Source organism: Plecotus auritus (assembly GCF_963455305.1).
Source record: "Plecotus auritus genome assembly, chromosome: 2".
NCBI lineage: Eukaryota > Metazoa > Chordata > Mammalia > Chiroptera > Vespertilionidae > Plecotus > Plecotus auritus.
Genome location: NC_137771.1, coordinates 105,361,050 through 105,505,228, shown reverse-complemented (window position 1 = coordinate 105,505,228; position 144,179 = coordinate 105,361,050). Strand labels below are relative to the sequence as shown.

General features: G+C 44.7%; 2 protein-coding genes across 23 annotated transcripts in view; both read left to right on the top strand.

Moving 5' to 3' along the window:
- IQSEC1 (IQ motif and Sec7 domain ArfGEF 1) overlaps nt 1-8,959 on the top strand; it is a 438,538-nt gene extending 429,579 nt beyond the window's left edge. For 9 of the 21 annotated variants that reach the window (XM_080657486.1, XM_080657472.1, XM_080657474.1 and 6 more), the window contains 2 exons: nt 3,378-3,427; nt 4,648-8,959. In XM_080657486.1, coding sequence (XP_080513612.1) covers nt 3,378-3,427; nt 4,648-5,196 — 599 coding nt within the window. In that variant the 3' untranslated portion in view covers nt 5,197-8,959. The remainder of the gene's footprint in view (nt 1-3,377; nt 3,428-4,647) is intronic. The other 12 variants (XM_080657491.1, XM_080657482.1, XM_080657479.1 and 9 more) reach the window with 3 other exon arrangements.
- An 18,282-nt stretch (nt 8,960-27,241) lies between these two features.
- On the top strand, nt 27,242-106,217 carry ACAD9 (acyl-CoA dehydrogenase family member 9). Of its 2 annotated transcripts, XM_080657470.1 has the most exons (18): nt 27,242-27,439; nt 50,937-51,030; nt 82,226-82,327; nt 85,126-85,232; nt 86,255-86,355; nt 87,375-87,453; nt 88,398-88,572; nt 92,907-92,980; nt 97,836-97,911; nt 99,552-99,622; nt 100,506-100,625; nt 100,875-101,003; nt 102,025-102,104; nt 102,898-103,024; nt 103,266-103,343; nt 103,866-103,994; nt 104,728-104,800; nt 105,610-106,217. In XM_080657470.1, exons 1-18 carry the CDS (start codon nt 27,308-27,310, stop codon nt 105,708-105,710), a joined length of 1,848 nt encoding a protein of 615 aa, XP_080513596.1. In that variant the 5' UTR covers nt 27,242-27,307; the 3' UTR covers nt 105,711-106,217. The 2 variants fall into 2 exon arrangements, with proteins under 2 accessions (XP_080513596.1, XP_080513597.1); XM_080657471.1 differs by lacking the exon at nt 100,875-101,003 and having other exon boundaries at nt 27,245-27,439.
- The last annotated feature ends 37,962 nt before the right edge of the window (nt 106,218-144,179 follow it).

Genomic DNA, 144,179 nt, shown 5'->3' with positions numbered 1-144,179 from the left:
TTGAGTTTGTGCAGTGGAGCAGGTTCTGGCCTCTCTGTTCCCTGGAGGCCTTCTCAGGTAGCAGTGGCTCTACTGGAACCAAGGCTCTCAGCATGTGCCCGCTCTGCCGCAGCTTGGAGCTTAGGAGTCAGAGCCCCATGACAGGCACACGGCCATGTGAAGGAAGGAGTTCCAAGATTTGGCCGACTTCCATTTGTTGTTACTATTGCCGCTATCATTTAGGGATTCTGAGCTGAGAAGGGCTCTAGGATTGTGTCCTCTCAGGAATGAAGCTACAATGAAACGAGTTCCCAGGAAAGAAAGGCCCACTGACCCCAGGAAGGTTGGAGGATGAGGTAAGGTGGGTGTTTGAGTCCTGGCAGTCGCCAAGGCCCCAGACTAGGGACAGGCCACCTGTGACTTCCAGAGGGAGACAGGGCAGTGTCAGCAGCCTTCCAGAAGATGCTGGGCTTGGCAGTCAGAGACATGCTGTTATATGCTCTGGACTAGGAGGGGCAAAGCTCTCCAGAGTTCGTGTCACTCCCACTCATCATGGCCTGCACCAAGATGACTTTGTCAGGAAGGGGCAAGGCCCTGGGCAGCCTGTTTCCTCAGGAAAGCCCGCGCTCAGTGGTTGGCAAGTCATCGCTCCCAGAGAAGCTGCCCAATCCTGCACTCACACTTCTATCCAGGAGACAGCACACCAGCAATGTGGCCTCAGCCCTTCATGAATCTTGAGGACCCAAGAGGCAGTCATGCTTTGATGCCCATGACTGGCAGCAGAAGCCTCCAGGAACCCCCAACATTCTGAGTGGTAGCGGAAGGGGCCTGGGCTCCAGTCCAAGCTCCCACTGAGCTGCAAGGCCTCACTCCATGTCCCTCCACTTGGTCTTCCTTCAGTTTGGCCCTGTGTTTGTGTCAGTGGCACCAGAGCCCTGCTGGCCTATGATTGAGGACTGGCAAGGACCTGGATGCAGTGTGACTGAGTCTCCGCCCTGCCCCAGGTTAGCCAAGTCATGGTCAGCACTGTCTGTAGGCCCTGGGGGCCTTCTGCCCTCCCAGCCTAACTGTTCCACACCAGCCCCAGGGATGGGGGACCTGCCTGCACCCATCACCGCTCCAGGCACAGAGCTGAGACCTGCTGCATCCTGTCTGGGAAGACTCGGGAGCTTTTGGGGCCCCAAGACAGGCCCTCCACACACAAACGACCTATGGCAGCCTTCCCGGGGACAGGGCCGTACTCAGGGCTGCCCTCGGGATGGCCGCCCAGACAGAGCCCCGCAGAGGACACTCAGCACACTGATTTCAGACTCACAATGATAAGATCTTCTCTCCCCTCTTCCTGCTGCTCATTAGCTATCAGGCCACGGCCAAGTTACAGTGCTGGGCTTCGGTTTCCCCGGCTGCAAGGCGGGGACTAGCACTTCTCTCCAAGGATCTCTGTGAGAGTCAGCACGTGCCAAGTGTGTAGAGCGCATCCTGGCCATGTGTGAGAATGTGGTCATTGTGGAAGTGTACCTGCGTGGCTTCCAGCATTGCCAAGGGCCACAGGGCAGCCTCTGGGTAGAGAGCCCTGCCTGCATTCTGGCCTGACTCTACCAGGCAGGAGAAGGCTCTGAAGAGCCATGCTGGGAACCCCTTCCAGACATGCTTTCTGATCAAGCCCTAGGAGAAGTGCTGGCTGGGACGGGGCTCACTTGAAGCTAGTGCAGGATCCAGAGAAAAAGGGAAGATTACCTGGAAACAGCACAGAGGAGGGGCAGTGGGGGTGCATGGGTGTGAGCCACTGCTCTGGCATGCTTTGCCTTGGTTAATAGACAGTGTGTGTGCATGTGTGCACACACCTGGACACGGGTGTGCAGCAGGCAGGTGTCTGTGGGTATGTCTGTGAGTGGGAGCTTTGGGATGAGTGCAGAGCTCCTGTAGGGACACCCACATCTCATACTGGTCTGAGAAGTGGAAAAGATGACTTCTGAGAAACGTAACATTACTCAAAGACATCTAAGTTAAAGCTCTTCTGAGTCTTGGCCCATGCTGGGCAGGAGGAGGGCCTTGAGAAGGTCACTCCTCACACCAGCTGGAAGATGAGGAAATGTGACCCTCATCTTACTTCTGTCTGGGATTAAGAGTTTTCCCTGGTTCTCAGGAACTGGTGGAAAACACTCTTGCCTCATTCACTGTGTGGCCCTGTCCTGAGTGGGCTCTGAGACCTTCTCATATGTGCAAAAGTCCAGCAAGGCCTTCTGTGGACCTCAGGCTGGGGTGTCAGCAGGCAAGGCAAAGGGACTACATCTTCCCTGAGACTGCTGTTCTCTGCCTAGGAGTGAGGTCTTACCTGGGGCATGGCCCAGCATGCTTAGGTGCTGCTCTGAGGCCCAAAGGACCCACAAGCATGCCCTCTCCTCAGAGGTGTGGGCCACAGAGAGGTACATGGCAATACCATCTTCCAGGCCCCTGGGCCTGACCTGGAATGCAGCATGGCCCATCTCTGTCTCCACTACCATCTGCATTCCCAGAGACCTGACGGAGGCTGGACCCCTAAGCTTGGGCACCATTGTTCCCGCTGGCCTGGATGTCCTGCTGGAACCCATAGAAGAATTCCTCCGGAAGGACCGTGGAGGCCAGGATGGGCACTGGGCATCCAGCACCAAGGGGAAAACTCAGCCTTCCTCTAATATGGCTGACATATGTTGAGTGCCCACATGTGCCATGCGCTGGGAACATAAAAAGGCATTGGCAGTGAGCGCTGAGAGAATGCTTGTGGCATCCGGGGGGTGGGGGGGGAAAGGGGTGCCCACAGAGGGAAGCAGGACTCCAGGCCCCTCCCAGCAGCCCCTGACTCATCCTCCTGTCCCTGGCCAGGGCCCTGCACAAACCAAACACAGCCCCAGAGGCACCGGGAGAAAAAGGATGGGAAGTTTCATTTTCTTTTAACCACGATTCCCACCCAGCCTGGAGGGTGAGATGTATATGTATGTGCAAATACATACCATACATATATGAAATTCACTAAAAATCAGGCCGGTGCAGGACCACATTTTGTTTTTAGTCATTGCAGAAGCTTTCTTCACCCTGTCCCCTGTCAGCAGCTGGCTGAGGCCAACTTGAGCATGGGACTTTGGGCCCTTCCTGTGTACCCACCTCAGCTCTCCCAGAGGCCCCTCTCCATAGACTGCCAGTCCAGGAGAAGGAGCTGGTTGAAAAATTATTTTTTATGTTTTTTAATCCTGTGTTTTTTTAATAACTATCTACTGTCCTGCAACCACCTTCCCCACTGAGCCCCTTCTCCTACCCTCACACCCAGCAGGTGGGCCCCATACCTGAGCCTGGTGGTGGTGGCAGCACAGTGCCCTGGCCTGTGTCTGAGTCTAACCTCTGGTATTGCATGTTCTGGGCAGGGAAGCGAGGGCGTCGCAGCAGTGCGGGATCGCTAGAGAGCAATGTGGAAGTAAGTAGGAAGCACCTACGTTCAGCTGGCTGTTGTGTGTTGCCTCCCTGATCCTTGGTTTATACCTGTTGTCTTTTTATTTTTATTTTTTGCGCTTTCACTACTGCACAGAGGCACAGACACCCCCTCCCCCGCTGCCTGCTTCAGCCCAGTGCATGCCAGCTTCCCCTCTGCTAGAATCTCACCGCTTGCTTGGGCTGGAGTGGGGAGTGGGGAGGGCTGGTTCTGGATTGTGTGTTTTAGTTCCCACTTCACCCCCGTGCCCTGTGGCCCTAGCATGGTTCATTAACATCCCTGGCTCCTGGGCACCCCCGCCCCGCCCACCAGCACTGCTCCTAGGCCAGAAGCAGCAGCTGCTGAGCACCAGGCAACCTCCCCATCGGCCTGACTTCCATGCTCCAAAGTCCCCATTGCATTCTTCCTGGAGTTTCAGTTGCTGTGTGTCTGCAGATAGGGCACGATGGAATTGCTTAACTAGCTCGGGGGAGGAGGAAAACCATAAGAAAACAAAACAGTGTGGATTTCATGAGATTTCATTCATCCTCCAGCCATCTCTGTATTACTGTTCACATCTTAACCTCAGCTTGCAGATATTTTTGTTTCTTTCTCCTTGTTTGGTTTGCAGTAGGTAGCTGCAGTGAAATGCCTAGGCAGTCCCCACGCCCAGGACAAGGGTTCCCGAATCTCTCCTCTCCCTTCACCACCTTCCCAGAAACCTGGGGTTCCACATAGGCAGAGCAAATGCCCTCAGATCCTTGAGAGGAACCAGGAAAGCGGAGGCTGCGATTTCAGCAGAAACAGCGTTCCTCTTCATGCACACTAGCCTGCCCCACTCCCCTTAGCACACACTGCTCACAAACACCCCCAAACAAACTTCTGATCTGAAAGCTCAGGGTGCTTGTCAGGAGAGAGCCCAAACGTGTGCTGCTGCTGCTGCTACTATGACTAGAAAGGAGGGCCCTCCTCTCCTGCCCCAGTGCCCCCTGTCCTCCCTGGAACGCCTCTTCTCAGGGTCCCTCCATCCCCGCCCTAGCTGACTTGCCACAGTAGTGTGAGAAGTGGCCCGAGTCCAGCCTCGCCCAGCCCCACCCTCTGTGGCAGTGAGTTGAACTAAAGATTAGCAGTCAGCGGGTGAACTTTTTACATTAAAAAAAAAAATTCATTCTGACATAAGTGCTTTAAGGTCTTTTAATTTTGATTTCTATGAATTTCCTTTTTAGGGGTCCATCATTAGCAGTCCTCACATGCGCCGGAGAGCTACATCAACACGCGAGTGTCCATCTCGCCCACACCAGACTATGCCTAATTCATCCTCCCTCCTGGGCTCCTTATTTGGGAGTAAGAGAGGGAAGCCCCCTCCTCAGGCTCACCCACCTTCAGCCCCTTCCCAGTCACCCCCACACCTTTTAGGCCTGCCCCACCTGCAGCACTCCGTGGTGGGCTATCACCAGGGGCCTGCAGAGGGCCCTCCGCAGGGCCCGATGCATGGGCATCATACCCAGTACTGCCATGTGCAGCAGAACCCACCCCCCTACCACCACCACCACCACTACCACCCCCCCCAGCACATCCAGCATGCACACCAGTACCACCACAGCCCCCATGGGGGGCACTTGCCCTATGGGACCCACACGCACAGCCACCCACCACTGCCCTTGGCCCATGCCAGCCATCCGGGCCATGCAGCACACCACCACGGGCATTCCCCCGCCCCACCGCCTGCCCCCAGCAACAAGGCCAAACCCAGTGGCATCAGCACAATTGTGTAGACAGCTTGGGCCGGGGTCCCAGACTCCCCGGAACAAGTGCACACCACACAGAGGCACGCCTGGGGCAGCCAGCCTCAGACCAGACCCAGGGCACTTCTGTTTCCATCCTCCCATTTCCCCACGGCCCGGACGGAACCCTTGAGCACATGGACTTGTGTTATAGGGAGCAAAGCTCCTGATTTAATTTAGCATCGGTGCCCTGGGCTCCATCCACCTCAACCCGAGGGGTGGGCCGCAGGCACTATCAGCCTTGAAACAGTACCCCCAGCCCAGGAGATGTTGTCTCCCTCTTCTCCAGCTGCAGCCCTCAGCCCTCTCCTCCCTAATTGTACACAAATATGAAAAGCCTAGAAAAAGAAGAAACAAGACACACACACAAAAAAAAAAACAGAGACAGAACAAAACAGAAAACCCCAAACTTGCTGCATTATTGCTCTTTTATTGACAATGGGCAAAATTAAGTAGACCTGATATGGTTGATGAAAATACGTAAGTAAACTTTATATAATATAAATATAAATAAATAAATAAATATATATATATATATATATATATCCATACTGTATAGGTAGTATTTGTGTGTGAAAGGCAAACATTTCAGTCCACAAAATTAGCAATATAGACTTTACAAGGAGCTCCACATACCTGATAGAAAGACAGTACCTTAGATGAATGTGAGAGTAGACCAAAAACCTAAATGCTAGGAACAAACTCAAATACTTCCATATTTTCATAAAAAGCAGAGAAGTCCCTCTAGGACTGACTATTCATTACTTATTCAGTCATTACTAACTGTGCCAAGTAACATAGCATCTAACTATTTAAAAAGTCTAATATCGCTTTATATAAATCCTTATTTTATTAACAGAATACTATCATAAGTAATCAGTATTATAACTGCTCTGTTATTTCAGGTAAGCAAATAGATAAAATGCAGTAAACTACAGAGCAACTCAGGATGGCTGGTTAAGAACTGGCTGTCTTAGAGTATTGGTTACACATATTCATGACACTTGAATAGCTGTGATAACTGTGAATTTCCATGACCCATGGTTCTTTTATATGCACACGATTTGATGCACACTCATTCAGAGTCCTCTGAGAGGGGCATCATACACTGCAGACGCATCATCTCCAACATGAAAAAGACCAGCTCTCATCCTTGCTCCCCCAGCGCCATCACTTCCTCATCCTGTTTCCAACTGCAGCAGGAGCCTCTTTCAAACATGCAGGCTGATGTTAGCAGTTAGCTGCCCAGGGCGGTGTGTGTGTTCCTGTTTTATTTTCTGAGTGGTGGCCATGATCATTGTAACTTCATGTAGCCATGTGCTAGCATAACCCCTGTGTCATCACTGTGGCCCCTCTGATCCTAGCTGACAAGTGCCCAGCCCGCACTGGTGAAGCCCCCGTTGCCTTGTCATGGTCCAGTTAGCTGCCAGGGCATCACATGACTCTCAGCTGTGCTCTTGTTGCTTCCGTCTTGTGACACCATCTGCTCCCCTGGGGCCGGGCGCTGCACGCGTCCGGTTCTGTGCCTGAGTCACATGGGCCATACTTTGTAGTTTCAGCCTTTCGCGACACTGCAGCCACCAGTGCTGTGTTCCTAAGCCGTGGGACCCGAGGACTGCCCATGGCACCTGCCCAGGTGGAGAGCCCTTTCAGAAAGGGCGAAGCTAACACAGGACTGTGGGCTGTGGAGCTCCATGCTCCGTGGAAGGTGTGGCAAGCTGTGGCCAGACGGCAGACAACAGAGGGAGCCCACCCTAGCCAGCTGGCTGGGCATCTGTCCATTTTCCTCCTTTGCCATGTCATTGAGGCCATCATACCAGCAAATCTGCAAACTGAGCACTTTGTTAATCTCCACAGAGAGCAAATACAGCAATCTAGAGTTACGCCTTTTAAAAAAGGAAGTGTGACTTTAACCTGCCCGCCTTTACCTTCCCATTGGTACAACTTTTCTGTCTTGGACATCTGCTCAGAGAGGAATAAAAAGCACAGGTGTGCCTGATCTGGTCCAGGCCCAGCTGGTGGAAGGCTCCCCAGCCCATTGACTCCTGAATTCTTTTTCTTTCAAAGCCAGGCTCCCAAGGCATTCTCTATTATGCAGTTTAAAAGATGTTGTTCTGACAAGGGAAAGTCAAATTGTACTGCGTGTCATCAGTGTTGATTGTGTGAAGCCACATTTATATATTGTATATTCACAAAATATATCAGTGTTACTGTTGACAAATAGTTGAGGTAAAGTGATAACATATTAAATATGCCAGCTTTTTTTTTTTTTTAATCCCTCTGTACCAATGGTAGAGTTCAACTGTAAATTCTAGGTTGTTCCAGAAAAGATACAGGCTGTTAGTACAAGGTTGCTCTTTCTGAAGGGGCAATAACCAGGGAAAACAAAACAAAAAGAACCAACAGTACATTCATTGATGGGGCCAGTGGGAGGGGCTCTCTCTCCATTGCATCCTCCGTGCTCCAAAGGCCATTCAGAACTCACCTCCAAACTGTTATTGACGTGCCCTGAAGTTTTGCCAAGTGCCACAGGGCCAGGTCTAGTGAAATAGGGCTTCTTGAACAAACTCAGTTTCTCCCTGTGTTTCCAGCTTTATACAGGGTATTGGGTTCAGAACTGTGAGGTGTGATCGTTCTCCATGTTTTATTTGTAAACCTGTCCTGGAAGTGTTTTTAGAAGCACATTGTTCCATTGAAGAGGCTGGAGGCAGCTGCCCAGATCTTGTCTGGGCAGCAAAAGCTTCAGATAAACATGTTCCCCATGTTGCTTTCACAGGGCTGTGCTCTCTGGATCCCAGCCTGTCAGAGTCACAGCTGTAGGGACCTATTGTTCACAGAGGCCTTGTCCCCTCAGGAGGCTGAGTGCCACCACATTGCTTGTGCCATCTGGTTTGTCAATATACTCGGGACATCTTCTCAAGTCACACAAATTATTTCAATTACATAATTTCTGACAGGAGCAAGAGACCCTTAGAGGAAACATCTGATAGTATCACAAAAATCTTTTCTGGGACAACAGTTAAATCATATATTTGTACTTTTTTAAGTTTATTAATGAATTGTACAACACTGTAAACATAAAGTTCATCCTAATATGATGTGCACATCTTGTTAACAATGTCTCCAGTCTCCATGGAGCGAGACTTCCCACCCTGCGCTGCATGCAGCAGAGGCCTCTTCTTCATCTTTAAAATGACCTGGAAAGGCAGCGGACACTTACACATGACCCTAGGTGTTGACTCAGCATTCCATATGAAGCTGTGTCTACAGGTTAAGCATGCATCTTACAGTTTTGTTGTAAAAATATCATCACCCTTCCTGTCTGAAACGAGTAATTTTGTACATATTTTAAATAACAATAATCAAAGAAACATTGCACAGTGAATCAGTGTGAAGTGGGGGTGGTGAAAAGGGACAAGCAGGAAGAGCCTGTACCTCATGTGCATGTATGTTGGTGTTGGTGTTGCTGTTCTGTCTGCGGTCTTGCTGAGGCCGCATGCAGTATCCGTCTCCTCTTGAGAACTTTCATTCACCTTCAAGTTGTTTTAATTACTAGAATCAGGTCTTGAATAAAGACTGTTCAAAGACTTTAAGGGATGCCTTGCTCACAAGAAGCCTGATGCCCACTCTAACTTTGGGGAGGAAAGGAGTGCTTTGTTTTAATATGCATTTGTTTGTGAGTAGTAACAGACTCTATTGATGTAAAACCATAGCTGTGATCATGTGGAGAAATCAAATAAATTCTTTAAAATTCTCGGACTCTCACTTTTTCTGAAAAGTCCAGATATTTCCCTATTGGCCCAGAGAAATTTCCAGCTGACAGGTATGCCCATCTTTGTCATGACTGTGGGCACTGGGTCTCCCGGAAGACCCTGGCCTGACTTTAATTTGAGAATGTTTAAGATAAAGATGCATATCCCAACTTCAACTCCAATAAAATATGTCAAATGTATTTATAATTTATAGCAACTTTCAAATTTTAGTGCTTTTATCAGGTTAGAGAGAGGAGGTGGCCCATATGAAGAGCTGAGGTGGACCGGAAATGGCTTATGGAGGGAAAAACTCTAATGGTCCAGTTCCCAAATGCTTGAAGGGAGTTCATTTAATGAGGTCAAAGTTGTCTGTTTTTCCAAATTAACGTGATGTGCAGAATCCCAAAAGGTGAATTCTGATTCTACTGGAAAAGTTCTGTGAGAACATGACTGAATTGTGCTTCTTCTTCTTCCCTGGAACCAAATCCAGTTCCAGAAAATACTGCCTTAAAGTTTCACTGCATATCATAAAATGAAGTAAAACTGGTAGATCGAATTTGTGGAAAACAAAAAGGTTTAGTGACCAAAATTAACCATGGCTTGCCCCTCATTAAGAAGTGAGTTTTGATCCAAAGATGTTCTCAGAAAACCATTCCTTTTCCAGGATTCAAGGGTTCTTCAACAGAGTAAAACTGGTTACTAAAGTCCCCTAAAATACTTAGCTCTACTTCAGCATTTGGGTTTATGACATACTGAACTGCACACCAATGTGTGCTTGTCTCCCCCACCAGCTTGTGCGCTCCTTGGGGGCACAGAGTGCACTTGACTCACTTCTCTGTGTCCAGTGACCAACACAGGACTGGTCTTGTCAAAATGCATCTGAAAGTGATGGTTGGCATGGGGAAGCGGGGTCACAGCAAAACCACTGGTTGATCTTAGTGTGTATAAATCATCATCAAAATTTTATGGAAACTTGTTTGCTCAGCCCTTTGCTACCCTTGGCATTGAGGAGTCTAGGTGGGACACCCATAATGCTGTCAAACTTCTACAAGCGTGGTTCCTGCTCACTGTTTCCTTCCCCCACTCACAACACATTTTTAGCCCTCATTTTACTTGACCTCACAGCAGCTTTTGAGATCATTCAAGTTTGTTCCCGCAGTAGTATTTCCTTCTCACCTCTGTTCCCACACTCTGGTCTTCCTCTTTGGGGTGTCTTCACTGTCTCCTTTGTAGAGCTGGTAAGTGTTGGTTTGAGGATCAAGTCCAAGCTCTCTTCCTTTCTTTACTTTTTTCTAGGCCATTTCATGTAGATCCACAGTTTCAATGTAGCTTCCAAATGTGAATCTGCAGCCCAGACCTCCACTCTGAGCACCCATGTTCCCTTGGATCTTTCTTTCTTTCCATGACCAAATTGATGATCACACACAGACACACACAAAGTGCTGTGTTCCCTACCTTGACAAACAGTGTCACCACTGAGTTGCATAAATGAGAACTTGGGGATTGTCCTTGACAACTGTCCTTTCTTCGACTCCAAATACATCTATCACGAAGCCCTTTTGACTTCCTCCTACATGTTCTTGAATCCATTTATTCACCTCTGTCACTGCTTCAGGCCATCACCTGTCTCTCACCTGGATGGGAGCTCCCTAACTGGCCTCCTGCACCATCGTGGTCCCTCAAACCCATTTCCCACGTAGCACCAGAGGAATCTCTAAGGCTCCCGCTGTGTAAAGCCATGTCAAGGGCTTCCTATTGCCCTTATCATTGAAAAAACAAAATCCTTAACATGGCCTTCATGAGGCCTGCATGGGTGCCTCTGCATGGACTGGCTCACCTTCACTTTCCCCTTGCTCTCCAGCCACATGAGGTTCCCAGACAAGCTGAGTTTTCTCCTGCCACTGGGCCTGTGCAAGTGTGCCCTCTTGCATCTGTGTTCAGTTAGCTCCTTCATCATTCAAATCTTAGCTTGGCCATTATCCCCTCTGAAATGTGTTACCTGTAATTATATATTCAGTAGTGTGATAATTTTGTTACAGTAAATGTCACAAGGTCAGGACAGTGGCTGTCCTTACACACTGCTGTAACCTCAACACGTGGCACAAAGTAGGACTTTCATAAATGTCTGTTGAGTGAGTATATGAAGACCACAGGGCCCCAAAAGGAAATTCAGTGCTGAAATGCATGATAGCATTTGGAGGTTCGAAATGAGATACAAGACCTAGGAAAGCAATGTGGACCAGAGTGCTGGGAAGAAATTGGATCCTACTGACATTTCTTCTGAGGTCAAGGAATAGTTTGGGTAGTGGTCAGAGGGTTTTAATCATTATGTTTTATCTTTCATCAAATGTGTTTTAACATTTAGACCATTTGGAATGACTAGATTTATAAAAAGCAAGGGGGAAAATCACCCACAACCCCACCAACCCTAAAACAGTTATCTACACTAATAAAAGAGAAACATGCAAATTGACCATACCTCCGCTACGTCCACAAGCCACGCCCACCAGCCAATCAGGAGTGAGTATGCAAATTAACCCAACCAAGATGGCTGCGGCACAGAGCGAGCAGGAGGCTTGGGTTTCCTCGGCAATGGAGGAAGCCAAGCTTCCCGCCTGCTCTGGCAGGCCCTGGCCTCCGCTCAAGGCTACAAAGTTTCAATTATAGAAGATAAATAAATCCCAGATACCAGGGCCTCTGCTTGAGTTACTGGGGGGCGTGGCCGGCCTGCAAACCACCACAGGCCCCTCACCCAGGCTGCCCCATGCCCCAAGGGAAGCCCCATCCTAATCCGGGACACCCTTCAGGGCAAACCAGCCGGCCCCCACCCATGCACCAGACCTCTATTCTATCTAATAAAAGAGTAATATGCAGATTGACCATCACTCCAACACACAAGATGGCTGCCCCCATGTGGTCAAAGATGGCTGCCCCCATGTGGACACAGATGGCTGCCACAAGATGGCCAGCAGGGGAGGGCAGTTGGGAGGGACCAGGCCTGCAAGGGAGGGCAGTTGCGGGTGATCAAGCCTGCAGGGGAGGGCAGTTAGGGGTGACCAGGCTGGCAGGGGAGGGAAGTTGGGGGCGACCGGGCCTGCAGGGAAGGGCAGTTGGGGGGGACCCAGGCCTGCAGGGGAGGGCAGTTAGGGGCAAACAGGCTGGCAGGGGAGCAGTTAGGCATCAATCAGGCTGGCAGGGGAGTGGTTAGGAGGTGATCAGGCTGGCAGGCAGAAGAGGTTAAGGGCAATCAGGAAGGCAGGCAGGTGAGCAGTTGGGAACCAGCAGTCCTGGATTGTGAGAGGGATGTCCGACTGCCCATTTAGTAAAGGGTCCCAGATTGGAGAGGGTGCAAGCTGGGCTGAGGGACACACACCCCCATGCACGAATTTTGTGTACCGGGCCTCTAGTATTTAAATATTTGGTCTATTTTCATTCCATCTTTTCTTCACACATATTTCTCAGTTACCTAGTTCAGATCTTCTGTGTGTGTCCCAAAAGGTGTGTCAGTATTACTTGGTGCTCCTCATAAAAAGAAAGAATTTTCACAATCAAAAACATGTAGGAAATGCTGAATTAAAGTTAAACTAGTTTTTTTTTTTAATGATGTTTCCATTGATATTAGAGAGAGAGGAAGGGAGAGGGGGAGAGAAATGGGCTGCCTCCTGCACGCCTTCTACAGGGGACTGAGCCTGGAACCCCAGGCATGTGCTCTGACCGGGAACCGAACTAGTGACCTCTTGGTTCCTGGGTCACTGCTCAACCACTGGACCACACCGGCTGAGCTAAACTAGTGTCTTTACTGCAGGACTTCTCAGAGCCTTTTAAAAAGATGATGTGTATTGTGAATCTCGAAAGATAGTCTGTTTTCCAAACATATTTAGCTTTGGAATGCTGTTGAATTCTATAGCATACAGTTTAGTAAAAGTTTATATGTGTAAATTTTTATTTTTTTCCTTAGTGTATTCTGATGTTATGAAAGACTCAGTAGTTTCTAACATCTGCCTAATGGCCCATCAAATGGACATCCTATGATGTGCTGGCCATTCAGATAGTGTTCTTTTGGTGAACAGGGACAGGAAATAATAGAGTTACTGAGTTTATTTGGTGATTCTGGTGAGAGTTTGGGATTTAAAGAGATGAATACCACTGAATCTAACCTTAGTGCTGAGTTCCTGGGGTACACATTGACACTATTTTGGCAGCTCTGGGAAGCCATGTGTCACCTGAGATGCCTCTCTGTACAATGTGTTCAATTCAGCAATCACTTTCCAAGGGAGCCTAGCTCACCTTCATCACAGAGTGGACTTGTCATAAAGACTTATTGGTTGGTCTACGAAGGCTACTTACCCCTATTTCTGTTTTTATAAATTTATTTATTTGTTTGTTTGTTTGTTTATGTATGTTAATCCTCACCCGAGGATATTTTTTACATTGATTTTTAGGGAGAATGAAAGAGAGAGGGAAAGACAGAGAGAAACATTGATGTGAGAGAAACACATTGATTGGTTGCCTCCTGCCCGAGCCCAGACCAGGGCTGGGCTGTTATGCCCAGATTTTGTGATCCCCAAAGACCACCAGGGAGCCGAGTCCGATGCAAAAACAAAGAGCCTTTAATCGAGCTAGCTCGAGCTCAGTCCCCGCCCCCCCCCCCACACACACACACAGTGGCACAGCTGCGAGGTGGAGAGAGAGAGAGCCCCAGGCCCCAAACGCGCTGATTTATAGGGGGCCTGGGAGAGGTAGGAGGGGTGAGGTAGTGTGGCCTTCGCCGATTGGTCGGGGTCAGGTTGCACATGGGGGCTGGGCGCAGCTTACTTTCCTCTTGCATTTCTATTGGCTAATTCAAAAGTGTGGGTTGGGCTCTTGGGGAGGTTCTAGGGCAGGAACCTGAAACCACGAGGTGGAGGACATGGAACAAAGGGAACATGGAGTCGGTCTCTCCCTGCCCTTTCAGGGCCAAGAGGAGACTGCAACCAAGCTAAATTGAAAGGGCGGGGAGAGACCGACTCCATGTTCCCTTTGTTCCATATCTGTCACCTCGTGGAGTCAGGTTCCCGCCCTAGAACCTCTCCAAGAGCCCAACCCACACTTTTGAATTAGCCAATAGAAATGCAAGGGGAAGGTAAGCCGCACCCTGCCCCCATGTGCAACCTGATCCCGACCAATCAGTGGAGGCCACACTACCTCACCCCTCCTACCTCTCCCAGGCCCCCTATAAATCAGCGCGTTTGGGGGCTGACTCTCTCTCTCTCTCCACCTCGCCGCTGCGCCGGTGGGTGTGTGTGTGTGGGACTGAGCTCGAGCTAGCTCGATTAAAAGGCTCTTTGCTTTTGCATCGGACTCGGCTCCCTGGTGGTCTTTGGGGATCACGAAATCTGGGCATAACATTTGGGGGCTCATCCGGGATCCCCAAGAACCTCAAGGGACCCCCGATCCGGAGAGTCTGACTGGCCACGGTAGGTGTCTGTCTGTTCCTTGTCTCTTTTTTGTGTGAGCTCATTTCTGAATCTCTGGTAGTGCCCGAAGCGGTCTAGGTGGACGCACTGGAGGACCACAGGCGAGAGGAATCGGGAGACGTCCTGATCCTCCTTCAGGAGGGACGTGTATTCCCCTCAAACCTCTGGGATGAGGTGGGTCGCTCCCACCGATCCGCGTGAGGCTGTCGTCCGCACTTTCGGTTTTGTCAGTTTTGTTCCAACGGACTTGTGTTGGAAAGCTTGTCTCAAGGGCCCTTTGTTTGTCTGTGTCTGTGTTTTTCTGTTTTGTTTTGTGGACTCTGTTGACGGACATCATGGGACAGACTCAAACCACTCCTTTAAGCATTATGGTTGATCATTTCAAAGAGGTTAAGGGAAGAGCTAGCAAACTCAGTGTAGAGGTCCGGAAGGGCCGGTGGCAAACTTTTTGTTCTAGGGAATGGCCGACTTTTAGTGTCAGGTGGCCGCCGGAGGGGACCTTCGACCTCCCCACCATCCACCGGGTGAGGGACATCGTCTCTCAGCCCAAGAAGGGACATCCTGATCAACTCCCTTACATTATTACTTGGCAGGACCTCGTGGAAGATCCACCCTCCTGGCTTAAGCCCTTTCTGTCCCCGCGCTCCCTGGAGCTGAAACCCATACTTGCTTTGCAGGAAATGGAGAAGGTGAAGAAGAAGAAGGACCTCATCCCGCCTTCAGCTCCCCTCTACCCTGTCTTTCAGGGGGGAACTGAAGAGGAACTAATCTTTCCTCCCTCATATCAGCCCCCTAGGAGTCCACAAGGGGGCGATCCTCCCACGCAAAGAAGAGCGTCTGGTGGCGATGCTCCCACGCAAAGGGGAGTGTCTGGGGGCGGAGTTCCGGGAGCATCTGGGGGCGGAGTTCCGGGAGCATCTGGGGGCGGAGTTCCGGGAGCAGCTGCGGTTCCAGTGGGAAGCCCACCTCTTACTAGACAAAGGGCTCAGAGGGAACTGTCTGTCACAGTCCCTGACTCCACTATTAAAGCCCTACCTTTACGAGCCGCGGGGCCCTCAGATGCGGATGGCAATCAACTCCATCACTATTGGCCTTTTGCCACTAGTGACCTTTACAACTGGAAGGCTCAGAATCCTAAGTTCTCTGAGAAGCCAGCAGGGCTTATTGATCTGTTAGATTCTGTCCTTTTCACCCACCAGCCCACGTGGGATGACTGCCAACAGCTTTTACAGGTCCTGTTCACAACTGAGGAGAGGGAAAGAATCCTCAATGAGGCTCGGAAAGTGGTTCCAGGCGTGGACGGGAACCCAACCACCAACCCGGTCCAGATAGATGTCTCTTTTCCCTTAACCAGGCCTGAATGAGATTTCAACACGGCAGAAGGTAAGGAGAGGCTCCGGGTCTACCGCCAGACTCTAATGGGGGGTCTCCGAATGGCTGCTAGAAAGCCAACTAATTTGGCCAAGGTAGGGAGTGTTCAGCAGGAAAGGGTTGAGTCTCCAGCTGTCTTTTTAGAACGGATCATGGAGGCATACCACACCTACACCCCCATGAATCCAGAAGCTCCTGAAAACAAGGCAGCTGTGATCATAAGCTTTGTAAACCAATCGGCTGCGGATATTAAAAAGAAACTGCAAAAAGTAGATAGGCTGGGGGAGAAGAGTTTAAAGGACCTACTGGAGGTAGCCGAGAAGGTGTATAATAACAGGGAGCCCCCGGAAGAAAGGCAGGCTCACGCTGCGGCGGCTGCGAGCAGCAAACAAACCCGAGACCTAGCTAAGATCCTGCTCGCCACCACCGCAGACTCTTCAGAGGAACGGAACCGCCGTCTCCGCCAACTCGCCGGCAACCAGGAGGACCTGGTAAGGGGACCGCCCGGGGCGGGAGGCGGAAGCTGCAGAAAGATCAGTGTGCTTACTGGAGGGAGATAGGGCACTGGAAACAAGAGTGCCCGAGAAGGGCCAGCAAAAAGGGAGGCGAAGCGGATCGAGTGAAGGTCCTGGAGCTAGATGAACTGAGTGACTAGGGGAGTCGGGGTTCGGATCCCCTCCCCGAGCCCAGGGTAACTCTTAAAGTGGAGGGGACCCCCACTGACTTCCTTGTCGACACCGGAGCGCAACACTCGGTCCTCTGTACGCCTCAAGGAAAATTAACAAATAAGAAGTCTTGGGTACAAGGGGCAACTGGTATGAGCCAGTATTCATGGACTACCCGAAGAATGGTGGATTTAGGGACAGGCTGGGTATCCCACTCTTTTATGGTAATTCCAGAATGCCCCTACCCACTGTTAGGAGGAGACTTGCTCACTAAGATTGGAGCTCAGATAACTTTCAGACAAGGGGGGCCTCAGGTTACTGATGGCAAGGGCCACCCCATTCAGGTCCTGACCATAAGGCTGGAGGATGAGTACCGGCTTCACCAAAAAGCCTCTCCAATAGAGGGCAGCACAGACGAATGGCTGCAGGAGTTCCCCACGGCTTGGGCGGAGACAGGGGGAGTGGGGCTCGCCGCCCACAGGGCCCCAATCCTGGTAGAGTTAAAACCAGGGGAAGGCCCTGTGAGAATCAAACAGTACCCCATGCCTCAGGAAGCCCGGAAGGGAATTCAGCCACACATTCGGAGACTGAGGGGCCTAGGGGTGCTGGTCCTCTGCCAGTCTGCCTGGAACACCCCCCTCCTGCCAGTCAAGAAGCCCCACACGAATGACTACCGGCCGGTACAGGACCTCCGAGAAGTAAATAAAAGAGTTATGGACATACATCCAACGGTCTCCAACCCATACACTCTCTTAAGCTCTCTGGCACCCTCCCGTGTTTGGTATACTGTGTTAGATTTGAAGGATGCCTTTTTCAGTTTGCCGCTCGCTCCCCGTAGTCAACCCCTGTTTGCTTTCGAATGGCATGACCCGGAAGAGGGTTACAGTGGACAACTGATGTGGACTCGGTTGCCTCAGGGGTTCAAGAACTCGCCCACCATCTTCGATGAGGCCCTGCATGAGGACCTGGGTGAGTACCGGAGAACACACTCCAACCTCACTCTCCTTCAGTATGTGGACGATATCCTGATTGCCCCAGACACAGCTGAGGACTGCAAGGAGGGGACAAGAGACCTGCTGGCCTCCTTGGGGGCCCTTGGATAACGGGCTTCTGCAAAGAAGGCTCAGATATGCAAAGAAAGGGTGAGTTACCTGGGATACATCCTGGAGGGTGGACAGCGGCGGCTGTCGGATGCCAGAAAAGAGACTGTTTTGAAAATCCCATCCCCCACCTCCCGAAGGGAAGTAAGGGAATTCCTAGGATCGGCTGGCTACTGCCGCCTCTGGATACCGGATTTCGCAGAGATTGCCAGGCCCCTATACGAGGCAACCAAGGAGGGAAAGGCCTTTGAATGGACTGAAAGAGAGAAGGCAGCCTTTAAGCAGTTAAAGAAAGCCCTCCTAAGTGCTCCGGCCCTGGGCCTGCCAGACATCACGAAGCCCTTTCATCTCTTCGTAGATGAACACAAAGGAATAGCGAAAGGGGTCCTAACTCAGACCCTAGGCCCCTGGAGCCGCCCGGTGGCTTATTTGTCCAAGAAGTTAGACCCTGTAGCTGCCGGCTGGCCACCGTGCCTAAGGATTATTGCGGCAACGGCGCTTTTAGTCAAAGACGCTGACAAGCTGACCCTGGGGCAGGAAGTCTGGATCACCACCCCACATGCCATTGAGGGAGTCCTGAAGCAGCCTCCTGATAGATGGATGAGCAATGCACGTATAACCCACTATCGGAGTCTCCTTCTCAACCCTCCCAGAGTACGGTTTCATCCCAGTGCGGCCCTCAACCCTGCCACCTTGCTGCCCGACCCAGACCTAGATGCTCCCCTACATGATTGTGCAGGAATCCTAGAGCAAGTGCATGGGCTCCGGAAGGACCTGATCGACCAGCCCCTTCCAGATGCAGACGTCACCTGGTTCACCGATGGAAGCAGCTTCGTACGGGACGGGAGCAGGTATGCGGGTGCAGCTGTAGTCACTGAAACGGACACTGTATGGGCAGAGGCTCTGCCTCTGGGACGTCAGCCCAGAGAGCAGAGCTTGTCGCCCTCAACAAGGCCCTGACACTGGGAGTTGGAAAGCGGCTCAACATCTACACAGACAGCCGGTATGCGTTCGCCACCGCTCATGTTCATGGGGCAATCTACCAAGAGAGAGGGCTACTAACAGCAGAGGGGCGGACTATAAAGAATAAACAGGAGATACTCGACTTACTCTCAGCCTTATGGCTCCCTGCCAAATTGGCCATCATACACTGCCAAGGACACCAGAAGGCTGACAACCCAGTGGCAAGAGGAAACCACAGGGCTGACCAGGAGGCCAAGGCAGTAGCCATTTCTCCGATCCCCACCATGGCCTTACAGCTCCTAGACCCAGGAGACCCAGTTCTGCCAGTTCATCCAGGATATTCCCTGGAGGAGTTACAGCGTATTAGGAAGCTTCCCCAAGCAAAGGAGAAGGGGTGGTGGTATACACCACAAGGGGATCTCATACTGCCAGACCAGCTTGGAGTCTCCATGATAAAACACATGCACCGGTCCACTCACCTGGGGGCACGTAAATTAAAGGACTTAATCCGACACGCCAGAATTAAGATCCACCAGCAGGACGTTAAAATAGAACAGGTTGTATCTGCTTGCAAGACCTGTCAACTCACAAATGCGAGAATCAGGCCGAGTGAAAAAGGAACCAGGGTTCGAGGAACCAAGCCTGGGGCACAATGGGAGGTCGACTTCACTGAGGTTAAACCAGGAAAGTATGGCTATAAATATCTTTTAGTATTTGTAGATACCTTCTCCGGATGGGTAGAAGCATATCCAACTAAGCATGAAACAGCTCAGACGGTAGCTAAGAAGCTGCTAGAAGACATCTTGCCCAGGTATGGTTTTCCCGCTGAGATAGGGTCAGACAATGGACCAGCTTTTGTCTCGCAGGTAACGCAAGCAGTGGCCAAGGCCATTGGGGCAAATTGGAAATTGCATTGTGCTTATAGGCCCCAAAGCTCAGGGCAAGTAGAAAGGATGAATAGAACTCTAAAAGAGACCCTTACCAAATTGACCATGGAGACTGGCGGGGACTGGGTGGCTCTCCTTCCATATGCCCTTTACCGGGTTAGGAACTCTCCCTACACCCTGGGTCTTACTCCTTATGAGATCATGTTTGGCCGGCCACCTCCTATTATCCCTAACCTTAAAGCCGAATTTCTTACAGAATTTGAAAGTCAAGAACTGTTTCTTTCCTTGAGAGGGCTCCAGAGAGCGCATGAAGACATTTGGCCACGCCTCCGCGCTATCTACGAGACCGGCCCAGCCCCGACTCCTCATCAGCATAAGCCCGGGGACTGGGTCTATGTCAAGAGACACCGCCGGGAGACCCTTGAGCCACGATGGAAGGGTCCCTATGTCGTGGTGCTGACGACCCCCACTGCTCTCAAGGTAGACGGCGTCGCGACCTGGGTCCATCACACTCACGTCCGGTCAGCGGACCCATCTGTGATCCAGGAAGACTTCGTCACCAAATGGAGCATCGATCGAGATCAACGCAACCCGCTCAAGCTCAAGCTACGGCGTGCTCGACCTGCCTGATGCTGGAGGGGGAAGGAAGACTTGGGGACTCCGATTTTATCAGTACAGGGAATTTGGGATGGTGTACCCTCGTGACCCAGGAATGTTGTCCAGTAGAAATACAAACCGACCCATGATTGGGCCTGTAAGTTTCAAGACAAGGGGGGAATGAAAGGGCGGGGAGAGACCGACTCCATGTTCCCTTTGTTCCATATCTGTCACCTCGTGGAGTCAGGTTCCCGCCCTAGAACCTCTCCAAGAGCCCAACCCACACTTTTGAATTAGCCAATAGAAATGCAAGGGGAAGGTAAGCCGCACCCTGCCCCCATGTGCAACCTGATCCCGACCAATCAGCGGAGGCCACACTACCTCACCCCTCCTACCTCTCCCAGGCCCCCTATAAATCAGCGCGTTTGGGGGCTGACTCTCTCTCTCCACCTCGCCGCTGCGCCGGTGGGTGTGTGTGTGGGGGACTGAGCTCGAGCTAGCTCGATTAAAAGGCTCTTTGCTTTTGCATCGGACTCGGCTCCCTGGTGGTCTTTGGGGATCACGAAATCTGGGCATAACAAAATACCCTTAACTGGAATCGAACCTGGGACCCTTTGGTTCCCAGGCTGACGCTCTATCCATTGAGCCAAAACAGCTAGGGCCCCTATCTCTAATATGTAGCTTCATGACTTTTAAGACAATTTTAGGTAATCTTTCCTTTCCTTTCTATTCTAGCTGCACTCCAGCCCACCTCCACAATGTGACCAGTGTCCTATAAGAAAATATTCCAATGAAATCTGAATGGTAGGAACTAATGCACTCCATTTATCTTTCATGGAGTAAATAGGGAAGAAAGCATTCAAACACAAAAATACCAGAGTATTATTGATACCATCTAAATTGAATCTCTTCTCACATCCTTCAAGAGCTGTTCAGAAAAAGGACAAGTAGCCCTAACTGGTTTGGCTCAGTGGATAGAGCATCGGCCTGCGGACTGAAGGGTCCCAGGTTCGATTCCGATCAAGGGCATGTACCTTGGTTGCGGGCACATCCCCAGTAGGAGGTGTGCAGGAGGCAGCTGATGGATGTTTCTCTCTCATCGATGTTTCTAACTCTCTATCCCTCTCCCTTCCTCTCTGTAAAAAATCAATAAAATATATTTTAAAAAAAGAAAAAGGACAAGTAAAATTACCTATTGCTCGCCTGGCCATGTGGCTCAGTGGTTGAGCGTCAACACAGGAACCAAGAGGTCACTGGTTCAATTCCTGGTAAGGGCACCTGCCCAGGTTGCAGGCTCAATCCCTAGTAGGGGGCGGGGCATGCAGGAAGCAGCTGACTGATGATGTTTCCCATCAATGTTTCTATCTACCCCCTCTCCCTCTCTCTCTAAAAATCAATAAAAACATTTTTGTTAGAAATGCTCTCAACGATGTCGCAAGAATGAGACAAACACTCGAAACTGGGTCGGCAAGGCACAATAGAAGGAACAACCTCTCAGTCTTCCAGAGGTTCCTTGTAATGCCCGCAGACTCCTCTCCCGACATCACCCTGGGAATGTGTAGACACGTTATCGTGGTGATGTAGGGAGACACGCCCCTGGAGAGCACAGTATCAGAGCCTTTCTGAGGTAAGATTAAGAGCTCTACTCAAACACAATTTTTTCCTGTTCCCACATTCTGTACATCACAATGCTTGTTAATAAAACAACAAAGACTTTCAGCTTTTAGGCCTTGTATCCATTGCAGTTTTTTTTCCCCACTGCGGACACGTGCAGCAGGGAAAAAGACACACAGAGGACATGTCACACTAGCCATGCTGCGGCTGCATTTTTTTGCTGATACGGATGCAGTATCAGTAATGCTACCGTGGCCACTAACTGCATGTGTTAGGGGCAAAACAAATGCATTTTGCGCTGCTTTTGCTTCTCCCCCTTGCGCTGTAAAATGCGTGCTACAGGGCATTTGTGTTAACATGCACCACTGCACATTAGCATCAATGCAAACATGATGGAAACCTGTGTACCCTGCATTAACCCTAGCTGCGCTGCATTGCAGTACTGCACCACACTGCAACGGCAGCACGGCTAGTGTGAACGAACCCTAATTCAGTGGGTTGAACAAAAAGATTGTATAGAAATGTGATGAACTAAAGATTTTATTACAAAATCCCTTAATTTCAGGGTTTCAGAAGTAATTGGACAAATGAAAAACTGAAAATAAAATGTTCATATCTAATACTTGGATGAAACCCTTTCCTGGTAATGACAGCCTGAAGTCTTGTACTTATGGACATCACCAGATGCTGGGTTTTCTCCTTTGTAATGCTCTGCTAGGCTGTCACAGTAGGGGGGTATATATATATATATATATATATATATATATATATATATAAATATCCTGCCATTTCCAGCTTTTAATATGAAAAACTGTTGCAATGGGCATTTAAAAGTGGCACTTGGTTGTTTTTATAGAGTCCAGTGGATGCAATCTGACATTGATAATGGGCTCTTTCACACTATGTGCACTGCGGCTGTTTTTTGCCAGTAACGGAAGTACTAGTGGTAACTACTGGATACCCATGTTTTGCACTGCCCTAGCACCTGCCATACAAGTGTGTCTGGAAGACACAGCAATGTGCAGCTATGTGTGTTACCATAAACAAAGGGCCTGTGTGAAAGATACACAGGTTTCCTATGGAGGAAAGGGGTTGTTCTCTATGGTCAGGGTGTGCCTCTGTCCCATGTCTGAACTTTTTCAGATGATTTTGTTATATATATATATTTTTAGAAGACCAAAAATGTTATAGTAGAGCAAATTTAATCACTTGTTTTTATACTTTACTGTCTTATTTTAGTAAAGAATTAAATAAGAGAACAGTACTGTTGGTTTTAGCCCAATATTAAACATGAGTGGACCAAAGAAAAGGAAAGTGGACAGTGAATGCTGAGTGTTTAAGAGGGAGTGGACAACAAAATATTTTTTCACCAAAGTCCGATCAATGCCGGTATGTCTGATATGCCAGGAAACACTTGCAGTCTTCAAAGAGTACAATCTCAGCTGTCACTTTGCCACAAAGCATGGCAACTATGCTAGCAAGCAGTTACCTCAAGAACGGGAGGCTACTGCACAGAGGTTGATGGCTAAATTACAGGCTCAGCAAAATGTCTTTCACAGACAAACTGCAATTCAAGAGACAACTACCAAAGCAAGTTTTATGCTATCATTCAAATTAGCAAAAGCTAGCAAACCTCTCTCTGAAGGTGAGTTTTTGAAAGAATGTATGATAGAGACAGCAGGTCTCTTGTGTCCAGAGAGCAAAGGCAAGTTTGAAAAACTCAGCTTATCGCGCAGGACAGTGACTCGTGGAGTGGAACTGATTGATGAAGACTTGGCCAGCAAGTTAAATAGTAAGGCAGAGTTCTTTAAGTTTTATTCACTAGCATTGGATGAAAGTAATGACGTAAAGGACACTGCTCAGCTCTTAATTTTTATACGAGGGATTAGTGACAATTTTGAAATTACGGAGGAGTTTTTAGCCATGGAGCCACTGAAAGGAAAAACACGGGGAGAGGACTTGTATGACCAGGTGTCTACTGTCATCGAGAAAATGAAGCTACCATGGAGTAAACTTGCCAATGTCACAACAGATGGATCTCCAAATTTAACTGGAAAAAATGTTGGACTGCTAAAAAGAATTCAGGATAAAGTGAAAGAGGAGAACCCTAACCAAGATGTTATTTTTCTTCACTGTATTATTCACCAGGAATCATTGTGCAAGTCTATATTACAACTTAATCATCTTGTTAATCCAGTCGTAAAGCTTGTTAATTTCATTGGAGCAAAGGGACTTCAGCACCGTCAGTTTATTAAGTTTCTGGAGGAAACTGATGTGGGTCACCACGACTTACTTTACCACTCTCGTGTCCGCTGGTTGAGTTTGGGCAAAGTTTTCCAACGAGTGTGGGAGCTCAAAGAAGAGATTGGTGCATTTTTGAAATTAGAGGGGAAGTCTGACGAATTTACTGAGCTGAGTGACAAGAATTGGCTATGTGACTTTGCATTTGCTGTAGATATATTTTCACATTTGAATGAGCTAAATGTGAAGCTACAGGGAAAAGATCAGTATGTACATGACATGTACACTAATGTGAAAGCCTTTAAATCGAAGCTGATTTTCTTTTCCAGACAAATTTCAGACAAAGTCTTCACTCATTTTGCCACACTAGCCACACAGAAGGAGGCCATCCAAAACGTGAAGAAATACAGCAAATCACTGGATGACCTGCATGCAGAATTCTGTCGTCGGTTTTCTGATGTTGAAAAAATTGACCAGTCACTTCAACTGGTGGCCTGTCCTTTGTCACAAAACGCTGAAACAGCACCAGAAGAGGTGCAACTGGAACTCATCGATCTTCAGTCTGACTTTGTCCTAAAGGAGAAATTTAGCTCTCTTGAACTAAGAGACTTTTATGCTTCACTTAATGAAGCCACTTTTCCAAACATCCGGAGGATGGCACAGAAGATACTGGTGCTGTTTGGGTCAACCTATGTTTGTGAGCAGACATTTAGCGTCATGAACATCAACAAAGCCCCTCACAGATCCAGCTTAACTGACGAACATCTCAGATCTATCCTGAGAATAGCCACAACAAAACTAACTCCAGACTTTGATGCATTAGCTAAAAAAGGAGACCAACAACACTGTTCCCACTGAAGTTGATGTTTTAAAGACCAAAAACCTTTCAACCCAGTCTACATTGCCATCTACATCTACGTCCCGGGCATCATTTGGAAGTTGCACTAAAGAAAATGTTTAATTTACTGTTTACACATTTTGTTCTTTTCTATTTGTTTTAGTTTTAAATTATTTTATTATATTTAAGTTTAATTTGAAAGGCTTTTGTACCTTTCCTTTGTTAGGCAATTTTATTTTGCCTTTGCCATCTTCAATATAAGGTATGTTATTGTGCTATGATTCCTCCATTTTTTGAAGTTTCAAATTATAATAATTAGTGTTTACATTCTTCTTGTTAAAATGTTTGAAATGAATAAAACTATTGAAATAAAAAAAAGACCGTACCCTTTTATGTAATGATGTTTACTTTGAATTTATATTAGTTCACACAAACACTCCATCCATGCTTTTGTTCCGGCCCTCCGGTCCAGTTTAAGAACCCATTGTGGCCCTCGAGTCAAAAAGTTTGCCCACCCCTGGGTTAGAGTATCACCCTGTGGACTGAAGTGTCTTGGGTTCAATTCCCAGTCAAGGGCATGTACCTGTGTTGTGGGTTCCCTCCCTGCCCTTGGTCGAGGTGCATGCAGAAGGCAACCAGTTGATGTGGCTTTCTCACATCCATGTTTCTCTCTCTCTCTCTCTCTTTTTCTCCCTCTCTCTCTCTCCCTGATCCTCCCTTCCACTCTCTCTGAAGAAGCAATCCTCAGGTGAGGATTAACAACGAAAAATGTGGACAAATAAGATGTGCAATGGAAGTTCACTAAACTCAAGAAAAAAAATGAAGAAAAAGACAAAATTATCTCAGCTGCCTAAAGGAGAAAAGATTTAACTGAAAGTACAGAAATGGACATTGAGGATGGAAATAAAAGGATCCAAGAAAATAAAATGTAAGGAGGTATTAGAGGTCAGAGAGAAAGTAGAGATGTAGCAGATGAAAATAGAACATATAGCCCTAGCTGGTTTGACTCAATAGATAGAGCGTCGACTTGTGGACTGAAAGGTTACCGGTTCGATTCCAGTCAAGGGCACATGCCCAGGTTGTGGGCTTGATTCCCATTAGGGGGCTTGCAGGAGGCAGCCAATCAATGATTCTCTATCATCATTGATGTTTCTACCTCTCTCTCCCTCTCCCTTCCTCTCTGAAATCAATAAAAATATATTTTAAAAAAAGAACATATAAGTACATGTAATAATACTATAATGTAAGACTACAATTAAAGAAAATTGTCTATAATAAAGAAGACCTGATGCCCCGCTGGTGTGGCTCAGTGGTTGAGCATCGACCTATGAACCAGGAGGTCACATTTGATTCCCGGTCATGGCACATGCCTGGATTGTGGGCTTAATCCCCAGTCAGGGGTGTGCAGGAGGGAGCCTATCAATGACTCCCATCATTGATGTTTCTATCTTTCCCTCTCCTTTCTCTGAAATCAATAAAAAAATAATTTTTTTTAAAAAAGAAGAGTTGAACCTGCATCCTGAAAGTTCTAACTAAGTTCTTGGGGGGAAAATAACTAGCCCACAATTATCAACACTGAGAGATATATCCAAGTACAATTAATTAACTTAGAAGATAAATTCTCTGGACCTCTGGTTTAAAAAAATATAGGAAAGTGGCTTTGCACAGGTTTTGAACATACAAGAATTTGGTGAATACACTTCTTATGAGTCCTTTCTGAGGAATCTATCACAGGACAAACCATTCTACCAAGAGATTTGAAAAGGTCTAGGACTAAAACATAAGTGGGGATAAGGATGGAAGAATACTATGCAATGTTATATGTTCAGACAAAATAGAAATAACATAAACTTATTTATTTTTGTTAATCCTCACTCAAGGGTATTTTTCTTTCCTTTTTTAAAATATATTTTTTATTTATTTCAGAGAAGGGAGAGGGAGAGATAGAAAATCAATGATAAGAGAGAATCATTAATTGGCTGCCTCCTGCACGCCCCCTACTGGGGATCGAGCCCACTACACAGGTATGTGCCCTGACTGGACATCCATCCACGCTCAACCACTGAACCATGCCAACTGGGCTCAAATATATTTTTCCATTGATTGTTAGAGTGGAATGCAAGGCGGGGGGTGGGGGGGGAGGGGGAGGGGGAGACAGAGAGAGAGAGAGACAGAGACAGAGAGATCTGTATTTGATTGGTGCCCCAACCCGGGCTGGGGATTGAACCTGCAACCCAGGGACGGGTCCTTGACTGGAATAGAACCCACCACCTTTTGGTGCATGGGAGGAGGCTCTACCAATGAACAACACCAGCCGGGCAACCACTTGTACTTTAAAACAAAGTCCCTCAGGCTCCCCATCGTTGGAAACTGAGACCACTAAGATGGTGGCCCCCGGACTGCTTCCGCAGCCACGCATGCGCACTGGCCAGCGGAAGGCACAGAACAATCACATCGTAAATAGCACACGCGCACCATCTGGTGGAAGGCGCAAGGAAGTGATGTCATTGGGTACCGCGCATGCGCTATGGCTTGTGGAGAGGCGCGATGTTGTGACGTCATCGGGGCGCCGGGGCGGGAGTCCAGGACAAGCCTGCGAGGGTGTGCACTGGGACAGCATGATGATCTTCGGGCTCCGCGCGCGCACCTGCTGGGCTCTGGGGTCCTTCGCTGTTAGCAGGCGACCACTGCGCTCCAGTCCGCGCACCCACGCTTTCGCCAAGGAGCTCTTCCTGGGCAGGATCGAGAAGGTAACGGCAGAGCCCGGCGGACGAAGCATTCGTCTCTGCCTCCCGCTTTTTGTCCTTATCAGGAAAGACTGGGATAAGGCATTGTCCTAGTCCTTACACCAGCTTGACAAATACACCCAAGGGGCGTGCTAAAATTCCAGATTCCTGAGGCCCTCTAGGTCATATAATTTTTCCTGGAAAAAGGAAGGGTCTTTCCATGGCTGGGGGCCTGAGAATCTGCATCTGACAAGTGTTCCAGCTAATTTTTAAAAAACGTTTTAATTGAATTCAGAGAGAGGAAGGTAGAGAGAGATAGAAACATCAGTGATGAGAAAGATCGATCAGCTGTCTCCTGCATGCCCCACACTGGGACTGAGCCTGCAAACTGGGCATGTGCCCTGACCTGTAATGGAACCAGTGACCTCAAGGTGCATGGGTCATATTCAACCTTTGAGCCACACTGGCTGAGCTGTCTCTGAATCTTTTTATCTCTTCTTTGACCCACTTATTGTTTAGTAGTTATTGTTTAATATCCGCATGTTTGCTTTTTTCAGTTGATTTCCAGTTTCAAAGCATGTGGTTGGAGAATATGCTTGGTATGATTTCAGTCTTCTTAAATTGTTGAGGCTAGTTTGGAGTCCCAACATATGGTCTATCCTTGAGAATGATCCATGTGCACTAGAAGAAGAATATATAATGTGTTCTGGGATAAAAGTCTCCGTAAATATTGATTATGTCCATTTGGTCAAATGTGTCACTTAAGGCTGATATTTCCTTAATGATTATCTGTTTGGATGATCTGTTCATAGTGATTAATGGAGTATTTAAGTCCCTTACTATCATTGTGTTTTTACCAGTTTCTCCCTGTAGTTCTGTTAGTAGTTGCTCTATATATTTTGGTGCTCCCAGATTGGGTGCGTATATATTAATGTGTTATGTCTTCTTGATTTATTGTCCCCTTTATCTCTATAAAATGTCCATTTCTGTCTCTTACCTTTTTTATCTTGAAACTCATTTTGTCATGGCTATACCTGCTTTTTTCTGGATACTGTTTGCTTGGGGTATCAGATTTCACCCCATGTTTGTCTTTGCAGCTGAAATAGGTCTTTTGAAGACTGTGTATTGGGTTTCCTTTTTGATCCAACCTACTACTCTGTGTCTTTTTATTGGAGTTCAGGCTATTTACATTCAGTGTGACTATCTATATATATATAAAAGCTTAAGTGACCGTTCCAGCTGTGGGCAAACTGTGGCCCGCGGGCCGGATCCGGCTGTTCTATCCGGTTCTCTTGGTCTCCCCTCCGCTCCTTTACTTTGAATTTATATTAGTTCACACAAACACTCCATCCATGCTTTTGTTCCGGCCCTCCGGTCCAGTTTAAGAACCCATTGTGGCCCTCGAGTCAAAAAGTTTGCCCACCCCTGGAAGACAGTCATAGTCGACCAGTCACTATGATGTGCACTGACCACCAGGGGCAGAAGCTCAACGCAGGAGCTGCCCCCCTGGTGGTCAGTGCACTCCCACAGCCAATTTCCCACAACCGGCCAACCTCCCATGGTCCCTCCATCCTGCCAGCAGGCCCCAATTGGCCTGCTGCCCACCTGCCACGGTGGTGGCATGGGAGTGAGGGGAGGATGTGGGGAACTGTGTGGTGGCAAGGCGCCTATGTCGACGTCCGGCATTTGTTCCTTCTGCGCTGGGCCCGGCGATGGTCAGTTAGGTCTAGGGACCCCACCCATGCATGAATTCTTGCACCAGGCCTCTAGTTGATATATAATATAATGATTTTATTTTTTGTTTTCTTGTAGCTCTGTATCTCCATTGTTAATTTTCCCTTATGTTCTGTTTGTTATTTCATTTTGTTGGTATTCTATGATTTTTTTTCCTTGTTTCCTCTTTTTTTATGTTATATTGTTACGTGTCTCAGTTCTAGATTTTTTTTTGTAGCTACCATTAGGTTTATGTAAAAGAAAGTTTAATATATACAGTAGTTCTTTTTATTTCTGATTGCATCTTATCTCCATTTCCATGTGCAAATTCAGAACTTTACCCCTCTCCTTTTATGGTTTGTTGTCACAAATTATCCCTTTTTATGCTATTAATTTCCAAATTGCAGTAGCACTTTTCTTTTTTTAAAATATGTTTTTACTCCTTTAACCTTTATGTTACATTTAAGTGTATAGTACCCTATTCTGAACAATGGTTGCAATTTTCTGCTTCTATCTGTTAGTCATCTTACTCATAGTTGTGTATCTTTTTGTCTTTTTGTTTCAGGTAGAAGAACACTGTTGAGTATTTTGTGTAATGCAAGTCTTGTGGTGGTACATTCCCTCAGATTCTGTATTCTTGTAAAGTCTTTATTTTTTCCTTCATATATAAAGGATAATTTTGCTGGATATATTAATCTTGGCTGATGATGTCACCCTCGATAATTTGAATATTTGGTTCCACTCTTAGCTGGTAGGATTTATGCTGAAAAACTTGATGATAATCTAATGGCATTTCCTGAATGGGTTACTGAATTCTTTTTTCTGGCTGCCTTGAGAATTTTTTCTTTGTCATGAATTTTTGACAGTTTTAATGTCATGTGCCTTACAGAAAGTCTTTTTTTGTTGTTTTTGGTGTGTTTTTTTAAAAATAAATCTTTATTGTTCAGATTATTACAATAGTTCCTCTTTTTTCCTCCATAGCTCCCCTCCACCCGGTTCCCACCCCACCCTCTGCCCTTACCTCCCCCACACTGTCCTCATCCATAGGTGTACAATTTTTGTCCAGTCTCTTCCCGCACCCCCCGCACCCCTTTCTCCCTGAGAATTGTCAGTCCATTCCCTTTCTATGCCCCTGATTGTATTATATTCACCAGTTTATTCTGTTCATCAGATTTTTTATTCACTTGATTTTTAGATTCACTTGTTGATAGATATGTATTTGTTGTTCATAATTTTTATCTTTACCTTTTTCTTCTTCTTCCTCTTCTTAAAGAACACCCTTCAGCATTTCATGTAATCCTGGTTTGGTGGTGATGAACTCCTTTAGCTTTTTCTTATCTGTGAAGCTCTTTACCTGACCTTTAATTCTGAATGATAGCTTTGCTGGGTAGAGTAATCTTGGTTGTAGGTTCTTGCTATTCATCACTTTGAATATTTCTTGCCACTCCCGTCTGGCCTACATAGTTTCTGTTGAGAAACCAGCTGACAATCGTATGGGTGCTCCCTTGTAGGTAACTAACTGTTTTTCTCTTGCTGCTTTTAATATTCTCTCTTTGTCTTTTGCTCTTGGCATTTTAATTTTGATGTGTCTTGGTGTGGTCCTCTTTGGATTCCTTTTGTTTGGGGTTCTGTGCACTTCCTGGACTTGTAAGTCTATTTCTTTCACCAGGTGGGGGAAGTTTTCTGTCATTATTTCTTCTAATAGGTTTTCAGTATCTTGTTCTCTCTCTTCTTCTGGCACCCCCATAATTTGGATGTGGGTACACTTGAAGTTGTCCCAGAGGCTCCTTACACGATCTTCATATTTTTGGATTCTTTTTGCTTTTTGCTTTTCCGGTTGGGTTTTTTTTTGCTTCTTTGTATTTCAAATCTTTGATTTGATTCTTGCGATCCTCTAGTCTGCTGTTGGATCTCTGTATATTATTTTTTATTTCAGTCAGTGTATGCTTAATTTCTAGTTGGTCCTTTTTCATATCCTCGAGGGTCTCGCTAAATTTATTGGCCTTTTCTAGGAAATTCTTGAAAAACCTTATAACCGTGGTTTTGAACTTAATATCCAGTCGTTTGCTTTCCTCCATTTCTTTCATTTGTGACCTGTTTCTTTGTCTCTGCATTTTGGCTACTTCCCTGAGTTGATAGAGTTGCTTTGTGTGCTAGGTGTCCTATAGGGCCCAGTGGCTCAGCCTCCCCAGTTACCTGAGGTGGACACTCTTGGTGCACCCCTTTGTGGACTGTGTGCCAGCCTTGTTGTAGTTAAGTCTTGATTGTTGTTGGTATCACTGGGAGGAATTGACCTCCAGGCCAATTGCTGTGAGGATCAGCTGTGTCTACGCTGGGAGAACCTCTGTGCTGGAGACACCCTTATGAGACAAGACTTTCCAAAGCCTCTGTGCTCAGCTTGGATGGGACGGAGTATCAGGGCGAGGCAGACAGCAATGGCTTCCCATCAGCCCTGCCCTAAGAGGTCCCTGGGTCTCAGTGTCCCACGGTAATCACTGCAAGCACCTCTGAGAGAAAGCCACCCTCGAGTTTCGCCCACTGCCAGACAGTCCAGTTTCTCCCCGAATGAGTCTGGATCCCCAGAGTCTCGCCCGGAACTGGAGTTCAGAGCAGTCGGGAGCTTTTGTCTCCCTCCCAATTGAGAAAGCCAGCCATGTACTCAGTTGCCAGCCCTCTCCGCGTGCGCGCCTCTGTACCTCTGCCTTCTGCAGCTCCTCTGAGTCTCATACTATGGGTAGTATGGGTATTTTAATGATGTTAATTCTTCCAGTCCATGAATACTCTATATGCTTCCATATTTATATCTTCCTCAATTTTATTTCTTTTTTTTTAAATAAATCTTTATTCAGATTATTACAATTGTTTCTCCTTTTTCCCCCCATAGCTCCCCTCCACCCCTTTCCCACCCCACCTTCTGCCCTTACCTCCCCCCCACTGTCCTCATCCATGGGTGTACGATTTTTGTCCAGTCTCTTCCTGAACCCCCCATACCCCTTTCCCCCTGAGAATTATCAGTCCACTCCCTTTCTATGCCCCTGATTCTATTATATTCACCAGATTATTCTGTTCCTCAGGTTTTTAATTCACTTGATTTTTAGGTTCACTTGTTGGTAGATATGTATTTGTTGTTCATAATTTTTCTCTTTACTTTTTTCTTCTTCTTCCTCTTCTTAAAGAATACCTTTCAGCATTTCATATAATACTGGTTTGGTGGCGATGAACTCCTTTAGCTTTTTCTTATCTGTGAAGCTCTTTATCTGCCCTTCAATTCTGAATGATAGCTTTTCTGGGTAGAGTAATCTTGGTTGTAGGTTCTTGTTATTCATCACTTTGAATATTTCTTGCCACTCCCGTCTGGCCTGCATAGTTTCTGTTGAGAAATCAGCTGACAATCGTATGGGTGCTTCCTTGTAGGTAACTAACTGTTTTTCTCTTGCTGCTTTTAATATTTTCTCTTTGTCTTTTGCTCTTGGCATTTTAATTATGATGTGTCTTGGTGTGGTCCTCTTTGGATTCCTTTTGTTTGGGGTTCTGTGCACTTCCTGGACTTGTAAGTCTATTTCTTTCACCAGGTGGGGAAGTTTTCAGTCATTATTTCTTCAAATAGTTTTTCAGTATCTTGTTCTCTCTCTTCTTCTGGCACCCCCATAATTCTGATGTTGGTACGCTTGAAGTTGTCCCAGAGGCTTCTTACACTGTCTTCAACTTTTTGGATTTTTTTTTGCTTTTTGCTTTTTCGGTTGAGTGTTTTTTGCTTCTTTGTATTTCAATTCTTTGACTTGATTCTTGTGTTCCTCTAGTCTGTTGTTGGGTCTCTGTATAATATTTTTTATTTCAGTCAGTGTATGTTTAATTTCTAGTTGGTCCTTTTTCATATCTTCGAGGGTCTCGTTATATTTATCAGCCTTTTCTAGGATATTCTTGAAAAGCCTTATAACCGTGGTTTTGAATTCTATATCCAGTCGTTTTTTTTCTTCCATTTGTTTCGTTTGTGATCTGTTTCTTTGACGCCGCATTTTCACTGCTTCCCTGAGTTGGTAGGGTAGATTTGTGTGCTAGGTTTCCTATATGGCCCAGTGGGTTGGCCTCCTCAGTTAACCTGAGGTGGACACTCTTGGTGCACCCCTTTGTGGACTGTGTGTACAGCCTTGTTGTAATTAAGTCTTGATTGTTGTTGGTATCACTGGGAGGAATTGACCTCCAGGCCAGTTGGCTGTGAGGATCAGCTGTGTCTACGCTGGGAGAAGTTCGGTGCTGGAGACAGCCTTATAGGATTAGACTTGCCAAATTGCAATAGCCTCTGTGCTCAGCTTGGATGGGGTGGAGTCTCAGGGCGGAGCAGACAGTCTTGGCTTCCAGTCAGCCTTGCCCTTGCATGCGCGCGCGCGCCTCTAGACCTCTGCCTTCCCCGGCTCCCGAGTCTCAGCCCAAGAGTCCAGACTCCCCCCACAAGAGCGTGGGTCCCCAGGGGCTCGCCTGGAACTGGGGTTCAGTGCAGTCAGAACTGGGGCTCAGTGCAGTCAGGAGCTTCTGACTCCCTTCCACTAGGGAAAGCCTGTGGCAACCTCCGCAGCCTTTGTGCACACTGGCATGCGTGCGCCTCCAGACCTCTGCCTTCCCCGGTTCCCGAGTCTCCGCCCGAGAGTCCAGATTCCCCCCACGTAAGAGCGTGGGTCCCCTGGGGCTCGCCTGGAACTGGGGTTCAGTGCAGTCAGGAGCTTCTGACTCCCTTCTTCTAGGGAAAGCCTGTAGCAACCTCCGCAGCCTTTGTGCACACTGGTGCGTGCGCGCGCGCTTCAAGACCCCTGCCCGCCGGGGCTCCCCCGGGTCTCCCCCGGGTCTCCGAGTCTCCAGGTGCCTTTCTCTCTACCTGACAGTCCAGAATCCCCCTGTATGAGCCTGGGTCCACGGGGTTTCGCCCGGGACTGGGGTTCAGTGCAGTCAGAACTGGGGTTCAGTGCCGTCGGGGGCTTCCTTCCCCCTTCCACCAGAGAAAGTCAGCCAGGCTCTCAGCCGCCCTTCCTCTCTGCGTGCACAAAGACCCTTTGCCGTACCTCCAATTCTCTGTGAGCTTTTCTCTTTCCTTCTAGTTGTAGAATTTTCACTCAGCCAGCTTTCCTGTGGTTCTGGATGGTGTCCGTTCTGTCCTTTAGTTGTAGTTTTGAAATTGCTGTGCGAGACAGCAGTTTAGGTGCTTACCTATGCTGCCGTCTTGGTTTCTCCCTCAATTTTACTTCTTTATTCTTCGTACCTCTGCCTTCTGCAGCTCCTCTTTCTCTTTCCTTCTAGTTATAGAATTTCCACTCAGCCAGCCTTCCTGTGGTTCTGGATGATGTCCGTTTGTGTTTTAGTTGTAGTTTTGAAATCGTTGTGCAAGGCAGCAGTTTAGGTGTTTACCTATGCCGCCATCTTGGTTTCTTCCCAGAAGGTCTTTTTGGATTGAGATAATAGATGTTCTATATGCTTTTTGGATTTGAGGATCCAGTTCTTTGCACAGGTTTGGGAAATTCTCATTGATTATTTGTTTGAATGAGTTCTCCCTGTTCCCTTCTTTTTTTTTTTTTATTGTTAACATTATTGCAGATGTGCCCATATTCTCTCCCTTTGTCCCCCTCCACCCTACCTCCACTCGCGCCCCCTTGTGTCCATCACCACACTGTTGTCTTTGTCTGTGGGTTATGCATAGATGTTCTTTGGCTAATCCCTTCACCTTCTTTTTTTTTTTTTTTTAAATACATTTTATTGATTTTTCACAGAGAGGGAGGGAGAGGGACAGAGAGTTAGAAACATCAATGAGAGAGAAACATCGATCAGCTGCCTCCTGCACACTCCCCACTGGGGATGTGCCCGCAACCAAGGTACATGCCCTTGACCGGAATCGAACCTGGGACCCTTGAGTCTGCAGGCCGATGCTCTATCCACTGAGCCAAACCGGTTAGGGCTCCCTTCACCTTCTTTTATCCACTCCCCCCACCCCTCCATTCTTGATGCCTTTTTGTCTTTTTTTAAAAAATATATTTTAAAAAATCTTTATTGTTGAGAATATTACAGATGTCCCTCTCCCCACCCACCTCCCCCATAGCCTCCCTCCACCCTGCTCAGGCCTTCACCACCCTGTTTTCTGTGTTCATAAGTAATGCATATATGCATTATAAGATCTTTGTTTAATCTCTTCCTGTCCCCCCCCCCCCCAGCTCCCTTCACTCTAAGAATCATTAGTCTCTTCCATTTGCATGCCTCGGATTGTGTTTTATTCACCAGTTTATTCTATTCATTAGATTCCTTATTTATTTTTAGATTCAATTGGTGATAGATATGTATTTATTGCCATTTTATTATTAATATTTTTTATCTTTTTCTCCTTCTTCTTCCTCTTCTTAAAGAATACCTGTCAACATTTTGTGTAATACTGGTTTGGTGGTGATTAATTCCTTTAGCTTTTTCTTGTCTGTGAAACTCTTTATCTGACCTTCAATTCTAAATGATAGCTTTGATGGGTAGAGCAATCTTGGTTGAAGGTCCTTGCTATTCATCACTTTGAATATTTCTTTTTTTTTTCTTTGAATATTTCTTGTCACTCCCTTCTGACCTGCATAGTGTCTGTTGAGAAATCAGCTGTCAGTTGTATGGGCACTCCCTTGTATGTAACTAACTGCTTTTTTCTTGCTGCTTTTAAGATTCTCTCTGTCTTTAGCCCTTGGCATTTTAATTATGATGTGTCTTGGTGTGGGCCTCTTTGGGTTCCTCTTGATTGGGACTCTCTGTGCTTCTTGGACTTGTAAGTCTGTTTATTTCACCAGGTAGGGAAAGTTTTCTGTAATTATTTCTTCAAATAGGTTTTTAATGGTGTCTGGTGTGGGTCTGGGACCCCTTGTTCCTCATAGCAGCCTCTGCAGGGAAGGATATCCCTCTGATTAAAAAAATGGCTCACATGGGTTTCGGACCAGCCTGTTCTGCACTTCCACCTCTCCTACCACTCTCAACGTGTTTTCCTCTTTACTTCTCTATTTTAGGGCTTCTGTTTAGCCAGCTTTCACACTGTTCTGAATAATGGTTGTTCTGTATTTTAGTTGTAATTTTGATGTGGCTGTGGGAGGTGGCGAGTACCGGCATTTACCTATGCCACCATCTTGGTTCTCTCTCCTTGATGCCTTTTCTTATGCCAATACCAAGCTGTGATTACAGTGTTCTTGTGGTATAGTTTGATATCAGTTATTGTGATACTGCCAACTTGGTTCTTCTTTCGCAAGATTGCTGAGGCTATAAAGGGTTTTTGTGGTTTTTTTGGGGGGTTCCATATAAATTTTTGGAATGTCTGTTTTATTTTTATTTTTTTAAATATATTCTTACTGATTTCAGAGAGGGAGAGAGAGATAGAAACATCAATGATGAGAGTGAATCATTGATTGGCTGCCTCCTGCATGTCCCTGAATGGGGATCAAGCCTGCAACCCAGTCATGTGTCCTTGACTGGAATCGAGCCCAGGACTCTTCAGTCTGAAGGCTGATGATCTAGCCACTGAATCAAACCAGCTAGGGCTGGAATGTCTGTTTTAGATCTGTGAAATGTGCCGTTGTTATTTTAATAGGAATTGTGTTTAATCTATAGATTGCTTTGGGTAGTATGGGTATTTTAATGATGTTAATCCTTCCAGTCCATGAATACGATATATGCTTCCATATTTGTATCTTCCTCAATTTTATTTCTTTAGTATCATATAGTTTTCCGAGTATAGGTCTTTTACCTCCTTTGTTAAATTTATTTCTAGGTACTTTATTTATTCTTGTTGCAATAGTAAATGGGATTTTTTCCCCAGTTTCTCTGTTTGTCAATTCATTATTGGTGTATAGAAATGCCACTGATTTCTGAATATTAATTTTGTATCCTGCTACTTTGCTGAATTAATTTATTAAATGTAGTAGTTTTTTTGGTGGAGTCTTTAGGGTTTTCTGTGTACAATATCATGTCATCTGCAAATAATAGTTTTACTTCCTTCTTTACTATTTGGATTCCTTTTATTTTTTCTTCTTGTCTGATTGCTGTGGCTAGGACTTCCAGTACTATGTTGAGTAAGAGTGGTGAAAGTGGACATCCCTGTCTTGTTCCTGATCTTAAGGGAAACACTTTTAATTTTTGCCCATTGAGTATTATATTGGCTGTGGGTTTGTCATATATGGATTTTATTACGTTGGGGTATGTTTCCTCTATTCCCACTTCCCACTTTGCTGAGAGTTTTTATCATAAACGGTAGTTGGGTTTTATCAAATGCCTTTTCTGCATCTGGTCATGTGGCTTTTATCCTTCATTTTGTTTATGTGGCATATCATGTTTATTGATTTGCGGATGTTGAACATCTTTGCATTCTAGTAATAAGTCCCATTTGATCATGGTGTATGATCTTTTTAATGTATTGTTGGACCTGGTTTGCTAATATTTTGTTGAGGATTTTAGCATCGATATTCATCAGGGATATTGACCCATAATTCTTTCTTTGTAATGTCTTTATCTGGTTTTAGAATTAGAATAATTCTGGCCTTGTATAATAGGCTTGAGAGCTTTCCCTCCTCTTGAATCGTTTGGAATAGTTTAAGAAGCATAGTTGCTAGTTTTTCTTTGAATATTGTTAAAATTCACTTGTGAAGCCATCCAGTCTAGGACTTTTATTTGTTGGGAGGTTTTTTGTTTGTTTTTTTCAATTACTCCTTTGATTTCATTAATTATAATATGTCTATTCAGATTCTCTGATTCTTCCTGATTCAGTTTTGGAAGATCGTACTATGTTTCTAGGAATTTATCCATTTCTTCCAGAATGTTCAATTTGTTGGCATATAGTTTTACCTAATATTTCCTTTTTTAAAAAAAAATATATTTTATTGATTTTTTACAGAGAGGAAGGGAGAGGGATAGAGAGTTAGAAACATCGATGAGAGAGAAACATCGATCAACTGCCTCCTGCACACCCCCTCTTGGGGATGTGCCTGCAACCAAGGTACATGCCCTTGACTGGAATTGAACCTGGGACCCTTCAGTACCCAGGCTGACGCTCTATCCACTGAGCCAAACGGGTTAGGCCCCTAATATTTTCTTACAATCCTTTGTATTTCTTTGGTGTCAGTTGTTACTTCTCTTTTATTTATTTTTCTTGATGAGTCTGATAAAAGGTTTGTCAATCATGTTTACCAGTATCTTTTCAAAGAATCATTTCTTGGTTTCATTGATCTTTTGTATTGTGTTTTTAAATTTTATTTCTTTTATTTCTGCTCTGATCTTTTTTTTATTTCCTTCTACTCACTCTGGGCTTTGTTTGTTGTTCTTTCTCAAGTTTCTTTAATTTTAAAGTTAGATTGTTTATTTAAGCTTTTTCTTGTTTCTTGAGATAGCCTGTAATGCTATTAATTTCCCTTTTAGGACTGCTTTTGTTGTGTGTTTAATTTCCCTTTTAGGACTGATTTTGGATTGTTGTGTTCTCATTTCCATTTGCTTCAAGGTATCTTTTGATTTCTTCCTTGATCTCATTGTTGACCCATTCATTGTTTACTAACATCTTATTTCATCTCTATGTCTTTATCTGTTTTTCAGTTTTTTTATTGTGGTTGATTTCAAGTTTCATAGCATTATGGTCAGAGAAGATGTTTGATATGATTTCAGTTTTCTTAAATTTATTGAGATCTGTTTTGTGTCCTAACATGTGGTCTATCCTAGGAAATGTTCCATGTGTGCTTGAAAAGAATGTATATTCTGCTGCTTTGGGGTGAAATGCTCTGAATATGTCCATCTAATCTACTATGAGATTATAGGCTACTGTTTTCTTGTTGATTTTCTGGGTGTAGATCTATTCATTGATGTCAATGTGGTATTAAAATCCCCTGCTATGGCCCTGGCCAGGTGTCTTGGTTGATTGGAGTGTGGTCCCGTACACCAAAAGATTGTGGGTTCTATTCTCAGGGCACATAACTTGGTTATGGGTTTGATCTCCAGTTGAGGCGGGGACGGTGGGCAGGGGGCTGATCTCTTTCACATCTATGTTTCTCCCGCTCCCGCTCCCTCTCCTTCTCCCTCTCTCTTTAAAGTGAATGAAAACATAACCTCAGGTGAGGATTTAAAAAACACACCCTACTATGACTATGTTACTGTGGATCTCTCCCTTTCTGTCCATCAAGATTTGCTTTACATATTTTGGTGTTTCTATATTGGGTGCATAAATGTTTATAAGGGTTATATTCTCTTGTTGGATTGCTTCCTTTATCACTGTCTACTGTCCTTCTTTGTCTCTTACTATAGCCTTTGTTTTAAACTCTATTTTGCCAGATATAAGTATTGCTACACCAAGTGTTGTTTTTTCCATTTGCATGAAATATTTTTTTCATCCCTTTACTTTTTGTCTGTGTTTATCTTGTAGATATGGGTCTTGCTTTCTTAAGTTCAGCTACCCTATATCTTTTGATTGGAGTATTTAAGCCATTTACATTTAAACTAATTATTGATAGGTAAGTATTTATTGCCATTTTATTCTTTTATTCTTTTGTGTCTCTGATTCCCGCCCCCCCCCCCCCCCCCCCCCCCGCTTCTTATACTTCTTAAAGCCGGCCCTTTAACATTTCTTGTAATACTGGTTTAGTGGTAACAAACCCCTTTAGCATTTTTTTGTATGGAAGCTATTTCTCCTTCATTTTTATATTTTTTATTTTTAAAAAAATATGTTTTTATTGATTTTTTTAGGCAGAGGGGAAGGGAGAGGGATAGAGATAGAAACATCAATGAGAGAACATTGATCAGCTGCCTCCTGCACAGCCCCCACTGTGGATCAAGCCCACAGCCTAGGAATCAAAATGGTGACCTCTTGGTTCATGGGTCAGTGCTCAACCATTGAGCCACACCAGCTGGGCTCTCCTTCATTTTTATTTGTTTACTTATTTATTTTTATTTTATTATTTTTAAAAAATATATTCTTACTGATTTCAGAGGAAAGGAGAGGGGCAGAGAGATATAAACATCACTGATAGAGAGGATCATTGTCCAGCTGCCTCCTGCATGCCCCACGCTGGGGTTCAAACCCACAACCCCAGCATGTGCCCTGACCGGGAATTGAATCATGACTTCCTGGTTCATAGGTCGATGCTCAACCACTGAGCCACGGCAGCCAGGCTCTCCATTTTTAAATGATAGCCTTGCTGGTTAAAGTGGTCTCAGTTTTAGGTTCTTCTCATTACTTTGAATATTTCATGCCAATACCTATTGGCCTGAATGTTTCTTTTGAGAGACTTGCTAACAGTTTTATGGACGCTCCCTTGTAGGTAATTAACTGTTTTTCTCTTGCTGCTTTTAAGATTCTCACTTTTCTCTTTAACCTTTGGCATTTTAATTAGGATGTATCTTGGTGTGAGCCTCTTTGGGTTTATCTTATTTGGGACTCTGTGATTTATGGACTTGTGTGTCTTTTTTCTTCACCAGGTTAGAAAATTTCTCTGTTGTTGTTTCTTCAAATAAGTTCTTGATCCTTGCTCTCTCACTTCTCCTTCTGATACCGCTATAATGCAAATGTTGTTAGCTTCATGTTCTCCAAAGTTCCCTTAAATGATCCTCATTTTTTAAATTCTTTTTTTCTTTTTGCTGCTCTGATTATTTTTTTCTTCTACCTTTTCTTCCAAATTGTTGATTTGATCCTCTGCTTCATTCAACCTACTCTTTATTCCTTTCAGTTTATTCTTGATGTCAGATATGGAAATTTTTTTTCCTGAGAAATATTTTTGATGGTCTGTATGTCCTTTTTCATGCTGGTGTAGTTATCTCTAAATTCCTTGAGCATCTTTATAACTCTACTAGATGCCTGATGCACGAAGATTCATGCAGAATGGGCCTTCCATACCCTGGCTGCCAGCACAGCCTTTGCTCTGGACCTGAGCCACCTTTCCGCCTTCCCATGCTGCCAGAGGCCTGGAGCCACTGGTGCGGTGTGAAACGCCTGTGTCATCACCGTGGCAACAATGCAATCATCCCACCCACGGCCGCTGGGTGCCTGCATATGCAAATCAACCCACCGTCTTTGTTGGGTTAATTTGCATACTCACTCCTGATTGGCTGTTGGGCGTCACTAAGGTATGGTCAATTTGCATCTTTCTCTTTCATTAGTGTAGATATCTGATAGGTTGCTTGCCTCCATTTCATTTAGCTCTTTTTTTCTGGAGATTTCTCCTTTCATTTGGGGCCTGTTTCCTTGTCTCCTCATTTGGGTTGCCTCTTTGTGTTTGTCTCTATGTATAAAATATATCTGCTATGACTCCAAGTCTTCCTGGGGTGGCCTTATGTAGTAGGTGTCCTGTGGAACCCAGTGGTGCAGTCGCCTTGATCTGAGTTGCGTGCTCTAGCAGTGTCCTTTGTATAGCTTTTGTGGGCCTTCTGTTGTAATTGAGTCTTGATTCGTGGTGGCCAGTTTGTACATGGGATCGATTCTCAGACTGGCTGACTGTGAAGCTCAACCCCGACATAGCATGTGAGCTGCTGTGCAGGTGCTGCTGTGATCTTCCTTTGTGTATGCTGTTGATGAAGTTTGATGGAGCCTGCTCCAGTGTTGTCTGAAGCTGGTCACTTGGTGTATTGGTTCTGGGCCTCTTGGGAGGGACTCTGGTGTAGGCCAGTGTCAGACAGCGTCCCTTGGCAACCTGTTTCAAGCTACAAGCGATGCACAGTTTGTGGCTGCCAGTGCTGGACTTGTGCATGGAAAGGACAGGACATAGAAATTTTATCACATACCTGGAATCACAGTGAGGTCATTCTTCCCTTATTTTTTTCATTATACCAATTCTTTTTATACTAGAGGCCCGGTGCACGAAATTCGTGCATGGGGGTGTGTGTCCCTCAGCCCAGCCTGCACCCTCTTCAATCTGGGACCCCCTCAAGGGATGTCTGACTGCCCAGGTAGGATCGGGCCTAAACGGGCAGTCGGACATCCCTCTCACAATCCAGGACTGCTGGCTCCCAACTGCTTGCCTGCTTGCCTTCCTGATTGCCCCTAACTGCTTCTGCCTGCCAGCCTGATAACCCCCTTACCACTCCCCTGCCAGCTTGATTGATGCCTAACTGCTTCCCTGCCAGCCTGATTGTTCCTAACTGCCCTCCCCTGCAGGCCTGGTCAACCCTAACTGCCCTCCCCTACAGGCCTGGTCCCCCCGCAACTGCTGTCCCCTGCAGGCCTGGGTCCCCCCCAACTGCCCTCCCCTGCAGGCCTGGTCAACCCTAACTGCCCTCCCCTACAGGCCTGGTCCCCCCGCAACTGCTGTCCCCTGCAGGCTTGATCGCCCCCAACTGCCCTCCCTTGCAGGCCTGGTCCCTCCCAACTGCCCTCCCCTGCTGGCCTGATCGCCCACAACTGCCCTCCCTTGCAGACCTGGTCCCTCCCAACTGCCCTCCCCTGCTGGCTATCTTGTGTTGGCCATCTTGTGACCACATGGGGGCAGCCATCTTGTGTGTTGGAGTGATGGTCAATTTGCAGATTACTCTTTTATTAGATAGGATTGTTCTTTCTGATGGAGTCAGGCAGTTCTGGTAGGGTTCTTCTACTTTTATTTTTTGCTCTCAAGGCTCTCTCTTCTTTCATCTGAATCACGTATTTCTATCTTTGATATTTAATTTTTTCTCCACCTGGTCTGTTTTATTTCCTACCTTGCTAGTTTATGTATTCTTCATCTTTTTTTCACTTCTTTTTCTTCTTTTCTTAAGTGTGTGTATATATATATATATATATACATATATATATATATATATATGTATATATATATATATATATATACACATACATACACACACACACACACACACATATTCACACATATACATATACATATATGTTTTTTTACTGATTTCAGAGAGGAAGGGAGAGATAGAAACATCTTTTATATAATAAAAGCCTAAGCGACAGTTACCACAGAATGACCAGTCGCTATGATGTGCAACCAGGGGGCAGACGCTCAACACAGGAGCTGTCCCTTGGTGGTCAGTGCGCTTCCATAAGGGGAGCACCGGTCAACCAGAAGCCGGGCTCATGGCTGGCGAGCACAGCGGCGGTGGTGGAGCCTCTCCTGCTTCTGTGGCAGCGTTAAGGAGCAGTGAGCAGGCGGGCAGTAATGAGCGAGGGGTCCCGGACTGCAAGAGGGTGCAGGCTGGGCTGAGGGACTCCCCCTGCACCCCCCCGCACCCCCGTGCATGAATTTCGTGCACCAAGCCTCTAATGAATGATAAGAGAGAATCATTGATCCACTGCCTTCTACACACTCCACACTGGGGATGGAGCCTGCAACCTGGGCATATGCCCCAACCAGGAATTGAACTGTGACCTTCTGGTTCATAGGTTAGTGTTCAACAACTGAGCCACACTGGCTGGACTGTTCTTATTCTTCATTCTCTCTCTTTATTTATTTATTTATTTATTTATTTATTTATTTATTTATTTTTTAAAAAATAAATCTTTATTCAGATTATTACAATTATTTCTCCTTTTTCCCCCCATAGCTCCCCTCCACCCCTTTCCCACCCCACCTTCTGCCCTTACCTCCCCCCCACTGTCCTCATCCAAAAGTGTATGATTTTTGTCCATTCTCTTCATGAACCCCCCAAACCCCTTTCCCCCTGAGAATTATCAGTCCACTCCCTTTCTATGCCCCTGATTCTATTATATTCACCAGATTATTCTGTTCCTCAGGTTTTTAATTCACTTGATTTTTAGGTTCGCTTATTGATAGATATGTATTTGTTGTTCATAATTTTTCTCTTTACTTTTTTCTTCTTCCTCTTCTTTAAGAATACCTTTCAGCATTTCATATAATACTGGTTTGGTGGTGATGAACTCCTTTAGCTTTTTCTTATCTGTGAAGCTCTTTATCTGCCCTTCAATTCTGAATGATAGCTTTTCTGGGTAGAGTAATCTTGGTTGAAGGTTCTTGCTATTCATCACTTTGAATATTTCTTGCCACTCCCTTCTGGCCTGCATAGTTTCTGTTGAGAAGTCAGCTGACAGTCTTATGGGTGCTCCCTTGTAGGTAATTAACTGTTTTTCTCTTGCTGCTTTTAATATTCTCTCTTTGTCTTTTGCTATTGGCATTTTAATTATGATGTGTCTTGGTGTGGTCCTCTTTGGATTCCTTTTGTTTGGGGTTCTGTGGGCTTCCTGGACTTGTAAGTCTATTTCTTTCACCAGGTGGGGGAAGTTTTCAGTCATTATTTCTTCAAATAGGTTTTCAGTATCTTGTTCTCTCTCTTCTTCTGGCACCCCCATAATTCGGATGTTGGTACGCTTGAAGTTGTCCCAGAGTCTTCTTACATTATCTTCAACTTTTTGGATTTTTTTTTTGCTTTTTGCTTTTTCGGTTGAGTGTTTTTTGCTTCTTTGTATTTCACTTCTTTGACTTGATTCTTGTGTTCCTCTATTCTGTTTCTGGGTTTCTGTATAATATTTTTTATTTCAGTCAGTGTATGTTTAATTTCTAGTTGGTCCTTTTTCATATCTTCGAGGGTCTCGTTATATTTATCAGCCTTTTCTAGGATATTCTTAAAAAGTCTTATAACGGTGGTTTTGAATTCTATATCCAGTCGTTTGTTTTCCTCCATTTCTTTCGTTTGTGATCTGATTCTTTGACCCCGCATTTTCACTGATTCCCTGAGTTGGTAAGGTAGATATTTGTGCTAGGTTTCCAATATGGCCCAGTGGGTCTGCTTCCCCAGTTAACCTGAGGTGGACACTCTTGGTGCACCCCTTTGTGGACTGTGTGTACAGCCTTGTTGTAATTAAGTCTTTATTGTTGTTGGTATCACTGGGAAGAATTGACCTCCGGGTCAGTTGGCTGTAAGGATCAGCTGTGTCTATGCTGGGAGAAGCCCGGTGCTGGAGACAGCCCTATAGGATTAGACTTGCCAAACTGCAATAGCCTCTGTGCTCAGCTTGGATGGGGTGGAGCCTGAGTCTTGGCTTCCTGTCAGCCCCGCCCCTGCGCGCACGTGCGCTTTCAGTCCTCCGCCTTCCCCAGCTCGAGTCTCCGCCTGAGAGTCCAGACTCCCCCCACAAGAGCATGGGTCCCCAGGGCCTCGCCTGGAACCAGGGTTCACTGCAGTCAGAACTGGGGCACAGTGCCGTCAGGAGCCTCTGACTCCCCTCCACCAGGGAAAGCCCGCGGCAACCTCCGCAGCCCTTGTGCGCACCGGCGCGGGCGCGCTTTCAGTCCTCCGCCTTCTCCGGCTCCCGAGTCTCCGCCCGAGAGTCCAGACTCCCCCCACAAGAGCGTGGGTCCCCAGGGGCTCGCCTTGAACTGGGGTTCACTGCAGTCAGAACTGGGGCTCAGTGCAGTCAGAATCCTCTGACTCCCCTCCACTAGGGAAAGCCTGTGGCAACCCCGCAGCCTTTGTGCGCACCAGCGCGTGCGCACTTTCAGTCCTCCGCCTTCCCCGGCTCCCGAGTCTCCGCCCGAGAGTCCAGATTCCCCCCACAAGAGCGTGGGTCCCCAGGGGCTCGCCTGGAACTGGGGTTCAGTGCAGTCAGAACTGGGGTTCAGTGCGGTCGGAGGCTTCCTTCCCCCTTCCGCCAGAGAAAGTCAGCCAGGCTCTCAGCCGCCCTTCCTCTCTGCGCGCACAAAGCCCCTTTGCCGTACCTCCAATTCTCTGTGAGCTTTTCTCCTTCCTTCTAGTTGTAGAATTTTCACTCAGCCTGCTTTCCTGTGGTTCTGGATGGTGTCCGTTCTGTCTTTTAGTTGTAGTTTTGAAATTGTGCGAGGCAGCAGTTTAGGTGTTTACCTATGCCGCTATCTTGGTTCAGTCTCCATTCTCTCTCTTTTTTAAAAATCCTCACTGGAGGATATTTTTTCATTGATTTTTAGAGAGAGTGGAAGAGAGAGAGACAAAGACAGAGAAAAATATTGATGTGAGAGAAACACATTGATTGGTTGTCTCCTGCACAGGACCCGGGCCCTGCAACCAAAGAACATGCCCTTGACCGGAATCAAACCTGGGACCCTTCAATCTGCAAGCTGATGCTCTATCCACTGAGCCAAACCGGCTAGGGCTATTCTTCATCTCTTTTATTGAGTTCTTCTATTTAGATCCTTTCTGTCGTTTCAATCTTATTGGTAAAGTAGTCCTTAAATTTTTTTCTTTAAATAAATATATTTTTATTGATTTTTTTACAGAAAGGAGAGGAGAGGGAATTGAATCGTGACTTTCTGGTTCATAGGTCGATGCTCAAACACAAGCCATGCTGGGTGGGCTATTCTTTTCTATTCTTCATCTCTTTTTTTTTTTAAGTCCTCACTGGAGGATATTTTTCCATTGATTTTTAGAGAGAGATAGAGAGGGAAAAAGAGAGAAACATCAATGAGAGAGAAACATCGATCAGCTGCCTCCTGCATGCCCCCTACAGGGGATCAAGCCTGCAACCAAGGTACATGCCCTTGACCAGAATTGAACCCAGGACCTTGCAGTCAGTGGCCCCATGCTCTATCCACTGAGCCAAAATGGTCAGGGCTGTAGTCCTTTTTTTCATAGATTTTATTTCTGAGTTCATAAAACTGCCCTTCTGAATTTTCATGTAACTTGTTGAGGTGGTTTTTTTTGTTGTTTGCTTTGTTTTCAGAACTGCAATCTTGACTTCTCTGCCATTTAAAACACATATTTCCATGTCTTTGCATTTATTTTCTGGAAACTTTTCATCTTTTTGAGCTACTATGTTACCTAGGTTATTCATGGTATTTGATGGGTTATTTCTCTGCCTAGACACCTGAAGTTCAAGTTTTTATTTTCTCTTATTTATATGTCTATTGCCTCAGAGATCTCTGTTGGGGTGGTTTTGGCTGGGCCATGGAAAATGCCCTATATTCCTTGGTGATGTGTGTGTCCCCTCTGTAATCAGGTTGCCTCAGTCTCAGGGCACCATTCCTTTGTGGGAGTATGGTGGACAATGGGGGTTGTGTGCCTCAAGAACCTAGCACTTTTTTTTTTTTTAATATATTTTATTGATTTTTTACAGAGAAGAAGGGAGAGGGATAGAGAGTTAGAAACATCGATGAGAGAGAAACATCGATCAGCTGCTTCCTGCACACCCCCCACTGGGGACATGCCCGCAACCAAGGCACATGCCCTTGACCGGAATCGAACCTGGGACCTTTCAGTCCGCAGGCCGACGCTCTACCACTGAGCCAAACCAGTTTTGGCGAACCTAGCACTTTCTCCTGCAACTAGATGCTGATAGCAATGTTGTCCTATCTGAGTTGTCCCAGATGTCTCTTTTGGACCCTTTTGTGATGTGTGGTGGTGGGGTGGACTGGAAAGGCTTGTTTGTGCATTTATGGTTTTGTTCTCCATCCAGGAATGGTGGCTGCCAGAACTGGAATTCTCTAAGACTCAGTCTGTAGATTTTTTTATCTACAATCCTACCTTGGATGATCTAGTTCGGTATTGTTGCTTTAAATACTATCAATATCCTGATGTCGCATACTTATTTCTCCAGCTCAGATTTCTCCTCTGAACTTCAGACTCCTTTTATGTCTACCTTTCTACTAAAAGCTTCATTAGATGTGTAATAGGCATCTCAAATTTGTATATGCAAAACTAAGTTCCTGGTCTCCCCACCCAATCCTGCTCCTGCCACCAGTCTTCATCATAGATGGTGGCAACTCTATTTGTTCACCTTGTTCAGGCCAAGTTCCTGGAATCACCTTTGATGCCTCTTATTCTCATAATCTCAACTTATCTGACAGCAAATCTTGTTTTCTCTACGTTCAGGTTAATATTTAGAATCTGTCCGATTTTAAGCACCTCACTACCATTGCCCTGATTCAGGCCAATATCATCTCTCACAGCATCTATAGGGGTTTGAGCAGAACATGGTATCGGAGATGCTTAGAATTTGAGAATAGAAAGAGATCTTCAAGGTCATCTAGACCAGTAGTTGTCACACTGCTCTCAGTTGATCCCTCACTTTTCATGGAAGTTCCCCTGGGGCTACTGCTGGGACCAGTGGGAAGTTGAATGAGAGATATTTGGGTGACCTTTCTCCCCTTCTACATCACAACCAGAGAAGCCTGAGTTTTCTCTCTTTTACATGTTTGGTTTCTGTACTAAATTTAGTTGAAAAATGTTTTACTGCTTTGAAACATTTGAAAACTGCTGATGGAAATTGAACCCAGCACCCATGAGGCACTTCATTCAGTTTTTAAACATTGATATCAGAGATTTCCTTTTACATACACTTGAGATCTCTCTTCTTGTAGCAGTTATTATTTGGTTGTGCTTGAGGGCCAACTAGTTCCCAACCTGTTCTCTTCTCATCTGTAGTGCTCATTAGTACTAGAATCCTATATAATAAAAGGCTAATATGCAAATCGACTGAACGGCGGAACAACTGGTCGCTATGACACACACTGATCACCAGGGAGCAGACGCTCAACGCAGGAGCTGCCCCTTGGTGGTCAGTGCGCTCCCATAGTGGGAGCACCACTCAGCCAGAAGCTGGGCTCATAGTTGGTGAGTGCGGCGGCGGTGGCGGGAGCCTCTCCTGCCTCTGCAGCAGTGCTAAGGATGTCCGACAGCCAGTAGTTGGACATCCCCCGAGGGCTCCCAGAGTGTGAAAGGGCGCAGGCTGGGCTGAGGTTTGCCCCCCTTCCCCATTTGCACAAATTTCGTGCACCAGGCCTCTAGTAATTTTATACTCTTCCTCTAACACAGCTCATTGTGCAAGGCCCAGGTGAAACCATGAGGCTGTGAATGCAGGTGCAGTGAGTTGAGCCTCTGTATATCAGCTAAGGGGCTGGCTTTGTTCTGAGGATGTGGGAACCCCTTTCACGTCCCGCGTGGTTCAGGGTTCCGGTTCAGGATTCGGGTTCTGGAGAAGGCCGCACACAAATGAAAAGAGACTTGGAAAAGTATTAATTTGGGAAAATGGGGGGCCAGGCGGGAGCCCACCTCTAGTGGGAGGACTACTCCTTGCTCTGGCCTTGCAATCCCTTTTATTGAGACTATGGGATACGCCCATAACCTTTAGGCAGGAAATTCCAATAACAGAAATTTACATAGGAGAAACAGAGGTGGAGGCTGCTTCAGCTAACAATGTTTTTACTAAACAGTGAGCGATTAAAACAATTAAGGTTGTTGACCAGCCTTCCCAGTTTCCTAGCCACATCTTTCTATGAGTGGTAGAATGATTGGTTTCCGGCATGAGAGGCTGCAAAGTAAGTAGAGTTAGCATTTTTTTTTTTTCTTTTTAGATAGTCTTGAGGGCAGGGACAGTGGACTTGAAGACAGGAATTCCTTTAAACCAGCTTTCACTTTTGGGTAGGGCCCCACATAAAAAGCCTGTAGTCATGGGGCCTAAGAGGAGAAAACATATTTGGGAGCATGTTACTAGAGTGGGCAATGCTTTGTGGCTGATTAGATATTCAAGGGCTGGAGGGGAAAGATTGAAGAGTCCTTTGCTTTGAAGACTTGTCTGGAGACACTTGGTGAGAGGTGCCATGAAGAGAGGCAGGGCTCTTGGAGGCTGGCAGCTTGTGATCTGGGACATCAGTTCTCAGCAGCTGCAGTTCCAAATCCAAATACTCATGTCATGCTGGCAGGAATATCTGGAGCCCAAAAAGTCAAACGGACTAAGCACACAGCAGGATGATTTTAGGTAATATATAGTGATGGCCCAGTGGGGAATCCTGGGCTAGTCAGAAATATTGACCACTCATTTGTTTGAGACCAAGATTTGAAGCTAATTTGTTTTTCAGATGTGAGGTCAAGGCAAGAGCCAGTATCTGATACAAATAATTACAATTACTTTTATTTCCAGGACACATTATCTGGTTGGTTTGATGTTACCTAACACTAACACAGGCTGTGTGACTTATCCAAGTCACACATCTAATAAGTGGCAGACCCAGGGCTGAATTAAGGTTGATCTGGCTCAACATCTGTGCCTCCTTCAGTGACCCTGTTACCTTGCACATTCGAAGTAACAGCTGTTATCCAGCAGGAGGAATGGAGGCTGGAGTATGCAACTGGGTGGGAACCTGACAAAATGTCAGACCTTGTAACCACACACTATGCTTTTGTCAGCTGCAGCATCTTTGAACTCACAAAATAACTAATGTAAAATTTTACATTTTAGTAAAGAGCTTTCACACTAGTTATCTTCCATGATTCTCACAATGACGTTGAGTATTACCTGCATTTTACGGGTGAGAAAATGGAAGTATGGGGAGGTAGAGATTTGGTGAAGGCCACACAGTTAGTAAACTGCAGATAGAACCCAGGGCTTTGAAATGTTAGTCCAAGGCTCTTTGTTTCATTGGGAAATTATCATAACTTGTTATTGATAAGGAAAGCAATAAAAATTAGTAGTAAAGTTGCTTGAGTTGGGGACGGGGATGTATCTAGGTGGTGGAGACTAACATACAATTCCTGTATCTTAAGCACCTTCTGTGTTTTTTTCTAATTCCTTTAATTGGTAATGTCCTGCCTGCCAGATATGGGACCTAGCCAATTTGTTTCCTTCCCCCTTTTTTTTTTTTAATATTTTTATTGACTTTTTACAGAGAGGAAGGGAGAGGGATAGAGAGTTAGAAACATTGATGAGAAACATCCATCAGCTGCCTCCTGCACACTCCCTACTGGGGATCGAGCCTGCAACCAAGGTACATGCCCTTGATCGAAATCGAACCTGGGACCTTTCAGTCCACAGCCCGACGCTCTATCCACTAAGCCAAACCGGTCAGGGCTGTTTCCTTCCTTTTTGACTGATTACCACTATGGAAAGTTGCTAAAATTAATTTTTACTAATTTTTATTTTTAGAAAGATGTTTTCCCATTTCCAGAAGTTAGCCAAGATGAACTTAATGAAATCAATCACTTTGTGGGACCCATAGAAAAATTCTTCACTGAAGAGGGTATGTATGATTTTCTTTACCATTACCAATTTCCATTTTAGGTTGATACTTTGACATTTATGTTACAAGTTATTTACAGAGGGAAAGTTTTCTGGAGTATCATTAATCATAGGGAAATAGTGTCTATTGACAGTATTTTGCTTTAAGGATAATCCCAATGGCTATTTAATTATAGTTCAATGTTTCTCTATATCTGTGAAGGACCACTTTTAAATATTTCCAAAGTGTTGCAGACTGACACTTTTGTAAAATACCTTAAAAATGAACAACTAGAAAAATGAAGAAAAAAAACCAAGGACTTATAAAATATAAGCCCATATATGGTTGGTTGAGTAGCAATGTAAAATGGTTGCAAATGTTTCTAAAAGTTTGCTCTCGATTTCGGTACTTAGCTTATTATGAATCAGGAATAGTTTGTGGACCAGCAGTAGGCTGCAGACTGTAGGTTGAGGGTACCAGTGTAGATGGCAAGATCCCTTCGTTAGGGGTACCAGTGTAGATGGCAAGATCCCTTCGTTAGGTATGGTCAGCCAACCTTGAGGAGCTCCCTGAGGATCTGTGATGCTAGATTGACAGCAGTGCTCCTCAAACTGAGGACCCCCAGAAGTTCTTGTTTATGTGGCTTTTATTTAGCAATATGTGCCCTATTAGAAATTAAAACTGAGAAATTTAACGTAATTATTACTTTTTAAAAAAAATAACCAACCCATTACATATTACATCAACAATATTTTTAATGAAAAATAATATTTCCAAACAAAAAATAGTGAAGAGTGGTATATTTTGGTTTTTTGAATCTTTTGAATATTTTACCCTGTCTTGTTCCTGTTCTTAGGAGAAATGGTTTTAGTATTTGACCATTGAGTATGGTGTTGGCTATAGATTTGTCATATAAGGGTTTTATTATTTTGAGGTATGATCTCTCTATTCCCACGCTGCTGAGAGTTTTTTTTTTTTATCAAAAAAGGGTGTTTGAGGGAGAACCAAGATGGCGGCATAGGTAAACGCCTGTACTCACTGCCTCCCACAACCACATCAAAATTACAACTAAAATACAGAACAACCATCATCCAGAACCCCCAGAAAGCTGGCTGAATGGAAGTACTACAGCTAGAGAAGTAAAGAAGAAAGCACACTGAGACTGGTAGGAGGTGCGGAGGCGCAGAACAGGCTGGTCCAGCAGCCAGGTGTGCTACTTTTTTAATCGGGAGGGAGATCGCCTCTTTGGAGACCACCCGGAGGAGCGAGGGGTCCCATCCCCACACCAGACCACCAGCCCAGGGTTCCAGAGTTAGAAAAAGAAGTCCCTACGGGCAGTAAAAACTACAGACTGTAAAAACCAGTGCTGATTGGGGCTGAGTGACACAGGCTGCTGGAGACCCAGCTGCTCCTCTTAAAAGGCCAGCACCGAGAACTGAACTTACAAGCTCCCGCTTGCTCTGACCTCCAATGCCAGGAGAGGCTCTGGGGGACCCAGACACATATGAGGAAGAAACTGGACTGTCTGGCATTGGGGCAGGAACGCAGGGGTGGCTTTCTTCCAGATGGAGGTACTCCCAGAGGTCATTTTTCCTGTGCTGGGACCTCCCCAGTGGAGGGCTAACTGGCAGCCATTTCTGTTTGTTCCACTCTGGTAATTCCCTGAGACCCTGCCCCACCCAATTTATAACCCCAACAAAGCTGTGTGCAGCGGCTTTTGCATATAAATGGCCTGTCCTTTCTCAGGCTAAAAATCTGTCAAATAAGCTGCAGCTGGGACAGGGAGTCTCAAAGCTATCAATAAAAGGTCCAAGACCTGGCACCAGCACCAGCCTGCCTTGCTTCACAGCTGGGCCTCATCTGGGCACTTCCAAACTCGATACAAAGAGGAGGAATCTGCAGATCTCTCTGTAGCTCCTGCTGGATGGCCCCAGGCAGTGGCTGACTCTACACCTCCTTGGAGACCCAAGAGCCAGTGTACCCAGTGGTCAGTGTGAGACCATACCAGATTACAACTCTTCACATCCATAAATGACACACTCAAGGGGCAGACTCAGTGAGCACCAAAGCCCCACTGAAGCAAGTCCTAATCCATAAGGGTGTCTCCTGCGTAGTAGCTCTCCCCTTATAATTGCAACTGGTCCCCACAGCCAAATGGCCTGGAGGTCAATTCCTCCCAGTGACACCAACAGCAATCAAGGCTCAACTACGACAAAACTGTGCACATAGCCCACAAAAAGGTGCACCAAGAGTGTCCACCTCAGGTGATTGGGGAGGCTGAGCCACTGGGCCCTATAGGACACCTGCTACACAAGGCCACTCTATCAACTGAAGGAGAATTAGCAGCTACCCAATACATAGAAACAAACACAGGGAAGCAGCCAAAATGCAGAGACAAAGAAACATGTCCCAAATGAAAGAAATGGAAGAAAGCAAACTACTGGATATACAGTTCAAAACCACAGTTAAAAGGTTACTCAAGAATCTTCTAGAAACCTCCAAGGAACTTAGTGAGACCTTCAAGGATCTTAGTGAGAATGCCAAAAAAATGGTAAAGGACCAGTCAGAAATTAAGCATATAACTGACTGAAATAAAGAATAACATACAGGGATTCAACGATAGACTAGAGGATCCTGAGAATCAAATCAATGATTTGAAATACGAGGAAGCAAAAAACACCCAACCGGAAGAGCAAAAAGAAAAAAGAATCCAAAAATATGAAGATAGTGTAAGGAGCCTGTGGGACAACTTCAAGCGTACCAACATCCAAATAATGGGGGTGCCAGAAGAAGAGAGAGAGCAAGATACTGAAAACCTATTTGAAGAAATAATGACAGAAAACTTCCCCCACCTGGTGAAAGAAATAGACTTACACATCCAGGAAGCACACAGAACCCCAAACAAAAGGAATCCAAAGAGGACCACACCAAGACACATCATAATTAAAATACCAAGAGCAAAAGACAAAGAGAGAATATTAAAAGCAGCAAGAGAAAAACAGTTAGTTACCTACAAGGGTGTACCCATACGTCTGTCAGCTGATTTCTCAACAGATACTATTCAGGCCAGACGGGAGTGGCAAGAAATATTCAAAGTGATGAATAGCAAGAACCTACAACCAAGATTACTCTACCCAGAAAAGCTGTCATTTAGAATTGAAGGTCAGATAAAGAGCTTCACAGATTAGAAAAAGCTAAAGGAGTTCATCACCACCAAACCAGTATTATATGAAATGCTGAAGGGTATTCTTTAAGAAGAGGAAGAAGAAAAAGGTAAAGATAAAAAAAAAATATGAAGAACAAAATGACAACAAATACATATCTATCAATTGAATCTAAAAATCAAATGAATAAAAAATCTGATGAATAATCTGGTGAATGGAATAGAATCACGGGCATGGAAATGGAACAGACTGACGATTCTCAGAGGGAAGGGGGTTTGGGGGGGGGCTGCGGGAAGAGATTAGACAAAGATCTTATATGCATGTATACATTACCTGTGGACACAGACAATAGGGTGGCGAGGACCTGGGGTGGGGTGGGAACCAGGTGGAGGGGACCTATGGGCGGGGGGAAATCCCCTGTGAACCAGTCCGGACCAGGGCTTTTGTTTGTTGGAAGTTTTTTGATTACTGCTTCAATTTCATCGGTAGTTATCGGTCTATTCAGTTTTATTGATTCTTCCTCATTGAGTTTTTGAAGATTGTATTTTCCTAAAAATATGTCCATTTCATCTAGGTTGTCCAGTTTGTTGGAATAGAGTTGTTTGTAGTATTTTTTTTTTTACAATCCTTTGTATTTCTGTGCGGTTGGTTGTTACTTCACCGCTTTCATTTCTAATTTTGTTTATTTGCGTCCTTTTGCTTTGTTTCTTGGTGAGCCTGGCTAGATGTTCATCAATCTTGTTTATCCTTTCAAAGAACCAGCTCTTGGTTTTATGGATCTTTTGGGGGGGTTTTGGTCATTTATTTCCACTCTGATCTTTATTATTTCCTTCCTTCTACTTACTCTGGGCTTTTCTTGTTGCTCTCTTCCTAGTTTTTTAAGTTGTAAGGTTAGATAATTTATTACCAGTTTTTCTTGTTTTTTTTTTGAGATAGGCCTGTAGTAATATGATCTTCCCTCTCAGGACTGCTTTTACTGTGTCCCATAGATTTTTGGATTGTTGTGTTTTCATTTTCTTTTGTTTCCAGAATGTTTTTTATTTCTTCTTTGATCTCTTTGGTAACCCATTCATGGTTTAATAGTATGCTCTTTATCTTCCAAGTGTTTGGATTTTTTTTTATTGTTTTTATTGTGGTTTATTTCTAATATTATGCCATTATGATCTGAGAAGATGCTTGATATAATTTCAATCTTCTTGAATTTGTAGAGACTTAGACTGTGTCTTAATATGTGATCTATTTATGAAAATGTCCCATGTGCACTTGAGAAGAATGTATATTCCGTAGTTTTGGGATGAAATGTTCTGAAGATGTATGTCAGTTTATTCCATCTGATCTAGTGAGTTATTTCAGATTGTTATTCCTTTGCTTGATTCTCACACATGTTGGTGAATTTTCCATCCAGCTGTTTGAGCATCCTTATAACTATTACTCTGAATTTTTTCTTTGACAAATTGCTTGCCTCAATTTCATTTATTTTTTTTTTTTTCTGGTGATTCCTCCTTTACTTTCATATGCGTGTTGTTTCTATGTCTCCTCATTTTTGCTGTTCTTTTGTAATTGTGTCTATGTATTAGATCAAACAGGTATGCCACCCAGATTTTTTGAATTGGTCTTATGTAGTAGATGTTTTGTGGGGCCCAGTTGTGCAGTTTCTCAGGTCTCCTGGGCTGGGTGTTCTAGGGAGGCCCACTACTTGAGATATTTGGTTTCTTCTGATATAGTTGGGTCTCTTTTAAATTTATTTTTATTTTTTAAATTTCTTTATTGATTAAGGTATTACATATGTGTCCTTATTCCCCCATTACCCCCCACCTCCCATTCATGACCCCACCCCCCTGTTGTCTGTATCCATTGATTAGGCTTATATGCATGCATATAAGTCCTTTGGTTGATCTCTCTCCCTTACCCCCACTGTCCCCTACCTTCCCTGAGGTTTGACGTTCTGATTGATGTTTCTCTGTCTCTGGATCTATTTTTGTTCATCAATTTATGTTGTTCATTATATTCCACAAATGAGTGAGATCATGTGATATTTATCTTTCTCTGCCTGGCTTATTTCACTTAGCATAATGCTCTCCATCTCCATCCATGTTGTTGCAAATGGTAAGAACTACTTCTTTTTTACCGCAGCGTAGTATTCCATTGTGTAGATGTACCACAGTTTTTTAATCCACTCATCTGCTGATGGGCACTTAGGCTGTTTCCAAATCTTAGCTATGGTGAATTGTGCTGCTATGAACATAGGGGTGCATATATCCTTTCTGATTCGTGTTTCTAGTTTCTTGGGATATGTTCCTAGAAGTGGGATCACTGGGTCAAATGGGAGTTCCACTTTCAGTTTTTTGAGAAAACTCCATACTGTTCTCCACAGTGGCTGCACCAGTCTGCATTCCCACCAGCAGTGCACGAGGGTTCCTTTTTCTCCGCATCCTCACCAGCACTTGTCATTTGTTGATTTGTTGATAATAGCCAGTCTGACAGGTGTGAGGTGGTATCACATTGTTGTTGTAGTTGGATCTTGATTGTTATTGTCCCTTCTGTGGATGGAGTCTCCTCTCAGGGTGTCTGATTATGTGGCTTGCTTTCTACTACTTTGTGCCAGCCATTGTGGAGGTGGTGACTGGACAGCACAAAACACAACACGACAAGAAACAACACAGATGTAACTGAATCCAGATGAACACAAGACACCTATAATCCCAATAAAAGTGACCTCCAGAGAAAGAGAATTAGGAAAGAGAAAAGAGAGCAAACATTATATTCAGAAGTGGAAAACACACACACACACACAACAAAAACAAACAGAACAAAACCAAAAAAAAGAAAAAGAAAAAAGAATATGGGGAGAAAACACAACACAACAAACAAACCAAAAAGCACAGACAAAAGACACCCACAAGGGGACAGAATCTGTAAGAGGCAGAGCTTAAATTGAGAAAATAAAATTAAGGAATTGAATGAATAGGGGAAGGCCACAGTTTAGAAAAGAGGAGAAAGGAAGAGAATGAGTGGACAAGAAAAAAAATTAATTTTTTAAATTATTGTTGTTGTTTTTTAAAAAAGAATAGAGGAGAGAACAGATAGGCTTGAATTTAGGAAGTGAAATGAATTTATAAATTAGGAGGAGAAAAGAGCAAGAGAGGAGAGGAAACAAGAATTGAGTAGCAAAGAAAAAGAAAAGAGAGGGAGAAATGGAGTAAAAGCTGGGAAGAGGAAGTTAGATATATGAATAAGCCAACAGAGACTATAATAACACATCCTAAAATAGATAAAGAAGATAAATTTGACTAGTAAAAAACAGATAAAAAGAAAGGGAAGCGAAAAACTAAAATGGGGAAAGGAGAGGAAAAACAGGATGAAAAAGGAGAGGCAAGGAAGAAAAAGGTGAAAAAAAGTAAAATAATTAAAACAAAACACGAATAAATAAATATATAAATAAAATGAAACTAAAAAAGTGAAGTGTCATTCACTTCAGGCGAGTTTTAATGTCCCATGGAAGGTTGTTTAGGACCCCATTGTTCTGTTCTGTCTGCCAGTTCTGGGCTTCCTGTTAGGTAGTTAGGTGCTGACCACTGTCAGACACTGTCTTTTGGCTTTTAGCACCCTGTTGGAAGTTCCAAGTGATCCACCACTCCTCTGCTTGTGTCTGTCACTACAGGCTTTGGCTACAAGCAGGCTCGACCAATCTGCCTGCTTTGCCTGTCTGCCAGCTGCCAATATTAACCACCAACAGAGCTTTAGGAGGAGGTGGTGCTGTTTGGCTTTCTGGGAATCAGATGGATGTTTTTTCCTGGACCCAGAGGTACTCCTCTGTGAGTGTCCCAAAATATTTCTCTGGTCTTGTTTATTCAGAGATCCTTGTATGGAGACCAATGGGGTTGGCTGGCAACCTGGAGTTTTTATCACTCTGGTTCCCAGAATAGCAGGGTGGACCTCTTCCAATCCAGTCACTCAGGGCTCTTTGGGCCTATTCAGACCCATAAACTTGGCCTCTGCCTTTGTTTCCTCTGTAGGGCTCTAAATGCAGGCAGAGTGTGGCAGGCTGTATTACCTGCCTTGAGACTACTGAGAGGGGCTAGCTTTTCAGGGGAAAAATGGCCACTTAGGTTTGGAAGCTTTAAGAATGTCCCAAATCCTGAGTCCTGGCCAAGCCTCCTTGCCCTGCTTCCCTCCCCAGCCTCTCCCCAGGCACCTCAAGTCTGTGCCTCTCATCCTGTGTCAAAGCCTTGAGTGATTGTTTACAATTGAAAAGTTCTATGTTCTGGTTTTAGTGAATAAGAGCAAAGACAAAACAAAATAAAATAACCACAAAACTGCAGGTTTCTCTCCTCCTGACATGCACTGCTCAGGCTGCCTCAGCCTTTCGTGGCTATGGTCTTAGGTCCAGATTCTCTGGCTGTGCACAGCCCTGTGGCTTTTCCTTTCCACAGTTGAATGATACACCTTTTGCCAAGGGACTTGACTTTGGTGCAAAGCAGCTTCCTCTTCCACTGGACTGTTGGCCTTCTCCAGCATTGATCCCCATTCACCATTCTCCAGGCTTCCTCTGTCCTTCCTTATTGTAAACTAGTGACCCGGTGCATGAAATTTGTGCACATTAAAAGGGGATTAGTTAGAGCAGTGGTACTCAACCTTCCTAATGCCGCGACCCTTTAATACAGTTCCTCATGTTGTGGTGACCCTCAACCATAAAATTATTTTCGTTGCTACTTCATAACTGTAATTTTGCTACTGTTATGAATCGTAATGTAAATATCTGTGTTTTCTGATGGTCTTAGGCGACCCTGCTAGCGGTTCTCAACCTGTGGGCTGAGACCCACAGGTTGAGAACCGCTGCTGTAGAGCCATAACAGTAGCAAAATTACAGTTACGATTCATAACAGTAGCAAAATTACAGTTATGAAGTAGCAACGAAAATAATTTTATGGTTGGGGGTCACCACAACATGAAGAACTGTATTAAAGGGTCGCGGCATTAGAAAGGTTGAGAACCACTGAGTTAGAGGAAATAATTTAATATTGCTATTTGCCCTTTCTCTATAATAGAAGTATCAGAGATGAAAGAAAATTAGTGAAATGTATATGAAAACCTTCCTCCTGTCAGAGTCTAGGGCTCACCAGGGGACCCAGAGTCAAGTCCCCGCCCACCAACATGCACCTAAAAATCGCGTGAGACCCAGACCCGGCCGCTCCCCCCCCCCCCCCAATTGGGCTAGATCCAGACCCAGCCAATCCCACCCTTGTCAAGCCTTGCCAGGCAGGGGGTGTAGCCTCAGGTCCCCTGGTCTGGTGCCAGGATGGGAGGGGGGTGGCCTGAGGTCCCCCAGCCCAGACTGGGGCGGGGGGCGTGCCTTGAGGTCCTCTGTCAAGCCCTGCCAGGTGCGGGACATGACCTGAGATCCCCTGTCAAGCCCCGCTGGGTGGGGGGCATGGCCTGAGGTCCCCCGTCAAGCCCCGCCAGGCTGGGAGGGGGTGCAGCCTCAGGTCCCTCAGCCCAGCACTGGGAGGGGGGCACAACCTCAGGTCCCCCATCAAGCCCCACCGGCAGCGGGGCGCAGCCTCAGGTCCCCTGTCAAGCCCTGATGGGTGGGGGGGGGTATGGTCTGAGGTCCCCTGTCAAGCCCTGCCGGGTGGGGGGAGCAGCCTGAGATCCCCTAACCCAACACCAGGATAGGAAGTGCACCTTGAGGTCCCCCGTCAAGCCCCGCCGGGTGGGGGGCATGGCCTCTGGTCCCCTGGCCTGGCACTGGGGCAGGGGTCACGGCCTGAGGTCCCCTGTCAAGCTCCCCGGGGCAGGGGAGGGCGTAGCCTCAGGTCCCTGCTGATTGCTCGTTAAGGCTCCTTATGGGAACTTGGCTTCAGGTGTGGGGGCAGCCATCTTTGTGATGGAGTGATGGTCAATTAGCATATTCCCTCTTTATTAGATAGGATTGTTTCCTCAGCTGTGTCTAATTTGTTAATTCAAGGTGGATATTCTCTGATTTAGTTGCTTTACCACTTTGGCTCTGGGAAGAGGTAAAGGACACATCTGCCTATTCAGCCACCATATTTAATTACGTCTTAGTTTTTCATCCTGATGATTTTTTGTCTGTATTTTCTTTTAGAAGGTTTAAATTTTTTATTTTTAACTTTTAGATTTGTGATCCATTCCCAGTTAATTTTGTGTATCCTGTGAGGTACTTTGAGGATGATTTTTCTGCATGTGACTAGCCAGTTGTTTCAGGAACTTTTATTCAAAAGATTGTCCTTTTCCTATTTAATTGACTTGGTACTTTTATAAAAAATCAACTGACCAGAGAGATTAAAAATGATGGCGGATGCCCTAGCTGGTTTGGCTCAGTGGATAGAGCATTGCCCTGCAGACTGAAGGGTCCCAGGTTTGATTCCAGCCAAGGGCACATGCCTGGGTTGTGGGCTCGATCCCCAGTAGGGGGCATGCAGGAGGCATCCAATCAATGATTCTCTCTCATTGATGTTTCTATCTCTCTCCCTTTCTGAAATCAATAAAAATACATTTTTTAAAAATGATGGCGGAGTAAGTGGATGCTGCATGGACATGCTCCCAGGAACAAACAGGAATGACAACTAAAATACAGAAAAACTTTCTGAATAATCAACAGAAGACTTGCTGGAGAGAAGTCTGATACCTGAGGACCAAAATTGGAGACCGCATAGAGACTGATAGGAAGGGCAGAGGCACGAAAGGGCTGGCCAGGTGCTCACAGATAGCAACTGAAGTTCCAGAGAGATATCTCAGCTGTCAGGGGTTGCCACTAAGAACTCTGGTACCAAATCCCCAAGCTGGGCCCCCAGCAGAGAGCACCAGAACTGAGAAGGGTACCCACATAACATCTGGGTGTGAAAAGCAGCGGAATTGCTGTCTACCAGGAAGTGACAGCTAAAAATTCAGGCACCCTCTTAAAGGGCCAATGCACAAAATTTCCTATGCAGCCACCCACCTTATGTTCCAGCAGAGGGAGGGCAGAGTGGACTGGAGCTGTGTGAGCAGAAGCCAGGACTGGGGACTCGGGTTAGAGCTCAGAAGGCAGACACCCCCAGTTTCCTGTGCTGAGTCATTCCCTCACCCAGTGGAGGACATCTTTCCCACACAAACATTTGCTCTACAGGAGGACTTGCCTGGGGGAAGACAGTGGGCCCACCCTATTGGAAAACACCTTGCCCCATGGTGTGGAGTTCCTGAGGCCATTTAAGAGACTAAAACTTACAATTAGCCTCTGGGCAGAAGAAACTGCCCCACCCTGTTGAAGAAAACTTGCCACACCTGTGGATGATTGCCTGAGGGCAATTCAAGTGGTAATCCTATTGGTCTCTAGGCAAAGGTGGACTCTAGAGGCTTTGAGTTTTTCCAGAACTAATAACTCAGAAACAGCATTTGATATTGTCCTGAACTAGAGGTTGAGAGGTGTAGCAGATCTACCTAATACATAGTCGCTAACCCAAATAGGCAGCCAAAATGAGAACAAACAACCCCCAAATGAAAAAACAGAGTTCTCCAAAAGAAGACATAAATGAAGTGGAGATAAGAAAGTACCTGAAACAGAATTCAGAGTAATGATGGTAAAGATGCTCAGCAGCATGAGAAAAGATATAGTAACTGAAAACAGAAGTAAAGAATGACATAGCACAAATAAAGAACATATTCGAAGGAATACATAGCAGATTGGGGAAAGCTGAGGATCAGATCAGTGAATTAGAAGACAGGGTTGGAAAAAAATCACTCAATCAGAGATCCAAAAAGAAAATAAATAAAAAAACGGGGACAGATTAAGGGAGCTGTGGGACAATGTGAAACAACATTATTCAAATCAGGTGTGCTAGAAAAGGCAGCAAGGGAGAAAATGATACAGAATGTGTTTGAAGAAATAATGGCAGAAAACTTCTCTAACCTGGTGAAGGAAAAAGTCACACAAGTTCAGGAAGCACAGAGAGTCCCAAGCAAGAAGAACCCAAACAGGCCCACGTCCAGACACATCATAATTAAATTGCCTAAAGTTAAAGACAAAGAATTTTAAAGACAGCAGAAGAAAAGCAAACTGTTACCTACAATGGACCTCCCATAAGGCTGACACCTGATTTCTTTAGAAACTCTACAGCCCAGAAGGGAATGGCATGGAGTACTGGAAAGCAAGGATCTGAAAGCAAGATTACTATATCCAGCAAGGCTATCATTCAAAATAGTCAAATAAAGAGCTTCCTGGACAAAAACAAGCAAACAAACAAAAACTAAAGAGTACATCACAAACAAGCCTGCCTTATAAGAAATGCTAAAGGGACTGCTGAAATGAGAAGAAGAAACAGAGAAACCTAGACATACAGAATTAAAATGGCAATAAAAAAGTACCTATCAATAACAACGCTGAATGTAAATGGATTAAATGCTCCCATCAAAAGGCATAGGGTAAAAAAAAAATGCATAGGGTAGCTGAATGGATAGAAAAACATGACCCAACTATATACTGTGTACAAGAGACCCACCTCAGAATTAAAGGCACACGTAGGATGAGAGTGAAGGGATGGAAAAAAGTTTCTGTACAAATGGAAAAGAAGGAAAAGTTGGAGTATTAATACTCATATCTGACAAAAATAGACCTTAAAATGCAGATCATGCCCTAACCAGTTTGGCTGAGTGGATAGAGCGTCGGCCTGCAGACTCAAGGGTCCCAGGTTCAATTCCGGTCAAGGGCATGTACCTTGGTTGCGGGCACATACCCAGTAGGGAGTGTGCAGGAGGCAGCTGATTGATGTTTCTCTTTCATTGTTGTTTCTAGCTCTCTATCCCTCTCCCTTCCTCTCTGTAAAAAATCAATAAAATATATTTTTAAAAAATGCAGATCATTACAAGAGACAACAAAGGCCTTTACATAATACTAAAGGGATCAATCCAACAAGAGGATATAACCTTGGTAAACATATATGTACCCAATATAGGAACACTTAAATATATAAAACAACTTCTAGAGTACTTTAACAGAGATATTGACAACAGTACAGTCATAGTAAGGGACTTTAACAACCTCCGGACTTCACTGGATAGATCTTCCTGACAAAAGCGTAAGAAGGAAACCGTGACTCTAAAGGACACACTGGATCAGATGGATTTAATTGACATTTATAGAATATTTAACCCCAATGCAGCAGAATGTACATTCTTCTCAAGTGCACATGGATTGTTCACAAAGATAGACCACATGTTAGGACACAAAACAAGTCTCTACAAGTTCAAAAAGGTTGAAATTATATCAGCATTGTTTTCAAATCACAGTTGAATGAAATTAGAAATCAACTACAGTAAAAATGCCAAAAACATTCACATACATGGAGGCTAAATAGCATATTAAACAACGAATGGGTTACCATTGAGAATAAGAAATAAATCAAACACTTTCTGGAAAGAAATTAAAATGAACACACAACAACCCCAAATCTCTGGGACACAGCAAAAGCAGTCCTGAGAGGAAAGTTCATAGGACTATATGCATATGTCAAAAAAAAACAAGAAAAAACAACAATAAGCTTTTTAACCCTACAACTTAAAGAACTAGAAATAGAACAAGAAAAGCCCAGAGTAATTAGAAGGAAGGAAATAATAGAGATTAGAGCAAAAATAAATAACATAAAGACTAAAAAAAAAAAAAAAATCAGTGAAACTAAGAGCTGGTTCTTTGAAAGCATATACTGTGTACAAGAGACCCACCTCAGAATTAAAGGCAATAAAATTGATGATCCATTAGCCAGACTCATCAAGAAACAAAGAGAATAGGACCCACATAAATAAAATCAGAAACAAAAGTGGTGAAGTAACCACTGACACCAAAGAAATATAAAGGATTGTAAGAAAATACTATGAACAACTATATGCCAAGAAGGTGGACAATGTGGATGAAATGGACAAATTCCTAGAAAAACACAATCTCCCCAAATTGAATCAGGAAAATCAGAAAACTTGAATATGGCCATAACAACTGACGAAATAGAAGCAGTAATAAAAAACTCCCGACAAACAAAAGCCCAAGTCCAGACCGCTTCACAGGGGAGTTTTACCAAACATTCAAAGAAGAGCTAACACCTATACTCCTCAAACTATTCCAAAAAATCGAAGAGGAAGGAACACTTTCTATGAAGCCAGCATTACCCCTATTCCAAAACCAGGTAAAGAAACCACAATGAAAGAGAAATACAGGCCAATGTCCCTGATGAACATAGATGCTAAAATCCTCAACAAAATATTAGCAAGTCAGATCCAGCAATATATTAAATCATATACCATCCCCAAGTGGGATTTATTCCAGGGATGCAAGGCTGGTACAATAGTCCTAAATTAACAAACGTGACACATTGCATTAAAAAATTGAAAGACAAAAGTCACATGATGTTATCAATTGACATAGAAAAATCAATGGGTGTTGGGTTTTGTCAACCCACTGATCGGGTCTAAACTGGCAGGCAGACATCCCCCGAAAGGTCTCAGACTGCAAGAGGGCTCAGGCTAGGCTGAGGGACCCCACCTCAGTGCACGGATTTCATGCACCGGGCCTCTAAGCTTATATAATAAAGAGGTAATATGCAAATTGACCATCACTCCAACACAAGATGGCCACCCCCATGTGGTCAAAGATAGCCGCCCCCATGTGGACACAAAATGGCCGCCACAAGATGGCCTGCAGGGGAGGGCAGTTGGGGGCGACCGGGCCAGCAGGGGAGAGCAGTTGGGAGGGACCAGGCCTGCAGGGGAGGGCAGTTAGGGGCAACCAGGATGGCAGAGGAGGGCAGTTAGGAGCAATCGGGCTGGCAGGGGAGGGCAGTTAGGGGCAACCAGGATGGCAGAGGAGGGCAGTTAGGAGCAATCGGGCTGGCAGGGGAGCAGTTAGGTGTCAATTAGGCTGGCAGGGGAGTGGTTAGGGGGTGATCAGGCTGGTAGGCAGAAGCAGTTAGGGGCATTCAGGCAGGCAGGCAGGCAGGCGATCAGTTGGGAGCCAGCAGTCCTGGATTGTGAGAGGGATGTCCCAGATTGGAGAGGGTGCAGGCTGGGTTGTGGGACACACACACCCCCATGCACGAATTTCGTGCACCGGGCCTCTAATATGAAAATAAAAAGTTTCTGCACAGCAAAAGAATCCATCAACAAAATGAGAAGGGAACCCATTGTATGGGAGAATTTATTTGGCAATAATACATCTGATAAGGGGTTAATATCCAAAATGTATAAGGATCGCATACAAATTAAAAGGAAGACAAACAATCCAATTAAAAAATGGGCAAAGGGCCTAAGTAGACACTTCTCCAAAGAGGACATACAGATGGCTAAGAGACATATGAAAAAATGCTCAAAGTCACCGATCATCAGAGATGCAAATTAAAATAACAATGAGGTATCACTTCACACCTGTCAGAATGGCTACTATAACAAACCAACAAAAGACAGGTGCTGGTGAGGATGTGGAGCAAAGGGAACCCTTGTACACTGCTGATGGAAATGCAGGCTGGTGCAGCCATTATGGAAAATAGTATGGAGTTTTCTCAAAAATTAACAATGGAACTTCATTTGACCCAGTGATCCCCATTCTAGGAATATATCCTAAGAAACCTGAAGCACCAATCAGAAAGAATGTATGCACCCCTATGTTCTTAGCAGCACAATTTATAATCGTTAAGATCTGGAAACAGCCCATGTGCCCATCAGTAGATGAGTGGATATAAAAGCTGTGGTACATTTATACCATAGAATACTATGCAAGCAGTAAAAAAGAAGACTCGCTTACCCTTTGAGACAGCATGAGAGACCTGAAGAGTATCATGCTAAGTGAATTAAGTCAGTCAGAGAAAGACAAGTATCACATGATCGCACTCATATGTGGAATCTAAGTAACAAACTGATAAATGGAGTGGATCTACAGACTTGGAAGCATGGAACAGAGTGCGGAATCTCAGAGGGAAGGCAGCAAGGGGGGCGTTGGAGGGATGTAATCAACCAAAGACCTCGTATGTGTATTTGCATAACCATGGACACAGGAAATGCAGTACTGAAGGCCAGGGGCGGGGTCATGTTGGAGGTGGTCATTGGCAGGGAAAAGGGGACATATGTAATACTTTTAATAATGAAGAGTGATTCTGTATAAAAGGCTAATATGTTAAGTGTCACTCTGACCAGTCGCTATGATGCGCACTGACCACCATGGGGCAGACTCTCAGTGCAGGAGCTGCCATGAAATGCACTGGCCATTTGCACAATGGACCTGGTGCCCACAAACCAACACTCGGCTTCCCCCAAGTGGGATGCAGTCTCTGCCTCCAGAGCGACAGCCCATCAAATCACAGCTGACGCTGCCGAGACTCCATGGTGCAAAATGTGGCGCCCAGCCCAGCCCCTCCCCTAGCTGGCCCGCAGCCCCTCCCCTAGCTGGCCTGCAGCCCCTCCCCTAGCTGGCCCCACCCCTGATCAGGGGCAGAGCTGGCCAGCCAACCACCCATGGCCCCTTCCCCAGGCCACTGGTCCCCAATCGGCACCCCCCACCTACCCCATTTAGGGGCGGGGTCAGCCGGCCCACTGCCCACAGCCCCTCCCCATGGCTGGCCCTGCCCCCAATCAGCCGCCCAATCCCAATCAGGGGCAGGGCCTGCTGGCCAATCGCTTATGGCCCCTTCCCCCAGCCAGCCTGGTCCTGATCAGGGGCCCTAATCAGGCTCTGACCCTGGTAGGCCAGCCGGTCAACCTCCCACCATCTCCTCCTCCCGACAGGCCCAGCCCCAATCTACCCTGATTGGGGCCGGGCCAGCCGGACCCCACCCATGCACGAATTTGTGCACTGGGCCTCTAGTAATTAAACAAATAAATAAAGCAAACCTGGATCACTCTGAGAACAATGCTTTCCTAGAAGCCCTCTGTAGTTTAAAAAAAAAAAAAAAGGAAATCAAATGACCAGAGGGTTCTGGGAAGGTAGTGGAGTAGGGTGCACCAGAAATCTGTCTTTTCACATAGACAACAGTTGCACCGATAGAATGTGTGTGATGTAACAGACAGATTTTTGTAGCTCTGGATTTTATTGAAGGCTTTCAACTTCAGGGGAAGGCGTGGAAAGTAACTTGCAGTTAACTTAGATTTTTAGCTCTGAGCATAGTAGCAGCTACTCAACCCCTGCACCAGCCATGAGGCAGGCAGCTGTGAACTTATTCTTGCAACAGCTTCCACATAGCTTGTGGGAGCCAGAGTAACCAAAAAGGACTTTGTCCATCAAATATTGGGCATCTGTGCTCTGATTGCTACTTCTGATTACAGGGGTATAGACAGAGAGGCAGAGACCATTGTCTTTGCAACTACCCCATTGTTGCAAGCCCATGCCCAACAGCTGAAATAACTTCCAGGGTATTTAAGAGAATGCTCCTCATGCCCTGGCTGGGTGGTTAGGTTGGTCGGAGCATTGTCCCATGCACAAAACAGGTTGCAGGTTCGATTCCTGGCCCAGGCACATAACTAGGTTTTGGGTTCGATCCCAGGTCTCCCCCTCATTCCCACTCCCCTTTTGGGAGCTAGATTGAAGACTAGGACATTCAAAAGCAACCATATATATGGGGGATATTAGGAAATCAGCTCACATTCCCAGGGAAAGACACAGTCTTAGAAAAGATCTGAGAAAATTTTAAATTTATACCTCAGGTTGATCCTTGGCATAGCTCACAACAATTAAAAACAACAAAACACAACCAAAATCTTTAAGAAAACAAAACCCAGCACATGGAGCTATACCAAACTTAAATGCTTCTGTATAAATGCTTCTGCACAGCAAAGGAAACAGCAAAATGATATGGCAAGTTATAGAATGGGTGAAAATATATCAGTAAGGGGTGAATATCCAAAATGTATAAAGAACTCATCATGAATCAGGAAAATGCAAAAAAAACAGAAACAAAAACAACAACACATCTGTTAGAATGGCGAGTATCATCAAGAAGACAGAAGATAACGTGTTGGAGAGGATATGGAGAAAAAGGAAGCCTTGTACACAATTGTTGGGAACATAATTTGGTGCAGCCACTGTGGAAAAGAGTATGGAGGTTCCTGAAAAAATTTTAAATAGAAATACTGCCCAGCCTGACCCCACCCGTGCACAAATTTGTTTAGCTCAATGCTTAAACCATGGCTCAGTGGTTTAGCATCGACCTATGAACCAGGAGGTCATAGCTCGATTCTCAGTCAGAGCATATGCCTGGGTTGTAGGCTCAGTGGAGGGCATGCAGGATGCAGTTGATCAATGATTCTCTCTCATCATTGATGTTTCTATCTCTCTTTCTCTCCTCCTCTGCCTTTCTCTCTGAAATCAATAAAAATATATTTTAAAAAAAGAAATACCATAAGATCCAGCAATTCCACTCTTGCATTTATACCCAAAGGAAATGAAAGCAGGATATCAAAGAGATATGTGTACTCTGTGTTTATTGCATAATAACTAAGACATGGAAACAACTTAAGTGCCTGTCAACATATGAATTGAATAGAAGATGTGGTGTTTATTTGTGTGTGTGTGTGTGTGGCAGGGGGATTGTAGATAGCATATAATTGGGTCATGGTTTTGTATCCATTCAGCTACCCTATGCCTTTTGATTGGAGCATTTAATCCATTTACATTTAAGGTTATTATTGATAGACTAGGTGCCCAGTGTACGAATTCGTGCACCTTGAAAGGAACTGTGGGCCGTGAGGCTGCGGTAGACACAGGGGCGGGTCTCGGCCCATCCTCCATGTCCCCTCCTGGCCCCTCCTGCTGTGGTCCCCTGTCTGCTGGCAGCCCTGCTCCTACTGCCGCCTCTCCCACATGCTGGCAGTGCTGGCCCCGCTTGCACCTGCTGACAGCGCTGAGTGATTGAGGCTGGCACCAGCAGCGGGTGCAAGCAGAGCCGACACTGTCAGCAGGTGTGAGCAACGGCTGCTGCCCCGATCACCCCTCAGGAGCAGGGGGAGGTGGAGAAGCCCTCAGGGGCGATCGGGGCCGGCAGCCACTGCTTGCACCTGCTGATGGCGCCAAGTGATCAGGACTGGCACTGGGCACCGGCAGCGGGTGCGAGTGGCTGCTCTGGCACCAGCTGTAGGTGCGAGTGGGACTGGTACCAGCAGCAGGTGCAAGTGCGAGGCGGGATTGCAGGGCGTGGGAGCAAAGAATTTTCAGTAACCACCAGAGGCTCACCCCAATGACAGTGACCAATGCCCCGCCTTGGTCTGGCAACCCTGCTCACCTGCTCCACCATCCCGCCAAGGCCAATGCCTGCAATGTTCTGCACATGCCCCCTGGTGGTCAGCGCACGTCATAGTGACGGTTTGTTCAGTTTCGGTTGTTCCACAGTTCAGTCTATTTGCATATTAGCCTTTTATTATATAGGATACTTATTTATGCCCTTTTAATTCTGTATGCCTATGTTTCGCTATTTTTCTTCTCATTACAGCATTCCATTTAGCATTTCTTGCAATGATGGCTTGGTTGTGATAAACTCCTTTAGCCTTTGTTTGTCTGGGAAGCTCTTTATTTGACCATCTATTTTGAATGGTAGCCTTGCTGGATATAGTAATCTTGGTTTCAGATCCTTGCTTTTCATTACCTTGAGTATTTCATGCCATTCCCTTCTGGCCTAAAGAGTTTCTGATGAGAGATCAGATGACAGCTTTATGGGAGCTCCTTTGTAGGCAACACATTGCTTTTCTCTTGCTGCCTTTAAGATTCTTTGTCTTTAATTTTTGTCATTTTAATTATGATGTGTCTAGGTGTGGGCCTATTTGGGTTCTTCTTGCTTGGGACTCTCTGTACCTCCTGAACTTGTGTGACTTTTTCCTTTACCAGGTTAGGGAAATTTATTGCCATTATTTCTTCAAACTTGTTCTCTATCCCTTGCTCACTTGATTCCCCTTCTTAGAGACCTATTATGTGAATACTAGAGGCCCGGTGCACAAAATTTGTCTGGGGGGGGGATGTTCCTCAGCCCAGCCTGCACCCTCTCCAATCTGGGACCCCTCAAAGGATGTCCGACTGCTGTTTAGGCCCGATCTCACTGGGATTGGGCCTAAACGGGCAGTTGGACATCTCTCTCACAACCCAGGACTTCTGGCTCCCAACTGCTCGCCTGCCTGCCAGCCTGATCACCCCCTAACCACTCCCCTGCCAGCCTAATCATGCCTAACTGCTCCCCTGCTGGCCCGATTGCCCCTAACTGCCCTCCCCTGCTGCCCTGGTCACCCTAACTGCCCTCCCCTGCCGGCCTGGTCACCCCTAACTGCCCTCCCCTGTAGGCCTGGTTCCCCCCAACTGCCCTCCCCTGCAGGCCTGGTCCCCCCCAACTGCCCTCCTCTGCAGGCCTGGTCCCCCCCCAACTGCCCTCCCCTGCAGGCCTGGTCCTTCCCAACTGCCCTCCCCTCCCCTGTAGGCCTGGTTGCCCCCATCTGCCCTCCCTTGAAGGCCTGGTCCCTCCCAACTGCCCTCCTCTGCTGGCCTGATTGCCCACAACTGCCTTCCCTTGCAGGCCTGGTCCCTCCCAACTGCCCTCCCCTGCTGGCCTGATCGCCCACAACTGCCCTCCCCTGCTGGCCATCTTGTGGAGGCCATCTTGTGTCCACATGGGGGCAGCCATTTGTGTATTGGAGTGATGGTCAGTTTGCATATTACCTCTTTATCATATAGGATTATTATACATTTCATGTTGTCCCACACCTCCCTTAAACTATCCTCCTGTTTTTTTAATTGTTTTTGTTGTTGTTTTTGGTTTTCTTACTGAGTGATTTTTTTCTGACCTGTCTTCTAATTCACTGATCTGATCCTCAGCTTCTCCTAATCTGATGTGTATTTTTTAATGAATTTTTATTGATTTCAGAGAGGGAGAGGGAGAGAGAGAAATAGTAACATCAATGAGAGAGAATCCTTGGTTGGCTGCCTCCTGCACAACCCCCCTCCCCCCACAACTGGGGATTAAGCATGCAACCTGGGCATGTGTCCTTGACCAGAATCGAACCTGGGACCCTATAGTCCACAGGCCAATGCTTTATGCACTGAGCCAAACTGGCTAGGTCCCTCCCACTGTTTTCTTTATTTGTGCTATGTCATTCTTTATTTCCGACTGTTCTTTTTTCATGTCTTTTCTCATGCCGTTGAGCATCTTTACCATCATTATTCTGAACTCTATATCAGATAAATTTTTTATCTTCATTTCATTTATCTCTTCTTCTGGAGAATTCTCTTGTTCTTTCATTTGGGATGTTGTTTGCTTGTCTCCCCATTTTGCCTGCCTTTTTGTGTTTGTGTCCATGTATTAGGTAGATCTGCTACAATTCCCAATCTTTAGTATAGGATAATGTCAGATACTGTTTCTGATTGGCCCTGAGTATACTGTTTGGGGCTATCAGCAATTCACAGCTTGTGGCTCCCTCTGCTGGGGCTGGATGCCTTTGGAAAAGCCAAGATTTTCACTAGGGTCTGCTTTTTCTAGTCCAGGTTCAGAAGGAGATCAGGCAAAGACCCAAAGCCTCCAGAGATCCACCACTGCCTGAATTCTGATTGTTATCAGCCTTGTTTGGCCTTAGCCTATATGGACCACAGAGTGGGTCGAGAGTTCTTCCAGCAGGATGTGGCGACTTCCTTTTCCCCAGGTCAAAAAAACCTGGGTAGCAAAGGTATATAGCAGAAAGATGTGCTCTGCAGCATGAGGAAATAACTCAGCAAGGAAGCCAGGGTGGCTGCCCACCGAGTTCCAACCCCAGAGTCCCCAACCCTAGACTCTCCTCACACAGCTCCAGTCCACTCTGCCCTCCCTCTGCTGGAGCCCAAGGGAGTGGCTGCACTTGAAATTTTGTGCCTTGGCCCTTTAAGAGGGCACCTGCATTTCTATCCATCTCTGGCTGGCAGACAGCAACCCTGCTGCTTTTTACAGCCAGGTGTTAATGTGGGCACCTTTCTCAGTTCTGGTGCTCTGGACTGGGGAGCCCAGCTTGGGGTTTAGACCCCAGAGTTCTCAGTGAGAACTCTGCAGCTGAGATATCCTCCTGGACCTTCAGCTGCTGTCTTTGGGAGCCCAGCCACCCCTTTCACATCTTCACATTTCCTGCTGGTCTCTATGTGGTCTCCACTTTCTGTCCTTAGTTATCAGGGTTTTCTCCAGCTAGTCTTCAGTTGATTTTTCAGGATGGTTTTTCTGTATTTTAGTTGTATTTCCAGTTTGGTCCTTAGGAGAGTGTCAGTGTCTGTAGTTGATTACTAATTTAATTCTATTGTGATTTGAGAAGATGCTGGATATGATTTCAATCTTCTTGAACTTGTAGAGATTTATTTTGTTCTATCATATGCTTTATCTTTGAGAATACCCCATGTGCAACTTGAGAAGAATGTATATTTTGCTGCTTTGGATGAAATGTTCTGTAAATATCTATTAAATCCATCTAATCTCATGTACCATTTGAGGTTGCTATTTTCCTGTTGACATTTTTGTCTGGAAGATATATCCTGTGAAGCCAGTAAGTCTCTTACTATGGTTGGACAGTGTTGCTGTCGATCTCTCCCTTAAATTTCATCAAGTGTTGTTGTTGTTTTTATATTTAGGTGCTCCTATCTTGAATTCACATGTTTACAAGGGTTATATTGTGTTGGATCGATCCCTTTGTCATTATGTAGTGTCCTGCTTTGTTTCTTATGATAGCCTTTGTTAGTTCGTTTGTGGGGTTTTTTGTTTGTTTTATGTATTTTTATTGATTTCAGAGAGGAAGGGAGAGGGAGAGAGAGATAGAAACATCAGTAATGAGAATCATTGATTGGCTGCCTTCTGCATGCCCCCTCATGGGGACTGAGCCCACAACCTAGGCATGTGCCCCTGACCAGAATCAAACCCAGATCCTTCAGTTCGCAGGCCGTTGCTCTATCCAGAGCCAAACCAGCTAGGGCACCCTGTGTGTTTTGATTGGAGCATTTAGTCCCTTTTGGAATTTTTCTTTGGAATCTACATTTGTTGCCCTGGTCCGTGTATTCCAGTGGTTAGAGCCTTGGCCTGAGCACCTCCATTTTGGTTTCGCTCCTCGCCCCCAGTCAGGGTGGGTGTGGGAGGCAACCAGTTGATGTGTTTCTCTCACATCAATGTTTCTCTCTCTTTTCCCCTCCTTCTCTCTCTTCTACTCTGTCTGAAAAGCAGTAGTAAAAAATCAGGTGAGAATTAACAACAACAACAAAAAGGAATTTATATTTGTTCATTAGTAAAGGAAATTCACATTTATTTCTTTGACTGCATTTATATCCACAGACTGATAAAGACAGGTGAAAATGGGCTTAGGAATATTTTCTAAACCACAATTGCTAAAATAACTTTTATTAAATAGATGATCTTCGGGTGTTTATCCTCCCCAGGAATATTATCATTTCTAAAATTGGGCATTATCCATGTTAGTGGCCTTTTTTTTCCCCACATTGGTTATAAAATTACATAGGTTTCTGTAATACATCATCTGTATATTTTACTGTGTGTTCACTACCCCAAGTGAAGTATTCTTCTATTGCCATTTATCCCCCCATTACCTTCTCTTATCTCCCTTCCCTCATACTGTCCCCCAGTTTTTGTTTTTTTATTTGTTTAGGCTAACAAACAAAATAGAAACAGATTTAGACATAGAAAACAGACTGACAGCTGTCAGAGGGGCGGGGCTTGGTGTTTTAGGTGAAAAAGGTGAAGGGACCAAGCAAAAAAAAAAAGAAATTCACATTTATTAAAGGACTTTTAGGAAGTATAAATAAAATGAAATAAAAATGTCACAATTTAGTTGGACTTCAGCAAATGTGGGTGTTTCGTTGGGGCTTTCTTAGTAACTTCAGGGTTATTCCCATTAAGTTTAATATATGTAACATGTTACCATTTACTTGCTTTTAAAAACTTTATGTTGCCCTGACTGGTTTGGCTCAGTGGATAGAGCGTCAGCCTGGGAACTGAAAGGTCCCAGGTTCGATTCCAATCAAGGGCACGTACCTTGGTTGTGGGCACAGCTCCAGTGGGGGGTGTGCAGGAGGCAGCTGATCGATGTTTCTCTCTCATCGATGTTTCTAACTCTCTATCCCTCTCCCTTCCTCTCTGTAAAATATCAATAAAATATATTTAAAAAAACAAAAACTTTATGTTGAGCCCGGCCAGAGTTGCTCAGTAGTTGAATGTCGACCTATGAACCAGGAGGTCACAGTTCAATTCCCAGTCAGGGCACATGCCCGGGTTGCAGGCTAGATCCCCAGCGGGGGTCATGTTGGAGGCAGCTGATCAATGATTCTCATCATTGTTGTTTCTATCTCTCTCTCCCTCTTCCTTCTTCTCTGAAATCAATACAAATATATTTTTAAAATAACTTTATGTTGAGATAATTATAGATTCACATGGAATTGTATGAAATAATTCAGAGAATAATTATACCCTTCACCCAATCTGTTTCCCTAATCCATAACTTTATAGTAATGTATCTTACATAACCAGTATCACAACCAGGAAATTTATATCAATACCATCTTATTCAGATTTTACCAGTTTTAAATGTGCTGATTTGTATTTGTGTGTGTGTGTGTGTGTGTGTGTGTGTGTGTGTGTGTACTTACCCAGTTTTATCATATGTACATTCGTGTGACTACCACCGCAGTCATGGTACAGAAAGCAGTTATATCACAAGGATCCCTCATGCTGTTCTTTTATAGCCATAGCTTTCTTGCCCTCCTTTCCCCCAACCTCTGGCAGTTACTAATATTGTCTTCATTTTTATAATTTTGTTATATTAATAATGTTATATTAATTGACCCATACAGTATGTAAACTTTTGGAATTAGCTTTTTTTTATTATTCAGCATAATTCTCCTACAAATTGTCCCAATGGTTTATTCCTTTTCATTGCTCAATAATACTCTGTGGATTACCTGTGGATTACCATTTTGCTTACTGTTGAAGTATGTCTAGGTTGTTTTCACTTTGAGGGCTCTTATGAATAAAACTGCTGTGTAGCCCTGGCCGGTTTTGCTCAGTGGTTAGAGCATTGGCCTATGCAATGAAGGGTTGCAGGTTGAATTCCTGGTCAAGGTTATGTACCTCGGTTATGGCCTCAATCCCCGGTCTCTGCAGGATGCATGTGGGAGGCAACCAGTCGATGTGTCTTTCTTATGTTGATGCTTCTCTCTCTTTCTTCCCTCTGTGCCCTCCCTTCCAACTCTGAAAATCAATGGAAAAAATATCCTCGAGTGAGGATTTAAAAAATCAAAACAACACAACAAAAAACACCTGCTGTGTATATTTGTGTGCAATTTTTTGTGTGGACATGTTTTTATTTCTCTGGAATAAATGCCCAATAGTGCAATTGCTGGGTCCTAAGGTATGTGTATTTAGTTTCTTTAACAAACAAATTATTTTCAAAACTAGAGGCCCGATGCACAAAGATTCATGCAAGGATGGGCCTTCCTTCCCCTGGCTGCCGGCACCACCTTCGCTCTGGCCGGAGTCACCTTTCTGCCATGGCGACAACACAAGCGTCCCGCCCCCGGCCGCTTGGCGCCGGCATATGCAAATTAACCTACCATCTTTGTTGGGTTAATTTGCATACTCACTCCTGATTGGCTGGTGGGCGTCGCAAAGGTATAGTCAATTTGCATCATACTCTTTTATTAGTGTAGATGACTGTACTACTTTATATTTCCACCAACAGTGTATGTGTAAGTTATCTAGTTTCTGTGCCTGTTGCCAAGAATTGGTGTTGTCATTGTACTTAAATTTTTTATTTTATTTTAGCCATTCTGATAGATGTGATTTAAATTTTCATTTCCCTAATGGCTAATTATGTTGAACGTTTTTTCATGTGTTGGTTGCTCTCTTTATATACCCTCTTCAGTGAATGCAATTGGTTTTTGTGTATTGATCTTGAATCCTGCAACCTTATTAAACTCATTTATTAATTCTAGGAGCTCTTTTGGTAGATCCCAGATTTTTTACATAGACAATTGTATTGTTGGTGATAGCGACAGTTTTATTTCCTGTTTTCCAATCCAGTTTCCCTTTGCTTGCTCTGTCTTATTGCAGTGCCTAAAACCTCTAGTATGATGTTGAATGGGAGTGGTAAGAGCAGACTTTCTTGCCTTGTTCCTGATTTTAGACATTCAGTCTTTCACCTTTAAATATGATGTTAGCTATACTTTTTTTTGTATATGCTGTTTATTAGATTAAGGTAGTTTCCTTTTATATCTAGTTTGCTGAGAGTTTTCATCATAAGTTATATCAAATTTTGCCCATTGCTTTTTCTGCATCTCTTGAGATACTTCTGTTTTTTCTTCTTTATTTTGTTGACATGATAAATTACATTGATTGTTTTTGACTGTTGAACTACTCTTACATTCCTAAGATTATTCCCCCTTAGTTTTGATACATTATCCTTTTTTGTTTGTTGGATTCAGTTTGCTGAAATTTTAAGAATTTTTGTATTTGTTTTTCTGAGGGATATTTGTCCGTAGTTTAATTTTCTGTGATATTTTTGTCAGGCTAATGCTGGCCTCATAGAATGAGTTGGGAAGTGTTTCTTTCTCTTTAAGTTTCTTTAAAGACTTTATGTAAAGTTGGTATTATATTTTCCTTGACTGTTAGGCAGAATTCAACAGTGAAGCCATTTGAGCCTGGAATTTTCTTAGAGGGAAAGTTTTAACTAATTCAGTTTCTTTGATAGATACAGGACTACTCAGGTTATCTATTTCCTCTGTGAACTTTGATAATTTGTGCCTTTTAAGGAATTTATCCATTTAACAAAGTTGGTTTTATTGGTGTTTATAACGTCCCTTACATTGTTATCCTTTTAAAGTCTGTAGGATCTGTAGTAATATCCCCATTTTTATTTCTAAAAAGTATTCCATTGTGGTCAGGAAACATACTTTATATAATTTGAATCCTCTTAAAATTTTTGAGTTGTTTTATGGCTCACAATATGGCCTATTTTTTAAATGTTCTTCCATGTGTTCCTGAAAACAATGAATATTCTGTTGTTTGGCTATCCTATCTAATAAAAGAGTAATATGCAAATTGACTGTACCTCTGCTACACCCACAAGCACGCCCACCAGCCAATCAGGAACTAATATGCAAATTAACCCAACCAAGATGGCTGCAGCCACAGAGCGAGCAGGAGGCTTGGGTTTCCCTGGCAATGGAGGAAGCCAAGCTTCCAGCACACTCTGGCCGGCTGTGGACTCCACTCAAGGCTACAAAGTTTCAATTATAGAAGATAAATAAATCCCAACAAAAATGGTGGCAGCCACGGAGCTGGAGAGAGCAGGAGGCTTGAGTTGCCCCCGGCGATGGAGGAAGCCAAGCTTCCACAGCCCTGGCCTGCCTTGGCCTCCGCTCACAGCTACAAAGTTTCAATTATAGAAGATAAATAAATCCCAACAAAAATGGCTGTGGCCACAGAGCAAACAGAAGGCTTGGGTTTCCCCAGCGATGGAGGAAGCCAAGTTCTTGGCCAGCCCAGGCCTCCGCTGAAGGCTACAAAGTTTCAATTATAGAAGATAAATAAATCCCAGATACCAGGGCCTCCGCTTGGGTTGCCGGGGGGCGTGGCCAGCCTGCAAACCACCACAGGCCCCTCTCCCAGGCCACCCCATGCCCCAAGGGAACCCCCACCCTTATCCGGCACACCCTTCAGGGCAAATCAGCTGGTCCCCACCCATGCACCAGGCCTCTATCCTTATAAGTACCGTGCGCTAACCGATTGCACCACTGGAGCTCCTGGGCCTCTATCCTATCTAATAAAAGAGTAATATGCAAATTGACCATCACTCCAACACACAAGATGGCTGCCCCCATGTGGACACAAGATGGCCACCACAAGATGGCCAGCAGGGGATGGCAGTTGGGAGGGATCAGGCCAGCAGGGGAGGGCAGTTGTGAGTGATCAGGCCAGCAGGGGAGGGCAGTTGGGAGGGACCAGGCCTGCAAGGGAGGGCAGTTGGAGGCAAACAAGCCTGCAGGGGAGGGCAGTTAGGAGGGACCAGGCCTGCAAGGGAGGGCAGTTGGGGGCGATCAAGCCTGCAGGGGAGGGCAGTTATTGGTTACCAAGCCAGCAGAGGAGGGAAGTTGGGGGCGACCAGGCCTGCAGGGGAGGACAGTTAGGGGTGACCAGGCCTGCAGGGGAGGGCAGTTGGGGGCAATCAGGCTGGCAGGGGAGCAGTTAGGCATCAATCAGGCTGGTAGGCAGAAGCAGTTAGGGGCAATCAGGAAGGCAGGCAGGTGAGCAGTTGGGAGCCAGCAGTCCTGGATTGTGAGAGGGATGCCCGACTGCCTGTTTAGGCCCGATCCTACTGGGACATCCCTCGAGGGGTCCCAGATTGGAGAGGGTGCAGGCTGGGCTGAGGGACACACACGCCCCCCCCCCCGAATTTCGTGCACCGGGCCTCTAGTATTCTATCAATGTCAATTAGGACAAATTGGTTAATAGTTTTATTCAAATCTAATGCATCCTTACACATTTTTATCTACTTTTTCTATTAGTTATTGAGAGAAGGATGTTGAAACTTCCAACTGCAATTGTCTTATTTTTTTATTTTTATCAGTTTTTTCTTCATGTATGTTTAAGCTCTGTTTTTAGGTACGTACAGATTCAGGATTGTTATATCCTTACTAGAGGCCCAGTACACGAAATTCATGCACGGGAGTGGGTATCCCTCAGCCCGACCTGCACTCTCTCTAATCTGGGACCCCTCAGTGGATGTCTGACTGCCTCTCGCAATCTGGGACTTTTGGCTTTTAACCACTTGCCTGCCTGATCGCCCCTAACTGCTCCCCTACCGGCCTGATTGCCCCTAACTGCTCCCCTGCTGACCTGATTGCCACTAACTGCCTCTGCCTCACCCCACATCCAGGACCCAGGATTCTCTCCCCCGGCCGGCTGCAGGCACCCAGGACCCGGGCCGGCCACAGCTGCAGGGGACCGTGGGCAGGCGGCTTCACCCAGGCCGCAGCCGCAGGCGCCCGGGACAGTGGGGCGGGCAGCTTGTCCCTCTCCTGGGCCGCAGGCACAGGTGCTGCCATCTGGGACTGCAGGGTGGGCAGCTTGTACCTCTCCTGGGCCACAGGCGCAGGTGCAGCCGCTGACGCCCAGGACCACAGGGCGGGCGGCTTGTCCCTATCCCGGGCCGCAGCCTAGCTGGTCCCCATTCCTCTCTCGTGAGCTTATTTGTGCCGGGCTGATCCCCATTCCTCTCTCACAAGCTCATTTGTGCCTGGCTGGTCCCCATTCCTCTCTCCCCCGTGTTGAGTGTCTGAGCCGTTACAGGTGACGGCATGAGGGCATGACAATCATTTGCATATTAGCTCTTTATTATATAGGATGATGAGTTGATCACTTTATAATTATGACCTGCCTTATCCCTGGTAGTAGTCTTTGCTTAAAAAATCTGCTTTGTCTGATGTTAATATGGCAACTACAGCTGTCTTTGGATTAGTATTAGCATGATATGTCTTTTTTCATCCTCTTGACTGATATGTGTTTTTATATGCATAGTGGGTTTCTTCCTTACTTAATAAATTTAGCTGGAATTTTGAAATAAAAATTACCATAATACCCTAGCTGGTTTGGTTCATTGGCTAGAGTATTGGCCCTCGGACTAAAGGGTCCTGGGTTTGATTATGGTTAAGGGCACATGCCTCAGTTGCAGGTCTGTGCAGGAGGCAACCAGTCAGTGGTGTCTTACATTGATGTTTCTCTCTCTTTGTCTCTCCCCCTCCCTTCTACTCTCTCTATAAATCAATGGAAAAATATGCCTGAGTGAGGATTAACAACAACAAAAAATTACCATGAAGTACACACTTTAGTAAAACATGAATGGGTGAAAGTTTGAGGAGAGACAGTTTGTTTATATAATTGCAAAGTAGTTCCCCTGTGACATTTATTAAATATATTTTTATTGATTTCAGAGGGTAAGGGAGAGGGAGAGGGAGAGAGAGATAGAAATAGAAACATCAATGATGAGAGAGAATCATTGATTGGCTGACTCCTAAATGCCCTCCACTGGGGATGAAGCCCACAACCTGGGTATGTGCCCTGACTGGGAATTGAATTGTGACCTCCTAGTTCATAGGTTGATGCTCAACCACTGAATCAAATTGGCTGGCCTCCCTGTGATACTTATTAATTACAAAGGGAGAATAACTCTAGTTTTTTTAATATATATTTTTATGATTTTAGAGAGGAAGGGAGCGGGAGAGATAGTGATGAGAGAGAATCATTGATTGGCTCCCTCCTGCACATCCCACACTGGGGGTTGAGCCCACAACCCCAGCATATGCCCTTTACTGAGAATCGAACCGTGACTCCTGGTTCATAGGTCAATGCTCAGCCACTGAGCCACGCTGGCTGGATGGGAGAGTAACTTTATATGTAGAGAATTTTGGCAGGCACCACCTTAAACAGGTGATCAAGTTAGTATCACCAGTTACAAGACTTAGTGATATCTCATACCCTCTGATATAATACACTGAGAAGGGCACATCACCTCTGTGGTCTTCTTTCCCAAAACACATAACATGGATCTAATCGTTGGAAAACAGGCAAACCCAAATTTCTACAAAGGAATAGTGCTTTAAATATCAAAATCATAAAAGACAAGAAAAGACTGAAGAACCATCACAGACCAAAGGATTCTAAAGAGACATAACAACTAAATACAGTGTGGGATCCTGGATTGAATCCTGGAACAGAAAAAGACATTAATAGAAAAATTGATGAAACTTTAATTCTGTAATTTACTAAATTATATGAATGTCAGTGTCCTAATTTTGGTAATTTTAGTGTGGTTCTATAAGGTTGTGTTAGGAGAAATTGGGTCAAGAGTATACAGAAACTCTATACTATTTTTGCAACTTTTCTTTAAATTTGATATTATTTAGAAATAAAGGTATACAATAAAAATAATAAAGTGGATCTGTTATAGGTATTAGTTGTTGAATGTTGTCTTTTAAAATCCAGTCTGACAATCTGTGCCTTTTCATTGATCTTTGACATATGATTATTTTAATACTAGAAGCCTGGTGCACAAAATTCATGCACAGAGGGGGGGTTCCCTCAGGCCGGCCTGCACCCTATCCAATCCGGGACCCCTCGCTCCTAACCCCTCACCTGCTGGTCTGCCTGCCTGATTGCCCCTAACCACTCTGCCTGCCTGCCTGATCGCCCCTACCTGCTCTCCCCTGCTGGCCTGATTGCCCCTAACTGCTCTCCCCTGCCGGCCTGATCGCCCCTAACCGCCTCTGCCTTGACCTCTGCCACTGTGGCTTTGTCTGGAAGGACGTCCGGAAGGATGTTCGGTTTAATTAGCATATTACCTTTTTATTAGTATAGATTATTATTGATATAGTTGGGTTTAACTCTATCATCTAGCTATTTTTTTTATTTGTCCCATCTCTTCTTTGTTCCCCTTTTTCTTTTTTTTCTGCCTTCTTTTGTATTAATAGAGTGTTTTTTATTCCACCTTATCTCTTTTGTTGGTTTATTAGTAATACCTTTTGTTTTTCAGTGGTTGCTTTAGAGTTTATAGTACATGTCTTACCAATATTACCAGTATACCACTTCATGTCTCGTGTAAGAGCATTACAACATTTTCACTTTCCCGGCCTAAGTGCTGTTTCATACATTTTATTTCTGCATTCATCATAAACCTTAAATACCTTTCTATTTTTTTTTCTATTGTGTTAAAATATGCATAACATAAAACTTACATTTTAATCATTGTTAAGTATACAATTCAGAGTTATTAAGTATATTTACAGTGTTGTGCAGCCATTGCCATGTGAATAGCACCCAGACTAAGAAACAATATAACCTGGTATTGGTAATTTTTCAAAATACAGTTCTTTCTGGTATAATTAGGTAAAATTGAAAGCATGCTAAATGACCATGACTAGATAATTTCCCGTTTTAAAGTTTTTGAAACTGAGGTTGTATACTATACAAAAAATTGTTCTGTTTATTTTTATAAACGTCACTTATATTTTGTTTAATCAAGATATTTCTTCTTGGCAGTGGACTCTCGAAAAATTGACCAGGAGGGAAAAATTCCAACAGAAACATTGGAGAAACTGAAGAGCCTGGGGCTTTTTGGGATGCAAGTCCCAGAAGAATATGGTAAGTAAAGGAGATACCCCCTTACCCCCCCCCCCCTTGCTATCCCCATTACTTTAGTGATAACTTTCCATCGGGGGGTGGGGAGGGAGCATTGCAATTTATTTCTTTAACTAACAAAACTGATTCCCTTAGTATCCTATATAATAAAAGCCTAGGTGGCATCATGCCCTAGTGCGATGTCATCACAAAAAGGCCGCCACAAGATGGCCGCCACAAGATGGCTGCATGCACAGCGGAGGCAGGGCCCGGTGGCTGCTCCGCGCAGTGAGGCCTGGGGGTCCCACAGCTCTGTGGCACGGAGGAGGCTGGTCCCAGTATCTCCACCACCTCACGTGGAGGAGGCGGGTCCTGGCGGAGGAGGTGGGTCGCGGCAGAAGAGGGCAGTTGTGGGCGAGCAGGCCTGCAGGGGAGGGCGGTTGGGGGTGATCGGGACAGCAGGGGAGGACAGTTGGGGGTGATCGTACTGACAGGGAGGGCTGTTGGGGGCAATTGGGCTGGCAGGGGAGGGAAATTGGGGGCGATCAGACCGGCAGGGGAGGGCAGTTGGGGGCAATTGGGCCGGCAGGGGAGGGCAGTGGGGACGATCGGGCTGGCAGGGGAAGGCAGTTGGGGGTTATTGGGCCGGCAGGGGAGTGCAGTTGGGGCCATCGGTCCTGCAGGGGAGGGCAGTTGGGGATAACCAGGCCTGTAGGGGAGGGCAGTTGGGGGAAATCGGGCCGGCAGGGGAGGGCAGTTGGTGGCGATTGGGCCGGCAGGGGAAGGCAGTTGGGGGCGATCCGACCAGCAGGGGAGGGCAGTGGGGGGTGATCAGGCCAGCAGGGGAGCAGTTAGGCGGCATCAATCAGGCCGGCAGGGGAGCGGTTAGGGGGCAATCAGGCAGGCAGGCAGAAGCAGTTAGGGGCATCAGGCAGGCAGGCAGATGAGTGGTTAGGATACAGTGGTCCCGGATTGTAAGAGGGATGTCCGACTGCTGTTTGGACATCCCCCGAGGGGTCCCAGATTGGAGAGGATGCAGGCTGGGTTGAGGGACACCCCTCCCCTCCTCCCGCGCTCCGTGCACGAATTTCGTGCACCAGGCCTCTAGTATGAAATAAGTAAAAGTGTTTTGATTGAAGCAAGTGGAAAGGGGGAAGTGGTACTGCAGAGCCCTGGCCTTTCTGGTGCCACCATTGAACCCATGGACTACACACCAGGCAGGGCCAGTCCACATCTCTGCAGAGACTCAGCCCTCCCTTTGTATGTGAATGGTGGCTCCATTGACAGTGCCCCAGCCCTCCTATATTTTGGCCACATGACCTTAGGCCTCAGTTTATTATTTGTAAGATGCACATATGGTCACCCAGCCACCTGTGGAAGTTGAAGATGAAATGCAAAATATGTAAGTTCAGTGAAGTTTTTGTTTTTGTTTCCTTAATCTTTGTCTTTTTACTGCAGAATAATGATTCCCAACTAGGTGATTTTATCCCTCAGGAGACATTGGACAATGTCTAGAGAATTTTTGGTTGTCAAAACTGTGGGGAGGGGACTTCTGGCATCTAGTGGGTGGAGGCCAAGAATGCTGCTAAACATCCTACAGTGCACAGAATAGTCCCTGCAACAAAGAATGATCCATCCTAAAATGTTAATGTTACCATGCAGAATAATCTCTGTTCTGGAGTCCACTGGACCCTGGAATGAGGCGCTGGAAAGCTCTTTCATTCACAAAGATCTATATCTGACAGGAGATATTCACAACATATTAAATGATGCAATGTAAGGATCCTATATAATAAAGAGGGAATATGCTAATTGACCACCACACCCTCACAAAGATGGAAGTGCCCACAGCCAATAAGGAGGGAATATGCTAATTGACTGCCACGCCCTCAAAGATGGCGGCACCCAGTCCCCTCAGCCCCCCAGCTGCCCAGGGCTGGCCCAAGGTGCAGGCAAGCCTCGGATGGCGGCTGCGCAGCCTCCCAGAGCCAGCCGAGGCTCAAGTAACCAGGGCCGGCTGAGGCTTGCCCTGCCAGCAGTGGCAGCAGCAGAGGTGTGACGGGGGTGTCGCCTTCCCCTGATCACCGGGTTGCTTCCCACCCCTGAGGGCTCCCAGACTGAGAGGGGGCAGGCCGGGTTGAGGGACCCCCCTCCAGTGCGTAAATTTCCATATTTTTATATTTTTATATTATAGATTACTCTTCTATGTTAAAAATAAATCTATATATGCTCATATGCCTAGAAAAAGTCTGACAGGATATACACAAAAATGTTGAGTGATGTTTATGGGTGACTTTTGTTTTCTTTGCACCTTTCTGTATTGTGATTTTTTTTTAAATGGTGTTATGCCATCCTATCTAATAAAGAGGGAATATGCAAATTGACTATCACACCATCACAAAGATGGTGGCGCCCAGTCCCCTCAGCCCAGCCAGGGGGGGGCAGGCACACAGTGTGGCCAGTCCCGCCCTCAGCCCCCCAGCCACCCAGGGCTGGCCCGAGGTGCAGGCAAGCCTCAGATGGCGGCTGCCCAGCCAACGCCCAAGGCGCAGGCGAGCCTCGGATGGTGGCTGCCCAGCCGCCTAGTGGCTGCCCAAGGCTCAGGTAACCAGGGCCGGTCGAGGTTAGCACTGCTGGCAGTGGCAGCAGCAGAGGTGTGATGGGGGTGTCGCCTTCCCCTGATTGCCCCCTCAAATGCATGAATTTCCATGCACCGGGCCTCTAGTTCTTTTATAATCAGAAAAGACCAGTAAAGCCATTTGCCTTTAATGGGAGGGATTTAGGGCTGGACCATAAGTAAAACTGGTCTGTTTCTCCTCTAGGTGGCCTGGGCCTCTCCAACACCATGTATGCGCGGCTAGGGGAGATTGTCAGCCTGGATGGGTCAATTGCTGTGACCCTGGCAGCACACCAGGCCATCGGCCTCAAGGTCAAGTATCTGGGGATGCTTTCTGTGACTCCAGAAGACCTTCAGGAAGTGAATCGTGCTTGTTGTCTCAGGGTCTGGGAGGAGGGCCTAGCCTGCACCTGCATCCTCGCCCTGCAGTGCCTCATTTGTGCACACCCACTCTCAGCCCTGCTGGGTAGTGCTCAGTCCCTGCACAAGCAGTGGCTCTTTGCACTATTCCTTTCCTTTGAAATTTCCTCCTGTCCCATTGCCTTTGACCTGCCCTTTGGCGGTCCAGTTATGATGCTGCTACCTCCACAGAGCCTGTCTTCACCTCAGACTGGATGTGAACCTCCCCCACTGAGCTCTTGAGCACTCACTTGGGGCCTGAGCAGGTCCTCCCTGCTGTTGGTCTTCCTCACCCCACTGGGCTCAGAACATTTTATGGCAGGTCCAGGGTCACACCACTCTTATCAACAATCCAATTACTTGGGTTGTTTTGCTCAATGTAATCACCACAGTGAGCTGAGTGTACAGCATGTTTGGCTCCCTCACTCTGCGAGCGTGTGTGCTATATGCAGTCTCTCGGTGGGAAGAGTGGACATGCCCACTCAGCACCAAGAAGGGGGTGGGACAGTTCTGACATTGACTGAACATCTTCTTTATGCCAGGTATGGCTCTAGCATTCCCACCTCTTCACATTTTTTCATTGAAACCACCCCTCCAATGGGTAGAATTATCCCCTGTGTGTGGGTGAGGAGATGGGAGCTCAGAGAGGGGACATCCCTTACCCAAGATCACCCAGCCAGGACACAAGGGCTATAATGAAATTCCCTGAATCTGACCCCAAAGCTCTGCTGGGCCTCCAGGCCCAGGACCCTCTGGAGTGTGCACTTTAGGGTAGGTCCTTTGCGGTCTGATTTCCCACTTTTTACCTGAGGCTGCCAGCTCTGACTCGGTGTTTCCTTTTGCATGAAGTAAGGATTACCTTCCAAAGCCATGTTCTACAGCGTATTTCAGTCTTCTCTCTCCAAAGCTGAAATCAGCCTGTATGTCTTGTTTAGGGGATCATCTTGGCCGGTAGTGAAGAGCAGAAGGCCAAATATCTGCCCAAACTGGCATCAGGAGAACACATTGCCGCCTTCTGCCTGACGGAGCCAGCCAGGTCTGCTTGGCATGAGCTGCCTTGGAACAGCATCTTCCAGGGTGCACTGGGAGGGGGGCTGTAGTTTTTGCTGAATAGATGGTGACTTTTATTCTTCTTTCTCTGTATTTTTCTAAGAGTCAACTCAGTAACTTTTCTTGCCAGTTCTCTTGCCTTTATTTTTCTCTCCCAGTGAGAGTTATAAGTGAGCTAACATATCTAACAGCACCTATTAAATAATTATTTTGTGGTTTGCAACACCTGCTTTCAAGGCTTCATAGCAACTTTCAGAGTATGGAGGGTGGGTGGTAATGTTCCTGTTTTACAGATTAGGAACTGAGGTTCAGTGAGGTTTATGATAAGCCCAGGGTCATACAGCTAGGATCTAACAAGGCTGGCATAGGACCCAGGACTTGTGATGGCAAGTCTGCTACTTGGACTGAACTTCATCTTGCTTCCCTCCACCTGAGTACCCAGAACTCATCCTCAGAGGAGTTTAGATGAGTCTATTTTGAGCACACATTTTCATGTTTAAACCTAAGCCCACTATTTTTCACTGCTACTTTCTTATCTGAAGTAATAAAATAGGAGTTGACCACATGTTTTTCTTGTAAAACCTCATCCAAGGATATTTTTTCCATTGAACTTTAGAGTGGGAAGGAATGAGGGAGGAGGAGATAGGATAAGAGAGATAGTGAAACATTGATGTGAGGCAGACACATCTATTGGTTGCCTCCTGACTAGGGCCAGGTATCGAACCTGCAACCCAGGTACATGCCCTAGTAAGCAAAGTGTTACTGGAACATGTCTGCTCGTTTACAAATTGTCTGTGGCTGCCTTTATGCCACAGTTGCAGAATTGAGGAGTTGGGACAGGTATCCTGTAGCCTGAAAAGCTAAATATATTTATAATCTGGCCCTGTATTTTAAAAATTTGCCAACTCCTGTATTAAAGTAAAAACCTTTATTTTTGGGCCTTCCAAACCATTCTTACTGATTTCCAGCATTACTTTCCTCAACAGCCTGTTTCTGTTCCTACAGTGGGAGCGATGCTGCCTCCATCCGGACTAGAGCCTCTCTGAGTGAAGATAAGAAACACTATATCTTGAATGGCTCCAAGGTACAGCTACATGGCTTCACCAGGGTCTCAGTCATAACCTTCACTACCACTCACCACTTTCCACGCACCAGGGACTGCAAAGGGCCTACACATAATCTTTTGACCATCACCTCTTGGGTGGATGCTACTTTCTTTTTTTGGAAGAAGAAACTGGGGCTCAAAGAGGTTCATCAGACATCCTATGCTTAGTGGCAGAGCCAGGATTGGAGCCAAGGAGTTCTGGCTCCACAGTCTACATGCTTCCATAGTACCAACTACTTCCCTGATCTACTGTTGGTTGTTTGTTTTTTAAGTTCAGTACAGTGAACTTCTATGTACCCTCACCATCTTCAGCAATTATTTCTTCTTAGCCAGTCCTGTTTCTCTGTCAGCATTGCCACCTCTGGATTGCATTCATACAGTTTCAGCTAAAAGGCAGGAATTTTTTTTTTAATTATAATACCATTATCACAATTTAAAAAATTTATAATTTCTTACTATCTAGTTATCATTTAAATTTCTGTGACTATTTCTGTGATTACCTTTTTATTTTTCAAACCATTTGCTTGAATTGAGATCCAAATAGGTTCCATACATTGTGTTGAGAAGTCTCTATATTTACCTCTCCCTTCCTCTCTTGTTTCTTCCACTCCGTTTCCTTGCTCCTTTCTGTCCCTATTCCCCTTTCTTGAGGAAATCCATTTGTTTAGTGCTAGAGCTTGGGCTATCTTAGTACCATTGGCTTAGTACCATTCTTCTACACCCTCCCGCCCAACACACACACTCTCACACCCATGGCCACTTGTGTCTCTTGGCAAAATCCTTGCTCTGGAGAGACTGGGTTCCCCAGGGCTTTACAGTCGAAGTTCAGTGGGCAGCTGGTGTGTCTTGTGGCAAAGATGGGGCTTAGAGGTGGCTCATGATAGTTTGATTTTCTCCAAAGTTCTTTTGCTTTTTTCCTTTAGGTCTGGATCACCAATGGAGGACTTGCCAGTATTTTTACCGTGTTTGCTAAGACCAGTGTTGTTGATTCCGACGGCTCAGTAAAAGACAAAATGACAGCATTTATAGTAGAGAGAGACTTTGGTGGAGTCACTAATGGGAAGCCTGAGGATAAGTTAGGCATCCGTGGCTCCAACAGTAAGTTTTTTTTTTTTGTGTGTGTGTGTGTGTGTGTGTGTGTGTGTGTGTGTGTGTGTGTGTGTATGTGTTGTCTCCATCCAAGTGTCGAGATAAAATGAGATTTAAGTAGTTTTGATTGTACTTAAGTATTTTAGCAAATTAAGAATGCCATGATAGCTATTGTAAATAATGCTGCTGTGAACATAGGGGTGCATATATCTGTTCAAATTAGTGCTCTTGTTTTCTTCCAACAAATATCCAGAAGTATAATTGCTGGGTTGTGTGGTATACCTATTTTTAGTTTTTGAGGAATCGCCGTATTGTTTTCCATAGGGGCTACACCCCACCAACAGAGTTAAAGGGTTTCCTATTCTCCACATCCTCACCAACACATGTTATTTGTTGACTTTTTATAATAGCCATTCTGACTGGTGTGAGGTGATTTCGCATTGTGGCTTCGATTGGCATCTCTTTGGTGATTAGTGATGTTGAGCATCTTTTTTCTGTATGTTCTCATTGGAGAAATAACTTTTTATTTTCTTTCCCCATTTTTCAAACAGATTTTTTATTTTTTGTGATTGACTTTTATGAGTTTCTTATATATTTTGGATATCAACCCCTTATCATTTGTAATTATATTTCCCCATTCAGTAGGTTGTCTTTTTGTTTTGTTGAAGGTCTCCTTTGCTGTACAGGAGCTTATTAGTTTGATATAGTCCCATTTGTTTGCTTTTGCTTTTGTTTCCTTTGCTTGAGAGATTGTATCCAAAAAGATATTACTCAGACTGATGTCAAATAGTTTGTTTCCTATGTTTTATTATAGGAGATTTCATCTTTAACCATTTTGAGTTTGTTTGTTTTTGTTTAATCCTCACCTGAGTATATTTTTCCCATTGATTTTTAGAGAGAATGGAAAGGATGGAGGGAGGGGGAAAGAGAGAGAGAGTGAAAGAAACATCGATGTAAGGGAGACACATCAATTGATTGCCTCCTGACCAGGACCAGGGATCAAAACTGCAAACCAGGTCATGCCCTTAACCAGGAATCAAACCCACAGTCTTTTGGTGGGCAGGCCAACATTCTATCCACTGAGCAACACTGGCTAGGGCTTGAGTTTATTGTTGTATATGGTGTCAGAGAGTGTCCAGTTTTTCCAATACCACTTGTTTACTAGCCTTAACATTACTGATGCTCAACACATGGAAAGGTGCACAGTCACTGTGGCATTCCTTTTAATATAAATATAGTTGGTATACAATATGATATTGGTTATATTAGTTGTTACTCCATTGTATATGTTTTACCTCTTTTGTCATAGACTATATAAGTGAGCGTTTATTTCTGTTCCACTGATCTATGTGTCTGCTTTTTTTGCCAGAACCATGCTGTTTTGATTATTACAGCTTTGCAGTGTAGTTTGAGATCAGGGAGCGTGATACCAGCAACTTCGTTCTTCTTACTCAAGATTGCTTTGATTTTTTGGGGTTTTGTCTTGCTCCATATAAATTTTAGGAATATTTGTTCTTGTTCTGAAAAGAATGACTATATATGCACTACAATATGTGTTGCAGCATTACTTACAATAGCCAAAATACAGAAGCAACCTAAGTGTCCATTGATAGATGAATAGGTAAAGACGTGGTGTATATATATGTATGGAAAATTACACAGCAATAAAAAGAATGAAATATTGCCATTTGCAACAACATGGATTGATCTAGAAGGTTTATGCTAAGTGAAATAAGTGAGGCAGAGAAAGACAAATACCTAATGATTTCATTTATATGTGAAATCTAAAAAAAATAAAACAAATGAACAAACAAAACAAAAATAGACTCATACAAACAGAGGCCAAAGGTGTGTTACCAGAAGGGAGAGGGTGGGAGGATGAGTGAAATAGGGAAAGGAAATATAGTCAATAATGTGATAATTTTGCATAGATTATTACAAGAATTAGTGTGGTGATTACATTGTAATTTTAAAAATGTCAAATCACAATAATGTCTATATAATACTGTATACCAACTATATTTATATTAAAAAAGAATGCCACAGTGACTGTGCACCTTTCCATGCACTGAGCATCAGTGATGTTAAGGCTAGTGAAACAGTCACAGCCTTGTGGAGCTCTCAGCCTTATGAGGGAGGCACAGTGGATACAAAGAAGGGCAGTGGGTATCCTAGGTTAATATTCCATTATAAGAAACCCCATATTCCCTCCTTCTCTCACTTCCCTTTCTACCTGCCCAGACCTGTTTGTAGCCCCTGGTCAGCACTCGATTTACTTGAGGCTGGGTCTTGTGAGTGGCTCTCAGGCTGCCCAGAGATGCAATGGTGTCCTCATAGGACTCTACATCGTGGGACTCCTACTTCATATCATGGAGAGTCTGTGCTGCGGAGACTGCATACCGCCCTGGCACCTCCAGACCCACTTCTGTTTGCCACCTTGTCCTTGGGGACCCTGTGTTTTGAATGGTGGTGTTTGCCATGACATCTGCTTGGCCTCGGGGGAGAGGGGATGTCAGAGGGCCCGAGCTCTAACATAGAAGCTGTGTGACCTTGAACAAGCTAGTTTGCTTTTCTTCTGTTTCCTCACCTAAAAAAAGGGATGCCCTAGCTGGTTTGGCTCCATGAATAGAACATCCGCCTGCAGACTGAAGGGTCCTGGGTTCCATTCTGGTCAAGGGCACATGCCCGGGTTGTGGGCTCGATCGCCAATAGGGGCATGCAGGAGGCAGCCAATGAATGATTCTCTCTCATCAATCTTTCTATCGCTCTCTTCCTCTCCCTTCCTCTTTGAAATCAATAATATTTTTTAAAAAGGGGGGAGGATGATAATAGAACCTACCTTGTGGAGGTGACATGAGAAGGGAGCATTATGATGTACGTAAAATGCTGAGTGCACATGGAAGCTGAAAATGTTATTGTTGTTACTGATATTACCCACCATGACTGGTGCTGCCTATTGAGTGATGCAGCAGAGGAAGCAGCAGGCTCAGAGACCCTGAGATAAGAAAGAGCTCAGTGTGCTAGTGGGGAAAAGTGGCCAGAGGGACCAGGGTGGAAAGAAAGAGCAGGGCTGCCACTATACACTGCTGTGGGGGCACTGTCTGTACTGCGGTCTGGGTAGGTAGTGCCCACTAGGATTATGCAGTGGCCCTGTGAGGGGGGGCGGGGGTTGAGGGGCACAAGATGATGTCAGAGAGGGAAAAAGGGTCCTTCCCACACCCAGCAGCCTGCGAAGGAATAAGAGCTGTTAGGAGAAGGGCCTTGGCCTCATAGCCCATGTGCTTAAGCCATATATGAGACCCAGTAGCCAGAGAGATGAGTATTTCATTGTATTTTACAACTAGGCTGTTTGAACACAGCTGTAATCATAGAATAGGTTAGCAAACCTGGTTGCCCACACTTGGTTTGGCTGCTGCTTGGCTACTTGAGCCAGGTCTTCCCTGTCCTGAGCCTCCCTTTTCTCTGGCATTAGTTGCTGGGAGCCATTTCTTTATAACATAACATTCAAAAGCACACTATTCCAGAGAACACAGTGGAGAAGACTATGTCTGTTCTTTCCCCTCCTCTTCCCTCACCCCTGCCATGCTTACCTAATTGTTCTCATCACATTGACCTCCACTTCCCAACACGCCAGGTGCATGTTCACTGTAAGGTCTGCTAGTCATCCATCACTGCAGTAACCTGCCTGAGAAACCACCCCCGGACTGGGCGCTTGTTTCTCTCCCACAGTTACCAGGTGCTGTGGCCTGGGTTCAGGTGTGCCGTTTGTTCTCTTAAATACACTGGAGTGAGTTCTCACAGCAGATCGTAAGAGCCCAAGCAGTCAAGCCAGACTGGATCAGCACATTGAAGGCCTCTCTGCTCATGTTGGTTAGCTCCATGCCCCTGGCCACAGCAAGTCACATGGCCAAACCTGGCATTGTGGGTAGAGAAAGGCAAATCTGCTCCTTCCACAGAGCCACAATGCAGGGTTTGGCTGCATTAAAGCAGAGTGAAATGGGACCGATACTTCCATTTGCAATGGGGGCCTAGCTTTTTTGTTCTGTCTCTGGCTCTTTCTCATCCTTCAAACTTCACCTTAGGAAAGTCTAACATAAACCCTTAGTAAAAATAGTATACACATGCCCCTCCAACTTCATTTCTGTTACAATGCTGTATTTAGTTTATCTATCTCACTTAACACAATGTTGTAATATATTGTTTATAGTTTATCTCCACGTGGACAGAAACCTGGTCTTTCTGTCCTGTCCTGTCAGTAGATGTAAAATGAATGGATGAATTTCATGCCTGTGGGTAAGTACAGAGTAGTTTCCATCTAAAGTCTTTAATTTTGTGTGTTTCAGCCTGTGAAGTCCATTTTGAAAACACCAAGGTGCCCATTGAAAATGTTCTAGGAGAAGTTGGAGGTGGGTTTAAGGTGAGTTGCCGGCAGCAGCTCCTGTGACTGCTGTGCGGTTTCATGATGTTGTTTGTTGGCCCTAGCTTTCTGTATCATCCCTGCTTGTAGCAGACCAGCCTGTGCTGGCCAGGTGACCATGTGTGGTTCTCCTTTGGAAAAATCAGCAAAGTGGAAAGGGAAAATTGCCTCCCAGAAGAGGAAGTGTGTGGTTAGAACTAAGTCTCTTCATTAATCTGTGAGGCTTTATTTGCCTTGAGTAGGGACAGGATTCCTCTCCAGCACGCATGATAAAGCAGGCCAGTGGCACTGGAGAAGCACAGGTTCTCCAATGACTAGCCCTGGGTCCTGAAGCCCCAAGATGTTTTGTTTTTGAGTCAAATTTATTATTATATTTTTATTGACACATAATTCATATAACATAAAATTCACTGTTTTCAATTGTACACATTGGTTGTTTTTAGTATATTCACTATGTTGTGCAACCATCACCATGGTTTAATTCCAGAACATTTCCATCACCCCAGAAAAAAATGCCATCCCTTCCATTTCCAGTTTCCCCCATCCCTTGGCAATCACTTTATTAATTTCTGTTTTTATGGATTGGCCTATTTTGAACATATCATATAAATGTTATAAATATGTGGCCTTTTGTGTTTGGCTTCTTTCATGTAGTATTACGTTTTCAAAGTTTATCCAAGTGGTAGAGTTTGTTACTCCTTTCAGAGTCTGGGTAATATTCCATTGTGTGGATAGACCATATTTTGTTTATTCATTTATCAGCTGATGGACCTTCTTATTGTTTCCACCTCTTGGCCATTATCAATAATGCTGCTATGAACATTCGTGTACAAGTTTTTGTGTGAACAATATGTTTTCAGTTCTTTTGGGTATTTACCTAAAAGTGAAATTTCTGGGTCATATGGTGACGGTACATTTAACTTTTTGAGGAACTGCCCGGCTATTTTCCACAGTGGCTGCACCACTTTACATTCCTGTCATCAATGTATGAGGGTTCTAATTTCTGCACATCCTCATCAACACTGGTTGTTGTCCATTTTTAAAATTATAGCCATCTTAGTGTTTGTGACATCATATCTCATTGTGGTTTGATTTGCATTTCCCTAGTGACTAATACTGCATCTTTTCATGTGTTTATTTGCAGTTTTTGGAAAAACGACTTTTTAAATCCATTGCCTGCTTTTAAATGTTCTTTTTTGTTGTGGTGGTTGCCCTGTCCTAATTTACTGAATCACCTAGGTAACTATCTTTACCCTGGTGAGATCCTCTATCCCCTTGGCTGTGAAGCAGAGAACAAAATAATACCTTCCTCCCCATGTCTTGAGAATCAGATAAATGCCATCAGCCAGTGCTCCTGACAGGATGCTACTCGGTGAATGTGGAACAAAGGGTGGTGGAGGTGGAGAGACAAACATGGGAGCAGCAGTCTGTGTGCAGTGATAGGTTTGTTTGTCACCCAAAAGATATGCAAATTAGAGAGTATAGATAAAGAGAAAAAAATGAATTCTGAAACCTGTCCCCAAGAGAATTGGCATTCATAGTTCACATTTTTGTGCTTATCTTTCTAGATTTTTATAAAGACCATTCGTCCCTTAAATCTGGTGTGAATGTGAACTATAGTCTGCATTTTTTCATTTATCAATAATCCCAATGTAAACCAAAATTAATTTTAGACTATAAAAAAGAATTAAAAGCATTTATTTGAGCAAAAGGAGCTGCAGCCCAGGAGACACAGATTCAAGGAGCAGCCTAAATTGTGTTCCACTGAGACAAAGGGGAGGCCCCTTTTATAGCAAAAGTTGTCACCCAGGTTCTCAATTAGGTCTGTTTTATATAAATGAGGTGTCCAAAATGCAGTTCTGATTGGACAGAGCAGATTTCAGTCCCTTGGTAAAAGATCAAACCAGGGTTTCCCTGCAGGGGTTCAGTCTGAGGTTCTTCGAGGTATAGAGTACAGGATGAGCCCCTGTCAGCAAATGTCTGCTAGGCTCTTACTTATAAAACTTGGGCCCTTGGTTAACCATGGGGAATCCATTTCAGTAGATAAATTCCTTTTTAGGGTTCACATCAAATGAATCTTTCTACTTTGGGATCCATATAATAATCTTTTTATGCCAGTAAATGTATATTGCTGTAAGTGTTTAATACTGAATAGTATTGCTTCATGTAGTGATGCCAAGTTGAATGTTACCAGGTTCTCAGGACTGGGAATTTAATAGTGTTTTCATTTCTTTTCTACTCAGAACCACATTGCATGGCATATATCTTTGTATATATCTTTGCATACTTTTCTTTTCTTTCTTTCTTTTTAAGGATTCTTTTTTGAAATTTATTTTTATTGATTTCAGAGATGAAGGGAGTGGGAGAGAGAGATAGAAACATCAATGATGAGAGAGAATCATTGATTGGCTGCCTCCTGCACGCCCCACACTGGGATCGAGCCCGCAACCCAGGCATGTGCCTTTGGCCAGAGTGAACCCGGGAGCTTTCAGTCCGCAGGCCAACGCTCTATCCACTGAGCAAAACCAGCTAGGGCTTTGCATACTTTTCTAATTCTTTCATGAGTTTAAACACCACTAGTGAAGTTACTGGGTTAGAAGGCGTGAATGTTTTTAAATTCTTGATCCTTGTTGCCAAATTTCCTGCTGGGAAGTTTGACCAATGTCTACCCTTCAGCGTGGAGGAATGTCCCTGCCCCTAGACCTTCCCGACACTGCATTACGTTTTTTCCCATTGTGTTAGGTAAAAAATTTTTGTTGTTTTAATATGCAAAGAAAAATAGATTTATAAATCCCTTTATTAATTTAGTAGTATTGTTTGCCAGTCAGCCTAATTAATAAAAAGTGTGACACACCTCAGTGATTCCAGAGATCACAAAATGATCAAAGGCCAGGTGACAATTGAGTGGCTGATGAGAGATAAAAGTAAAAGCTTCTTCTAGTGCCTTCAGGTTTTATCAATAGTCTGACTGCTTAGGGCACAGAGGCAGTTAACTGACAGAGGCTGTTGAAAGAATGGGTTGCATCTTGCATCTGGGAAAATTGAGATTTAGACTATACTTATGGGAATTCTAGAAGGGAGTTATTTTGCAGTAGAGAAGGTGATAAAGTGCAAGTGTTGCGGCAGGAGGAGAGGACTGAGGTTAAGTAGGAAGATCAGTCTTTGAGTTCGTGAGCCCCTTTTCAGATGTGGCTAAACCCATCAGGTCTTTGATTCACAGGAAATGAGACCTAATGTCAAATTATTTTCTCCTTTTATTTTTGTTTTGTTGTTTTAAGTGAATTTAAGAATTAAGCATGAAGGGGCTGTGAAGTAAATTTTGTTCATAAAACTATGAGCTAGCTTTTGAAAGCCCATTTAAGAAGAGGGAAGAGGAAATACAGATGGGATTTCCTCTTCCCTCTTCATATCCTGGTCAGTGTCCTCCCACATTCTGAGACATCAAGTCTGAAGTTAGAGTTAGAGGCGCCCCCCTCTCCTCCCTACCTGCCCCCCCAAAGAGGCAGGGCAGGACCTGAATATAACACTATGATGTGACTTAACCAAGCTCCCTTCCCCATCCAGTGCAGGGTTTGGCCTTGTCCTCCATATTTTCCAACTGCCTTGGATTGAATGTTTAGAACCAACACTTGTACTCCCCAGTAGCTGGAGCAGTTGTTTCCAGTCTCTCCAGTCCCACAGAATCTGTTTTGCAGGATTCTACCATTGATTTAACAAGTAAACATAAATGCAAATTGATTTGCCTGTTTTATAATGCAAAGCCATCAATAAAAAGCAGTATTGCATTTTCAGTTGAGCTTTTAGGAAAACTATAGAGTTCACAGACACCTTTCTGCCCCCAGACCCCAGCCCTGCCTTTCAATGCTGGACTTGGGATGCCCTTTCTCCCTGGGATGGCCAGGTAGACCCAGCTGAGGGATCTCTTGGGTGGGAACATTTGCTAGCCAACATACCCTCTTTCTACACCAAAAGAAACATACCCACCCATTCCCACTGGACTTGTGTACCCCCCTTTACTCCACCATTGTACCACTGGCCACCTGTTGCCTAGTCAGCTGTTTGCCTCTGTGCCCTGTTAGTTGGTAAGGGGACACCACCATGAATCTAGATAGACTAGTGCTAAGGAAGCAGTGTGTGCACACAAATGTATGTCTGTCCCTCATCACAAGCCATTCATCATCTGCATTAGGTAGGAAGTTAAAATTGGTAAAGAGGAGAGAAACTGACAAAGCTCCTTAAGAAATATGTAATCATTGTAGGAATTTGGTGGGGGAGGAGCATGTCATGGCAGTGTAAGGGGCTGGTTCAGTGGAGAGAGCATAGGCCTACATGCAGGCAGATGTTTGCTGTGTGGCCTTGGGAGAAGCACCTCACCTCTCTGAACGTCAGGGTCTTCGTCTGTACAGTGAGAACCCTGATGCTGAAGTAATGTTGGTAAGGTGTAAGTAGCTTGCAGCATGTACCCAGTAAGGCTTAGTTACTACTCCTTTCCCCGGGGACTAAGGATTCACGTGTTCTTTTGGAATGAGGTTATTCAGTTCCTTTTTGAGGAGGTGACTCATAGGTTGTTTGTGAGAGCCATAGCAGTGATGGTGTGACCTTGTTTTGAAGTGTTGGGACTGTGCTCTCTCACTGCTCAGTGAGCATTGGCAAGATGATTAACTCAGCCCAAGTGCTGGCACAGAGTTCTTTAGGGACTTACCTTTTGTTTTCAAATCTTCTGGTAAAAATAGACAAGCACTGTTGTGGTCTATCACCTTCAGTCCTCCAGGCTCTTGGGCTGTTCCCAGCACAATATGGGCAAGCAGGACTCTGAGGGAGTGGAATCCACAATGAGCCCATTCTTTCTCTGCAGGTGGCCATGAACATCCTCAACAGTGGGCGGTTCAGCATGGGCAGCGCTGTGGCCGGGATGCTCAAGAAATTAATCGGTAGGTAAGTCAGGGACAGGAACCCTTTGCGGCACAGCCTTGCCCCTGCTGCATCCACTCCAGCCTGGAAGCTCTGCCATGTGCTCACAGCAGACTGGTGCTGAGCCAGACACCGGGCAGATGGTCTCACTCAAGTTTAGGACCTGGGCTGTGGTTTAGATCAAAGAATGTACTCGGTCTGTCCCCAAAGAGTGAATGTCCATGTTTCGGCGCTCCTCTATTTTACCTGCTCAGAAAGGATAGTGGGAGGGGAGTGGACATTCTGTCAGAGATGAAGCGGGGTAACTGCTCTGACCACTAGGAGCAGAGCTACTTAGTGAGCATCCAAGTGTGAACCAGACACCTGTAAACATTAGCCCTGATTCTCCCAAGATCCCCATTTTGTAGGTGACTCTTTCCACAGTGGGTGTGGAGTGGGATCAGGTTTGGAACCCAGATTTCTTAGCCTCTCAATCTTCCCTTTGTTTTTTCTGTTAGGATGCCTGAATTCTGGATTTTCCTTTGCCAGTAAACTTAAAATAGCCCTATAGGGTTTTTGTTGGGCATGGAACATAATTACTATATTAGTTTTGTGGGAAATGCAGGGGGCACTGACTACGGATGGTGGGAGATACCTAGGGGCTGCATACACTGAGTGCTTATGAAGTTCCTCAGAGTTCAGAGCAAGGTGGGATGGGAAGGCTTTGCTTTGGGTTCTTACCTTTCTTTTATAGATGAGGAGACTGATGCTCAGAGAGGGTAAGGGTTTTGCCCAAGGCCATGCACCTGGGCCTAAAAGCTGATCCTGTCAGACTCCGAGCTCAGGGCTTATCTCACTCTGCTGAGCTGCTCCCAAGACCCTGAAGCCCTCTGGATTTCTTTCCCATCTGGAAATTCTTCAGTACAAGAGCTTTGTGGGGGTGCTCATGGCCAGGCTCTTCCCAAAGGATGTAGAACGATGATATCCTAAGTCCCGAAATGTGTGAATGTGGGTACCTGTTTACCATCTGAGTCCACCATGAGAAGCAGTTGTGATTGGATCGTACCTGTGGGAATGTTTGGAGAATACCACCTGTAGGGGTGGGGACTGCTGACTGGGTGGGATGCTGCCCTATTCAGTTGGGTGCCTTCGCAGCTGGGACCATGACGCAGCTTGTGTTCACATCTGCGCACTTTGAAGCCATAGGCCCAGGTTTTCAAAACAGACCACCTTCCTGCTTTGGGCATGAACATCTGTGACAGGTGTGAGCCAGCCCCTACTTCTGCCTAGGGCGTTTATGGGGGCACGACTTGGTGCTAGGTGCCTTCCATCTGCACCGTGCAGTCTTCACAACTCTGTGAGGTCGGTGGTATTGTTCAGGGAGGTGAAGTCACTTGTCTTGGGCTACCAGCTGGTAAGAAAAAGTACCAGACTCAGACCTATGTCTGACTTCAAATTGTGCTTCACGTCTGTCCTGTGTGCTGTGGGCACCGCTGCGCGTGGATAGTCCCTCCTCCAGCCTGGCTTCGCTAGAAAGCAGGGGCTCTTTCAGGGGGCTTGGTCTCAGCAGACTGTTTCACATAGTTTCTGCCTGAGGGCTGGAAGGTGATGATGACAGCCTTAGTAAAGTATCGTAGGACACCCAGAAAATTGTTCTTTTAAACACTCTGTTCTTCTTCAGAAATGACTGCAGAATATGCCTGCACGAGGAAGCAGTTCAACAGGAACCTCAGTGAATTTGGATTAATTCAGGTACTAAAGGTTGTACAAGTGGCACTGTATGGATTTCACTGTGTGAGCATTAAGTGTGTCTTTCAGTGTCTGTACTGGTGACTTCTGTAAGTGACTGGGGAAGAGGACAGGCTTTATTTAATGTGACACTTTTTAAAATATATATATTTTTATTGATTTCAGAGAGGAAGAGAGAGGGAGAGATAGAAGCATCAGTGATAAGAGAGAATCACTGATCGGCTGCCTCCTGCACGCCCCCTACTGGGGATTGAGCCAGCAACCCGGGCATGTGCCCTTGACCAGAATCAAACCAGGACCCTTCAGTCCACAGACCAACACTCTATTCACTGAACCAAACCAGCTAGGGCGATTTTATCCACTTTTAGAGACCATTACTGTGGGAGGGACTTTAGGGAGGAATTGGTATATAAAAATGACCCTGAAAGGCAAGTAGGATTTCAAAGCAGAATCCAAAGGAGGGATGCTAGGCCAGGACCATAGTGCTAGAGGTGGGAGAGTATCTGGTGTGTTTGGAAAAGCAAGAAGCTCTGCTTTGCTTGCTGGGGCATAGAGTATGTGCAGAAGTGGCTGGAGAGGTAAGTTAAGGCTGTGCTGTGAAGGGCCTTGAGTGACAGGGTATTTGATAGGTGAGGTGAATGACCTGAGTCTGTGTAGCGAAGGGAGGCTGAGGAGGAGATTCCAGTTACTACGGTGGTGGGTGGAGGAGCCAGGGAAAAGGTCTTAGAACTGGCCAGGAATGTGACACCCTTTTCTGAATGCTCAGGCTGGGTTCTCTTGTATAGTGTGAGGCTTTGGACTTAATTACCTTCTCTGCTGGTTGGCAGATTTGATTCTCAGCACATGTAAAATGCTTCTTGATTTTTTTTTTTTTTTAACACTCTAGGAAAAGTTTGCCTTGATGGCTCAGAAGGCTTATGTAATGGAAAGTATGGCCTACCTCACTGCAGGGATGCTGGACCAACCAGGGTTTCCTGACTGCTCCATTGAGGCTGCCATGGTGAAGGTAATCCCAGCACAGCCTGAGGGGAGCTGAGGAAAACTCCTTAGCTACTGTGTGGTCAAGGAAGATAAAGGACTTGCCAGAGTTCATCCAATGAGACTGTGACAATTGGAGCTCCTGCCTCGTTCGGTCTCTTCTCAAAGCCCAGTTCTCTGTTGAGCCTCCCATTCCATCCCCAGCCACTCTGCCCCTGTTCTAAGGCCCTCCTTTTGGAAGGGAGTTGGCACTGACCTTCTCCCGGGTCTGTGGCAGGTGTTCAGCTCAGAGGGTGCCTGGCAGTGCGTGAGTGAGGCGCTGCAGATCCTCGGGGGCTCAGGCTACATGAGGGACTACCCATACGAGCGCATGCTGCGTGACACCCGCATCCTGCTCATCTTTGAGGTGCGTGCCCTGATACCAGATCCACCTCATTCTGCCATGGACCCCCTGAGCCTCCTGGTTCTGGGCCCAGGCTGGCTTCTGTGTTCTCTCATTTAACCCTCCTCACAACCCTGTCTAGACCCTGTTCTGCAGACTGAGAGGCCAAGCATTTCACCCAGGGCTCACTTCCAAGGGCCTTCTGTTGAGCCTACCACCTCCTGGCAAACCGCCGCAGGTCTTTGCCAAGTCACTTTTGCCAGCTGTGGTGGGACAAGCAGAGATCTTCTCATAGGAAGGCCTCGAAAGCTCTGTCTGGGTCTAGGTTTTCTTCTCAGTATACTGAGGGAGCTTAGGAGGGTCATCTCTGAGGGCTTTCCCAGCCTGGCAGTTCTTGCTCTCTAATTGCTGTCCCCCATGAATTCACTAGCTTAAAGGTGCCGGGAGGGTCCTGGGTGAGGAAGAAATCGGGGGGTTGGGGACAGAGAGACACCTCAGACACATCCCATCTTTGGGGTGCTAGTGGTCTTGATTGTGTGGACTGACTGACCACATAATCAAGGAAACCAGGATACCAGGGAGTGAGGGACAGAGGTGCATCTCTCCTGAGGGACTGAAGTCTTATGAAGCATTTGCACTTGAGGGCAGAAAGGACTTTGACCAGGCATAGGGGAGGGCTCTATGGACCAACCACAGGGAAGTAGAGCATCCTGAGTAGGCCCAGACAGGCGCTTACCTGCCCCATCTAAGTGAATGGAGGTAGAATAAGCAAGCCTTTGTGGGAGTATTGGCCAGTCCTGCTTGGTGGGTTGGGGCAGATGATGGAGCAGGTGAGGAGGGAATGGAAAGGAGACAAGCAGCCAGGTTATACAGGACCTTGGTTCTTTACTCAGGGCAGTGGAAACTATAAAAGGTTATAGCCCTGCTTGAATAGCTTCCACGGTGTGAGCGAGCGGGCAGTAGCACGGTCCACCTAGTCGCACATGCAGGATGCCTGGGTGAACTTCCATGGGGCAGCTTTTGACCTCTATACTGCTGACCACAGGGAACCAATGAGATTCTCCGGATGTACATCGCCCTGACAGGCCTGCAGCACGCCGGACGCATCCTGACAGCAAGGATCAAGTAGGTGCCACTCCCACTCTGCTCCTTGGGTCCCACCTGGGAAAACAAGAGGGGATGAGCAGTATAGCCTTGAAGAGCTGAGCCCATTCACTGGCTGGCTGGAGAGAGGGAAGGTGGGCAGGAGCCTTGGTCAGTGAGTGTTGGGCCTTGGAAGCCAGACTCCAAAGCTCGGCCATTATTTGAGGGTGGCAGGAGGAGCCAGCTGCTCAGGGAAGCCCTCACTGCCCTGTCCATGGGCTCACTCCGGGGCAGTTCCTGTTTCCCATGCTGCAGGAACTTTTGTTTTCAGGATCTGGGAATGAGAGGTGCCCCTTAAACAGATGCCAGACTCCAAGGCCAACACAAGAACAATTTGTTTCTTTTCTCCCTCCCTTGTTCTCTGCCTCTCTTGCTCCTCTCAATCCCTATCCTGAGGCCAGGGCAATTAGTAATCACTGCTGGAGCCCAAGAACAGGTTGCTCAAAGCATATTGCAGAATACTTACTGGAAAAGAATGACCTGGAAGCTGGCTGTGGCTCAGCTCCTTGTGGAGGGAGCACGAGAATGGCTCCGCCTCAGAGGAGACTGGCTGCTCTCGGACATGCTGGCCGGGCTCAGCCTGCAGCCAGATGCCCAGCATGCCCAGACGAGGGGAAGGTCATATTGGGCCTGGGTTGGCACTTTATGGCTTTGCATAGTCAGGGAGAAGGAATGGGTGCCCTAAAGCTCTGGGGTACCTGTTGGTGGGGGTTTTGTTGCTGGGCAGTGGGAAGAACAGCAGGACCTCAGGTCATGGGGCATGGGCTTTCTTCAGCGAGCTTAAACGGGGCAATGTGACCACTGTCCTGGAGACCGTTGGCCGGAGGCTTCGGGACTCCTTGGGCCGAACCGTGGACCTGGGACTGACAGGGAATCTTGGAGTTGTGCACCCGAGTGTTGCGGTAAGTGAGCCCAGCAGGTATAGCCTGTCTGATATCTTTCTCCCAGAAGGGATGTGACCAGGGGTGGTGGGGAGGACCAGTCAGTCTGAGGGACAGCTGATGTCCCGTCCCCACCCTGTCACAATGGAGAACAGCCTGCATGTTAGCCAGGCTTGGGCCCTGGAGCCCTTGCCATGCCAATGGGACAGGATGGCACCATGGGGAAGAGGTGCTGAGCTGAGTCCTTTCCTCTGGCCTCCAGGACAGTGCCAACAAGCTCGAGGAGAACGTGTATTACTTTGGGCGCACTGTGGAGACGTTGCTGCTCCGCTTTGGCAAGGTAGTTGGGCCCCTGCCAGACCCGGGAGTGGCAGGCCCTCCAACTTTGGGGTCAGGGAAATGGGGCCAGCATCTATGAGATAATGTTTTACCAAGTGTCCACCTTTAGAACCAAGCCCAGGAAGAAATCTACTCACCATGGAGGGGTAGAATGGGGAGGCAGGGGTCATGGGGTGGGTGCCCTGCTGGGGAGCCCCCTCCAGATGAAGAGAGGCTCCCGCATTTGTTGGGGAAGCCTCAGCAGGGCCTGAATCTCATGACCTGATCTGGGAGGCTCTGTGGCTGAAGATGTATTAATTAAGCCCTGGCTCTGGTCTCAGCCAGGTTCCTGGGACTTGGTCTTATCTTTACCCTTGCCCAAATCTAGACAGAGGGAAAGGAAAACAGGCAGCTACCGTGAGCCAACTTCTCACAATCCTGAGGCATAAAATGAGGCTCAGAGATGTGAAATGTGCCCAGGGAGGGACTGCGGGGGATGGGATCACAGGTAACAGGCCTCCACCCTGGGGCTCTGTGTTCCCAGACCATTGTGGAGGAGCAGATGGTCTTGAAGCGGGTGGCCAACATCCTCATCAACCTGTATGGCATGACAGCTGTGCTGTCTCGGGCCAGCCGCTCCATGCGAGCAGGACTCCGGAACCATGACCATGAGGTGAGCCTGCTCTGCCCTGCCCTGCTCTACTCATCCACACACAGGTAGTTTTATCCTGCTGCATTTAACTGAGGCCTAGTGGTTGGGGGATGGGATCATTGAGTGGCATGGCCCAATTTAGCAGTCTTAAGTGGTAGGGGCTGGGCAAGTCAAGGGGCTTGGCACCCCAGTTGTAGTCCAGAGAGTGAGAGTAAAGTGCAGGGTCCGTGAAGCAGTTGACCTGGAGGCTGGTGGGTTTGCTGAGTTGTGGCTGTGGCCTGTGGTGAGTACTGAAGCTCCACTGTGAGGGAGGGTCCATGTCTGCTCAGGACACAAGGCCACTCCCTTTCATTTTCCCACCTGAGAGAAAAGGGTGGGTGAGTGATGGAGTCCTAAACCCAGTGACCTCACCTTGTCTGTCCTCCTCACCCTGCTGGAGGGTCACTGAGCACCTGCTATGGATTTGGTCTTCATGTGCGTAGACTCACAGTAGCCAGTGGCCACAGGAATTGTGATGTCTCTCTCACAGCGGAGGAAACTGAGGCTCAGAGATGTTGAGTAATTTGCTCTTGGGACAGAGCTAGTTTAGCTTTGGGCTGGAATTAGTACCTAAGATTGTGTGACTTCTGAGCCAGGCTTCTTGACCCCCGCCAAGCAGCCCAGTGGTTCTTCGAAGTTTAGAGGTCAGTCACCAGGGAGGGGGAGCCCTATGGCCCAGAGATCTCAAGGTTCTCTCTGACCTCGGTTCTGGCAGGTTCTGTTGGCCAATATCTTCTGCACAGAAGCTTATTGCCAGAATCTCTTCACCTTATCGCAGCTGGACAAGTGTGAGTAGGGTTGCTTGGGGGAGGAAGGAAGGGGTCTACTTCTAGGCAACTGTTGATGGTGAGCTTTTTCTGGACCCTGTCAGGCTCCCATGGCCTGCTGGCTACTCACAAACTTCTGCCATGAGTGAGGGCTGAGTAAGACCTGCAGTGGCAGCGAGGCAGGAGCACGGATCTGCATCTGCACAGTGAAGGTTCACAAAGGAAGGAGACAGTTCCCCTGCCTTTTCATTCCAACACTGCGGTGGAGAGGAAGCTGCCCCTCTCACAGATGTCCCAGGATGCTGTCCCAGACCATCTGCTCAGTCTGCTCAGTCTGGAATGCTCCTTTGGCCATGTCTTAGAATGTATAGCTTAAATTCTCCTCCGACCCTTACAGTCCTGCTGGCCTCAAGGCTTCACATCGTGTCCCAACAGAGCCCAGCCCTGTTGCTAAGAGATTGTGGAGAGGGGCACATAATTCTGTGTAGGTTCTGGCTCAGGGTGCTGTTCAGGCACCCTCCACAGTGCTGACCTGACTGTTAATGTGCCGTGGAGATGAGGAGATGGTTTCTCCTGCAATAATAGGCTTGCATCGCAAAGTCTTTTACTGAGCAAGTGCCTTCTCCCACAGGATCTAGAGTTTTTAGGGATTAACAAGATGAGCCCTTTGTTATTCAGAGTAAAGCCTATATGTATAGTCCAGAATCACTTCCTGGGGGTTTGGAAGGGTAGTGGGGATACCCACAAGCTGACTGTTAGGAAAACTGTTCCAGCAATATTCCTATTGTCACATTGCAGAAAGATCAACCGCTGTCTCCTTTCCCTTCCAGATTCTCCAGAAAATCTAGATGAACAGATCAAGAAAGTGTCCCAGCAGGTCCTAGAGAGGCGAGCATACATCTGTGCCCACCCTTTGGACCGGACATCCTGAAGCAGGAGGACGGTGGTCACTGTTGCCGCCAGCCCCAGGCCACAGCCTGTTGCTGGACAACTCACCTTTTCCAGAAGGTGTTGGACTTGGGGTTAAGTCGAACTTTCTTCCCAGTCTTCACCTGAAGGTCTTTCTCTTAGCCTGGGGAAGCCTCTTCTAGGCTTGATCTGTGAGCACTGCTGCCTAACATGATCATCCCAGGTTCTAAATGGAGATGGAGATGGATAGAGAGAGAATGGAGTTGCTGAGATCTGGAATTAGAGGATATGCTATTAGTTTAGGAGACTTCAGAATGGAAACGGGCTTATGCTGCTGCCTCTGTGGCATGAGCCTGCAGGGACCTGTTTCGGGTATGGACGGCCATTTCTACTAGACCACACCTTTCCCAAGAAATAGCTTGAAAGCTGTGTATGTGTCATTCATTCAGACTAGAAGCAAAATATACTTAAAACATGTACCAGGAACCACTTAACAAAAAAGAATATAAAATGGCACAGTTTGTGTTTACTCTTCTAGTCATGTTTTTCCTCAGAACCAGCCTTTAATGGATGACAGCATGAACCTAAGAACCACCCTTTAGTGATGGCTCTGTCTCTTTTGTTCTCAACCTGTAAGAAGGCCTTGAAAGCTGAGGAGCAGGTTCCCACTGCAGGGCCATGGGGGTTATGAGCCCTATCTTTGATCCCTCTTAGGTGATGGCTGGAAAACAGCATTGCTTGGTACATGACAACATATGCTTGTTCCCACCTGGGCTTTTCTTCTGTTTTCTTTGCAAGGATTGCCCTCTAGTTTTGAAGTGAGGACTAAAGGTATCTTTATGTGGCACTAACAGGCCTTTGCATTTCTCCAGGCTTCCTTCTGCTGTTACTTGCTGTATGTACTGGGTCCCAGCACACTGGCAGGTTTCAAGCTTTGGTCTAGTTCTAGGGTGGCTTGGGGTTCCCCCCAAAAAGCCCACTGTAGATGTTTCCTCGAGATGGGAGGAGAAGGCTCACTCCTTTTCCTCCAAGTATAAGTCGCAGTCTGCTTGATGAAAGAAAAGGCAGGGAGTAGATTGGGAATGCTGAGACCTGACCTGGCATAGTAGGGTTGGCCTGAACATTCTGCCAGAGTTTTGGTAGCTAATCTTCAAAGGGTAAAAGTTCACAAATATTGTGACTTTAGAGATAAGTTTCCAATGAAAATCAAAGTTCTTTATATATTGTTAATTCCAGAGAGGGATAGAGAGATAGAAACATCAACGATGAAAGAGAATCATTGATCAGCTGCCTCCTGCACACCCCACACAGGCAATTGAGCTCATAACCCAGCATGTGTCCTGACCAGGAATCGAACCATGACCTCCTGGTTCATGGGTTGATGTTCAACCACTGAACCACACCGATTGGGCATACACTCAAAGTTCTTAAATGTTGGCAAGGAGGCATTTTGCACAAAATGGAGAGTACATGCCTTCTCACAGTGCTGGGAAAGGAGGTGCACGGAGCTCCTTTGCAAGGGGGTACTTGGGAAGCATGCAGTCCCCACCCCACTTGGGCAGTCCTTAAGAAGAGCTTCACTCTAGGCCTTGTGGCATGGAAGTCCTCTGTCAGCAACAGGGGACTCTGTCCAATTGAGTTTAAAAGGCTGGAGTCACTAGTTCAAGTCTCTCTTTTTCACCTGCCATTTCTAAGTTTTATTAAACCTGTTGTGGGGAGGGAAGGTCCTGGCATGTATTTGTTATATTTTGTCAGCAATATGCACAGGCTTGAGATGCTCAGGGAACCTGTGCTGGGGAGGCCTGTGGTGCACACCAGAGCACTCTGGCCAGTGAGGCAAGCATGGCTTCCTGGCCTGGACCACAGCAGTGACTTAGCTTCTGACACACCAGCAGAAAACAGGAGATCTTCACACAGCCCAGAGCCCAAGGCCTATTCTGAAGGGAGGCAGTAAGGTACAAGTGAGGAGAGAGAGAGGTTTCAGGAGCTTGTTAGCACTTCCTACTATTCATGGAACTGTCTCTAGCTGCCCTTGGGAGTCAGAGGAGGTAGGAACTCCATCCTGATTTCTGGTAAAGAGTTCTCTGGCAAAAATTTTTATCAGAAAACCAATTTCTCTCCAGACAAAGGTTCTGGCTCTGTAAACCAACAAATTTAGGTTCTCTGCCAACCTATGAATGACCTGGAGGTCTTCATGAACAGAGGGATGGAAAGAAAGAAAGGAAGACTCAGAAGGATTAAGGTAGCAAGACCCCATACTCCCCCACAGAGGGAGATGGCAGTGCCTTGAGCTGGAAGGGAGTTGGAAGGTCCCAGTGAAGCCCAGATTCTCTGCCTCTAGCTGTTGGCTATGCCTCCAGAGGCCAGTCTTGGGTACCAGAGTGTTGAAGCTCAGCAAGCCTTTAAATTTTTCCAATGCACCAGGCCCAATGCAATAAAGGGATTTGCCCAAAGTCACACAGTTGGAACTAGAATCTGGGACTTCGGAGTTCCAGCCCAGCATTCAGTCTGTTACAGCAGACCCATTCTGAATCTTGATTTCCTAAATCATGGGTATCTAAAACAAAATGAATACTGCTGAAGAGAGAAAGCAGCCCAGAGCTCCTGCTGCCAGTAGCATCAGGAGGCTTGGTTCTGCAAAGGTCTTGTCTGTTATGGCTGGGTTCAGTGCTGGAGAAGCACGCAGCCTGAGGAAAGGCAGTGGCTTCTTGTATAGTTCAGTCTCGGGGGTGCTGGTCCCGCCTCTCTTGATCCAGCACAAGCTCCAGCAAATCAGCAAATAGTGTGTTTTCCCTCCACTTCTAAATCTGGAACAATAAGTCAGGAGGAAGTTCCTATCCAAGGCCTGCTTCTCCCTGTGGACTTCAGTCAATTCTGCGGTGGTGCCAGTGGGCAGCAGCTCACAGTGTTGTTACTTTCAGTACTGCCATGAAGACCTGCCACTTTTAATCCATTGGCTGTGAGCCAGGCCAAGGGAGATTTCTTCTCGGCTTTTTTTCTTTTCTTCTTTTGAACCCTGAGACTACACCAAGGCTGAGAGGTAATTCTGTGAATATATGAATCTTCTTGGATCCTGGAAATGAGGAGCAAACATGTGGATGGAAGGGTGGTGGCAGATTTGGATAGGGCTGACTGAGCCTCAGGTTTCTAAGTAGGTGTCAGAAAAAGCTGAGGGTATGGTGATAGTTCCTGACAATGGGGCATTTAAATTACTTGAACTGTGCAGCAGCCCTGGAAGTTTCACACTGTTGTCTCCTTTGACAGAAGCTCTTTTGTAAAGTCACCATGTGCTGGAATCTAAGGCTTTTCCTTTCGAGTGACAGATGCTTTTCATAAGGAGCAACAAAATGCTCTCTAGAGGTGAGGAACCTGCAGTGGTTTGCAGCTGTGAACATCTGAACATTCACTGAGGACCTCTTGGCTCACCTCTGCATGTGGAGAATTAACATTTAGCTTGGGAACAGAATACCTCTCCCAGCACCTGATCCCTTGTCTATTCCCCCTAGCTGGTTGGCTCTCCATGCACCGGAGATCTCCTGCTTACCTCCAGGCAAGACGGTCATAGAGGACAGAGTTCATGGGATAAGTAAACTCATTATCCTGTCTGGAGTATAAGCATTTGATTGTTTCCCACATTCCAAGCCTCTCACTCACCTTGGTCATCTCTTGATACAGCCACTTCTTGGCAAGCTCTGTGCAATTCAGGATCTGAATACTGTAGTTATAGAAAGCATCTTTGGTCGGGGCATCCATTCTAAACACCTTCATAGAGACTTTGGAGACTTCTTGCTAACCTGGTAGGCTCCTATAGTATTTTTCTGAAGAAAGAGACACCAGTCATTACACAAGACCCCTTACCACCATCTATCTTTCTTTGTTCAGCTCTGGGACATGGCTCCCATGCAGATACTGATTCTTGAATACTGGAGCTGCCATTTCATCCCAGAACCCTGCCAAAGGTCCATCCAGCCCAACCCCTTCCTGTCTGCAGTGGACCAGAAACTTGACATTGCCTAAGGCCACTGGAACATACAGCACCTGAGTTTAGAGAATGGAAATAGAAGTAGCAATACCTACTAACGTCCCCAAAGGAAGGGAAAAGTAAGAATAGAAACCTTTGAAGAAATAATGAGTATCAGAATTGATAAGGAAAATTCCAAGCCTGGACACATTATTAGTGAGATTTAAAACAAAGGCAAAGATGAATTCTGAAAACCAACAGAGAAAAAGAGCAGGGCACCTGTGAAAGAAAAAGTATGATTAATATCAGGTCCCACAACAGCAATTCTGTAAATAAGAAGGTAAAGAACCTGAGCCTGCAGATGTTTTTGTTTTGTTTTATCTTGTTTTTGTTTTTAAAATAATGAAAAGGCAAGCCACAGACTGGGAAAATATATTTGCAATACATGTGACTGACAACTGATCCAAATAAAAATAAAATAAAAAACCTACAAGCCAGTAAGAAAAATTCAACTAAACTTCTTTTAAATAGAGGAAAAATACTCTGAGTGGCCAGATTATTATGATCTCTGAACGCATAATGATCTGTCCACTCAGTATATATCCTATATAATAAAAGGCTAATATGCAAATTGTCCCCTCGACCAGGAGTTTGACCAGCAGGCAGGCCAGCCAACCGCCCATGTCCCCTCCCCATGGCCAGGCTGGCCAGACCCCACCCATGCACGAATTCATGCACCAGGCCTCTAATACACACACACACACACACACTAGAGGCCCAGTGCATGAAATTCGTGCACAGGTAGGGTCCCTAGTGGCTGCTGCCACCATTGCCACCAGCTGGGGGCAGTGCTTCCCTTTCCCCAACCGCCTGCTGCCACCGCCAGCCCCACTCCCTGGTCAAACTCTCGGTCGAGCTCCCAGTCGAGGGGACAATTTGCATATTAGGCTTTTATTATATAGGATATGCACTGAGTGGCCAGATTATTATCTCTAAACGCATAATAATCTGGCCACTCAGTGTATATATAACAAGAATTGAACCCTTTTATTTTTTTAAATTTCATTATTAAGGTATTACGTATGTGTCCTTATTTCCCCCATTACCCCCCACCTCACATTCATGACCCCACCCCCCTGTTGTCTGTGTCCATTGATTAGGCTTATATGCATGCATTTAAGTCCTTTGGTTGATCTCTCCTACCTTCCCTGAGGTTTGACATTCTGATTGATGTTTCTCTGTCTCTGGATCTATTTTTGTTCATCAGTTTATGTTGTTCATTATATTCCACAAATGAGTGAGATCATGTGATATTTATCTTTCTCTGCCTGGCTTATTTCACGTAGCATAATGCTCTCCATCTCCATCCATGCTGTTGCAAATGGTAAGAACTCCTTTTTTTATCGCAGCGTAGTATTCCATTGTGTAGATCGGGGTCCTCAAACTTTTTAAACAGGGGGCCAGTTCAGTGTCCCTCAGACCGTTGGAGGGCTGGACTATAGTTTAAAAAAAAACAACGATGAACAAATTCCTATGTGCACTGCGGGCCTGGGACGAGTCGGCTGCTAAGCAGGACAGGCAGCGGCACCCGGCGGGCCGGATAAATGTCCTCGGCAGGCTGCATGTGGCCCGCAGGCCGTAGTTTGAGGACGCCTGGTGTAGATGTACCAGTTTTTTAATCCACTCATCTGTTGATGGGCACTTAGGCTGTTTCCAAATCTTAGCTATTGTAAATTGTGCTGCTATGAACATAGGGGTGCATATATCCTTTCTGATTTGTGTTTCTAGTTTCTTGGGATATATTCCTAGAAGTGGGATCACTGGGTGAAATGGGAGTTCCATTTTTAGTTTTTTGAGGAAACTCCATACTGTTCTCCACAGTGGCTGCCCCAGTCTGCATTCCCACCAGCAGTGCACGAGGGTTCCTTTTTCTCCTCATCCTCGCCAGCACTTGTCATTTGTTGATTTGTTGATAATAGCCATTCTGACAGGTGTGAAATCGAACGACAGTAACATTTTTCTACTAAATGAATGTTTCTTTTGCTGATTTACTCCGACTTGGCTGCACAAGAGTTTGCAGAAGACTGGCAGCTAACCAATGCTAGCATGGCCAGAAACATGATTGAGGGAGTAGCTTCCACATCTTGCTTTTCTACCATCTGCTGGGCCTCAATTGTTAACTTCTTCAGCTAACCCCATGTTGTCACCTTGGTCTCTTGTGTAGCCTTCATTTTCTTCCTTTTTCACTTTGCTGTCATCGGGGCATCTCTCAGTCTTTTGAACGATGGGACAAGGAGCTTCTCTGGGTCCATTGTGGTGATGCATGTAATGCTCTGGCACCCAAATTGGCTGTGCTGCTCCTTCTGGAAAGATACAAACACAACCTCTTTCCCACATCATTACTGGATCTGGTCGAAACCATTGTCCAGTTTGTGCATCCTTCCACCGAGCTAACCCCGCGGAGGCAATTGTACAGGAGGCCCGATGCCTTTCAGCTGTTGTACGACCCTCTGTATCGCAATTCAAAAAATTTAAAGTATAAAGAACATGACTGAGTTTGTTTTGAGGTGACACGTAATATCTGTCTCCCCCTTTCTGTTTTAGTAATTGCATTTTAAGAGTACGATTTGTTCTTTCCACAATTACTTGATCTTGAGGGTTGTAAGGGATACCAGTTTTGTGACAAATTTGATATTGCTGACAAAAATGTTGAAAAGCAGAACTAGTGTATGCGGGTCCATTGTCTTTAGCTCTAAGGGAGGACCTAGCACCACAAAGGCAGCTAGGCAATGATTAAATACATGCTTGGCACTCTCTCCCGTTTGGGGAGTCTGGGGAGTCGCAAAGATAAAGCGGGAGCAGGTATCTACATTAACATGTACCCATCTATGCTTACCAAATTCCAGGACATGGGTGACATCCATTTGCCAAATTTGATTAGGTTTAAGACCCCTAGGATTAACCCCCAATGATTGTACAGGGCAATGAATTACACACTGAGAGCACCTCTTAACAATTTGACGAGCTTGCTCCCGAGAAATATGGAATTGTTTGTGTAATGCAGCAGCATTTTGTTGATGCAAAGCATGGGAGGACTGGGCAAGAGAAAATGGGATAGCCTCTTGCAGTTCAGCAAGGAGGTGATCAATAGCATCATTGCCTATAGCTAATGGACCAGGGAGACCTGAATGAGACTGCACTATTCTTTTTTCTGCTTGTTTAGGGGGCAAAAGGAGAGACTTATGAGCAACAGTAAGCTCTCCAGATGTTTGTATCAGACCCCCATCATCCCAAACACGCCGGCGCTGTTCCCTTGCTCCCTCCAATCCTCGCTCATATTTGGGAGAAAGCGCATCGTCCAGAGGGCTCTCTCCCACAGGGGCTGTAGCCCCAGGTACTGGAGGAGGCAGCAGAGGCACCGATGGTGGAGTCAGAAGCCTCTGGCAGCCTTCCCCCATCTTTCTAGATTCCCCTGCCACATTCATCCACTCCCCTTCTGGAGTGGGCTCTAGGCAGTCCCGAATCGGGGACCACAGACTGAAAGAGGCAGGCATTTCCTCTGGACCTTCAGCTATATAATGATCGTGAAGTTGTTTTCCTACCTTCTCCCATGCCTCTATATTTACCTTTCCTTCCTCAGAAAACCATGGGCAGGTTTTACTCACAAAATCCAAAAAAATCGAAAAGCTGTTCATACTTCACAGAACAGCCCCTTGCTTGGAGCATAGCCTTAAGCATGGATACGCATACATTCTTTCCCTGCGATCCTGAATTTCCCATGTTTTACACCTAGCTAGTACTAAACTGCGCTCCTTACCTTCCTTTTTGCTTTCTGCACGTGCTTCACTGGAGCGTCCTTTCACCTGACAATTGCAGTTCCTTCACACTCAGGCCCACATTGAGTGCCACTTGGGCCGAACTCAGCCCCATGTTGGGCGCCACTTGTGCCGAGCCAGCATAGCCAAGGGTTTGGCAAGCGTGAGGTAGGGCCGGCAAAGGATGAAGAAAAGACAAAGAGAATAAGCTGGGTCTAAGTGGATCTGCTGTGCCTGGCTGAGGCCACAGAACAGATCCAGACTGCAAGCTGATGCTTTATTTTATAGTCAGAGGTAAACAAGGTAATTTACAATGTTCTCGTAAGTTTCACTTGTTTTGGCAGCACTTGCTGCACCTCCCACAGCCCATTAGCTACCCAGGAAAGATCTAGGGAGCATCACAAGATCAAGCTTAATTATGCTAAGCGGGCTGTGCCCTCTAAGCTGGGACTTGTTTGCGGCTTTGCCAGCAGGTCAGTCCGAGGCTTAACCCTATAACCGCTCCCTACAGATCTAGAATCTAAATCTTAGAATATTTGGTTACAAAGCTAGTGCTCATAATCACTCTACTACATTTCTTCTCTATATTATAAATGAAATAATTCATAAAACTATCATTGTGCCAAAAATGGAGCTTCTACAAATAAAATTCTCTGTCATTAGAAAATAAATGCATAGGAGGAGAAAGGAAAAAATCCCTAATCATACTGTATTTGGATATTTTAACAGACTTCCTCTAGTGAGGGGAGAAACAGAATTTAAAGACAAGGTTATAGAAGATTTGAAAAAGAAGTTGACATAATTGACATATATAGAACATTATCAACAACTACAGGATACACATATATTTCAAGTAAGTTGGAACGTTTACCAGAATTGATATGCTGAACCACAAGTCAAATCTCAGCAATGGATAGAAGATACACAAAAAAACCAAGGTAGAACTCAGTAACAAAAGATATGGGTAACTGAAACATGCTAAAGTATTTGGAAATTAAACAGTATACTATTAAATAACCCATGTGTCAAAGAAAAAATAACAATGGAAATTAGAAATATTTTTTAAATGAATCTTTATTCAGATTATTACAATGGTTTCTCCTTTTTCCGCCCATAGCTCCCCTCCACCCGGTTCTCACCCCACCTTCTGCCCTTACCTCCCCCACACTGTCCTCATCCATAGGTGTATGATTTTTGTCCAGTCTCTTCCTAAACCCCCCCATACCCCTTTCCCCCTGAGAATTATCAGTCCACTCCCTTTCTATGCCCCTGATTCTATTATATTCACCAGATTATTCTGTTCCTCAGATTTTTAATTCACTTGGTTTTTAGGTTCACTTGTTGATAGATATGTATTTGTTGTTCATAATTTTTATCTTTACTTTTTTCTTCTTCCTCTTCTTTAAGAATACCTTTCAGCATTTCATATAATACTGGTTTGGTGGTGATGAACTCCTTTAGCTTTTTCTTATCTGTGAAGCTCTTTGTCTGACCTTCAATTCTGAATGATAGCTTTGCTGGGTAGAGTAATCTTGGTTGTAGGTTCTTGCTATTCATCACTTTGAATATTTCTTGCCACTCCCGTCTGGCCTGCATAGTTTCTGTTGAGAAATCAGCTGACAATCATATGGGTGCTCCCTTGTAGGTAACTAACTGTTTTTCTCTTGCTGCTTTTAATATTCTCTCTTTGTCTTTTGCTCTTGGCATTTTAATTATGATGTGTCTTCGTGTAGTCCTCTTTGGATTCCTTTTGTTTGGGGTTCTGTGCGCTTCCTGGACTTGTAAGTCTATTTCTTTCACCAGGTGGGGGAAGTTTTCAGTCATTATTTCTTCAAATAGGTTTTCGGTATCTTGTTCTCTCTCTTCTTCTGGCACCCCCATAATTCTGATGTTGGTACGCTTGAAGTTGTCCCAGAGGCTTCTTACACTATCTTCAACTTTTTGGATTTTTTTTTTTGCTTTTTGCTTTTTTGGTTGAGTGTTTTTTGCTTCTTTGTATTTCAATTCTTTGACTTGATTCTTGTGTTCCTCTAGTCTGTTTTTGGGTCTCTGTATAATATTTTTTATTTCAGTCAGTGTATGTTTAATTTCTAGTTGGTCCTTTTTCATATCTTTGAGGGTCTCATTATATTTATCGGCCTTTTCTAGGATATTCTTGAAAAGCCTTATAACCGTGGTTTTGAATTCTATATCCAGTCGTTTCTTCTCCTCCATTTCTTTCGTTTGTGATCTGTTTCTTTGACGCCGCATTTTCACTGCTTCCCTGAGTTGGTAGGGTAGCTTTGTGTGCTAGGTTTCCTATATGGCCCAGTGGGTCGGCCTCCCCAGTTAACCTGAGGTGGACACTCTTGGTGCACCCCTTTGTGGACTGTGTACAGCTTTGTTGTAATTAAGTCTTGATTGTTGTTGGTATCACTGGGAGGAATTGACCTCCAGGCCAGTTGGTTGTAAAGATCCACTGTGTCTATGCTGGGAGAAGTTCAGTGCTGGAGACAGACTTATAGGATTAGACTTGCCAAATTGCAATAGCCTCTGTGCTCAGCTTGGATGGGGTGGAGTCTCAGGGCGGAGCAGACAGTCTTGGCTTCCAGTCAGCTTTGCCCTTGCGTGCGCGCGCCTCTAGACCTCTGCCTTCCCCGGCTCCCGAGTCTCCGCTGAGAGTCCAGATTCCCCCCACAAGAACGTGGGTCCCCAGGGGCTCACCTGAAACTGGGGTTCAGTGCAGTCAGAACTGGGGCTCAGTGCAGTCAGGAGCTTCTGACTCCCTTCCACTAGGGAAAGCCTGTGGCAACCTCCGCAGCCTTTGTGCGCACTGGCAGGCGCACGCCTCCAGACCTCTGCCTTCCCTGGCTCCCAAGTCTCCGCTCGAGAGTCCAGATTCCCCCCCGTAAGAGCGTGGGTCCCCAGGGGCTCGCCTGGAACTGGGGTTCAGTGCAGTCAGGAGCTTCCGACTTCCTTCTGCTAGGGAAAGCCTGTGGCAACCTCCGCAGCCTTTGTGCACACTGGCGCGCACGCCTCCAGACCCCTGCCCACCGGGGCTCCCCCGGGTCTCCTCCGCGTCTCTGAGTCTTTGGGTGTCTTTCTCTCTACCTGACAGTCCAGACTCCCCCTGTATGAGCCTGGGTCCACGGGGTTTCGCCCGGGACTGGGGTTCAGTGCCGTCGGGGGCTTCCTTCCACCTTCCGCCAGAGAGAGTCAGCCAGGCTCTCAGCCGCCCTTCCTCTCTGCGTGCACAAAGACCCTTTGCCGTACCTCCAATTCTCTGTGAGCTTTTCTCTTTCCTTCTAGTTGTAGAATTTTCACTCAGCCAGCTTTCCTGTGGTTCTGGATGGTGTCCATTCTGTCTTTTAGTTGTAGTTTTGAAATTGTTGTGTGAGGCAGCAGTTTAGGTGCTTACCTATGCTGCCATATTGGTTTCTCTCGAAATTAGAAATATTTTTAACTGAGTCATTATGAACATAAGTATCTAAACTTGGGGAATGCAGTTAATGTTCATAGGAAATTTACAGCCAAAATGAATATAATAAAATGATAAATGCTTAAAATCAATTATCTCAATATCCACTTGAAGAAGTTAGAAAAAGAAAAAACTAAAAATAAAAAAAATGAATAAGCAGGAATCAATGATATCCTATATAATAAGAGCTTTATATGCTAAGTGTCCGGTTGTCTGTTCAACCAATCAAAGTGTAATATGGGAGAGAAACCAAGATGGCGGCATAGGTAAACACCTAAACTGCTGCCTCACACAACAATTTCAAAACTACAACTAAAAGACAGAACAGACACCACCCAGAACCACAGGAAAGCAGACTGAGTGAAAATTCTACAACTAGAAGGAAGGAGAAAAGCTCACAGAGAATTGGAGGTACGGCAAAGGGGCTTTGTGCGCGCAGAGAGGAAGGGCGGCTGAGAGCCTGGCTGACTTCCTCTGGCGGAAGGGGGAAGGAAGCCTCCAACCGCACTGAACCCCAGTTCTGACTGCACTGAACCCCAGTTCCGGGCGAACCCCTGGGGACCCACGCTCTTACGGGGGGAGTCTGGACTCTCGGGCGGAGACTCGAGCTGGGAAAGGCAGAAGTCTGAAGGCGCACGCGGGCCAGTGCGCACAAAGGCTGCGGAGGTTGCCATAGGCTTTCCCTAGTGGAAGGGAGTCAGAGGATCCTGACTTTACTGAGCCCCAGTTCTGACTCCAGTGAACCCCGGTTCCAGGCGAGCCCCTGGGGACCCACGCTATTGTGGGGGGAGTCTGGACTCTCGGGCAGAGACTCGGGAGCCAGGGAAGGCGGAGAACTGAAAGCGCGCCCGCGCCGGTGCGCACAAGGGCTGCGGAGGTTGCCGCGGGCTTTCCCTGGTGGAGGGGAGTCAGAGGCTCCTGACGGCACTGTGCCCCAGTTCTGACTGCAGTGAACCCCGGTTCCAGGCGAGCCCCTGGGGACCCACGCTCTTGTGGGGGGAGTCTGGACTCTCAGGCGGAGACTCGAGCTGGGGAAGGCGGAGGACTGAAAGCGCATGTGCGCGCAGGGGCGGGTCTGACAGGAAGCCAAGACTCAGGCTCCACCCCATCCAAGCTGAGCACAGAGGCTATTGCAATTTGGCAAGTCTAATCCTATAGGGCTGTCTCCAGCACCGGGCTTCTCCCAGCATAGACACAGCTGATCCTTACAGCCAACTGACCCGGAGGTCAATTCTTCCCAGTGATACCAACAACAATAAAGACTTAATTACAACAAGGCTGTACACACAGTCCACAAAGGGGTGCACCAAGAGTGTCCACCTCAGGTTAACTGGGGAAGCAGACCCACTGGGCCATATTGGAAACCTAGCACAAATATCTACCTTACCAACTCAGGGAATCAGTGAAAATGCGGGGTCAAAGAATCAGATCACAAACGAAAGAAATGGAGGAAAACAAACGACTGGATATAGAATTCAAAACCACCGTTATAAGACTTTTTAAGAATATCCTAGAAAAGGCTGATAAATATAACGAGACCCTCGAAGATATGAAAAAGGACCAACTAGAAATTAAACATACACTGACTGAAATAAAAAATATTATACAGAGACCCAACAACAGACTAGAGGAACACAAGAATCAAGTCAAAGAATTGAAATACAAAGAAGCAAAAAACACTCAACCGAAAAAGCAAAAAGCAAAAAAAAAAAATCCAAAAAGTTGAAGATAATGTAAGAAGACTCTGGGACAACTTCAAGCGTACCAACATCAGAATTATGGGGGTGCCAGAAGAAGAGAGAGAGCAAGATACTGAAAACCTATTTGAAGAAATAATGACCGAAAACTTCCCCCACCTGGTGAAAGAAATAGACTTACAAGTCCAGGAAGCCCACAGAACCCCAAACAAAAGGAATCCAAAGAGGACCACACCAAGACACATCATAATTAAAATGCCAAGAGCAAAAGACAAAGAGAGAATATTAAACGCAGCAAGAGAAAAACAGTTAATTACCTACAAGGGAGCACCCATACGACTGTCAGCTGACTTCTCAACGGAAACTATGCAGGCCAGACGGGAGTGGCAAGAAATTTTCAATGTGATGAATAGCAAGAACCTACAACCAAGATTACTCTACCCAGCAAAGCTATCATTCAGAATTGAAGGGCAGATAAAGAGCTTCACAGATAAGAAAAAGCTGAAGGAGTTCATCACCACCAAACCAGTATTCTATGAAATGCTGAAAGGTATTCTTAAAGAAGAGGAAGAAGAAAAAAGTAAAGATAAAAATTATGAACAACAAATACATATCTATCAACAAGCGAACCTAAAAATCAAGTGAATTAAAAACCTGAGGAGCAGAATAATCTGGTGAATATAATAGAATCAGGGGCATAGAAAGGGAGTGGACTGATAATTCTCAGGGGGAAAGGGGTATGGGGGATTCATGAAGAGAATGGACAAAAATCATACACCTATGGATGAGGACAGTGTGGGGGAGGTAAGGGCAGAAGGTGGGGTGGGAAAGGGGTGGAGGGGAGCTATGGGGGGAAAAAGGAGAAATAATTGTAATAATCTGAATAAAGATTTATTTAAAAAAAATAAAAAAACAACAAAGTGTAATATGCTTGGATATTCTAAGGCTGCTCAGCCATTCGCTGTGACATGCACTGACCACCAGGGGGCCGATGCTCCAAACAGTAGGTTAGCTTGCTGCTGGGGTCCAGCTGATCAGGACTGAGCGAGACAGGCTGGACATGCCCTGGAGCCCTCCTACAGTCCCTCCCCAGCTGGCCAACCTCCTATGTCCCTCACTGTCCCCAATCATGCACCAGTGTGGTCCCTCAGCCTGGCCTGCACCCTCTTGCAATCTAGGACTCCTCGGGGGATGTCGGAGAACTGTTTTCAGCCCGACAGTGGAACGACTGATCACTATGACACACACTGACCACCAGGGGGCAGATGCTCAACACAGGAGCTGCCCCCTGATGGTCAGTGTACTCCCACAGGGGGGAGCGCTGCTCAGCCAGAAGCTGGGTTCACGGCTGGCGAGCGCAGCACCAGTGGCGGGAGCCTCTCCTGCCTCTGTGGCAGCGCTAAGGATGTGCAACTGACAGCTTAGGCCCACTCCCCACAGGAAGTGAGCCTAAGCCATCAGTCGGACATCCCCCGAGGGCTCCCAGACTGCGAGAGGGCGCAGGCTGGGCTGAGGGACAGTCCCTCCCCCCCAAATGCACAAATTTCATGCACTGGGCCTCTAGTAGAAAATAAAGGTATAATATGAAAATCAAAAGAGCAATGGAGAATATTGGTTCTTTGAAGAGAATATTACATTCATAAATGCAATTTCAATAAAGCTCTCAACCACCTATGAACATGCTCATGCATAAATGGCAACTTGGTCTGACAGAAGTGGCAGTGTAGATCACTGGGGAAGGGTTGGACTTTTAAGCAAAGTTGCTGGTATCATTGATCATATGGAAGAAATAAAATTAGATTCTCAGCCTCATGCAAATAATAAATTGCTGATGGATTAAAACATTTTAAATAATGAACAAAATTTTTAAAAAAATTTAGGACAAAACAATAGTTATATGACCTAGGGGTAGGAAATAATTACTTAAGGCAAAAAATTCAAGTCATAAGGGAAGAAATGGAAAACTTACAAAATTTAAAATAGTTTTAATCAATAAAAGACACCATTGAGAGAGTGAGAAGACAAGTCAGACAGCTGATGATATATGCCACACATATAAAATACCACCAGGCTAGCATTGAGAACATTAAAACACCTAAAATTAAAGGAAAAAATTTTTTTTAATATATTGATATTTTACAGAGAGGAAGGGAGAGGGATAGAGAGTTAGAAACATCGATGAGAGAGAAACATTGATCAGCTGCCTCCGGCACACCTCCTACTGGGGATGTGCCCGCAACCAAGGTACGTGCCCCTGACCGGAATCGAACCTGGGACCTTTCAGTCCGCAGGCCGACGCTCTATCCACTGAGCCAAACCGGTTTCGGCAAGGAAAATTTTTTATTAAAAAATTATCAAATTTATGAACAGATTCAAATTCACTAGTAAACAATGAAATGCAAATTAAAACCTCCATGTGATACTATTACACATCAGATTAACAATAAGTCTGGCTATAACCTGTGTACATGGAAATAGAATAATTGGAAATCATGCATGGTTGCTGGGTATACATTGGTATAACCATTTTGGAAATTAAAGTATTATCCTGGCAAATGAAAATATCACTAACCAATTCTAATTCTAACTAACCCAATTCTTGCATATATTTTTTAGAAGACATGTTAACAATATGCTTGCAATTATATTGTTTAAGTAGCAAAACAAGAAACTACAAATACCCATCAATTAGTTGTAGTATATTCCTACACCTAGACACATAAATATGGTTGAAACTCCTCAATACTGAGTTAAAGCTAATGAAGATTATGTACAGTATTATTCCATTTTATAATGTTCAAAAATACGCAAATCTAAACAAAATATTTACAAATATATGTACAGTAAACATTAAGAGAAAAAACGAATGAAATAGAATTTAGGATAGTGATAACTTCTGGGATAAGTGGTACACAGAAAACAAAATATTGATAATATTTCATTTGTTAAGCTGAAATACTACTCAATGTTTTACACCCATTCATATATGCTCTTACATGTATATTTAATAAAAGCATTAACAAACAGTATATAATTCATGAAAATAAAACAATCTGGTGAGAATTTCTGGAAAGTAAAAACATGACTGTTAGAATTTAATATTATAAATTGTTAAGTAACATAATGGTCCCAGGGTAAGATCAAATTAGTGAAGTGGAAGGTTGAGCAGAACTCAATGTACAAGACCAACAAGTCCATATTAAGATTAAAAAATCATAGAGGAGGGCTCATTAAGATTTATAAAAGTCCCCAGCTGGACACCTAGATATGAACAATGATAAAGAGAAAGGTTTTTTAAATCTTTAGTGTTGAAAGTATTATACATGTTTCTCCCCCGCCATTGACCTCTTCTAGCCTACCTCCACCCCCCACCACAGGCCTTCACCCTATTGTCTATTTCCATGGGTTACACACATGCCTACAAATTCTTTGGTTGATCTCTTCCCTCCCCCATCTCCCCTCTAAGATTCGACAGTCTGTTCCATGCTTCTAAGTCTCTGGAAAGAGAACGTTTTAAAAGATTCTAGAGGGAGTCACAGTTTCGTTTTTTTAAAAAATCAGATGGGCATCAATCTTATCTGCAACTCTTGATTTTAGAAAGCAATGTTTTTGGTCGTGATGGTGGTGGTGATAGTCGTGTGCGTTCAGGAATTTGAGTTTATAATCCTAAAAATAACTCATTTGCTAGTCAAGTGCAAAGACAGAATGATGACTTTGTATCAGCAAGCACCCTGAAAGTTTGTCCACAAAATGTTTCTGAAAAAGAAAAAAAGTAAAAGGAAAGGATGGACACACACACACCACCTCACCCTCTGCAAATAGTAGCAAACACAGAAATAACATTTGTAGTTGACTAGAAGAAAGAAGACTTTTTCCTCAAAAAAAAAAACTGATAAAACTGGAAAAAAATTCTCGAAAGCAACCATTGGAAATTTTCCAAAGGCATACAGCAAACAGAAGTATTTAGTCATAATCTACTGAACCTCAGGTTAGAACAATAAAAGTTAGTGTCATTCCTGCTACTGCAGTGCCGTCAGTAATCTTCTAGGGAGGTAAGTCCTAAAAATCAGCAGTTGCTCTGCTTACTTGAGTGCAGGCTCAGTGAGCCTGGAGTTGCAGTCCTAGATGGGGCAAGCAACAGGCCACCAGATTAGTCAGAATTTAATAGGAAGACACAGGAAATGAGATTTCCACAGAGGAGCTTGGTAAGTTCTTCACACATCACTTGTGATTGCCTGCACGTGCAGAGGAGGTGTACAGTGGCAGGGAAAATAGCAGGATTTGAATGCACTACGCTGCCCACATACAGGTCCATTGTTAAAAACTGGAAGCTTACTGGCTTAAGCTGTTTGAACACAACTTTTGACCAAGTATTGACTGATGCAGACATAAGGGTAACCCCAGCAAAGCAATGTAAAAAACATTGGAGCTATCAGTAGTAGTCATATACTAATGAGGATACAGATTTAGTGCAAGCAAATTATGAAATCACCACCCGAGGGGAAAAAAGAACCCAGAGTTGCTGAAATATATTTGAAATGCCTAGTTTTTTACTAAAACTTAGGAGACATGCAAATAAAAGTTTAAATTTTTGTGGGAACTATGCCAGGTCCCCAGATAGTCAAGGCCAGTGGGAGCATAGAAGCCTTGTTATCAATACGCTAGAATGGTCAAAGGCCCCTCTGGGCATGTGCCTAAATGGGATGTTCAAGGACTCTGAGCCTGGGAATCCTACTCAGGCCAAGAAACCATGAACGGGTGCAAGGACACAGTACACTGTGCCCTTCTATAGCAAATATGATCAATGTCACTGTTGGCACAAAGCCTTCTTTGTCTAAATGGCATAAAAGTAGGTTACTGACCAGCTAGTTGGCTGGAGTGAGAAGAAGTCTGCTGGAGTATAGTGAGAGCAGCTAGGATGGAGTGTGTGAAAAAAATCTGCTAGAGAGCAGCTGGGCAGGAGAGATAGGAGAAGCTGCTGAGCTGAAGAGCTCAGGTACCACTACGATGTGAGGTGGTGAGTCTAGGAGGCAGCGAGTGGCTGCTTAGATAATAGCTGTGGGTACAGAGACTGATGCTGCTTTACTGGAAAGATATATGTTCACCAGCTGCTGTCTGGCTGCCTGCCTGTATGTACTTTGCTGTGAGGAATGTTCTTGTTTGATGGCTATATGGCCACTGGCTTCAGCAATAAAGACTCATACACCCACAACCTCTCATGGCTTCTCCATCTAAGACCCGGCGTCCTAGGAGGTCCATCCCCAGGCAGAGGGCCTTGGACCCAACACCTGTTACTAGTGAGCAGAGGATAAAGGAGGAACTTGGACTAAGTTCCCAAGTTAGTACAGTGGGTAGGGTTCAAACAGGAACCAGCCCTGGCGTAGTCAGATAGGAGAATTTAGAAGAATACATGGACTTAGAACAACTCAGAGCACCAGAGCTCATGCAAGGCTCCTGCTGCATGCTCTGACAATTTTATTCAAAAAAAATAAAGCAATCAGAATCTGAATGGGTCAGCCGTGGGCAAACTACGGCCCGCGGGCCGGATCCGGCTGTTCTATCCGGTTCTCTTGCTCTCCCCTCCGCTCCTTTACTTTGAATTTATATTAGTTCACACAAACACTCCATCCATGCTTTTGTTCCAGCCCTCCGGTCCAGTTTAAGAGCCCATTGTGGCCCTCGAGTCAAAAAGTTTGCCCACCCCTGGTAGCTGGTTGACTTAGTAGACGAAGACTTCAAAGCAGCTATTTAAAAAGGGAAGAAAATAATTTCAAAACATTAAGGAAAGTTTACAACAATTAGTTGAGAAATCTGAATGAAGAAATATTTTCAATAAGAGCTAAATAAAAATTCTGCAGTTGTAAAATACAGTAATTGTAATGTAAAATTCACAAGGGATACACAATAGCAGATTTAGCTGACAAAGAATCTGAACTTGAAGATAAATCAATACAGATTATCCAGGGCCTGGCTGGTGTGGGTCAGTGGTTAGAGTGTTGGCCCGCACTCTGAAGTGTCTCAGGTTCAATTCCTGGTCAAGGGCACATACCTGGTTTGCAGGTTACACCCCTGGCCCTAGTCGGGGTGGGTTCAGGAGGCAACTATTCGATGTGTCCTTGGATGAGGACTAACAACAACCAAAAAATAGAGATTATCCAGGCTGAAGAACAGGGATAGAATTTTTAAAAATTAATAGAGCCTCAAGATCTGTGGAACATCATTTACCAAACCAACATACACATAATGGAAGTCTGAGAAGGGGGTGGAAAGAGGAAGGAGTACAAAAGAATATTTGAAGAAATAAAAACTGGAAACATTAATTTACTGAACTAGGGAAGCTCAATGAATCCTAAGTGAAATAAATATAAAGAGATCTCCACCTGGACACATTAAAATGAAGCAATTGAAAGACATAAACAATGATAAAATATTGGAAATGCAAGGAAATTGACTTATGTGTAGGGAAACAACAACATGATTAATGCTAAATACTTGTCAGAAAAAGGACATGAGAATACAATGTAATGATATTGTCAAACTGCTGAAAAAAAATGTATTGGTGAGAATTCTATATCCAACAAAAACTATGTTTCAAAAATTAAGGGAAAATAAAGATATTCTCTGGTAAAATTTGTTGGTAGTGACTTGCCTTATCCGATATAAAAAGAAAGTCCTTAGAGCTGAGAAGAAATGACACCAGTTGGTAAAAGGAATCCACATAAAGAAATATTACTGAAAAATAAAAATAAGTGGGTAAATAGAAAAATTATATAAGTATATTTTTCCTTCTCTTAATTTAAAAGACATGATTGCATAAAACAATAATTATAACACTATATTTAGGGATTTATTACATATATAGATATAAGAGGACAATAATAGTTTAAAGGAGGGGAAACTGAAACTACATCATAGAACAGTTTCTACAATTTACCCAAATAAAATTAGTAATAATCTGAAATAGGTTATGATAAATTAAGATGCATACTACAGAAGTATCCTAGATACCCATTAAGAATGAACTTTTTGAAGTGGATGCTACACAGACACGCTCCCAGGACCAAATTGGAATTACAACTAAAACAAAAAACCATCTTGAATAATCAACTGAAGACTAGCTGCAGAGAACCCTGATACCCAAGGAAAAAAGTGGAGACCACGTAGAGACTTATAGGAAGGGTGGAGGCACAAAAGGACTGGCCGGGCTCCCACAGATAGCAGCTGAAGTTCTGGAGTGAATCTCAGCTGTAGGGAGTTCTTACTGAGAACTCTGGGATCTAATTCCCAAGCTGGAACCCCCAGGGAGAGACATCTGGAAATGCAGGCACCCAATTAAAGGGCCAGAGCACAAAATTTCAAGTGCAGCCACTCACCTTGGCCTTTGGCAGAGGGAGGGCAGAGTGGACTGGAGCTGTGTAAGCAAAAGCCAGGGTTGGGGGCTCTGGGGTTGGAACTCGGAAGGCAGACACCCTGGTTTTCTGTGCTGAGTCATTCCTCATGCTGCAGAGCTCATTTCTCTCAGGCAGACCTTTGCTATCAATGCTGTTTTTGCCTGTAGGGAAAACAGTTGACCCACCCTATTGGAAAACCACTTGCACCACAGTGAGGAGTTTCTGAGGCCCATTAAGAGGCTCAGATTAACAATTAGCCTCCAGGCAGAAGCAAGTACCATACCCTGTTGGAAAACCTCTCACCCCACCTGTGGACGATTGCTTGAGGCTACTCAAGACTGAATCCAATCAGTCTGCAGGCAGAGGCGGGTTCTAGAGGCTTTGAGTCTTTGCCTGATCTAATTAGAAACAGCATCGGGGTCCCACCACAGACATTGCCCCAGATTGCACAGGGAGGCAAACACAAGTGGGACCTCACATGCGCCCCACTCCCCCACCACAAACACTACTCCAGAACCCACAGCAAGGCAAAAGCAAGCGGGACCCCAAGTGCCTGCAGCTGACACCTGCAGGACCAGCTCCATGGGGGAAGGGAGTACAGCTAAGAACAAGGACAATCAAGGTGTGAGACTCAAGGCAGATCCAGCCTTTAGTTTAAGAAGTCCCCAACCACTACTGGGGGCTTCAACCTCTTGGACTTCAACCAGGTTGCCCAGGGCCAGAAAGGAACAGTGACTTACATTCACCTGCACTAGAGAAGCTCCCAGGAGGCCCAAGATAGACACCTCAAGGGACTAGATTTAATAACATCAAAGCAAAATCCAGTGAGCCCCACAAATAGTGGACCCAAAGCACTTGTATAACAGATGGCACAATGGCATTGGGGTTGAACCTCACTGGCAGCAAGTTGGAGGGGAGATCCCTTATATAGGTCTACCTCAAGAAACAAGAAAAATCTTAAATAATCTAAACTTATACCTAAACAACTAAAAAATGAACAACAAAGTCCAAAGTGAGTGGAAGGAAGGAAATAATAAAGATTGGAGTGGAATCAAATAAAATAGACTCTAAAAAATATAAACTATCAATAAAACCAAGAGCTAGTTCTTTAAAAAGAAAAACAAGTATTATAAACCTTTAACCAGATTTATAATGAAAACAAAAGGTACCACATAAATAAAATCAGAAATAAAAGAAGAGTAACAACTGACACTACAGAAATACAAAGGATTATAAGAAATTATTAACAACTATATGCTTTTTAATTGGACAATCTGGAAGAAATAGACAAATTCCTATAAATATATAATCTTCCAAGATTGAGTCAAGAAGAAACAAAATCTGAACAGTTCAAACAATTACAACCAATAAAATCAAAGCAATACTAGTAATAATAATAATAATAATAATAAAAACTCCCAACATACAAAGTTCCTGAACTGAATGGCTTCACAGGTAAATTATAGCAAACATTCAAAGAAGAATTAACACCTATTCTCAAACTTTCAAAAATATCAAGAGAAGGATAGGCTACCAAGCTAATTTTGTAAAGCAAACATTATCCTGATTTCAAAACCTCATAAAGACACTATATAGAAATAATAGTATAGGCCAATATCACAGATAAATATAGAAGAAAATTTTTTCAACAAAATATTAGCAAACTGAATCCAGCAATAAATTTTAAAAATTATACACCATGATTAAGTGGGATTTATTCCTGGGATGCAAGGTTGGTCCAATATCCATAAATTAGTTAATGTAATACAGCACATAAACAAAATGAAGGACAAAAATCATATGATCATATAAATAGATGCAGAAAAACCATTTGAAAAACCATTAGCATCCATTTATGATAAAAACTTTAAGCAATAGTGGAAACATACCTTAACATAATAAAGGCCATACATGACAAAAACACAGTTAACATCATAATCAATGGGGAAAAAGTAAAAGTGTTTTCCTTAAGAAAAGGATGTCTACTCTTATTACCCTTATTCAACATAGTACTGGAAGTCCTAGACACAGTTATCAGAGAAGAAGAAGAAATAAAAGCATCCAAATTGGAAAGGAAAAGGTAAAATTGTCTTTATGATGACATAATACTGAATATAAAGAACTCTAAAGATTTCACCAAAGAACTACTGAAATTTATAAATAGATTCAGTAAAGTAGCAAGATACTGAATAAATATTCAGAAATTTGGTTGCATTTTTATACACTGATAATGAACTGTCAAAAAAGGAAACTTGTTTTGGCAAAAACAAAACAAAAAAACCCCTCCCATTTACAATTTTTTCAAACACACACACACACACACACACACACACAGGAATAAATTTAAACCAAGGAGGTCAAAGACCTGCACTCAGAATATTATAAAACAGTGAAGGGAAAAATTAAAGAAGATACAAATAAATGCAATCCTATGCAGTGCTAATGGTTAGGACAAATTACCATCATTAAAATGTCCATACTACAAAGCAATCTATAGATTCAATGCCATTTCTATCAAAATACCAGTGACATTTTTCATTGTACTATAACAAAAAAATCCAAAAATTACTATGGAACCACAAAAGACCCCAAATGGCCACAGCAATCTTAAGAAAGAAGAACAAAATAGGAAGGGTCATGCTATCTTATATCAAACTACTAGAGGCCTGGTACATGAAAATTCATGCACTGGAGGGGGGTCTCTCAGCCCGGCCTGCCCCCTTTCACAGTCCAGGAGCCCTCAGGGGCGGGAGGCAACCCAGTGATCAGGGGAAGGCAATGCCCACATCACACCTCTGCTGCTGCCACTGCCGGCAGCGCAAGCCTTGGCCAGCCCTGGTTACCTGAACCTCAGGCGGCCCTGGGCAGCTGGGCAGCAGCCATCTGAAGTTTGCCTGTGCCTCGGACTGGCCCTGGGCAGCTGGGCAGCCGCCATCCAAAGCTTGCCTGAGTCTTGGGCCGGCCCTTGGTGGCTAGGGGGCTGAGGAGACTGGGGACTCCGGAGGCAGGTGTGCAGAGTGGCCGGGCCTGGCCCCAGGCGGGACTGAGGGGGACTGGGTGCCGCCATCTTGTGGGCGCCACCATCTTTGAGGGCAGGACAGTCAATTAGTATATTCCCTTCTTATTGGCTGTGGGCACCACCGTCTTTGCGACAGCATGAGGGTCAATTAGCATATTCCCTCTTTATTAGATAGGATATTACAAGGCCATAATAATTTAAACAGCATGGTACTGGCATAAAAACAGACACATAGATTAGTGGAACAGAATAGAGAGCCCAGAAATAAACCCATGCCTATGTTGTCAATTAATATATGACAAAGGAGGCAAGAACATACAATAGTGTAAAGACATTCTATTCAATAAATGATGTTGGGAAATTGGACATATATTTAAAAAATAAAACTAGACCACTTTATTACACCATATATAAGAATGAACTCAAAATGAGTTAAAGATTTACATGTAAGACTCAAAAACCGTAAAAATCCTAAAAGAAAACATAGGCAATAAAGCAATATTTTTTGCATATATCTCCTCAGACAAGAAAAACAATAAAAAAATAAACAACTGAGACTACATTAAACTAAAAATTTCTGCACAGCAAAAGAAAACAGCATCAAATGAAAAGGGAGCCCACTGTATGGGAGAACATATTTGCCAATGATACATCTGATAAGGGGTTAATATTCAAAATATACAAAGTACTCATACAACTCAACAAAAGGAAGACAAACAATCCAATAAAAAATGGGCAGATGCCCTAACCAGTTTGGCTCAGTGGATAGAGCATCGGCCTGCAGACTCAAGGGTCCCAGTTTCAATTCCAGTCAAGGGCATGTACCTTGGTTGCAGGCACATACCCAGTAGGGAGTGTGCAGGAGGCAGCTGATCAATGTTTCTCTCTCATCGATGTTTCTAACTCTCTATCCCTCTCCCTTCCTCTCTGTAAAAAATGAATAGGATATATATATATATATATATATATATATATATATATATATATATATATATAGTTTTAAAAAATGGGCAGAGAATCCAAGTAGAATTTCTCCAGAGGACAAATAAATGGCCAAGAGTCATATGAAAAAGTGCTCAATGTCACTAATCATCAGAGAGATGCAAATTAAAATGATAATGAGGGACCACCTCACAGATGCCAGAATGGCTACTATCAATAAATCAACGAACAACAAGGGCTGGTGTGGATGTGGAGAAAAAGAAGCCCTAATATACTGTTGGTGGGAATGCAGATTGGTACAGCCACTATGGAAAAATAGTGCAGTTTCCTCAAAAAATTAAAAATGAAACTGCCATTTGACCCAGTGATCCGACTTTAAGGAATATATGCTAAGAAGCCTGAAACACCAATCAGAAAGTATAAATGTACCCCATATGTTAATAACAGCATTATTTACAATAGCTAAGATTTGGAAACAGCCCAATGCCCATCAGTAGATGAATGGGTAAACTATCCAAGGTACATTTACACAATGGAATACTATGCAGCTGTGAAAAAAGAAAGATCTATTACCTTTTGGGACAGCATGGAAGGAGGGACCTGGAGATAATTAAGCTAAATGAAATAATCCAGTTAGAGAAAAACAAATATCACATGGTCTCACTTATATGTGGAATCTAATGAACACAATAAACTGATGAATAAAATAGAACCAAAGGCATGGAAACATGGAACGAACTGAGGAATCTCAGAGGGCAGGGTGGTAGGGACCCAAGGGGGGCAGCAGGAAGAGATTAACCAAAGAATTTATATGTATATGCATTGCCCATGAACACAGACCATAGGGTGGTGAAGACCTAGGGTGGGGTAGGACCCGGGTGCATGAGACAATGGGGGAAAACGGGAGAGACATTTGTAATACTCTCAACAATAAATATTAAAACATAAAATACATCAATTAAACTTCAATCACCAATTTGGATGATTGGTGATTATTGCATTCCTTTAGTGTGCTCAGAACTGAGTTGTTTAATTACCTAGTGTCCTTGTCAACTTTTAAGAAGGCTGGAGAAAATGAGGGGGAGATATCAGGATTGGGCGATATCAGTCAATTCTTTTTATACTCACCCAAAAATATGTTCATTGATTTTAGAGAGAGAGGAAGGGTGAGAGAAAGACAGAGAAACATCAATGTGAGAGAAACATTAATTGGTTGCCTCCTGGGGGATTGGATCCTGACTGGGAATCAAACCTGCAAGCTTTTGGTGCACAGGACAATGTTCCAGTGAACTGAGCCACCAGGCCAGGGTAGCCACTTGAGTGTTTTTTTTTAAATGCTACTTCTTTCCTTCACATTGGGGTGGGGGACAGTTGCCCCTGCTACTCCCACAGCCTGCATTAATTCCCCCATTGTTCTCAGAACTGTAGCAGCTGCTGGACCCCCAGAAGGAGGTTTTAGAGTGTTTTATTTTTTATTTTTATTTTTTTTTTACATTTTTTTAAATTGTTTGAAGTATTACAAATAGTAGTACATATGTCTCTTTTTTTCCCCCATTGACCTCCCCCCACCCTCTCCTTACCCCCAGTACATGCCTTTACCTGCCCCCCCCCCCCCCCAGTGTCTTTTATCCATTGGTTATGCTTATATGCATGCGTACAAGTCCTTCGGTTGATCTCTTACAGCCCCCCCCCACAAAACCTCCTCTGCCTTCCCACTGTAGTTTGACAGTCTGTTCAATGCTTCTTTGCTTCTGTATCTATTTTTCCCCCTTTTCTTTCCTTTAAAAAATCTTGCCTCTGCAGACTAGAAATAAACATATAATAACAAAAAATGTTTGAGTCCCAATTTCAATGTCCAACAGTTCTGATTCCCCGTTTCAATGTCAAACAGTTCCTTATGTGTACATGTCAGCAATGATATCTGGATGGTGGGCACATGGTGGCAATGCAGGTCCAACCCTCTCTGGTTTGGTCCTAGGCAAGCTGCTGCGTCACACAGCTTCTGACTGCTAGCGTGCCAAGGCGTCATCAGCGTCTCCCATCTCTGGACTGTTTCTCCTCTTGTCTTCATGGTTGGAGCAGACCTGTCAATTCCTCTCTGTTGCAGGAATCCACATGGTCTTGGAGTTGTTTTCTGAAAATATACAAACATATTCTCGACTGAAAGTTAATAAAGGAATCTTTTCTATATAATTGATTTGGGATCCTTTTTATTTTTGCCCAAACGATTTTCCTTTGTCTTAGACACCATGTGTGTTTTTCATAGGTGTCTTGCTGTTAGCATTACAAATAAAAATTAATTTTGTAAAGTAAAAATTTTCTAGATGTAATTTACTTATAGGATATTTTTCCTTACATGATATTACCCTACTATCCTCCCTTTTTTGATTAATGGAGGCTTTTGTAAATTTTTTAATGCAGTCTTGATAACTTTAAATTTTAATTTTTTGCACAAAAATATGACTGCTTTAGTTTCACTGCATGTTCAGGAATTTTACCATGAGATGAACTACCAATAGAAATTTTAGTTAACACTTTAGGAACAGCTTTTTGTCCAGTACAATTAAATTTTCTTGAATATTCACTTATTTGAATTAGCCTATTTAAATTAATCTGAAAACTTGATTATTATTTTACTGTCAAATTTAATACTCTACCAACAATCTTAGTTTACCCTGTAAATATTAGTGGAAAGGATTATTTGCATTCTTGAGTAGGCCCTGAGCATTCCTGGTGCTAGGCTGGATTTAGATATAGGGCAGCTGCTGTCGGCCAAGTCTCTGTCTGTTACCTGGGTCCCAATCTGAGCTGGGCCAAGTCACACTGTCTGTCACCTGTGTCCCGATCTGAGCTGGGCGTGGGAAGCAAAGCAGCCATGGGGGCAGGAGACCTCCCTCAGACAGGGCGAGGGTTCAGGCCCCTGCAAGGTTGGGAGGGTGGGGGTCTGTGCCCCACCTCTGATGATCCCCAAGTTCTCTCCTGATGGCCCCTCTGTGACTGTGCCTGTCTTAGGTTGTTCCTTCCCTGAGGAATCTTACCCGTCTCTGGCTAACCAGTCATCCTCTGGGGCCAAGCAGGGTGATGTGAGGTTCAGTTCTGTCTCCTTGGTAGCCTATGCCCCCGTGGCCTCCACGCCCAGCACCTGCCTTGGGATCCCCTGGCCTGCTGGCGGGGCCCCAGAACTGATCACATATCTCGGGGAACTCAGGTTTCTTCTCCAGGGAGGGCCCAGCTCACACAATTGGGCGAGAGACAGATCCATGGTACCAGCCACCACGAGGCTTCAAGCTCAGCATGAACAGAAAGCTCAGGCAACAGCTGAGGGCAATTGGATTGTGAGAAGAGGGTCCCTCTTGGCACAAAAAGCAAGAGGGGCCAATATAGAATGCTCAAGTGCCTTCCCAGTGCCTTAATTCCTTCTGAAAGGGATTAAATCCTTTCATGTCCTCTTTTTTTTTTTTTTAAATTGCTGCCAAACATTCCAAGAATTAGTTTGTAAGTTTGTTTGGGATAATTGTACAGTATGCTGTTGTAAAATATATAAAATTATAATGACATTGTAGAATAATATCATGTAAGGATATTCTTTGCTCTAGGCCATGGCAATTCAATTTCAAACTGGCTGACAATTTCTTTTTGTAACTTTATATAAACTTTGTCAGGGAGGCAAAAACACAAATTATTCCCCCATAACCCCCCACCCCCCACTTATGCCCCACCCCCTTGTTGTCTGTGTCCATTGATTAGGCTCATATGCATGCACACAAGTCCCTTGGTTGATCTCTCCCCCTTATCCCCACCCTCCCCTACCTTCCCTGAGGTATGACGTGCTGTTCGACGTTTCTCAGTCTCTGGATCTGTTCTTGTTCATCATTCTATGCCGTTCATTATATTCCACAAATGAGTGAGATCATGTGATATTTATCTTTCACTGCCTGGCTTATTTCACTTAACATGATACTCTCCATCTCCATCCATGTTGTTGCAAATGCTAGGAACTCCTTTTTTATCGCAGCGTAGTATTCCATTGTGTAGATATACCACAGTTTTTTAATCCGCTCATCTGCTGATGGGCATTTAGGCTGTTTCCAAATCTTAGCTATGGTGAATTGTGCTGCTATGAACATAGGGGTGCATATATCCTTTCTGATTCGTGATTCTAGTTTCTTGGGATATATTCCTAGAAGTGGGATCACTGGGTCAAATGGGAGTTCCATTTTTAGTTTTTTGAGGAAACTCCATACTGTTCTCCACAGTGGCTGCACCAGTCTGCATTCCCACCAGCAGTGCACGAGGGTTCCTTTTTCTCCACATCCTCGCCAGCACTTGTCATTTGTGGATTTGTTGATAAAAGCCATTCTGACAGGTGTGAGATGGTACCGCATTGTTGTGTTGATTTGCATCTCTCTGATGATTAGTGACTTTGAGCATGTTTTCATATGTATATCTCTCTTGGCCTTCCTTCTGTCTTCTTTCAAAAAGTGTCTATTTAGATCAGATGCCCATTTTTTGATTGGGTTGTTTATCTTCTTTTTGTTAAGCGGCATGAGTTTCCTGTAAATGTTGGAGATTAAACCCTTATCGTTGATATCATTGGCAAATATGTTCTCCCATGCAGTGGGCTTTCTTGTTGTTTTATTGATGGTTTCCTTTGCTGTGCAAAAGCTTTTTAATTTGATGTAGTCCCATTTGTTTATTTTCTCTTTAGTTTCCATTGCCCTAGGAGCAGTATCAGTGAAGAAGTTCCTTCGGCATATGTCTGAGATTTTTCTGCCTGTGGATTCCTCTAGTATTTTTATGGTTTCCCGTCTTATGTTTAAGTCCTGTATCCATTTTGAGTTTATTTTTGTGTATGGTGTAAGTTGGTGATCTAGCTTCATTTTTTTGCATGTATCTGTCCAATTTTCCCAACACCATTTGTTGAAGAGACTGTCTTGACTCCATTGTATGTTCGTGCCTCCTTTGTCAAATATTAATTGAGCATAGTTATTTGGGTCAATTTCTGGGTTCTCTATTCTATTCCATTGATCAATATGTCTGTTCTTGTGCCAGTACCAGGCTGTTTTAAGAACAGTGGCTTTGTAATACAGCTTGATATCCGGTATTGAGATCCCACCTACTTTGTTCTTCTTTCTCAGGATTGCTGCAGCTATTCGGGGTCTTTTTTTATTCCAGATAAATTTTTGGAAAGTTCGTTCTAGGTCTGTGAAATATGCCATTGGTATTTTAATGGGAAGTGCATTGAATTTATAGATTGCTTTGGGTAGTATGGACATTTTGATGATGTTGATTCTACCAATCCATGAACATGGTATGTTCTTCCATGTGTTTATGTCTTCCTCTATCTCTTTTTTCAGTGTTGTGTAGTTTTCCACGTATAGGTCTTTTACCTCCTTAGTTAAGTTTATTCCTAGGTATCTTAATTTTTTTGGTGCGATGGTAAATGGAATTGCTTTTTTTAGACTCTCTTTCTGTAAGTTCATTATTGGTGTATAGAAATGCCATAGATTTCTTGGCGTTAATTTTGTATCCTGCTACATTGCCAAATTCATTTATTAAGTCTAGTAATTTTTTGATGGAGTCTTTAGGGTTTTCTATGTACAGTATCATGTCATCTGCGAATAAGGACAGTTTTACTTCTTCTTTTCCAATTTGGATGCCTTTTATTTCTTCTTCTTGTCTGATCGCAATGGTTAATACTTCCAGCACTATATTGAACAGGAGTGGTGAGAGTGGGCATCCCGGTCTTGTTCCTGTTCTTAGGGGAAATGGTTTTAGTTTTTGCCCATTGAGTATGATGTTGGCTGTTGGTTTGTCATATATGGCTTTTATTATGTTCAGGTATGATCCTTCTATTCCCACCTTGCTGAGAGTTTTTACCAAGAAACGGTGTTGGATTTTGCCAAATGCTTTTTCTGTGTCAACTGATATGACTGTGATTTTTATCTCTCAATTTGTTTATGTGATGTATCATGTTTATTGATTTGCGAATATTGTACCATCCTTGCATCCCCGGGATAAATCCTACTTGGTCATGGTGTATGATCTTTCTGATGTACTGCTGGATTCGATTTGCTAGAATTTTGTTGAGGATTTTGGCATCTATATTCATGAGGGATATTGGCCTAAAATTCTCTTTCATTGTGTTATCTTTATCTGGTTTTGGTATTAGGGTGATGCTGGCTTCATAGAAGGAGCTTGGAAGTGTTCATTCCTCTTGAATTTTCTGAAATAGTCTGAGGAGGATCGGTTTTAGTTCTTCCTTGAATGTTTGGTAAAACTCCCCTGTGAAGCCATCTGGCCCCGGGCTTTTGTTTCCTGGAAGCTTTTTGATGACTGCTTCAATTTCTTCTATAGTTATCGGCCTATTGAGATGCTTAGATTCTTCTTTATTGAGTTTTGGAAGGTTATATTTTTCTAGGAATATGTCCATTTCCTCCAGGTTGTCCAGTTTGTTGGAATAGAGTTGTTCATAGTATTTTTTAACAATCCTTTGTATTTCGGTGGGGTCTGTTGTTATTTCTCCTCTTTCATTTCTGATTTTGTTTATTTGGGCCCTCTCTCTTTGCTTCTTGGTGAGCCTGGCTAGAGGTTCATCAATCTTTTTTATCCTTTCAAAGAACCAGCTCTTGGTTTTGTTGATCTTTTGTATTGTTTTTTTGGTCTCTATGTCATTCATTTCTGCCCTGATCTTTATTATGTCCTTCCTGCTCACTGTGAGCTTTTCTTGTTGCTCTCTTTCTAATTCTTTGAGTTGTTGAGTTAGATCATTTACTAGCATTTTTTCTTGTTTTTTTGAGGTAGGCCTGTAGAGCTATAAACTTCCCTCTCAGGACTGCTTTCATTGTGTCCCATAGCAATTGCATTGTGTTTTTATTGTCATTAGTCTCCAGGATGTTTTTAATTTCTTCTTTGATCTCGTTGATCACCCAATCATTGTTTAATAGCATGCTTTTCAGCTTCCAAGTGTTTGAATTTTTTGGAATGTTTTTATTATAGTTTATTTCTAATATTATGCCATTGTGGTCTGAGAAAATGCTTGATATGATTTTAATCTTTTTGAATTTGGGGAGACTTTGCTTGTGACCCAGTATGTGGTCTATTTTTGAAAATGTCCCATGTGCACTTGAGAAGAACGTATATTCCATGGCTTTGCGGTGAAATGCTCTGAAGATGTCAATTAGGTCCATTTTATCTAGTGCGTCATTTAGAATTGCTGTTTCTTTGCTGATTTTTTGTCTAGAGGATTTATCCAGTGATGTCAGTGGTGTATTAAAGTCTCCTACTATGATTGTATTGTTGTCGATCTCTCCCTTGATGTCTTCTAGGAGTTCTTTTATGTATTTGGGTGCTCCTGTATTGGGTGCATATATGTTTACCAGAGTTATATCTTCTTGTTGAATTGCTCCCTTCAGTATTATGTAGTGGCCTTCCTTATCTCTTGTTATGGCCTTTACTTTGAGGTCTATTTTATCAGAGATAAGTATCGCAACCCCAGCTTTTTTCTCATTTCCATTTGCCTGAAAAATGTTTTTCCATCCCTTCACTCTCAGTCTGTGTGAATCCTTTGCTCTGAGGTGGGTCTCTTGCAGACAGCAAATATATGGGTCATGTTTTCTTAACCATTCAGCTACCCTATGTCTTTTGATTGGTGCATTTAATCCATTTACGTTTAATGTTATTATTGACAAGTACATGTTTGTTGTCATAGTTTTCCTTAGTGTTTGCGTTTCTTTTTGCCTTTCTCTTTCTTCTTTTTACAGCAGTCCCTTTAGCATCTCTTGCATTGCTGGCTTGGTAGTGATAAACTCTCTTAGCCCTTTTTTGTCTGTGAAGCTCCTGATTCCACCTTCAGTTTTGAATGATAGCCTTGCTGGGTATAGTATTCTTGGATTCAAACCCTTGCTTTGCATCACTTTGTATATTTCATTCCATTCCCTTCTGGCCTGGTGTGTTTCTGTTGAGAAATCAGTTGATATTCTAATAGGAGAGCCCTTGTAGGTAACTTTCTGTCTCTCTCTGGCAGCCTTTAAGATTCTTACTTTGTCGTTAGTGTTTGCCAATTTAAGTATGATGTGTCTTGGTGTTGGTCTTTTGGGGTTCAACCTGTTTGGGACTCTATGTACTTCTTGGACTTGCATAGTTTTTTTCTTGCCAATATCAGGGAAGTTTTCTGTCATTATTTCTTCAAACAGGTTTTCTATTCCTTGCTTCTCTTCTTCTCCTTCTGGTATCCCTATTATTCTAATATTGTTTCATTTTGTGTTGTCCCAAAGCTCCTTTAGGCTCTCCTCTTGCTTTTTAAGTCTTCTTTCCAGTTGCTGCTGTGTTTGTGTGTTTTTTCCTACCTTGTCTTCTAATTCGCTGATGCGGTCCTCAGCCTCTTCTAGTCTACTGTTTAAGCCTTCCAATGTGTTCTTTATTGCAGCTATGTCATTTTTCATCTCTTCTTGGTTTCTTTTCATGTTGGTGACATTCTCATTCAGCTCCTTATAGTTCTGTTTGAGTTGTGTGTATTTGTCATTGAGTTGTGTGTATTTGTCATCCATTCGTTTAAACATCCTTATAACCATTACTCTGAATTCTTTCTCTGTTAAGCTACTAGCCTCAATTTCATTTAACTCCCTCTCTGGTGATTCCTCTTTTTCTTTCCTTTGGGAGTTGCTTTTTTGTCTCCCCATGTTTTCCTGTAATGTTTTAATTGTAGATCCAATTGCTTTGCTACCCAGGTTCTTTCGGTGATGGTGTTACTGGTGTAATCTCTCAGTTCTCCTGGGCTTGGTAATCTAGTGTAGCTCCCTACTTGAGCTATTTGGGTTCTCTTGATGTAGGCCTGCGAGCTTGAGAGGCACAACTGCAGTATCTAGAAGTCAGCAGCCGTGGAGGGGAGTATCCCAATTTTTGCTGTCTTGCACCCTTAATTGAAATCACGTGTGCCTAGTGGGGACTCACAGTGGCACCAAGCAACTGTCTGTCGGGGTGATGTGGCTCAGGGGGCCTGCACTCTGGAAAGGTGTGACCGTGATGCCCAGAGTTCTGTAGTTATGGGGTGGGCAGACTGCTGCACCTGTGGTGGATAGGTGCTTACTCCCAGTGGTGGCTCCCAGGAGCACCCGCTGTAAGTTTGCCAGTGAGGCACACTGAAGCACTCTGAAAGGCTCTGGCAGTGTAGCTGTGTAAATGAGGTGCTTAACTTCTAAAGATTTCTCTTTAGGGAAAATCCTATGGCCTCAGGGAGTATTGAGATTCCATGGTGTTAATCAGTGTGGGATCTGGGTGTGGCTATATTGGTTGCCTGGAGACTGGAGGGAGGGGCTATCTCTCAGGAGAAAATGGTGGCAGGGCCTAGATATGACTCAGCACCAGACTCGCTTCCACCTCTCCTGGACCATCCGCTGCTTACTCTCCCCAGATTCCACAACCCCACTCCCTCTTCTGCACCTCAACCACAGGTAAGCGTCTGTATCCTAAGGGTCCTACGAACCAGGTTCAGTGGAGAAAGGCGCAGGCCCCAGTGCGAGGAGGGACCGCGTCTCTGCAAGTTCCTTTCTTGCCGGCACTGCGCAGTCCGGCAGCTCTTCAGGGCTGCCTTAGAGCTCATATCCCAAATCCAGACTCCAAGGTCTAAAATCCCCTACCTCCCGCAGTCCCGTGGACCCTCCCCCCCCCCATTTTTTTTCAGTCAGACGCTTTGCCTGTCCTCAGGGACGCGGCTTGGCACTGTGTAGTTTCTCCCTGACCTGGGCTGAGAGGTCCAGCAGATTCTAATGCCTAGATCTTTGACTTTACCTTTATCGGGGGATCTCTGCCCTTCCCAGCTGCAAACTGTCTCACCAGCTGCGCCTCCTTCGCCAATTCAGGCTGGATTCCACTCGTTTCAGCTGCTCCCTCTATCTGCTCAGGACACGTCCGTCTATTCTGCTGCCATTTTCTGAAACCGGTTTAGAGTGTTTTAAAAAGACTTGTTTTCTCATCTTTTTTCTTTCTGAATTTTACTTTCTGGGAGGGGAGTGAGATCTTTCCACCTTTTAAAATCATTAATTTATATCCGTTCTGAGTAGAATACTTATGATATAACAACATGAAAGTTTGCACATAAGAGATCTTATCCCAGCTACTAGACCTTAGGCAAAAACAATTCTAATTGGCTTATAGCTTTAAGTTGAACAGTCAGCTAGAATATGACCTAACGGACACTCTGGTGCAACAGATACTGAGTCACCCATTTTAAAACAGAAACAAAGTTCAAAATGCAAAAACTAAGTTCAAAGAAACAAGTAATCACAAACCAAATCTGCTGGAAGGAGGGACTGAGACACCAGCCTTAGAATCTTACCTCATACCAGTCTTTACCATAAATGACCTTTACAAGGTCCAAATGCCACAAAGCCAAAACGACAGAGGCAGCGGATTCCAGTATACACAAAACAGCAACAATCAAACCAATCCCCAAAATAAAAAAAGCAAGCAAAGAACAACTGTAACCAAAGATGCATTTCAGACAGACAGGAGCTCTCAAATCACAACCAAAATCCTCCCATGGAAAAACCTAGATTAAAGTCATAGAGTTCTATCCCCTGACAAACAATACTGGAACTGACTCATTACTGAGTCCAGATAGCATGAAAGCGCAGGCAGCAATGATAGAGGACTTTTGGTGCAAACCAGTTATTTGGTCTTGGAGCTAGTCGACTCTCCCAGAGACCATTTACTTTCACCAGCAAATCACTTAGAGGTTGCTGATGCTGTGAGAGCGAGAACAGGAAGAGTTCCTGAGATTAAAAAAACAAAAAAACTCTCCACAGCTTCTGGGAAGTCCCTGTGTAGTCCCTGGCACAGTGTCAGACTGCCACAAGTAGCTGAGAACTTCTGGATTGCATGCCAAATTCTGATACCAAACCCAGATCCAGCTGCTTGCCACTTTGAAAGCCCATACTCAAGAGGCAGGTGCTGTTGTAAGGAAAAATGATTTATTCAAGTGCCAGCAGCCTGAGAAGATAGTGGAATCTCGTCCCAAAGACCATCTTAATGTCTCAGTTCATGCAGGGGTTTTTAAAGGGAAGGAGAAAGAAAGAGACCAGGTGGCGGGGCTGCAGTGTTCTTGTTGATCCTGATATGAATCTTTAATGTCAGCACACTGGAACTGGTCAGAGTTAGCCACATTCCTGTGGTTAAGCAATCTGTGTAGGCCAAAATCTTGTGGTCATTGTCGTTTCTTGTACAAACTGAAACTGCTGGTGCCTATAGTATGCTCATAAGGGTATTAGTATATAAGTCCTTTGTATAAGTTCATTAATACATTTTATTCTAATTCTATTTCATGGTTAGTCAGAGTAGTATAAAGTTTTTATTCCCTGTTACACAACTAAAATCCTTGGATATTGTATATATAAAGCAAGAATAAAAAGTCTCTGAAAGGTGGAGAGAATAAGTAAATTAATGAGATCTCCAATCCAAAAAAATGATAAGGTGATGAGGTACTTGAATTTTCTTTTATAGTTATTTGCAAATGTAGCTATATAGAAGTGTGTCCTTATGCTTGTATGTACCTGGATTTTCTTTCTGCATTTTTTGTTATGGATTTGTTCCTGAAGAAGCTTGTAACTCAGAAACACAAACAAGCACAGACAAAAATACTCTTTGAAAAAAAATCCTGCTTTCTCTATCCAAAAAGCTAGGAAAGTGGTGTCTTACAAAGACAGAAATCTTTTAAATAATATCTATTCTGTTTCATCTAAACACCATAAACAACTGTGAGCCATATCAGCCATGCCAGCAAAGGGCAAGTGGAGATTATAGTTCTACTGCAACAGGTAATAACAAAGTAGTCTAACTCTCTGCTGGGAAAATACCAGAGAAAACTGAACCAGGTTTTTAACCAATCAAGGTGGTAATGAGGTACCCCCTCCTCTCCAATAAGGCCTACTGGAGGGAGAACTTGCACACCCATCCTATATAATAAAAGCATAGTATGCAAATTGTCCCCTCAACTGGGAGTTGTCCAGGAGTTCAACCAGGGGGCAGGGCCGGCCAGGGGAAGGGAGGGAGCACCCGGCCAGCAGCCACTAGGGACCCTACCAGTGCACGAATTTTGTGCACTGGGCCTCTAGTCAATAATAAGGAACCTTCTCCCTCCAGTATCAAAGAAAGCTAAAAAGGAGATTTGAAATTCTGTTAAAGTGGTGTCAGACTGCAGAAGGAAGTTAAAATAAGCCCCAGGGATGGCCCAAGAAGAACAAAAGAGAAAATGTTGGAGGGCCTGAACAATATGGGCTAGGCCTGCTGGCATGCATCTGGCCAGGGCCTCCCAGAGGGGCAGGAAACCAATGGACCAGTTCTCTCTGTTCCAGGGTGGAAATAACAAAACTTATGGGACAACATGGGCAATGAGGGAAGGGTGTGCCTATCAGCCTGCATAAAATCTAGACACTATATTTCCCCCAGTAATTCCTAAAGAGAGAGATGAAGAAGTCTAGGCCTGCAGGGTCTGGGGGTGGAGGTACCGGCCACGTGGGGAAGCTGTCCATTCATGCTCAATTGGGAAGGGGTTCCCATAGCCATCAGATCAACTGACCAAAGTCAGGACTCTAGGGACTGTGTTTCCACCTTCTACCCAATTTCTGGCAGGACGGCACACTGATAGAGAAAGAGGAAATTGGGTTCAGAACCAGCCCAATATTCTCAAAGAGGAGGGATTGGATTAGCCATTCCCCAAAGTCTGTCACCTGTGATTTAAGACTGGCAGCCACGCTATTCACCTTTAACTGGCTGACAGGTGCCCGCTGGGTTTTGTTTGTTTGTTTGTTTTTTTGACTGCAAATAAAAAAGAGGAAAAATGTCCAAGCTTCAAATAAATATTGCTCATTGTGCCAAGAAACAGAAAGCCCTCAATCTAAATGAAAAAATACAATAATGTAAAAAAAAAAAAATAGCAGAGATATCAGGGTTATCTGACAAAGATTCTAAAGTTTCCATTATGAAAGTACTTAAATAAGCAATAATAAACATGTTTAAAGCTAATAATAAGTATAAAGCATAAACATTTCAAATTTCCATTAAAAAAACCCCAGAATATTTAAGAACCAATAGATTTTTGCCCATTGAGTATGATGTTGGCTGTGGGTTTGTCATATATGGCTTTTATTATGTTCAGGTATGATCCTTCTATTCCCACCTTGCTGAGAGTTTTTACCAAGAAACGGTGTTGGATTTTGCCAAATGCTTTTTCTGTGTCAACTGATATGACTGTGATTTTTATCTCTCAATTTGTTTATGTGATGTATCATGTTTATTGATTTGCGGATATTTTACCATCCTTGCATCCCCGGGATAAATCCTACTTGGTCATGGTGTATGATCTTTCTGATGTACTGCTGGATCTGATTTGCTAGAATTTTGTTGAGGATTTTGGCATCTATGTTCATGAGGGATATTGGCCTGTAATTCTCTTTCATTGTGTTGTCTTTATCTGGTTTTGGTATTAGGGTGATGCTGGCTTCATAGAATGAGCTTGGAAGTATTCCTTCTTCTTGAATTTTTTGGAATAGTCTGAGGAGGATAGGGTTTAGTTCTTCCTTGAATGTTTGGTAAAACTCCCCCATGAATCCGTTTGGCCCTGGGCTTTTGTTTAATGGAAGCTTTTTGATGACTGCTTCAATTTCTTCCATAGTTATTGGCCTATTAAGATTTTTAGAATCTTCCTGATTGAGTTTTGGAAGGTTGTATTTTTCTAGGAACTCCTGTTCAACATAGTATTGGAAGTACTAGCCATTACAATCAGACAACAGAAAAAATAAAAGGCATCCAAATTGGAAAAGAAGAAATAAAACTGTCCTTATTCGCAGATGACATGATACTATACATAGAAAACCCTAAAGACTCCATCAAAAAATTATTAGACTTAATAAATGAATTCGGCAAGGTAGCAGGATACAAAATTAATGCCAAGAAATCTATGGCATTTCTATACACCAACAGTGAACTTACAGAAAGAGAGACTAAAAAAGCAATCCCATTTACCATCGCACCAAAAAAATTAAGATACCTAGGAATAAACTTACCAAGGAAGTAAAAGACCTATACGCGGAAAACTACAGGACACTGAAAAAAGAGATAGAGGAAGACATAAATAGATGGAAGAACATACCATGTTCATGGATTGGTAGAATCAACATCATTAAAATGTCCATACTACCCTAAGCAATCTATA

What these genes read in the sequence shown, in the direction of transcription:
- ACAD9 (XM_080657470.1), top strand. Translation starts at nt 27,308, where the DNA reads ATGATGATCTTCGGGCTCCGCGCGCGCACCTGCTGGGCTCTGGGGTCC. An exon ending in GCAAGTCCCAGAAGAATATG is followed by an intron (nt 82,328 to 85,125) that starts GTAAGTAAAGGA and finishes TTTCTCCTCTAG; the next exon opens with GTGGCCTGGGCCTCTCCAAC. An exon ending in ACCAGGCCATCGGCCTCAAG is followed by an intron (nt 85,233 to 86,254) that starts GTCAAGTATCTG and finishes TGTCTTGTTTAG; the next exon opens with GGGATCATCTTGGCCGGTAG.